This window comes from Vespula pensylvanica, chromosome 17, assembly GCF_014466175.1.
Source record: "Vespula pensylvanica isolate Volc-1 chromosome 17, ASM1446617v1, whole genome shotgun sequence".
NCBI classification, from domain to species: domain Eukaryota; kingdom Metazoa; phylum Arthropoda; class Insecta; order Hymenoptera; family Vespidae; genus Vespula; species Vespula pensylvanica.
Genome location: NC_057701.1, coordinates 1 through 103,679, shown reverse-complemented (window position 1 = coordinate 103,679; position 103,679 = coordinate 1). Strand labels below are relative to the sequence as shown.

The 103,679-nt window shown below is 41.6% G+C and overlaps 10 protein-coding genes across 16 annotated transcripts; 6 read left to right on the top strand and 4 right to left on the bottom strand.

Moving 5' to 3' along the window:
* The first annotated feature begins 13,176 nt into the window (after positions 1 to 13,176).
* Positions 13,177 to 18,504, top strand: LOC122635109 (tribbles homolog 2). The gene is made up of 3 exons (XM_043824927.1): positions 13,177 to 14,183; positions 15,874 to 16,175; positions 17,785 to 18,504. Exons 1-3 carry the CDS (start codon positions 13,659 to 13,661, stop codon positions 18,350 to 18,352), a joined length of 1,395 nt encoding a protein of 464 aa, XP_043680862.1. The 5' UTR covers positions 13,177 to 13,658; the 3' UTR covers positions 18,353 to 18,504.
* Positions 18,505 to 20,320: 1,816 nt separating this feature from the next.
* LOC122635108 (SH3 domain-containing protein 19-like) lies at positions 20,321 to 24,204 on the top strand. Of its 2 annotated transcripts, none has more exons than XM_043824924.1 (6): positions 20,321 to 20,551; positions 21,068 to 21,146; positions 21,502 to 21,634; positions 21,710 to 22,483; positions 22,582 to 22,845; positions 22,941 to 24,204. In XM_043824924.1, exons 1-6 carry the CDS (start codon positions 20,530 to 20,532, stop codon positions 23,070 to 23,072), a joined length of 1,404 nt encoding a protein of 467 aa, XP_043680859.1. In that variant the 5' UTR covers positions 20,321 to 20,529; the 3' UTR covers positions 23,073 to 24,204. The 2 variants fall into 2 exon arrangements, with proteins under 2 accessions (XP_043680859.1, XP_043680860.1); XM_043824925.1 differs by having other exon boundaries at positions 20,322 to 20,653.
* Positions 24,205 to 24,340: 136 nt separating this feature from the next.
* LOC122635134 lies at positions 24,341 to 26,840 on the bottom strand. Its single transcript, XM_043824969.1, has 7 exons — positions 26,813 to 26,840; positions 26,523 to 26,765; positions 26,265 to 26,437; positions 25,964 to 26,180; positions 25,693 to 25,875; positions 25,433 to 25,616; positions 24,341 to 25,321 (listed from the first exon to the last, which is right to left on the bottom strand). The coding sequence occupies exons 1-7, from the start codon at positions 26,838 to 26,840 to the stop codon at positions 25,003 to 25,005; spliced, it is 1,347 nt and encodes a 448-aa protein (XP_043680904.1). The 3' UTR covers positions 24,341 to 25,002.
* Positions 26,841 to 26,961: 121 nt separating this feature from the next.
* On the bottom strand, positions 26,962 to 30,146 carry LOC122635114 (cysteine-rich hydrophobic domain-containing protein 2). The gene is made up of 4 exons (XM_043824936.1): positions 29,881 to 30,146; positions 29,484 to 29,694; positions 29,264 to 29,380; positions 26,962 to 29,186 (listed from the first exon to the last, which is right to left on the bottom strand). Exons 1-4 carry the CDS (start codon positions 29,997 to 29,999, stop codon positions 29,136 to 29,138), a joined length of 498 nt encoding a protein of 165 aa, XP_043680871.1. The 5' UTR covers positions 30,000 to 30,146; the 3' UTR covers positions 26,962 to 29,135.
* Positions 30,147 to 31,146: 1,000 nt separating this feature from the next.
* Positions 31,147 to 33,573, top strand: LOC122635107 (U4/U6 small nuclear ribonucleoprotein Prp4). Its single transcript, XM_043824923.1, has 5 exons — positions 31,147 to 31,253; positions 31,422 to 31,956; positions 32,130 to 32,507; positions 32,602 to 32,815; positions 32,974 to 33,573. Exons 2-5 carry the CDS (start codon positions 31,431 to 31,433, stop codon positions 33,431 to 33,433), a joined length of 1,578 nt encoding a protein of 525 aa, XP_043680858.1. The 5' UTR covers positions 31,147 to 31,253; positions 31,422 to 31,430; the 3' UTR covers positions 33,434 to 33,573.
* On the bottom strand, positions 33,499 to 41,482 carry LOC122635104 (delta-1-pyrroline-5-carboxylate synthase). 2 transcript variants are annotated; one of them, XM_043824918.1, is made up of 7 exons: positions 41,364 to 41,482; positions 41,047 to 41,211; positions 38,996 to 39,332; positions 36,290 to 36,937; positions 35,379 to 36,196; positions 35,006 to 35,296; positions 33,499 to 34,936 (listed from the first exon to the last, which is right to left on the bottom strand). In XM_043824918.1, exons 2-7 carry the CDS (start codon positions 41,143 to 41,145, stop codon positions 34,769 to 34,771), a joined length of 2,361 nt encoding a protein of 786 aa, XP_043680853.1. In that variant the 5' UTR covers positions 41,146 to 41,211; positions 41,364 to 41,482; the 3' UTR covers positions 33,499 to 34,768. The 2 variants fall into 2 exon arrangements, with proteins under 2 accessions (XP_043680853.1, XP_043680851.1); XM_043824916.1 differs by having other exon boundaries at positions 41,047 to 41,479.
* A 5,912-nt stretch (positions 41,483 to 47,394) lies between these two features.
* On the top strand, positions 47,395 to 70,216 carry LOC122635110 (tyramine receptor 1). 3 transcript variants are annotated; one of them, XM_043824928.1, is made up of 3 exons: positions 61,578 to 61,709; positions 64,642 to 64,771; positions 68,492 to 70,216. In XM_043824928.1, the coding sequence occupies exons 2-3, from the start codon at positions 64,746 to 64,748 to the stop codon at positions 69,771 to 69,773; spliced, it is 1,308 nt and encodes a 435-aa protein (XP_043680863.1). In that variant the 5' UTR covers positions 61,578 to 61,709; positions 64,642 to 64,745; the 3' UTR covers positions 69,774 to 70,216. The 3 variants fall into 3 exon arrangements, with proteins under 3 accessions (XP_043680865.1, XP_043680864.1, XP_043680863.1); XM_043824930.1 differs by lacking the exons at positions 61,578 to 61,709; positions 64,642 to 64,771 and adding an exon at positions 47,395 to 47,759; XM_043824929.1 differs by lacking the exon at positions 64,642 to 64,771 and having other exon boundaries at positions 61,572 to 61,709.
* Positions 70,217 to 84,257: 14,041 nt separating this feature from the next.
* LOC122635103 (ionotropic receptor 25a) lies at positions 84,258 to 90,575 on the top strand. The gene is made up of 9 exons (XM_043824915.1): positions 84,258 to 84,566; positions 84,608 to 84,781; positions 84,862 to 86,015; positions 86,345 to 87,177; positions 87,340 to 87,669; positions 87,772 to 87,878; positions 89,415 to 89,601; positions 89,668 to 89,866; positions 89,966 to 90,575. Exons 2-9 carry the CDS (start codon positions 84,637 to 84,639, stop codon positions 90,428 to 90,430), a joined length of 3,420 nt encoding a protein of 1,139 aa, XP_043680850.1. The 5' UTR covers positions 84,258 to 84,566; positions 84,608 to 84,636; the 3' UTR covers positions 90,431 to 90,575.
* LOC122635113 lies at positions 90,567 to 91,136 on the bottom strand. The gene is made up of 2 exons (XM_043824935.1): positions 90,970 to 91,136; positions 90,567 to 90,875 (listed from the first exon to the last, which is right to left on the bottom strand). The coding sequence occupies exons 1-2, from the start codon at positions 91,008 to 91,010 to the stop codon at positions 90,626 to 90,628; spliced, it is 291 nt and encodes a 96-aa protein (XP_043680870.1). The 5' UTR covers positions 91,011 to 91,136; the 3' UTR covers positions 90,567 to 90,625.
* A 2,924-nt stretch (positions 91,137 to 94,060) lies between these two features.
* LOC122635079 (alkaline phosphatase 4) lies at positions 94,061 to 102,049 on the top strand. Of its 3 annotated transcripts, none has more exons than XM_043824862.1 (8): positions 94,061 to 94,215; positions 95,652 to 95,753; positions 96,433 to 96,653; positions 97,459 to 97,651; positions 99,153 to 99,319; positions 99,630 to 99,941; positions 100,940 to 101,369; positions 101,720 to 102,049. In XM_043824862.1, exons 2-8 carry the CDS (start codon positions 95,669 to 95,671, stop codon positions 101,947 to 101,949), a joined length of 1,638 nt encoding a protein of 545 aa, XP_043680797.1. In that variant the 5' UTR covers positions 94,061 to 94,215; positions 95,652 to 95,668; the 3' UTR covers positions 101,950 to 102,049. The 3 variants fall into 3 exon arrangements, with proteins under 3 accessions (XP_043680797.1, XP_043680799.1, XP_043680798.1); XM_043824864.1 differs by having other exon boundaries at positions 94,070 to 94,215; positions 96,453 to 96,653; XM_043824863.1 differs by lacking the exon at positions 94,061 to 94,215 and adding an exon at positions 94,442 to 94,702.
* The last annotated feature ends 1,630 nt before the right edge of the window (positions 102,050 to 103,679 follow it).

Below are 103,679 nucleotides of genomic sequence, written 5' to 3'. Positions count from 1 at the left end.
GCCAGTTGCGTGTTCACGTTATTGCGTTAATGAGAACGCGACTATACGACTCCACGTTCCCTCCACGTACCGGGAGACGATGCAAATTCGAACGTCGTCGTACGAAAGGAAGTATATACCTTCACGAAGTAATCTTATCGTTCGTTCTTTTGATATACGACGCGATTAGAACAGAGACAAGTTGTTACTTTTCGAAGAAGAAGGACGTGCCTCCGAGTAAGAAAACATACGAATATTTACAAAAAGTTTCCTACGCGAATAAGGCGTAATATCGTCGTTGTATGTGATTTTCCGAACCACCTTCGTTCAAGATCGAAAGTACCTCGTTGCGTTTGTTCGACGGCGTTTTCATCGAATCCGGACGTTCGTCTATGCGCGCAAGTATACGTATCACGCACGCGTGATCGCACACCTCCGCTGAACGGAGTCGTTCCACCGCAGGCTATTTTGCGATCGTATCGATTGCTTTTTGCCATTTTTTCCGACGAGAGTCTGACGCAATCGTAGTAGTCGTTAACGATATCTCCGGGGTGAGCGGGCGAGCGTGCTCTCTCTCTCTCTCTCTCTCTCTCTCTCTGCGCAAGAAAAACATTTCTTACGATTCATGAATCACACAAACACATCCACGTAAAATCCGATTCTTCGTGCACACACGGATGTTTCGACGATGTTTTTCGAAGCGTCATTCATGTTTTTTTCGAACGGACTTTAAGCGAGAAAGAATGACAAGTTTGGAAATTTTACTTTTTATTAAGCTTGTTCAGAGACGTATGAGAACGAACGAGGAACGTCCCGTATTAATTGGTATATTTATCGAGTACGTACGTGCTCGAACAATCGATCGGTTCGACAAAAAACATGACTCGAACGTCACGCTCGTTTCGTTACGTATCGATCGTGACGTTTGAGTCGTCAAGTACGTCGATCGACGAGAAGAAAGACTACGCGGACGAGCTTTTCGTCAACGTCCTAGCGTTTATTTCGAAAAGGATGCTCGCATCCTGCCCAATTGTACTCCGTGTATTTCCGTGTATATACGTGTACGTGTGCTGCCTCGGCAGCTGGCAGCATTAACGTCGAGAGAGAGAGAGAGAGAGGGGGAGAGAGAAACCGGACGAGGAAGAGGATGTTCGGAAGGAAGAGGGCAGGGACGGGAGGGAGGGGGATAGGAGCGAAGCAGCCTCGACTTAAATTAACCGCAACCCCTCGGAAACGCGTGCGAGCTGCCCGCTACACAGGATGCGCGCGTGGCACATTATTTTGAAATTTCGACAAACCCAAGAATTCAGATCGATTTATCTTTTCGAAGAATATCGTTCGTTTGTTTGAATTTATTTTTAACAAAGCGCAAAGAAAAAGTGAAAAACGTCGATTCGTCTACTCCGAACGATCCTGCCAAACGTTGCTTTACGCCTGTTACTTTGCTCGCTTGGACAGCGAGTTACACCTTTTTTACGTTCGCAGAGCCGACTTCGATCCCTTTGGTAACAACGAGTTATCCTCCATCGTTCTATCTTTCCTTTCCCCGACGTTGTATCCCCGCGTTCGTAAGACGAAGGTTGCAGAGGAAGACAGGCCGCGGACGTCGGAGGTGGAGCTCTCGTTTCTTTTTCTTCTCAAGCTTTACCTTCGTAGCTTTTCTTATCCCTTTTTTAGTATTTTTTTTTTTCTTCCACCGCCTCCGTCCGCACATTTTACAGGCGCAAACGAAACGAGCTTGAACCGGTTCGAGGCATTTTTCGTCGGTTCCTCGTCCCGGACTTTAGACCGGTATTCCTCCACGTGCAAGATGTGTAGGTAGTTTTGCGAGGTCTGCGCATTTCGCAAATTGCAGCCTAAGAACGCGACGCGAACGATTTCCCGATACGATTCTCTAAAGCGAGCCGTATCCGTGACAGAACGTGGCTAAACTTTCCTCGAGAAAATTATTTTCAAGACTCACCGAAAAAATAATTACGATCGTCTCTTCGTTATTTCCATTATCGTCCAACGTCGTTCCAATCGGTCTTCCTTACAAAAATAGGATATATCTACGTTTCTCTATTCCACACTCGGTTGCTATCGTACCGAGTGTATTTTCAAAGAGTAGAATCATATTTGTCCTTTATATTATTTATGCTCGACTGCTTATCGACGAGATAACCATTGTGACACGTGAACAAACATCGAGAGCGCAAACTTTGCAAAAGCGAGTTCGAAAATTGCGTGATATCGAGCTTATGCGTGAAACTTTGTCTATTCTCGCGTTGCAGGGTCACCGAGAGCTCTATTGACGATAATAAATCTTTTTGCGCTTGCCGGACGTATATGTACAAACCGTATTATAAAAGCTGATGCAACCTGCTGGGAGTCGTATGTTCGTTAGCTCGAGACGTACGGGTAGTAAATATCTTAAAAGTCCATTAACGAGCGTAATGTTCGCTTTCGTTTGCCGGTGGCAACAGCGTCGCCGTCGTTTATTCCAAAATATCTTTTCGAATCGACGATATATCGCCGCATCGGAAACGAATCCGCGATCTTATCTATCTACGAATCAGAGAAAGAGAATTAAATCGGAAAAGAGAGGGATCTGCGGATCGATGCGATGCTTGCAACGTTCTCGTCTCGGAGGGATCGGGAAGAAGACGAAGAAAAGAAGGATAGAGGGAAAGAGAGAGAGATAGAGAGAGCAAAGAATGAAAAAAAAACGAGAGAGGTAGAAATACTTTGGCCGCAAAAGTGTTATCGATAAAAGTCCGGTGGCGTCGTTGACGAGTACGCTTTGACGAACCTACACTTTTCGAGTGGTTTCCTCTTTTTCGATTTTACGAACAAAGCTCGAGAACCGATGCACGTAACAATGCACTCCAAGTCCAATCGTATCTGGAGGCTTCTCTTCGATTTTCACGCCTATCGAATTTCCAAGACCTTTTTTCGATACAGATGGATTCCTACGTATGTGCGGCCGTGCATATATATATATATGTACGTATGTATGTATGTATGTATGTATGTATGTATGTATGTATGTATGTATGTATGTACGTATGCACATAGATGCACGCGTGAGACGAAAATTCGAGCGGACAAAGCAAGTCGCGCGCTTCCTTTCCTCGACGTTCTTCGCTTTTCTTTTATAGAGATTTTCATTCAACGGGAAGACGTTTTCTCTAGCTTTACCTTTCTCCTTGGACGATTATCTTTTTGCTTAGATGCGCTAATTCGAAATAGTATAAACCGATCGATCTTGAGAGTTCGATTCGAACGTGGAAACGAGGTCGGCTTATCACCGATCGCTCAAATATTTTTTCAAATCGTATCACCGCGCGTGTAGCCTACGACGAGAGACGATTAAATAACCAAATAGGTAACTACGACGATTATTTTAACCGGTCGATCGAGGGAAGAGGAACGTTTGAAGAATCTCTAAGGTAGATACGCGTTGCCGAAGAACTTTCGTTTTCGAGTTCCTTCGCTTCTACTCGAACACGGATAGTCTCTATCGAGGACAGATAACAGTTTCTACTCGTGTTTCCTCCGTTCCGTTTCCCAACGAACGCTCTTGTCACCTATTATAGAGTTAACGCTTCGCTCTTGTTCGAAGGTAAACGGAAGCAGGAAGTCGTTCCTGACGATTCGACGATCTGGGGAGGTCGTCCGATATATTTTTGTTAGCGGTGCTTGGCCATGAAATGGCTAGCCATAAACCAAGAAAGATCGAGGAAACGTGACCGATTCATCGACCGTTTTAAAGACGACGCTCAACGCTCGTTTCTCGAGGTCGTTGAAACGGAGCGTCGTTGCTCGCCTTCCTACGCCTTGCTCTTTGCGGCCAACTTTTTCCTCGAACGATATCGTTTCAATTTCCTTCCTAGCGAATTCCTCCTAGACTGGCTAGTCTCCTGGTGCCGACAACACGTTCTCGATATGATTTTAACGGTTGTTGCATCGAGACGATTGGCTCCTAGAAAGTTACGTAGAATCGTGCAACGTGGTATGTAAAAAGCGTAACGCTATTAACTTAGTAGGTTCGACAGCGAAGGTCTATCTTAGATACGTATTCATTTTGAAATAAGAATTATTATTGTTATTGAAAGAGCACGAATTTTTGGACGATAAACGATCGAAAATGCAAGACCGTCGAAACGGTCCTCGTGTCATCGTAGATACTTTTCGCGATTAAAAGCATAGCCATGCCTGCACGTACGAAGAAGTTTACGAGCTGAAAAACGAATTCGATTCGTCTTCGTTCCTCTCTCTCTCCTAGTGTAACGTTATCTTCAGGGTATTACATCATGCAGTTTCGTGAGTTGTCAATGATTACAATAATATATGCTCGTCGCCGTCCAAAGACGCTCAGTCTCGAATTATCGTCGATGGTGTAACGTTCTCGTAGAGATAATACTCGCGAGAGAAATTTTCGTAAGCAGGCTACTCGACGCACATACGTAGAGATCGTTCGGCGAAAGAGACAGATCGATAGACGCTCCGCGTTATGGAAAATATCTACCAAGCTGTACGTCAACACGTAGCGAGTCAAAGTGAGTAGTACACATACTCCTCGAAAGTTACGACTTCTCGCTACCCAGCGAGTCAATGAACGAGCCATTCACGATACGAAGAGAGCGAGAGAGGGAGAGAGAGGGCTAGCGCGAGTGAAAGAGGAAAGAGGAGGAGATCCTTGGAACGCATGCCAAAGCGTTCGGAGGAGTTCTCGTTCTTCTTCCGTCGTCTATCGATGAGTAATTTCAATGATCGCGTCAATTCGATTGTTCGGAAGGTTCACACCCACGTAGGTACGCGCATGTATATACGTTCGAGATAAGAGAAATTTCGACTTGTTTTCTCGCTTTTACAAATCTACAGCGGTAGGCATGACCTGCGTCACGTACGCTTCGATTTCTGAGCGAGTAAATACACGCGCGACGAATCGATAGTAACATATCGATTAAAGGTTGTCCATGCAGCAATTAGTTTCGTCCTATCGCTCCGATCGATCAAACTAAGCTTCGTAACGCGTTTATATCTCCTCCCTCCTCCCTCATTTTTCCAATCTTTCCATCCTCCCAGCGGCCCTCCTCCTTCGAATACACGATCTAGTTCGTCGTTGAGACTCTCGTCGGTGTGTGTTTACGAAAGAAACCAAAGAAATGACGTAATCGCTTCGAATCTCGCTTCGCTCTCTCGAAAGCGCTTGCCGGAAGAAATTTCCACCTCGATGCGCGAAACTCCTCGATAGCGTTTTATCGCGACTTATAAGTTTTCTTTTTTCCTTTTTATTTCTTAGAAAGACCAACCGAGTCTGTGACGTACTATCGTATATACGCGTGCCTTAAGCTCGCGCGTTACAACGGAAGGAGAAACGATGAGACGTTATCCGTTATCCGTCGAAGAAATCGACGGGTTTGTCGAATTTACAAAGACGAAAGTAAGTAGAGGTAGAAAAATTTCCTTTCCCCGCTTCGACGACGACGATACTGGGCGAGAGAAAAGGCATCGCGTTTCTCGTCGAGGCGAGATAAATACAATATTTTTGGTCGTGTTCCGGACACGTTCGGCGATAACCTGCGCGACATATCGTCTCGTATGTAGCAACAGTGCCGACTCGTTGCACCAAGAGCAAGTCGTAGACGAACTCGTACGTACGAGCTTCGATATCAATCGTCACGATCGTCTTTCGCGAGCGCCGAGATACATTTTCTTACGCGTCGACGTTATAACTTTCCGTTTCTCTTTCCTAGTTCTTCGACGGAGTTCGTGGGTTATATTGCATCCCCAGGTACATTGCATATCGTACGATGAGAAGACTTTTAACGGAGACTCCTCGAATGATTCTTCAACTACAGCGCTGAAAGATTCTTGCCGTCTTGGTTGCGTTGTCGGAAAAGAAGAAAAATTTCTAGGTAAAAATAAACGACGGAATCGCGCGCGCGCGAAAGAATGGTTAAGAGTTATTCGCATTAAGAAGGAGGCGCTCTTAAATGTAGAACGGATACGGTCTTTATGTCGCAAACGTTAATGCCGTAATCTCCGCATCCTTGAATACTTTTATCCTCGCGAGAAATAAAGTTTCCTCTTTAATATTTATCGGACAAGGTCGAGCACGGAACGGGCTCTTTTTATCGGGTCTCGTGGTTCCTCGAGTAAGAAAAGTCGGGTTATTATATGGTTTCTCGAATGTGTCTGGGTTGCGTCTACTCGTCCGTGTACACCCACGCATACGTAGGAACGCGTACGCGGCGGAGCAGGGGGCAGGCTGAAAAAGAAAAAAGCAAAAAGAAAGAAAGAAAAAAAAGCAACAGAAAGTTGACCAATATCCGGCAAGAGCGACGACGAACGCGTTTGGAAATTCGAAGGCCTGCCTCTCCTCTCTCGGCTTGGCACGATCCGGTGCTCGAACGCCACGCAATCGACCGTATCTCTTTGGACACGCGTCGTCGTGCGTGCGTGCGCGCACAACTCTCGTGTATCGCGCCTTCCATTGGCGTAGGCTCTTTGATCTTTCCTCTCGAGATCGAAGCGAAAGCAAGCTATCTTTCGCGGATCGCGATGACACCGAAAGAAGATAACGAGGGTTTCTCGTCGGTGTAATAGCTCTTGCGAAGCGTCGAATTATTTACGAGGGCAGTTCTGCCTTCTCGCCATTGCGATTCCAGCCGCAAGCGACCGACGTTGCTCGGCTCACCGTCGATTCTTCCAACGAATCTCTCTCCCCTCATCCTCTCTCTCTCTCTCTCTCTCTCCCCCCCCCCCCCCCCCCCCCCCCGCCCGCCCCGCGTATAACCGTTCGACAAGAAATAAGAACGTGAAATTCTTCTAATCGTAAGTCTTGCATTTCGTTCACGTAATTGCCAAGCGTCCGCATGCTTTCGCACGATAGCGCGTGCCTCCCGCGCTCTTTAAGAAACGTTAAGGTAGGCCAAGGGCGCTCGTCGATTCTCTTCTTTTTCTTTCTTTCCTCTCCGACGAATTTAACCACAGGGAGGGCTTATAAATAAATCGAACGAATAAAGCGACGCTTTATTTCGAGAGAAAAGAAAAAACCCCGTGAGTCCTGTTGCAACGATTACTCGGTGTCATTCCGATAACAAAGGAACGAACGAATCGATATTTTCTATCGGTAATGGCGCGTCTCCGTAAATTCCCTCTTAAACCGTTTCAATTTCCTCGCATCCGCGACGTGCCGCGTGTCAACCGATCCACGTACGCGTTATCGCGAACAGGGACGACTCTCGGATCTTTCAGACCCTTCCTGTGTACGAAAAGCAACAATTTGGCCGAGCAATCGCGAAAATTATTCGATTCGATAGATATCAAAAATCTCGAAAAATTGAATTTGTCGGACGTTTCGTTGGGTTACATCAAAGCGAGCCGAAATTTCGAGACGAAGCGTCGCTCCGCTCGGTTTCGTACGATCACCTGTTTAAATAATATTTTAAACGGATGCAGATCGAAAACGATCCATTTTTTCTTCGTTTCTTCTTTTCTTTTTTTTTTCTTCGTCGAAGTTGAGCATCGAGCGATAAGCAAGCATGACACAGACGTCCGAGACGTCGTAAGCGACGAGTCTCGCAATTTCGAGTAATTACGAGCAATGCTTTCGATTTCTTTTGTAATACGTACTCGCTCTCGTTGGTCGTCGTTAGTCATTTTAATCGTCGACGACTACTCGATCGCCACGGTACCGTCGGACTATTTGGCAACTTCTCGACAAATTTTCGACATAAACGCTAAAACAAAGGTTGTACCTTTAGATACGTACCTATACTAGTATTAATTACGTACGATAAAATCGATCCAAAAGTCAATCGGACGATCTCCGCGTTATTCGCGCCGCGTTGTTTCCTTACTACTTCCTACAGTGCGACGAGCGAAGAAAGCGTTATTCAATGGCCAGCAACGTAAGGGATAAGAAGAGGATCTGGAAGAGTAGAAAGCGTCCGGATAACGAAGTCGAAGGTAGCGATATTTTTAGGAAAAAGGAAAGGTCTTTTTTTCCGTCGTACGAGTAAGGGGTAAAGGAGTCGCGACGGAGGCAACGACAAGTGGTTAGTTTTCGAAGAACGATATCGGCCAAAAATTTTATCAATTCCCTCGATCCGACGTGGCTCGAAGAGAGTCCGTGAGAAAGGAACGATATAACGAAATAGTTTCGACCGGCGGAGGGAGAAAAAGAACGAGGTGCCGGTACTGTACAACCGAGAGCGCGCGCCTGCGCGTTCCGTCTCCTCCTCGGCGAGGCGGAGGAGGAAGGGAAGGGAAGGGCGCGCCGAAGGTGGTTCGAACGAGGAGCCGAGCGCAGTCGTTGGGTGCACGATGGCGCGGTCGGTCGGTCTTCGTTCTTCGTATTCCTTTTGTCGCCGTCGTTTCTGAGCGGTGAGTCGGCCCAAAGCGTTGGACCGTCTCCGTGGTACGCGACGTTTTCACGCCGACCACGGCCCTAACACCTCTCCATCTTTCTCCCTTCGTCCTCCGGGTATCGCGGAAAAGCCGGCATCTTTTGACACACCGATCGGAGAGTCGTTCGACGACACGGTCGACCTCGTTATCGTCGTCGTCGTCGTCGTCGTCGTCGTCGTCGTCGAAAGCAGCTCGACAAGGAGAACGAGAATAAGAGGAAGAAGAATTTGCGCTAGCATCGTGGAGAAACGAGTTTCGCCATTTCTCTCTCTCTCTCTCTCTCTCTCTCTCCCTCTCTCCCTACCTCTCTCTCTCCGTAGTGTTTCTCTTTTACCGATCGATCCACCACCACATCAGCAGGCGGTTTCGTACATCGACAACGTCTTTTGGGAGGAAATTATAATCCGAGGGCATTCCGCATTCTCCGTTCAGGAACGTACGGCGACGAAACGAAAACAACTTCGAAGGTAAATCTTGAAATCGATCCTTTGTATCGTCCTTCGGATCGTCCGTTGTTACTTTTATTAATAATTTGTTCCATAAACGCGTTTCTCCTCGACGAGAAGGAAAAGGGAGCGAGGAATTAGCGTGTTCGAGTGCGAGTTCGGTGCAAAGTGCAGTGATTACCGGATCGATGCCCGACCTTCGCGTTCTTCCATCTATTTACGTTTACGAGCTCTTCCTTCTATCTCTCTCTCTCTCTCTCTCTTTTTCCCTTCCCCCTTCTGTCTTTCCTTCGCCGATTAGATTTCGTTCGTTCGGATCATGCGCGAGATGCGTTTCTCGAAAATATCTCAATTAATCGGAGTGAAAACGCGCGGGCGATACAGAGGACGCTCTTTGTTGTGTTTCGTCGAGCTTTAATGGCCGCCGATGGTCGTGACGGTTTCTCGCTAGCACAAATTCAGCCGACGACGTACGTTTGGAAAATGAAATTACGATTCTTGCCGATATCATCGACGAGCGTTCCCAACGCGTCGTTCTCGCGTTCTCGTTTTCGCCAAAGAAAGAAAAGAAGGAAGGAAGGAAGGAAGGAAGGAAGGAAGGATGGATGGATGGATGGATGGATGGATGGATGGATGGATGGAAGGCAGGAAGGAAGGAAGGAAGGGAAGAGGAAACGATTCGGTATTTCCTTTCTCGATCGATCAACACGCCGGGATTCACTGGTGTCGTACAGCTTACTCGTTTACAGTTTCTTCGTGACGTAACGAATGCCAACGCTTACGTAGTAAAACTCTTCTCGTTCCTACGGACGCATAATCTATACGCCAATCAACGTAATCGACCGAGTAATTTTTTAGAGTGACTCGAACGAGCTTGAAATCGAAATACCATTTCTTTATCTTTCCACGAAGAGACATCGATCGAAAAAGAAGACGAGCCCCGTCGGATATCTCGATCTCTTTCGACCCCGTTTGCGACGCATACGCGTGTACTCGTATCGAGATAAATACGAGACGGCCGATAGGAGTATTATTCGCGACGATCGAAAGGAGCAAAAGTGCTTCGAGTTGGCAGCCGTTGACGTAAACTCGGTCGCGTCTTCTCCTATCCTCGTTCTTTCGAGCGGAAAGAGACGATATAGTTGGATGCAGTCGGTTCTTTGGTCGGTCGTTCGAAAAAGTACACGCATGCGCCACGCACGTTCGAATCGGAGAGCGCGAGAGAGAATCACGCTCGAGGCGTGATTCATCGGGTGGGTATTCGTGGTCGTCGTTATGCGTTAAAAAGAAGGAGACGATAACGAAGCCCTGGAATAGGAACGCGATTTGTCGATTTTTCGTTCGGTCGTTCGAGTTTCCATTTCCGAGGGAATCGCCTTTCTTCTTCGAGGGGTCGACGATCTCTCTCGCCTTATCCCGGCGGATCCGACTCTCTTCTTCTCCCTTTTTCCGACGAATTCATTTTCATCGTTTCTTCGAACGGGAGAACAACGCCGTTGGCAAATTTAAAGTTCGACCTCCCGAGATCGAGAGCCGAACTGTATTAGGCAATTTCTTTCGCGAGATTGCGTCATGCGTTCGCGCGCTATTAATGCGAGTGCCAGGCTGGCGATATCGGGCCGACGGCGACGGCGACGGCGACGATATTTCCCTCTCTTTCATTGTCAGTCGCCATTACGACCTTACCGAAGGATATCTGCCGATATCCGCTCTCAAAAAGATCGAACGAATAAGAGGAAGAAGGAAGAAGCCGTCGATCTCTTTCGTCTCGCTCCGATACACGCTCGTTCGCCTCTATATTTATCGATTCCTTAGGAACGATCTACTTTCCATAAATAGACGAATTATCGCGTCGTTGTCGAGAAAGATCGACGCGTTTTCTTTTCGAATGCTTACCTAACACGGAGCGATCGTGGACGCGTTAAACCGAGCAACCAATGTGTCTCCAAGTTTTTCCGGTTCGAAGATCTCGAGAAGAGAATTCATTGTCAAGAATCGTTTCGGTAAAAAGTATCCAACGAGTTACGGTTTACGAATTGCGCAAAGAAGAAAGAGCCGATCTCGTGTCCCGTAGGAGAGCAGGAAATTCGAGACGAAGTAGCGATCGTTGCCCCGATAGAACGCATGGAATAGTCTTAGATTCCTCGACGTTCTCAAAGTTCTCGACGTTCTTATTCTTGCGTCATCGTTGGACGATACGACTACTACGCGATCGACTTTCCGCGATGTTTGCCAGGTGGAATGCGTTACGGGTAGGTTTTACGCGTATGCACGTATGCGCGCCACGCCTCGTTCTTGCAACTTCTTTCATCGCGATTATTTTCCTATCGTTCGTTCCTATCGTTAATTCGAAAGAACTAAAACGAGAAGGATAGACCGTAAATCATTGATAAAACCGATTCTCGTGGATGTTTTTCCACGTAATCGCTCGTAACTCTCTCTCTCTCTCTCCCCCTCTCCTTCTTCGAGGATAACGAAACGCATGCGCGAAGCAGAAGAAAATTAAAAGACTATCGAGAGGAGGGAACATCAATGATTTGCATGCGACGTAAATACTTTTCTTCCTCGATAAGCCCGCGCGCGGGTGAGAAAATAATTGAGCGGATCTGAGATTTTAATTGGAGATGGAATTTGGATCTGTACGTAGGACTACTCGTCGTGTTCGTTTCGAACATTTATTCGATCGGGTTTCATAAAAACCGCATTCGTTATTTCCCAATTGTTTATATATCTCCGAATCGTTTGCTCTTACTCTTCGCGTTGCAACATATCCATGTAAAAGTAATAAGAAGAAAGGTCAGAAAACGTAATCGTCTCGAAGAAAGAAAGAGAAGTATTTCGTAAAAGCTCGCTCGCGAGTTTCATAAGATCTCGAGAGAGGAGGATGTTGACGCGAGTCGCGTTATCGCGAAAAGGGGCGAAGACGATTCGTTTGCACGGCCCTGATCTCTGGAGCGACTCTGGTTTTGCGCAAGTGTACGCGCGACTATCGCAACTTTGTCGTCGTCGTCGTCGTCGTCGTCGACGACGTCGTCTCTCCTTTTCGTAACTTTCGAAGAAAACACCTTTCCGCGTCGACGAAAGATCGATAGAAAAGTAAGAAAAATAATCGGATCGGAATCCTTGCTTCGAATTCCGCGGCACGGACGGAAGCGAATAGCGCGCTCGACCTTCGGAAGAATCGAATGGCGTCGTTCGAGCGAGGAAGGAGAATCGAGTCTCCTTTTCCTTTTCGCGTGCGTAATCGAAGAAACCGAATCGCGAGCGTCGTCGTCGCACGAGCCTCGATACCGGAAGTCGAAATCGATCTTATCATTTTTCTATATCCTTTTCTCGAAATCCGACCGAATCCGGCCTACGTGCTTTATTAGAAACGTGTACCGACGACAAAGCGAATTTATCCGTTCGAAAAGAACTCTTGGTCTGCGTGGCCTACGACGCTACGACGTACGTTCGATGCAATAACTCCCGAAAAAGTCATCCTACGAAAAAGGATCCGCGAGGAAAAGCGAAGAAAACGAGGGAGGTAATGATCGTTCGAGTTTGTCAGGGAAAAGAGGGGTGGGTGGGGGGGGAGGATCGAGGACGGCGCAACGACCGCGTAGAACCGATATCCCTGACCTTAACGAGACCCCCTTCTCTCGGTAGGAATTGCGCACAAGGCAGGACGAATGTCGAAACCGTCGTCGCTTTTGAAACTGTCCGTGAATCACTCGAGTAGGACGCTACTCGACGACGAACGGAACTCGCTTTCGACGTCTTTTCTCGTCCGAACCGATGGACGCTGGATTCTTCCGAAAGTCGAATACACCTGATCGTTTTCGTCCGTTCGATGCGTTCGACGCGCAAGAAAGAAAATATCGATTTGCGCTCTTCCTCTACCTCTCTTTCTACGTGAAAACTCTTAAAAATTTATTATCGCTCGATGACTAATCGTTCTCTTCTTATCCGTCCCTTCCGTTGGAAACTTTTGGCGAATTAGTTTTCACTATTCATACGTATTTCTCGCGTAGCATATAACGTAATCGCGAGCGAGAACGCGCTTTGCCGTTGAACGTAAAAGCGAGCAAACGCGTCCTCGGTGGCGAGGATCGTCGAACGTGCGACTGATCGAAGGATGCCCTTTTTGTTTCACAGGCCTTACCTTCGAGAAAGCGACCGACTACGGACGAGATAACCAAGTAACTCGTTCTCTCCACGAAGATCTCACTCCGTCCAAGGACCCAACCGGGATACACGCAAGGCACCGTAACGACGACCGCGTGGGTCCGAGCACAATCGACGTACACCTATACGTGTATTCCTACCTTCTTTTACACTTACACGCATACGCGTTAACGCATGTACGCGCGCACAAGCACGCGCTTGTACGTACGTATACACGCATGAAAGTGGACGCGTGCATACGTAGATCGCGTACCTACACGAATGTATAAATGTACATACATTATCTACGCGACGTACCTCGAAGAAACTAGAGCTTAACGGTATTAACATTAGTTGTCGTTTAACAAACGCGTACGTTCGATAAAGACTCTCCTATACCGTATAACAATAACGGTCGCGCACCGTGCCAACTCGGAAAAGTTTCGCCGCTTCCGCGTTCGGCGTTCGACGAGTTAAAAGTGTGTTCAAGAGGATTAATCCGATAAACGATACGCTTTTCTTTCCCTTCGACGACAATACTCGGGCCAAGCTCGAAGAAGAAAACTCGCGGATCTCTTACCGAGCGAGCGAAGAAAGAAGGAAACGAAAAGGAAGGAAATTTTTTGGGGAGAGGGGTGTACGCGCGAGTAGCGGAGAGAAATCGTTAAATACGGGATAGCCAACAATATGAGAGTAGCGGCCACGAGGCAGCATCCTCTGCATCCTCTACAGACGACACGTATTTCCAACAATGGAAAGTTCCTGGTCAATACGAATAATCAAGAGGTGCAACCTCCGCAGCATCGGCAGCAGCAGCAGCAGCAGCAGCAGCAGCAGCAACAGCTGTTGCTGCAGCAACAATCGCAAATATCTCAGCACCACCATCGCCATCATCATCATCATCGTTATAGGCAGCATCCGTATCAGCAACATCATCAACGACAACAAGCGGCAGCGGCTGCGTTGGCTGCGGCGGCGGCGGCGGCGACGGCGGCGGCGGCGGCGGCAGCAGCAGCAGCGGCGAACGGCGACGAGAATACGACCGCGGTCGTTCCGCTCGTCGGATTCTCGAGCTGCGAGCCAACGGCACGGAACGTCGAGCATCACGGACCAACCATTCTCGGGGATAGATTCGTTCTTCTTGGTCCGGCGGAAGGCAGTGCCCTTTACAGATGCGTCGACGTACAAACCGGTCAACAGCTTGTCGCCAAGGTCGGTCATCTTGCGACTTTCCTTCAAATATTCTACTCGCGTTCCGCCGAACGACGATCCTCTTTAACGAGCTTCGCTCTGCGTTGTTATTTCCTTTATTTCCTTTTGCTAAAAAAGCCTAGACCAAAGTACCACGGAGAATACGATACGAGAGCGGAGATTAACGAGGTTCTCACGGTTAGAAAGTAACGCGCCTGGCCTACGGTAGAAACGCTTGGCGACTCTCTCAAGAGAGATAGATGGATAGATGGATAGATAGATCGAGAGAGAGAGAGAGAGAGAGAGAGAGCCATTGACCGGGTCTTTGCGTTCCAGGAAAGCGGACCTCGAACGTTCCTACGTAAAGTTTCTATCTTCAGTTACTCTTTTTTAGATTTCTTTCTTTTATTGTCGATGACGTTAATCGATAGCTTGCACGCGATAGACGTCGCGTAAGAGCGTTTCCTGTTGTCGAATCTCGAGTTTCTCACCTTAGTAATCGATTTTTACCATCTTACTTCAGTATCGATTTTACGAATATTTTTGTTTCATATTTATATTTTTCTTGATAACGCTACTCCGTATAAAATAATCTCCGTAGAATAATTTAACGCCGCTTATCTTTTCGAAATAATAACGTAATCTTTCATCTACCGTAAAAATAGACCTTTGTGATAACGAGAGAAAAAAAACGACGCTTCGCTCGTTTCGCGAAAACAGCAAGGGCCACTGTTCTCGTTTCCGCCTCGTTTACGATTTCCCGAGCTCGCGGAGAACTCGTCGAGCGCGATCTCCGTCGTAGAGAGACCGAGCTAAGAAGACGTCGTTTCGAAATCTCTTCTCGTCGAATCGATCGGAACGCGTTTCGAGGGGTATTAAAATTAATCGTATTGAAATCAATGTTTTCCCATTGATATCGGTGAAACGCGTGAAAGAAAAGTTCGGACGTAACGTTTAAAAGTTGAACGAACTCGAGGGTGTGTTACGCGTATAGGTACACGTATCTACTTATAAAAGACGGCAAAGTTGCATTCTAGCGCGAGTGCGAGTTATATGCGAGAGAGGAGAACGGTAACGTGCGGCGGTCTAAAGGCTCTCGAGAAGGCTTCGCACTTACTTACGTAGCCTCGCGGTCTCTCGGCGGTTGCTCCGCGTTTCCATTAACATTTTACAATCGCCGAGCGTTATACAATGAGTCGCTTACATCATCATCGATCCGCGAACAAATACAAGGCTGCACCTTGCCTCGTCGACGTCGACGTCGGACCCTAACCCGTTGCTCGTAATCGCTACTAAAGCCAGGGCCGTTTGATTTAATTGACGATTACGTCGTCTCGAAAGACAACGCGACATGATTTCGCAAGCGAGCGTGTCGCCCGCTTCCTTTTTTCTTCTCTCTCTCTCTCTCTCTCTCTTCCCCATCTCTCGAGTACACAATTGGAAATTTGTCTTGGATCCTCCCTCTCCCTCCCTCTCTCCACCTATCCTCTCGACAAAATCGTCCATTTTTCACCAACGTCCGATCGGGCCAACGACGATTTCGCAAAGAACGCACCGCGCCCTTATTAAACTAATGGTAGCCGTTTGTTTCGAAAGCACGTCGGGTTGCTTGGATTTCGACACGACTGAGATGAACGGCCAAAGAAAGGCGTCGAAAAGTCACAGATAAAGCTACGCGCGTAAAACGAAATGGGTTTCGATGAAATTTCAGGCACTGAGTCAAGGCGATAAAGGATGCGAAGCCTTGCTGCAAGCACATCTTCGATTGGAAGGAACGGACGCGGCTAGTGGACTCGCTGGAATCGTCGAAGGCAGCGGTGGTCGCCGTTATCTCCTTTTGGAGGGCCATCACGGAGATTTGCACGCTTACGTTAGAGCACGCAGGAGATTGCGCGAGCCCGAAGCGAGACGACTCTTCCGGCAAGCGGCCAAGGCCGTTGCCACGTGTCACGAGTACGGCGTCGTCCTCAGGGACCTCAAACTTAGGAAGTTTGTCTTTGCCGACGAAGCCAAGTAAGCAAAATTATACCCTTCTTTCCTACCTTCTCCCATCGCGACGGATAGACTTTTTCTTCCCTTCGAACGATAACAGCAGCCACGAATTCGAATATCGACGATCAAATGCCTGTTAAAGTAAATCATATACCGTTTCTGAGAGAGAGAGAGAGAGAGAGAGAGAGAGAGAGAGAGATCGAAGCGGAGCATAAATCGATCGTAGAGCGAGAACGGGCGTGCGTGGTTGGCCAATCGCCCCTTGCACGCTCGCATTCCTCTCCTTCGCCGAGTCTATACCGGAGAGACCGAGAATGTTGCAAGGCAGAAAAGCATATTGGTTCATCGACTGGAAGAGTTTTGAAACTGGCCGGTATAATTAAGAAACGCGTTATCCGAGTCGTCCGACTGTACGCATCGCGCTACGTCCCTTCTTCTTACTTTACTTTTCCCACTAGCGTAGCAGAGAACGCCGCGAGGATAGTCCAGGGAATATGATAAATCTTTTAATTAAATGGAGCAGACGGTGGAGTACTACGCGCAACCGAGTACGTGTCACGCGCCGAGGAAGGAGATAATTTCGTCGTACGAAATTACGTACGACCGCCGACGGTAAAACCCGAGCGCGAGCCCGAATCCGTTTTACGTTTCGATTGAGAAACGCGACGAGTTCGCAAACTCGTTGCAAAGCTTATTTCCCGACTCGCTCTTTCGTCTTGGCGAAAAACGAAAAAGTAAAAAAAAAAAGTCACGCACGGCGTAGGATCGACCGTCCACGCGGGGTTCTTGAACTCTCTCGCCCGGTGAAAGTTTCGCGAAGAAAGCCATTCGAGTATTCGTTTCTCTCTCCTTCTCTTCTTCTAGTACGCCTCCGACTCGGTGACGGGAGTCGAGGCCGTTGAGCTCTTTTCAAGATCGCCTCCTCTCTTTTTTCTTATCGCGATCGGAGAAGAGTCCCTTCTTCTCTCTTCTTGAGAAAGTCGCAGGAAGGAGAGAGATTCGACGAGAACAATTCGACGAGTCGCTTAGAAAGAGGAGAGACGGTTGGCGTAACGCCGTTCGCGCTTGATATTTTCTCTTTTCTCTTGACGCGTACTCTTTTACGTACCGCGCGTACGCGTCAGCGATGTCCGACGAGGATGCACGAGATGGACGCTGCTGCTGCTCGTGGTTGGTTGGTTGGTCGGTTGGCTGGCTGGCCGGCTGGCTGGCCGGCCGCCTGGCTGGCTGGCTGGCTGGCTGGCTGGCGAGAAATCAAGGGCGACGCTCGACTAGATTCGTGTTTACCGATGACAAATGGCGTACTCGACGAAGTTATTGCGATCATAACGCGTTTACTCGGACGCCTATGGCACGAAGACGAAGACGCTTTTCCTTCGAATATCCGTAACGTGCAAAAATATAGCAATAACGCACGTAGTTGCGTCGTATCGGCTAAGAGAAAGAGGGATAGAAAGAGAATATTACGTAGGCGCGTCGTTGCACCTCGAGACTTCCGCGTTGCGCGACGTCGACGAAAGCGCTCTCCTTTCCAATTCCTTTCCTTTATTTCGCTACTTTTTATACATGGATATATAACGTTATGAAAGTTCCGAGTCGTAACGATAAATCTTTCTCCATTGATTTTCAGAACGCAGCTACGATTGGAGAGCTTGGAAGATGCGGTGATCGTGGATAAGGAGGACGACAAGTTGACCGATCGTCGAGGTTGTCCAGCTTACGTCGCGCCGGAAGTTCTCCGATCGGGAAGAGCTTATTCCGGAAAGGCAGCGGACATTTGGTCGCTCGGCGTTCTCCTCTATACGATGCTGGTCGGCCGTTATCCGTTCAACGACGCGGAACACGCTTCGCTCTTTGCGAAAATTTCGCGAGGGCAATTTGCCGTACCGGAGTGTCTCAGTCCGCGCGCAAGGTGTCTCATCCGATCCTTGTTAAGAAAGGAACCGTCGGAGAGACCGGACGCCGAGGACGTACCGCTTCATCCTTGGCTCTCGAAACCTCTCCGTCTTTCCTCGCCCTCGCCCTCGCCCTCGCCTTCGCCTTCGTCCTCCTCGTCGTCCGCGTCCTCGTCCTCGTCGTCGTCCTTTTTATCGTCCTCGTCCACCTTGTCCTACTCCTCCTCCTCTTTCCCTTCGGGGAGATCCGCTTCTCAGGACCAGATCGTACCGGAGCTCGTTAACGATCCTCGACAAGACTGACTCTTCGAAGAAGAGACGATTATTATCCTTTATTCCGCGCGTTAATAGCGCCAGCTCTACGTCTTATTTTTAAAAAGAACAATCTTTGAACTAAGGAAAGAAAGACATGCATATTATTTTGAAAAAAAAGAAATAAAAAAGAAAAAAAAGAATATATATATATATGTATGTATATACATACGTACGTACGTACGTACATAACAAAAAAGATCGCGCGAAGATCCGAGGATCGATCGTCGTCGGCGTCGGCGTCGTCTCTTTACACACAGAGGCTACCGATCCGTTCTTTACGTTGTATAATATATGTATATTTCGTGTCATCCGCGTCTTGTATTCGTCCTCGCGTACCATCTCCTTTCGCTCGTTCATCCTTTCTACGACAAGAAGCTTTCGCGTGCGACCTCTCGAATGTTAAGAACGGGAAGGAACGACGGACGACGGTTTCTCCTACGCCCGCGATACGATCGAAGCGGAAATCGACACGTATTTTCGAAGAAAGAAAAGCGCGTTCGACGTCGTCGGTAACGAAACGTCCTAGCGAAATATTTTTTACGAAAGGATCTCTGCGTCTTTCGAATCCTTTCGATCGTATCTCGTATGGCTTCTCTGCTCGTAAAAGAGATGGACGAGGACGCAAAAGTCGATTAAAACCTTAGATATTAGAGATACGTTGTCGTCGTTGCGTATCGGCTTTGCGATCTAAAAGCGCAATTCGTTAGTACGAGTTATTTCGATCGTAGTATATCGATCATAGTTCAGGGTATTCGAACGGTTTCGACGGTTCGATAAAGTTACGAAGCTTGTGCGAAAGCGACACTAATTTATTAGGAGATGAACCGAGAATCGGCTTTTTGAAAAAAGAAAAGAAGCAAAGTTCACAAAGGATCGGGGAGCGTGACGCGTGAGAGATGTACGGAGACCGATTCGACGTTTGGAAAGTACCAAGTGTTCTTCTATTTGATACCTTTAAAAAAAGAATCAATCGTTTTGTATAACGTCTCTACGAGAGTAAGGCTAAAACTAAAAAGAAAAAAAGAAAAGAAGAAAAAAAAGAAAAAAAAAAGAGAAAAGAAATAAAGGAAGGAAGAAAAAAAAACAGAAAAAACAAACTCGCTAGATCGATGAAGGCTGTCTCGTTCTCTTTTTCTCATTGATTTTCTCCAACGATACTCTCGTCGATCCACTCTCTTCGTCTTTTAAGCGCGCGTTCGTACACGTCGAAAAGAAAATTCCTCGTTTGTCATTTTAGTCAGGGTACAACGATGCGACCATAAGCACCTTCGTGAACGGTCTATATGTATATAATTTCGATCGACGAAATCCTACCGAGTTAAAGGAAGACAAACGAATAACTTTAATTAGGAAGAATAACGACGTTTCTGTACATAGGCGAAATAAAGTGATGTTTACGACACGATCGTACCTACCTAAGTTACATACCTCTTTTCGTCTTTCTTCTTATTCTTCGTTCTTCGCTCTTCGTTCCTCGACGGAACGATCGGAAAGGTCGACGATTAAATATTTACGATAGGGTCGGCTCCCGTAGAGTTACTCGAGTTTGCGTCTCGCATCGTCAAAGATACCGTTTGATAGCTTTAACGCAAATTCGAATAACGGCGCGCGTTCCTTAGTTTCAGCGAATAGACGTGTACGGTAATCCGATTGGCCGTGCACTAGGGAATTACCAAAGGAAGCAACGACCAATGCTCGACCGATGGGTGAAACAAAGGAGCAAGAGGTATCGCCGATGCCAATTTGTCTTACGTCGTAACGACTCGAAAGTCTCGAAGCGATTTCTCGTTAGTGAAACGCGATCCGTACTGTGCGCGCGTAGAAACGATTTGGATCGGGTTAGATTTGTGAAAATTACGTCCTCGTTATGTAGAATAATGCCAAGGTATTCGAACGCGCGCTTATCCAAAGCGTTTGATACGTTTTCGAAAGGAAGAAGTTTACGGACAACCGTGCGTTCGAAAAACCTTTCATTTCGATTCTTCCGTTCGTTCGAATTTATCGTCGAGCAGCCACGTTATAAATGACAATTCGTAAGATTTTGGATACTCGGGCTAAATCGAGAGAAACGGAAAAGAGAAAGGAGTTGACCAAGTTTAAGTCGAAATCGATCGTTCGAACCCGCCACGAGCTCGAGAAACCGTCGTCAGCGCGTCGAGCGAAAAATGGCCGCGAACGTGAGAACAGGTGAGTCGTGATTCCGTCCTCGCTGCGTCGTTTTTTCAACCTCTTTACGACTCTTTCTATCGTTCGACGAGTGCTCCGTTAAAAGAGGCGTACACGGATAAGGTGAGCGATAAGAAGTTTGTCGCAATCAAGTTCGATAAGACGTCGATCGATCTCGAGTTCGTGCTTCCAGTTGCCGTTTGGTCGCGTGCACACACGCGTGCGTGCGTATACGTCAAAAGCATCGTTTGCGCGCGATACGTCGGAGGGATCGGGCCTACGGGCGAACACGTCTCCTGTGAGATATGTACGTACGTACGTGCGCACACGCAATCGACTCTTGCGCGAATAGTGGGCGTACGATCGTCCGTATAAATCGAGCCGCGAGTGCGAATCGGTCGTTTGTTCTCTCTCTCTCTCTCTCTCTCTCTCTGCCCATCGTCGGTGAGATCGGTGTCAGGCGGTACACAAGTCGCGCGTCGACGAGGTTTTATCTCGTTTCACGTTGGTGTCACTTCCTTCTGCGTTTATTTACAGAGATGCGGATTCCTACGCGTACCGCCCCTCGTCCACCTGTCAATTCTCTTGCACAAAGAAGCAACGTCTGGGGTAGCACGTAAGTTCGATGCGTCAGCCTTTTCCTTTTACTCCCCCTTGAACATTTTCATAGAGACGCAAATCTTCTAACGTAGACGCTATGTTTACGTAAAGGCATTCGGTCGAGCGTACAGCGCACAGGCATGTTGCAATCGCTTCGCTTGGAGGAATCTTTGCTGCCGCGTTGCGATTGCATTGCCAAATATAAATCGTTGCCGATTATGGCGTGATATCGTTCTATAACTTTCTCCTATCTTACAATTCTCTTCGATTCGATTCTTTTTTCCTCGCGGCAGCGCGTAGGAAAAGGATATATATATATTATAGGATAGTCCTAATAACAGCGTTCATCCTTTATGTTACATTTTTACCAGAAACGATATCTTTGCTACGAGCCTGACCAGCCAACCCGTGCAGAAGAAGAAACCGCCGCCTCGTCCGCCTCCTCCCAAGTTCAATCAGTGCCATACGCGGAGGGATCAGAGGGATCCGAAATCCAAGAAACCTGTAAGCCAAGCCGTTGACTCTCTTACCGGCCTATACGTCGTTCGTTTCATCCTCTTTTATGTGTTTTTCTCGCAGACCCGACCCACGGAGCTTCTGACGAATTTCTTTGCGTGGAAAGCGGCCAAGCAAGAGCACTCCAATACGTCTCGTTCCACGTTCAATTTATCCCACATCCCGCTGCAGTCTTCCAACACCAATGGAGCTCTGTCTTTGATCGATCTCAGTCCGCCTGGCTCTCCGACGTTCACCACTCGTTCTAGCAGCGACGGCGTCAGCATAGATAGTTTCGGTAGCGATGGCAACTCCAATCCCTCCGTCTTTACAAGCAGCGGGAATACGTCCCAAACGGAAAGTGCCTTCGAAGACGATTTTGACTTTTTTGGCATGTCCAACAAGAAATTTCCAAGCAACGATCCGTGGCAAATGAAGCCGATGTCGGATCCATTCGGACCGATAGAGGAAAGAAATGCCGGTGCGCTCGAGGACGTCAGGCAAATTGGAGATACCTCCTTTTTCGCCTTCAACGATAATTCTACGGGGAAGCAAGTGCCTTTTGGACAAACGAGTTCTAAAGTGATTCATTCCGTACCGACGATAATACGTCCGAAACCGCCTAAACCACCGGCGCCGAAGATATTGAAAAAACAGTTGGAGCAAAAGATGAGCCCGTCGAGCAGCGTACAAAGACCCGTAAGACCTCTCAGCGAACCGATATCCGTCGACTCCTCGTATCCCGCGAACGACGCATGGGGCGACGATCTTAAGGACGAGCCTTCGCCTCCGATGCCAACGATCCCACCGCCGGCACCACCCTCGGAATACCTTGTACGATCGAAAAACGAATTTGAGGTATGGAACGATGCGGTCTACCCGTTCTACGAGACCCGTACAATCGTCCTATTATCCTTGCCTTTTGGACGGCTCAGAGAAAAATGATTCGTTTTCAGGAAAGTTCCAATGCACCCTACGGTATTGCGCTCTATGATTTTCCGGTGACGCATTCGGACGATTTGCCCTTGAAGGAAGGCGACGTTGTCACCCTGATAAGAGTTGTCAACGACGATTGGATGGAAGGGAGGATTGGAAATCGACAAGGAATATTTCCCATTAATTTTCTCGACGTAAAAGTCCCATTGCCTGGATTACAGGACAACGTCGTCGTTGCCTTGTATCCTTTCAAAGGAGAGGCCATGGAAGATTTAACGTTTGAGGTGAGTTACCAGATATAACATCACCCATTTCTTTTTCTTGTATGTGTGCGTGTCTCTATCTGTGACATAAATATTGATTATGATCGTACTCGAAGGAAGGAGCCAAAATTAAAGTTTTATCAAGACTATCGGACGACTGGTTGTACGGCGAATACAAAGGTAGAAAAGGTCAGTTTCCAACTAATTATGTGAATAGAATTCCATACAGTATTTCACGTTCAACATAATCATCGTTTTACGAGAGATTTTGGCCCTTAGGATATAACAAATACTTTGATATTGCAAACATTTTCTATTTATCAAGGGAGTTGATATCTCGAAACGAATAGCGATTTAGGCGTGTCGATGAATAAATCATTTTAATACGAAATTTCGAATAAATCTATACGGCGAAAGGATGTAAATTTTTATAAGATTTTACTCGAGTGAAAGAAGACTGAATCGTACACGACGCACCCATAAAAACGATTGTGAGAAAATATCGCCTTGAATCAAAACCATATTCCAAGTAAATATATTTCTTTGGAAGGTCGTTTTTAGTCTTATAATGGAAAATATCTTTCTGCCTTGTAATATATCGATCGAAAGCGTATCGCAGAATATTTTTAATAACGTCTTTACATTCGCGCGAATGTTTGCAATATATATCGAATTGTAATTTTTTCTTCTTCTCTTTTTCTTCTTTCCTCGTTTTTATCACGATTCGTATTTGTACGATCGAACGAAAAGAGATACATTCTATTATTTATATACTTTGCGATTGAAAGTTAAAAACTGTCAACTGCATGGCGTTGTAACATATCTTGTTATAAATTATTTTCCATAAAGTATAGAAAAGTATAACGTTATAATCACTTCTTGTATTTAGCGAAACTCATTATTAGTCTTAAGGCGATCTAATGTAAGTTTCCACGTGAATATTGTTATAACGCTTAACGATTTCTACATCATGCTTATCGAGTATTTTTATCGGTACCATACGAGTTGTTGCATCCAGCGGATCTTTGATCCCGATATTGTATACCCCTCTGTGTACGAATACTATATATGAAATAATATTTACGTTTTATTTGATCAATCAAATTACTGCTTTGATAATTGATTCAACCAAGTAGGATATATATATATATATATTTCTTGTACGGTACGTTTGGTATATAAATTAGCGTAGTTTAATGTACTTTTACGTCTTTGCGAGTGTGCGTGCGTGCGTGTGCGTGTGCGTGCGTAGAGAGTGTCAAAATTGTTATTATTTATACGTGGTTAAAAAGCTTCTTGAGTTTACAAGTTTTTTGTTATATGGTTTCCACGAGTTCTGGGTATTCTCGTAAAAGTAAATGAAATGCTATTGAAATATTACATGCGTCTATTTTGTTGGTAATGAGATATGTTGTTTCCTACCGTACGATATAATTGAACTTATGAAATTTGTTTTACTTCAGTTACCAGACAAAGAGTGATATCGGTTAGGCATATACGAGTAGAATAAGCGTAGTCTATGCATTTCATGTTTTATTTATTTCGGTATATAAAACAGGAAGAATAATATTCTGAAAATAATTAATTGTAATCAACTACGTTCAAACAACAACAACGGTATATACAATGTTCGTATTATCGGACGATATGAAAATATCAATTAAAAGCACCAGCCATTAAATCATATGATGTAACGGATGCGAAATTGCCATTTTCTTTCTTTCTTTCTTCATTCTTTTTTTAGCTCTAACATAAAAAATGATGAACGTATCCAGGTTAGAAATCCATATCGGGACCAGATATTTTCTTTACGTAATTATTTACGACGAAGAGTTTAGAAATACCTTTTACGGTGTGATGTAAAATTAACGCATCTTCGACGTAATCCACAATTCGATGTTAAAAATTAAACGACGACGACGACGACGACGACGACGACTTATATTGTGATATTTTATATTGCATTCGTATAGAAATTTCTCATGTAAAAATATGATTATGATGGAAATAAATTATCCATGTCGTGAAACAATCGCTCGTACGTTGTATCACATATAACTATTATCCGAATAGGACAGATTCGAACGCGGCTGATCGTAAAGTTATCGCTTTCTCTCGTCGTGGCAGTCTTCGATCGTCGAATTTTTCGATTTTTCGATTTTTCGATGGAGAGATCGATCAAGTGATCGATGCGACGTCGTTATGTTGCGTAGTAATATTACCATTGACGGAAGATTCGTCGAACGTGACGACTTTGATAAGTAGTATACTCGGAGTTCGTATCGATTTTAATCGATCGTCGCACTTGCACCACGGAAGACAGTTGGCTGATTTTTTCGAAGTTGGTATAATTTTACATTTCTTTAATTTTCTTATCAAAACCCTCCGAAATTTTTCTCCCGTAAGACAGTATAAAAAGAAATTACACGCGAAATTCCAATGATATACGTGAAAGAATAATCCACGACACCACTTCAACAACATTTTCTCTTCTAACCTAAAACGTTGGAAATACAAACAGATTCGTACGTACGTAGATAATAGTTATACTTCTCGCGTATATAATTCGAAATTGTCGAGCACACGCTAATGTATGACGTTCTCTTACCAATTTATATATTCTTTATTTTCTTTCATATTCTTTTCTGGATATTTAATCAGTATCACGTCCCAGTAGAGCTCCAAAGTCTCGACTATTCCAAGTGGTAGTAGCAAAATTAAATATACCATCGACACTGCTAGTAAAGTTCTGCTCGTTTTATTTGTTTTATTGATCTTTTGACGGAAGCTGCCTAAGGAAAAGCGTAGACGTATGTGTACTTCCTCGAAAGAAGATTCCTTCGCGTTAGAAAAAAATCTCTTACTTACGAGTTAATTGTCTGCGAAGTGCATCCAATTTTTTCATATGTATAACCAGCAAAACATTGCCGATAAATATAAAAATCAATGGCAGCCATGTCGACAGAGCGATATAGAAATACATGGCGCTACCCCAGGGTTTGATCTTCTTTTGACAAGGTATAAATTCGAAAACGCTGTCCGTTTCATATCCTAGAATCATTCGTCGTTGCAATAATTCAATTTTCAATTGGAAGAGAAATTTCGCCGATCCGTTGAAAGATCTTGACAATTTTATTACCTCCGGAGTATAACTTTGTCAACGATATTACGAAGCTGACGCACGTCAAAGTAGTAATACTTATAATCGCAAAACGTTCAGGATTACTATTGCGAGCTCCAAATGGGAAAATAATTGCGATAACGCGAGCCCACGTGAGCGATACGACCAACCAAGTGGACGTGAATTGAAAAAGTTCCATAATTATGGAATTGGTGTCGCATAGAAATTGACTGTTCTGCGGATATGAGATGTACGTACAGAAAATAATATTGACTTTCTTTGAGCGAATATACACATACGTACGTGCGCGATCACTTACCATGAAAAGATCATTGACAAATGTAAAATGCGATTTCGCTATACCCACTGCATAATTAAATATTAATGCACCATTGTCGGATATAGCAAGTACCTTCAGATATAACGATAAGCTCGAGTCGCACGATACAGGCGTATTCAATATTGCAAAGGATACGGTATTTAATGTTACGCCTATACGTACACGTTATGCAGAATGTAATCACTTTTATAGAGAACAGTTTATCCCGCTGTACGAATATGAATTAGCAGCTCTTACCAATGATTATAATGAGCGGAGTCCCGTAGCTAAGCAAAAATCTTACGAATTTAACGAATGGTTGTAACGACAACCAGTAAAAGCGTGCTTCGCATGGCCATGTTATTTCCAAATCGGGCACCGTGAAATTGTACAAAAAGTCCAAAACGGTAATGTGCAAGGGACATTCGTCGTCGCTCCTAAAACAATATCGTCTTTTCTGCACAGGACATTTGTCACAGCCTCTATCATTGTACTTTCTTCCTACAAAGAGATCGAAGTAGCTTTATGGAAATTTTATTAATTCTTACCTGAAAGAATGTGCGTCGGAAGAATCATGAGTTGGCGCCGATTCCAATGGCATTAGCATCGTTAAAAACAATATTTTAATGCGCTTCAAGTTCAAAGCGAACATTTACGATCGAAAATTTAGGTGAATTACTTGAAACCAAGGCAAACGTATTTACAACGAACTTTTATTAATAACGGCTAATTCACACTTTCAGGTCGAGTGAAGAAATAATAATGAAACATTTTAAATGCAAAGATTGTTACAATGCTCGAAAAGAACGAACAAAAAATATCAGGTTTCGTACGTGCAGGATCGATCGATCGATCACACATTCTCCATCGGACACTTTATCACTATAACGAACGGCGATGATCTCCTGTTATTAGAAGCTGCAAAGGCACCTGTCGTCAATTATCATAACATCGAATTATTCTTGGTAAATATCATTTCAATGCAGATACCAGCGTGTACGATATATATGGTCGCGACGCAGAGACGGGTGTATCGCACACGCGTATAGTTGTATCAGAAGAAAAGTTTCACCGCGAGGAGACGGATGGATATATCGGAGGAGGATAGGATTATCAGAGGAGCGGAAGAGTACGCCGTTTTCGATCAAGCAGCATATAGGATACCTCGCGTATGCACCGACGAAGATGACAACGATCTATCCATAAGACTCGCCAAATATCGGACTCTTTATCGAACCTTTATTGTATCACGATATTAAATACAAATTTCAAAAAAATAGATCCAATGCAGAAAATTGTGACTAGCATTTGACAAATAGAGCATTGTTCGTTTCGTACAAGTGTGATGAAATTGTTGGTAAATGCGTATATTTAAAATGTACATTACAATTGGAAAAATATTCTTCTTTTCTTTTCATTCACAGCCACTGAATTAGCAACAAAGGTATCGTCTACGTATGCTGTATGGATTACAAGTTTCACTTTGTATTCTACCATTGTATCTCTATAGCATAATTTTTTATCGAATCGTCCTTAACAAGTCGAAACGCGTAACAGTCGCAAACCAACGACGAGTCGTCGCTCGATGAAAGAAACAAAAACAAAACTGGACAAAACAACAAGAAGAAGGAAAAAAGAAATAAAACCTGAGAGAGAGAGAGAGAGAGAGAGACACTGGGGCACATCGCTATCCAGAGAAAAAAGGTCTATCGGTATTGTTCCCGACGACGACATCGCCCGCAAAATATACGATCATGAGAAACAGCAATACGAAGAAATGACGATCGATATTTATTCTTCCAGCTTCGTGCCAACGTCGATCACAAACGACTGTTCTTATCGTAAAAATGGTCGTGTTGTTAACAAACATTTTCCACCGATGGTAAGCGATACCAAGTTAAGCGCATAAGCATATTAATTTTCTATACAACAAGAGAATTCGTTTCGTAATGGTTGGTTAAAATTGTATTTGAAATTAATTTTTGTAAGCTGTACACTGATAGCTTAAGTAATTTCTAATATCACCGCGGTAAGAAATTAACCCATACGTAAAATAAATCTATACGTATACACAGTTATATATACAATTTACGCCCAACGCGTAATCCGATACATTTTGCAATTATAGAAAACCATCTATAGAGTCATTTTCACTTTTTACATGATATCCTAAAATTTAATACGTTCGTTGTACCGATCGAGATTAATTTCTTACCTGAGAATTGAAATACTAATTAGCCAATATAGATCGTACTACTAGATATATTGGTAGGTAAAAGTAGATTGGAAATTCGAAATAACAGCGCTTGGACGCTATACCGCGATAGCGCTCGTTCCAAAGATAAGAGTGTCGCGAGCATATTTTTCCATAAATAAAAAAAAGATACCTTCCTATCTCTTCTCGACTTTTCAACGACGACGGATATCAACAAGAAAATTCTTTCATTTTGTTACGAAAGATGGGAGTGTAAATGGCTCGTATTTCGATCGTACTAAGATATATCTCAAGTCAATGGTAATAACGCACGCAGACGGAGCCCGATTTACGACAGAAATCGTCGAGTCGCATCGACGAGTTGGAATACGTTCGACCGATGGGCATCTACGTCGCATCATCGATAACGCAACGTGAATCGAGAACTAACTGCTGTTGTCCGTATACCTATTTTATTATTGTACCGTGTATTCCTACGCATAATATTTACAAAAATATGCATTCCATCGAACATCTATGGCATTACGGCGATACCTACTGCCTTTCTCCGCTCTATACCAATTGCGTATACAACGAACCTGGCTACTCGAGTGCCCGTCCTATATCCTACTCCTCGTCGATCGTACAGGTCGTATAACAGAAACTTGTACGAATCTTTAATCCGGTCTATAGATTGGTATTTTTGGAATAAATTCGATTAAAAGTACCTGCAAAGGAAATCACAAAGTCATTTAAATCGATCCGTCAATATCCGTACGCCATCCGTTTGTTGACTTTTACGTACGTATTCCATCATAGAGGAGCTATCGCATCTTTGTTTGGTCAATCGCCAATGTAATCCGAGTTTATGATACAGTCTACCGTTCTCCCATTCCAACAATTTATTGAGCAAATGTTGCGTCTGTAGAAACGTAAAAAGGATGATTATTTCATAAGACGTTAATAGAATACGACGGCACGTCGTAAGGGATAGCTTCGAGATGCGAGAAGAAAGAAAGATTTACCCTTTTGCTAAGACAAATAACCGGCCACAAGGAACATCCCAAGGTACAGCAGCAGCATACACAACCGCAGAACAACCACTTGACGTTAACTGGTAAAGTCTTTTTCAACACGCTATTTATTCTCATTACGGTGGCCTTGAATTCCTCGGGCGCTACTCTCGATACCAGGCCACTGGGAAACTCGGACTCGAAACGATTGCTTAGCCCAAACCTACGTAACAAAGTCGCAGAATTTCAATCGTTAATCGTTAACTCGGGGACGAACGCGCGTCGTGCGTGCGTACACGTTTGAACGAACGAACGTCTACACCAACACGTGCGTCTTTGTTCGAAAGATACGGTAAGGCGCGCGCGCGCGCGCGCACGCACGGACGCGCTTAGCTCGTATTCTACCTACACCGTCATATTTCCAGCGCCACGAATGATTATAGGATCAGGCACCGTCGTCACGTAATGCTCTTCCAAATTTTGTTCGTTCTCCTCTTCCTCCTCGTAAATCGCATCGAAGTCCGCCATCCCAATCGAAAAGTTCGATTTTTCCCGCTCGAAAAGTCTCGACGTATACGAATATACGATATCGCGTAGCAACGAAACGTCGAGTATTCTTCGAAAGGCAGCAAGGCGAGTCAGGATCGTCCCCTCTTGTTTTCTCTTCACGTTCGACTCGGAACTGTCTCTCTCGCGCGTTTCTTCTTCTTCTCCGTTGCTCGTGAAATCATCGTCGAGGAGACGACGAAACGACGAAGAGTCAGAGAAACAAAGCCCTCGGCCGTGCTCTCCTCGTCGATGGATTCGCTAGGCCGAACTTTGGATGAAACGCACAAGACGCTAACATCGCGTAGCGTTCGATGGAAAAACTACAACGACACGCGTCGTCGTACGAATGTACGCGTCCATACGCGCGTACGCGTCTAACGACGAATATTTTATTCCTTCTCGAGTCGGATCGATCGAAAATCTGCGCGATTATAACGGGACATGGACGAAACTAGTTTTCTCGTTACATGCACGCGCATAAATACGGAGAGAATAAACACGGGGAGAGAGGAGGGAAAGAGAACGTAAACAACCTAGACTCGCTTCATCGCTCCGCTTGTCGCGTCGAAGTCGTTCTCCTTCTTCCTCCGCCCCCCCCCACCCCTCCCTCACTCTCTCTCTCCTGCCGATCACGCTTATCATCGCTACGTTCAACGAATCGTCTTCGTTCGACAGGATCTCCATCAAGCAGCGACTTCCTCTTGCCGTGAGCCTGGCCAATCGATGTTATTACTCGTGTTCGTAAATCGAATTGTAAACGACTCCGAATACCGTCCAGCCAATTGGCCGCGTTTCGTTGTATGGTACGACCGTACACGCGTTGCATGTAATACGTCAGCGTTTTCAACGAAATCGTTACCATTGTCGATCGTCGATGGATTCCGCGAATCTTAGTCCTTTCGTTGCCAGTATGACGATTATCGGAGGAAACCACGAACGCTTTCGCTTTTCGCTTTTCGAGACGATGAGAAATGGCGTGCGAGACGTTCATAGAAATCGTCACTATCGCTCTCTCATTGGCTAGTCGTTGTTTCGTCGCGCGTTTGGCTACACTGTGTATTTAGTTGACGGCTTACACGTTTGTTTACGTTCGCAATGACACGGATATAAGTATTTTTCGCAACATCTATCGCAAGCACGAAAGCACGCCTCGTATCGAGGACGTCTCCGCAGATGCAAGAGGATCGATTGCGAGTGTAAATTAAAATCAGAAGCGTAATATAGAAGATCGAGGTAAGATACTTGTCGAGTTCCCTCTTTTGGAGGTTATGCTCGGCTTTGGCAAATTCCGTATCTCTCTCTTTCGACGATCTATCGTCGCGCCTTTGGAATCGAACTCTTTCTATGAAATTCTTCGAAAGCGAGACGTATAATCGATTTGTCTTGTTTCATTCGCGATAGCTCTCTGCGATGTCGGACGACGAAGATTTGGTGTACGTGAAGAAACAAAAGATCGTACATTATGGATCTCTCGAGGAAGCAGAACGTACGCGTCTTGCCGCAGCTGCGGACTGTTCGGAGGAAGAAAAGGAAGCTGCTAATTCCAATGACGCGCTCAACGTATCCTCCTTGGTCGGTAACATACACATTTCCAACGAATACATGGAATTGGAAGATGAAATGTCTAAAGACAGGCAAGCGTTGTTGGAAGAGTTCGAGCGTAGAAAGAAAGCCAGACAGATCAACGTGTCCACGGACGATTCAGAGGTAAAAAAGAATTTGAGACAGTTGGGCGAGCCTATATGTTTGTTCGGCGAAGGTCCGGCCGACAGACGAACCAGATTAAGAGAGTTATTGGCGAGTCTTGGGGAAGACGCGATAAAGAAGAAACACGAGGAGGAGGAAAAGCCCGCTCACGCGGTCGAAAGAGACACCGAATCTACCTGGTATCACGAAGGACCGGAATCTCTTCAAATAGCTCGTTACTGGATAGCAAGTAATCTATACTTTTTCACTTTTTTCTCTCTCTTTCTCTCGTTCGTTCGTTCGTTCGTTCGTTCGTTCGTTCGTTCGTTCGTTCGTTCGTTCGTTTAATCGTTCTTTCTTTCTCTATCCAAGGAAACATACCCTAGTATGCAAGCTGATCGATTATTCTTTATTCTCTCGCAGCGTTTTCCTTAGCCAGGGCAAAAATTAGGTTAGAAAAAGCGAGACAGGATTTCGAATTGCCAGGTGCTACGCGTACGGCGCGTAGACAAGAACTTTTGAAGAAGCTACAAGCTTTATCTATATATTGTTCGCAAATCGGTGACACGAGACCGATATCGTTCTGTCAGTTTAGTCCAAATTCAAAAATTCTTGCCACAGCCTCGTGGTCTGGCTTATGCAAATTATGGTCCGTACCGGACTGTACTCTCTTACGAACGCTTCAGGGACACACCTGCAACGTTAGCTGCATCGTTTTTCATCCAAACGTTTCGCTTTCCGAGGACGTCCTAGGGGATGGCGCAGGACAGACATGCGTATTGGCATCTTGCGCTTCGGACGGTACGTACGACGAATCTTTAGCTCGTAGCGCGCGGCACGCGTTGCTCCGGAGGGTTTGCCATCCACGATCGTTTTACGAGTCATCGTTCTACAGGTACGGTTAAATTATGGTCCGGCGGTAAAGGCGAAGAACCTTTGGCAGAAGTCGAAGGGCACGAACCTCATAGAGTTTCGAGGATAGCCTTCCATCCGTCCGGGAGATTTCTCGGAACTTGTTGTTACGATGCCTCCTGGCGTTTATGGGACTTGGAACAACAGGCAGAGGTTTTGCATCAGGAGGGTCATGCCAGAGCCGTACACTGCATGAGGTAACGAATCTTTTTTTCTCTTTTCTTCTCCTTTCTTTTTCCTTCCATTTCTTTTTCAAGCGATCTAATCGATGCGACTAATCGATCACACTCGTATTCGCGAGTACGTTGTTTGCAGTGTGAAGGAGCGTACAGTAACGTGTCTTGTTCCGATACAGCTTTCAGTGGGACGGCAGCGTAAATGCTACCGGGGGTCACGATTCGTTCGGTAGAGTTTGGGATTTACGAACGGGTAGATGCATTATGTTCATGGAAGGTCATTTAAAATCTATCTTTGGGATCGATTTTTCACCGAATGGTTATCACATAGCAACGGCGAGCGAGGATAATACCTGCAAGATCTGGGATCTACGGAAAAGATCTTGCATATACACGATACCTGCTCATACTAATCTGTTATCCGACGTGAAATATCAGAGAGGAGAAGGACAGTATTTGGTTACATCCTCGTACGATAACACGGCCAAGATTTGGTCGAATAAGACTTGGCAACCGTTAAAGACCTTGCCAGGGCACGACGGTAAGGTGATGTGCGTCGATGTATCTCCCGATCATAAATTCATAGCGACTAGCTCGTACGACAGAACATTTAAGTTATGGGCACCAGAAAATATCTGAGATATCTAAGACGGAGAGTACGATTACTGGACGAGGGAAAGGGAACAATAAAAAAGCAACCGAAAGAAAGAAAGCAAAAGAAATCATTATTTGTATTGTGTCGATATATGTAAGTAATAAAAACGTCTTTACGCGCGTAACAGCTTTTCTTAATTCGTCGCGTCGAAATCATTTGATCGACGAGTGTATCGCGTTGCGTGTCCTTCTTTAAAAGAAATTTTTTAATCTTGACCAGTCGACGCCGGACGCAACGTTCTGCTCGCATCGGATAAGACTTTGATAAAACGCTTCCGATCTCGTATATCATTCGACGTAGAAAATATATTTTGCCTTGTTGCATTATCTAGGAGGAACCTATTGGACCCTGCACCGTCGTTGTGATGCGTCTTCGAACGGCCGTCGTATCTGACTTAACGTCGATCCCTGATAAAAGGCAATTTATGCAAATATTTGCTTATGCGCGTTAAAGCCGTTCGAGATATTCAAGGCGAATCATCTATTTACGTAATATCGCAATTGCATTATCAGTCGATACTTTTAACGAGTAACGAATGGTTCTCGTCAAACGTTTTCTTCTCCCCCCCCCCTTTTATTTCTTTTTAACGCGACACAAGATACAGGCATACGACGTCCGTTCTACGTCGATCGACCTAATCGTTCACGCGCATCCACATATCTCGCGGCTAACAACGATAATTTTCAAAAGTTTCAGAAAAGAATACTAATAAGAGCGAGCAGAGTTAGCGCGAGGAGGTCGTCGACGTAATAATCCCGAAGAAAAGCGTAAAACGAATAAGAATAGAAAAGAAGTTGGTGGAAGCAACTTTCTCTCTGCTCGAGCCAGCGGTAGAGTTCCTCGAAAGTCGCTGAAAATTTGTAATCCTCGATACCGTTGCGTTATTAACGAACTTTTTCATTGCAACGGGGAATAACCGTGGAGTCAAGTTTAGCTAACGACCACGGTTCAGACTCTACGCGATCGCTCGTTTTATTCGTAATAATCAGCTTAATTAGCTATAATTTTATTTACATTATATACAAGAGAGAGAGGAAGGGGGGGGGGAGAAAGAAGATTATAGTTCAAGCACTCCTCGTCGCATCGAAACTTGCGATCGACTCGTGAAATTGGTTTTGAAAAATCCTCCTATCTCAGCCTTTCCCTAATATGAATTCTTCTTTTCAGCTTTTTCTCTTGCTTCGCAACCGTCGAGGAACAAAGTACGAAAATCGAACGTACGATAGAAAGTGATCTTTCCTATCGATCGCGCTACGAAGGATCGTTCGAAAAAAGTCGACGACGTTTCCGTTCGAGCTTCGTACTTCGTCGTCCTCGATTCATTGACACTCGTTCAAAGGCAAGGGTTGATGCAACCAACTCTTGTTACCGCCTTCGGCGAAGTCTGCCGCGGCGTGTCCGTCTCCGTGCAAAATCCACTTCGTTGTCAAGAGACCGTCTACTCCTACCGGGCCGCGTGCGTGAATTCGAGCCGTGGATATGCCGACCTTGAAAAGAAAGATATCGTCGGAGTAATATTTCTTTCCTTCGAGATCAGCTCGCGAATTTCGGCTTACCTCCGCACCAAGGCCAAATCTATAACCATCGGAGAATCTGGTGCTCGCGTTATGGAAAACGCAAGCGCTGTCGACCTCCCTTTGAAAGTGCACCGCTTTCTCGTTGTCCTCCGTAACGATCACGTCCGTATGCGCGCTCCCGTACTTGTAGATGTGAGTTATAGCGTCTTCGACGTCGGAGACTACCTCGATCGTACACTCGAGAGAACCGTACTCGGTTCTCATACTCTTCGCGGCAGGCGGCCCGAACGTCAATAACTGTCTCAACTTCGGCCCCGAGTAGATCTTCACCTGGAGGTTCAGACGGATTCTTTATTAGCGAAAGTACGATCAAAAAAGTACGGCCTACATACTCGACGGAACGATTACTCACGCCCTCCTTTTGCAACATGTTACACACGTCCGTAAAGAAGGGTCCGTTCATGTGGCTCTCGTGGATTAGCAAAGTTTCCATGGCGTTGCAAGCTGCCGGATAATCGCACTTGGAGTCTCTCACGATTTTGAGCGCCTTACCTAGATCGGCCTGTTTATCGACGTAAACGTGACAGATACCCTCGGCGTGACCGAGTACCGGTATATGCTTCGACTGTTCTTGGATGGTACGTACGAGATCGGAGCTGCCGCGTGGTATGATCAGATCGATGTGTTTTTCCATCGACAACAGGTCGCTTACGTCCTCTCTCGTCGATACGAGAGATATCGCGTTGGAGGCGCCCACCGTGCCGAGCGCTTCCTTCACCAATTCCATCAGGTACTTGTTACTGTTGGTAGCTTCTTTTCCACCCTTCAGGAGGAGTCCGTTCGCGCTGGATATTGCCAGGGCCGCTACCTGCGGCAAGCTGTCGGGCCTCGATTCGAATATAACGAGAAGGACGCCGATCGGTACGGTTATCTGTTTGAGTTCCAATCCTTCGGCCAGCTTGGTTCTTCTCAAGACACGACCAACGTTGTCCAAAGAGTCCTCCGCTATTTGTCGTAGACCCGCGCTCAAAGACTTCAGTTTAGCCGACGTAAGAGATAGTCGCGAGAGCAACGCTTTCGCAAGACCGGTCTTGCTCGCGGCCTCGAGATCCTTAGCGTTCGCCTCTAAGATTTCTTTCTGCCGCGACTCCAGTAAGTCCGCCAGAACGTTGATGCAGCTAGCTCGTTCGGCCGGTCGGAGAGCTTGCAACGTTCTACTGGCAACGCGCGCTGTGCGAACGGATTCGACGTGTCAGCGATCGATCAATTCGGATATCGTACGAATTCGGGTACGCCGTTAAAGAATAATCCTAAGATGCTTACCATTTTCAGCGACGACCTCGACGGGCGTCGAGGCGCCTGTTGTCTCCGTGAAGAACGTGCCGATCTTTCTACCCGACATGATGCTCTTGATCGCCTTCTCCTGGGTGCCGTTGCAGATAACCACCGAGACCGCACGGTCCAGAGCCCAAAGGGCAGCATTTACTTTCGAATCCATACCACCTGTACCGACTTTAGACTTTTGTCCGAACTTTATGGTGCCTCTCAAGTCCGAACTGAAGGTGTGCAACATCTTAGCGCCGTCCTGCCACGGGGGAAGATTGTAAATACCGTCGACGTCGCTCATCAAAATGAGCAGATCGGCCTGAACCTCTGCCGCCAACATCGCCGCCAAAGAGTCGTTGTCCTTGATGGATATTCCTCTTCTTCCGCCTCCCCCGGCGACTTCCTCGTCTACGTGAGGCGGTGGCGAGACCGCGTCGTTCGTATTGATGATCGGCACTATGTTCAGACTGATCAATTCGCTCAACGTGCTGAACAGATTCTTTCTGGTCTCCTCGTTGTAAAAGTCTGGCTTCGTTACCAACACCTGAGCCAGCTTCACGCCGTATTGAGCAAACATGGCGTCGTAGAGAGACATGAGCCCGGACTGACCCACGGCCGCTGCCGCTCTAGGTTCCAAAAGCGTTCCTAGATCGGAACGGAAAGGACAAGTTGAGCGGCAATGCTCGATCGGTACACGTGACAGATCGAATATTATTTCTTTTTCCCCAATGGCGCAACGACAGCAACGGCGACAAGAGGAAGGATCGAGAACGATCGTTCCTCATTGTCGGCCCGATAGCTCCTCCCTCTCCCTCTCTCTCTCCCCTTCGTGTATAATAGGGAAAATCTAGCCAGGTCTTCCTCACGATCTTTATTTACGATCGGAGTTAGCAATTAAGCACGTTCCTACGTTTCCCGAGGGACGGAGGGAGTCCGAGCGGGCGAGTAGGAAAAAAACAAAGTGGAAAGTTCCTTCGCCAAACTCTCATTGGATTCGATCGAAAAGTTTGTTTCCTCAACGAAGAAAGAGAGAAAAGAATCCTTTTCCTGGCTTTGATGCTTCGATTAATCTCATCCCTCCTCTTAATTCCATCAGGGAATTCGTGGAAAATTCTTATCGAAGCACCGACTCGGAGATTTACTTTGGAAAATATCGAGATGAGGGTATATCGATTTGCGATTCGAAACTTTTTTTAGGGAGAGGAAAGCGTCTTCGTTTCTCTTTCACGCGATATAAGAAAATTTAACTTCTACCGTATCCTTCGTCTTATTTGTTTAACTCTTAACTCGGTTGAATTATCTCGATAAGGAGTTGTCTCGAGTTGAAATTGGTCAATTGGAAACGGATGTAACAGGGTATTTCTTCGCTATTAATGGTAGTTCTCAGGTGCGAACATAACTCTCCGCGGACTCTGAGTTTGTCGGGCAGCTAATTTAATCTCTAGGAAAGGGATAACACCGTAACCGCCGACGATAAGAAAGTTTGACGACGCGTGGCTGGTTATAGCTAGGAAGAGAAATTCGTACCGTATACTCGGCGATAACCGGTAACGATTCGATAAGGACTTCGCTTGCTCTCGAACGTTCCTTTCGATCTCGAACGAAGGGGGAGGATGGATCAACGAGGATCCTTGCATCCGTTTTCCTTTGATCCGGCGCACCGATGTTTTCATATCCGATATATAGAAATCGTTCGCTCTAGAAAGATCTGATTCGATTTTAACTCTTATCGTGGTACGTACCTGCGGACACGGCGTTACCCGAAAGTGCGACGCGTTCGCGGCCGCGAACCTCGTAAAATTTTCTTTGGCTCGCGCAGTGCGTGCGTGCCGTGCGCACTTTGCATTCTCACCCGTCGTAGAAAATAATTTTCCCGCATTTATCCCTTCCCTCCCGTGGGAGCACCCATCGCCGATAAAGTTTTATCAACGACGTTCCTCTATGTTCGTTGGTGAAAATTTATGCGGCTCGACTATAACGGCAATTTTTATTTTAGCCATCTACCTCCACGTAACCCCACGATTACCGAGGGATACCGTATCTTTTTCTCTCTCTCTCAATATCTCGAGTAGCGCGTCAGCGGCTCCGGCCGTTCGCTTTTTTACATTTTCTTACAACGCGCTCTTGGAGAGTATTTTGAGTCGGTTGCGAGGGTATCGATCCGATGCACTTTTCATCTACCGAATATCGTGGCCGGTAATTCTTTTGAAAAATTTACGTTCTTTATCGCGCCTTGCACGAGTTTAGTAACGGAGATATTCGCGGTAGGATTACGGAGGAAGCTTGGAAGAGTAACGCGTAAATGCGTAGAGAAACGTCGTGGGAGTTTCTCTCTCTCTCTCTCTCTCTCTCTCTCTCTCTCTCTCTCTCTCTCTTTTCAATACTCTTTAGTCAGCTCGTTCTACGAGGGAAGGATACGTGGAAGAGGCGGAAAATAGAAATTCGTATCAAATAGCGCCGTGGCCGTATATAACACCTGTTTCAATTTTCAGTTAGTTTAATAACGGGAAAAACGATGTTCGTGCTTCGCCGGTTTCTATCGGTTCGCGATTTTCGGTCTGATCTGTAATTCCGTTCCACTTTTAGGTTCCTCTGTCGTCGCTTCGCGACAATTACCTATTATGTAATTATCTAGGTGTACCTGTGCATGCCAGGGTACGCCGTCCGTGTCCCGTGTGCGCGCACACACGACCACCTACTTACCGGCATGTTCGCGCGTATGGTCCGCCGGGCTAAGTGTCTCTCGCATCGACAGAGACATGAGCAACTCTTGCGTGAGTTTCTGCTTGCCGAAGGCAACGGCTCCGCTGGTCACCATGATGCATTCTCGACCTTCGTTCTGGCACTCGGCCACTTGCTCGACGATGGAGGCCAAACGACCAAGGGCCAGACCGTGCTCGTCCTCTCTCGTGATCACCGCGCTTCCGAGTTTGACGACCAATCGACGAGCGTACTTCAGCTGGCTGCGATCGTTGAAGGTCGTCGCTCGTCGCGGTCTTTCGGAGGTTTGCAGCTCCCTTCGCAGCTCCACTCGATTGCCCTTTGAAAAGCGTCAAATGAAGTCAAACGAAACAAGCGAAATCTTCTTTATCGTTTTCCGTCGGAAGAACATATCCGACGAAGCGTCTCTCTTTCTTCAGAAGGGAGCTTGAAAAGCTCCCTCTTGAAAGTTCGCGTCGTCCAATTAGAGATGTTTTAGGCTTTAGGGGACGTTACTCGTGCTCGACCCCTCGAACTTGGAAGTCTTATCTCTTTATTTTATCTCGTACGATTTATCAGCCGAGAAAATGATTATTCTATTGCTAGTAGAATCATACTTTTATCCCCGATATCGCACTACGTGCGTAGGAATTTTTTATGTTTGACTCTTCAACGTTATCTTACGTTAACTCGGGATTGTTAAAGATAAAGATCTACGGGAGCACCGACGGACGAGTAATTTAGATAACAGCTCCCTCCCCATCTGTTTCCAACGTGATCTCTTTAAATATTCGTTTTCTTTCTTTCTTTCTTTCTTTCTTTCTTCTTTATCTCTCGTACAGAGGCGTAATCGCGTTAGGAACACGCGCGAGGTTGCGTCTTTTTATCTTATTATTACTTTTATTTTCGATCGTCGATCGGAACGACGTAAATCTCGAGGAATTTCGCAATTACAATGTAATCGTCTAGCTGCAAGGACGCGCTTTAGAAAACGATCTCGCGCGTCGTTCTTATCATCGAATACGTTCGAGATGCGTGATCTATTTTTACGAAAATATTTTACGTCCAATCGTAAGCTTTTCGCGTAACAAAGACGAGAACGGGAGTAGGAGAGAAATGAGATCGGATTCTACGATATCATCTTTTTTGTTTGTTTCGCAAAAACTTTCCCTATCGTGTTTATTATCGCAACGACTTTCCTTCGATATCACAAATCACGTACCGGATACTTCGGTCGAGTCGAAGATACAAAGGCGAAATAAGAACCGACGTTGGCGCATATACTTATTTGCACGTACGTAAGTTAAATGATATATAGAAACGATGGCGGTAGAAGAGCGAGGGCGACGTGGAAAGGACGATTCGAAGAACAATAGGGTAAATTGCGCCGAAGGCTTTCACTCGAAAATCACTTCAAGTCTCCTAGAGAGAAGGCGTACGCGCGAGAGAGATCTCATTCGTAGCATAGAATACGTAATTAACTACACGTTACGTAGATTTATCGTTTCCGTACAGCCGATCCGATTTAATTACCTAGATCCGATAATATATTATCATCGCATTTCTCGATTTGACACACGGTTGGATACTTTACAAAGGCTACGGTCTTATTCGTTATTTTCGATCGACACGACGGCTCGGGGAAGAAATAAATGTCGTTACAGAGTACAAGAAATAAATTTCGATACGGTAAACGTAGAACGATGATATGGCGTATGTTTTGCGAAGAGATAGCGATTACGATTACGGTATACACCGTATTCATCGACGATTCCATAAGTATCGTACGCGTACGCGCTACCTCCGTTTAATCGACTCTGCTGAGATCGCAAGCTAACGACGACGATTACAACGGACGTTTCCGTTCGTCGAATTTCAATGAGCCGATAATTCCTGAATTCGCATGTCGGACGCGTCCATCGAAAACTACGTTAACTTCGTTAGGCTAATCGACTCGGATCAACGATTCTAGAAATTATTGCGTCGTACGCGTTTCGATTTTTTCGAGAGAGAAAGAGAGACCTTTGAAAACGAATTAGCATGTTTGAACGTACGGTTTGATCCGGTAATCTCAGTCCCGTCGACGACGAGGCAAATCTCCTTCCGCATTGTCCGAGCCTGCCGGACCTCACCAGCAACATCGACAAACACATGACGACTTTCTTCTGCTCCTTTCGACAATTCGATCGATCACCAAGATTCTCCGAGTCGCAATGGCACTAGAGAGTCATGAGTTTCGATAGCAAACGTGAAATTGGAGAAACAAGATATCGATGAAGAAAAACGCGCGCGCGAGAGAGAGAGAGAGGGGGGGGGGAGGGAGAAATATAGAGAAGAGATAGAGAAAAAGAAAAGGAAAAGAGAAGAAAACCTCGCAAACGGAGGCAGCAAAGAGCGGCCGCCACGATGGTCAACGACACACTACTAGATAGCAAGCTTCCGAAGAAATCAACGGCGATGACGAAGAACAGAAGAGACCACGCGACGTTATCGAAGTTGTCTTCGAGATTAAAGAGAGAGAGAGAGAGAGAGAGAGAGAGAGAGATCTAGTTGCTTCGAGGAACAACGTGATCTTATATTTACCGTAGCGAGCTTGTTCAAAGAAGCAAAACAAAAATATGATCCGATATCTTAGATTTTAAATCGTCAAAGATCCGAACGATTCCGAAGGATTCCGAACGATTCGAACGATCGAACGATTTTGAACGAATGAGCCCTCTCTTGATCTATTCTTTCCTTCCCGCTTCCTCTCCTAGTCCCCAACTACGCGGATCGCTCAAAGATCGCTCGAACTTTGACCCTACGATGACGATAACTTCATCGTATACGTATGCACTCACTTACGAGTTTGCGCGAACGATCAAAAGCGAGCGAGTATCGATGCTCTAGAGCTCGACTACATCGTATTTCTTACATTTACCGAGTTCTCCGACTAACGCAGCTTTCTTTGACGTATAAACGAATAATCTATTTAACTTTTGCATCGATTAAATTCCTTCTTGACAGTTTCTACGATCGAAAGGTTGGGAGGATCGATGAAAGATGTAGATCGCGGAATTAGTCGAAATTTGATTACAAGCGATAAAGCGAATAGCGCCATACGGAGATGTAGATCCTCGTAGATTCCTGGCCGATCGATTCGTATTTCCAAAGAATCCTCTCGTTGATCTTTAACGAGAGCCGAGACTGCGTTTTTTGCCGGATAATTTCATCAAGAAGATTTCGCGGGAAATTGGATATACAATTAAAAGAACGTAGATGGAAAAGTGAGAAACCGGTCGGAAAGAGTAACGATCGATACAATAATTACAAGGCCCGAGGTCATTATTGTGAAAACGCGAATCGATGATAAATAATAAAGAAGAATTTTAGAAATGGCCAGATCGATTCTAAAAAGTAACAGGTTGTACGTCCTCTGGTATAGTTTTCACTCGACCTTTCGCACAACACGATCAAAATTTTTTTCGACGATAATAATCGCTCTTAACGCGACATCATTCTAGGGACATTCTAGTGATGCATTCTGGCGTGCATTCGCGCAAGATCTTGACGAGTACGTAGAACACGTTCGACGCGATCAACATGTCGGAGAGAATAAAAGAAGGAGAAAAACGGGAAAGGTGCGTGGGTGGATAGTTCGCAGTTCGTAGTTCAGAGGAGAGATGCGTCTCCGGGGTGCATCGTCGATGCCGTCGAGGTTTACCCTTTCGTAACGAGGGTAGTAACGTCCTGGGATGCCAGTTGCGATACGATGCTATGCGATGCGACACGGTACGGTACGATGCGGTCTACCGCGAGCGAATCGACCGCTTGAGAGTCCCTTTGCGGACGAAAAATCGCTCACTTTCGTGTCTCGAGTCTCGTTATCATATCTCTCGTGTCGAGTCGTGCCTGGAAAACGAATCGAAAACTTGCGCTTCTTTTTACCTTTTCTTGGCTCTATTTTGTCTTTCCTCTTTTTTCCCTTTTCCTCCTTTTTCTCTCCTCTCAACGGTAAAGGAAACAGGTGTAACGGTAAATTCCAACAGACGATTATTTTTTCGATATTATTATTAGGAGATATTCAGGTGCGAAACTTTAAGATCGTATCGCGGCTGGTCTTCTTCGAGTTCGTTAGAACGCTAGCTAAAAGTTGCGGAAATCAAATTGATGCTCGCTCGATCGACTGAATCTTCGTAAAAGCAACCATAAAATAAGGGGCGAGTGTTTTTCGCGTTTTGCCATGTAATAATATTAAATTCTTTTTACGGCTTAAAGCACGACTCGAGTACTAACGCGGCAACATTTTCATTCGAGTAATTTATTTATTTAGCCAGAGATGGACCGACGTAGCTTACCGTTTTCTCGTGTGCACGCGCTTTATCCGTTCTCGGTTCAAAAGCCAAGGTAAACGTTTTAACGCGTTCGCGGTAAAAAGAATTTCTTCTACAAACACCTCGAATATCCTTTGGCTTTCATTTTAATAAATCGCCCTTCAACGGAGCACCCCTTTCTCGCGCGTAAACGTTGTTATTAAATGCCCAAGTCGGAGTCCTTTCTTCTTCAATTTTAATCGTATCTTCTTATTAACTTATTAGACAAACGCGATATATCTCTCCTTCACCCTTTTGCTCGCTTATTCCAGAGTTTATTCGATGATGGATACGGTACATCGAGTCTAGGCTTTCTCTTTTCCGCGAAAACGAATCGCACGAACGTACGTACTACGTACGTTAAAGGGATATTCTTCGACGCGACCGTTGCTCAACACGCTTGTCGATTAATAATATTGAGTAAGAACGATATAACGATACGAATGTCAATAATAATAATCTGGCGGAGTGAGAGAGAGAGGGAGAAAGTCATTCGATTAGAGCATACTGGATTTCGGAAAGAAAGACCTAATACTAATGTGCGACTAATAAAAAGTTATTAGTACAAATAATTATAATAGAATGATTAAAATATGATTAACGATCGCATAAAATCATTTCACCGTTCGAATGGTATTTCTGTAAATTTTCCTGTAGAAATTCAAACAATTATCGTATCGAAGGAAACACGGATGTTTGTAAATCATTCCATTGAACGATATTACGGGTTTAGAGTTATTCCGATATGTCAATGGTACGTCGTTCATTGGCAAAAGCATTGTTCGTCCTACACGCGTTATTCTCCTCATTGGTCTATGTAACTCGATACATTGCAAAGTACTTTGGCATATCGCAGGGTCGTAATATCCGTTCGTTCGCAGATTCATCGGTGAATGTGCATACAATAGGTATGCGTGTAAGTATATTCACCCGTTCATACGTAATATAATCGGATTTGCATTTTCGATTTATCATTTATCTACTGCGAGTGAGAAGATGCGAGTACAACGAATAAAGAACGGAAAGTTCCTAGCAACGATTTTAACGACGCGTTTGAAAGAAATTGGGATTCGTTTTGATATAGAAAATACTTGCTGACGATGCACGATTAAAACTCACGAATATTCATTCTTTCTCTCTCTCCCTCCCTAGGACTCCATTAGATTTATCTTTCAATTCGCTTAATGGCCTTTAACCGAGCGACGCTCTCCGAAACGAAAGAAACTGCTCGCTACGCGTCGACGTGATTACGATTTGCCCGCTTTGTTATTTCAATGACGGATAAAAAAGGACGCGTACGATATATAAACTCGCTATAATTTTTACATTAGATTTTCGTCGATTATAGAAAACCTTTGCTTTCTATAAAATTTTATTTCTCTGTAAAGCTGCAATTAATTCTTGTATCCTTTCGCAGTTGAGCACTGTCGAATGAATCTTGCAACTAAGATATCGCGCGTTGGCTTTCTGTGAAAATGGCACGATACGTAATGTTCTACGATACGGCGTTATTTACGATTTAGTCAGAGTTATGAACGAATAATGATCGATCCTGTTCGCGTCTCTCGATGCGACGAGTTAATCAACCGCACGGAATATGAAGTTTCTACATCGGGAGGTCACACCTACGCGTTCTAATCACTCCATAATTGTAACTAGCGAAATGCTCGTCGTGCTGGACACTCGCAATGGACTACCGCAATGGAATTTCCAATTTACTGTTGCCGTATTTGCACATTATCGTGACCGTTTACATGAATTTTCCTCGAAACATTCCTCAAATCCATAGATACAGCTACGGATTTCAGCGTATACGCCGAGCGATCGTCTTGCTATTTTGACCGTTTTGATCGTTTCTCTTTCTTCTCCTTTCCATCGATTTTATTCATGACGTAGTCAGATACGAGAGCATTTATATTCCAAACGTGATGAAAGAGAAACAAAGTTATCTGATAAGAACCAAGATATAGTTAATACTTTTGAGATCATATTTTAATTGGTGACCGAGTAATCGGCCTCTCTTATCTACATTATATTTTGCTATTTTAATCTAGGTTACGAAACAACGGTCGTAAAAATATTGAAATTTAAAGTGGCAACCATCTTGAAAATAATTTATTAATTATCTTTTTTTCGTTTACCAAGACTTTGCAGAAGAGGATCTTATATCTGTACGCGTAGTAATATCGTAGTACCCATTGAAAGTAATTTAAAAGAATAATTCGGATGAACAAGTTCGAAAATCCATTGCTATGGCATATAAAACATCTCGTCTAATTGAAATAGCTTTTTTCAAACTTTAATATCATTTGTTGAATGAGGAAACAAGAAGAGACGTTGTTAAATAAAATACTTTCCTCGAGGAGAACCATCGGAAGAATAAGAAGAAGCAGAGATAAAAGTAGGGAACAATGTCGAAGGGAGAAGAAAATCGTCGAAAAGGTTTCCTCCTATTTCTTTTCACTTTGTTATTTTTGCCGTTGTCGAGCTCCATCATCGTCTCCTCCTTTATTTGGTTCTCCGAACGAGCAGGCGCGTAGACGCGTTTACGAGAATGAACGGGGAACATCGATACCGCGTTGACTGGCTAGGCTAGATGTACGTTCGTATATATGCATAGATGTGTGTGTGTGTGCGCGCGCGCGTGTATATATATATATTTATAAAAGAATAGAACCGAACGCACGAAGCGATAAAAGTAAAATCCGCGTAATGACGTCCGGCCAGAGATAGAGAGCGAGAGGGAAAGGGACCTGTCCGCTTCTTCTGCTCTCGTAATGACGAGGCCACCCTCGAAGCTTCCGAAAATAAAGAAGAGGTAGGGGATTCATAAATTACGTCAACTTTTTTTATCGTTAGGGTGATCATAAAGATTTATCGTGAAAATTGATTTAATGAGAGAAGCCGTCGTTACAAAATCGGATGGTAAGAATATTCCAATCGTTGGATTTCACATCCCATAATAAATATCGAGTCGCGTCAATTTTCGATATTTCACATCTGTTGTGATAAACGACGTTACGTCGAAGAGAAAACTCGTCGGAAAACTATCGGGTAATACCTTTCGCCCTCGGTATCCATCCACTTGGTCTCTTCGTAAACCAGCAATCAGCCTCCTCCCTTCTTCGTTCGTTTACCTACTTATTCGTTTATTCGTTCGTTCGTACGCGCGACGCAACAGGCTGTGCTCTCCTTTCTCATTTATTTTTGCCGCTGGAATCGGATATCTCCCTCGAAGTCAAAATTGTACCGATCCCTTGGCACTCGTCGAAAGAAGAGAAACGAAATTTGTGAATTAATTCATTCGGATTTTTCTCCTTCGTAAATTGATAACTCGCATGTTCCCATAGACGCCATGTTCCTCGCGCGATTCATTATTTTTTTCATTGAAAACCTTCATAATGTTAAATAATGAATGGATCTTTTTCATATCGTTATATCGTTTGAGCAAAATTCTCTTCAAACCGAGAATTTCTAAATAGGGAATTGGCGAAGAGGTAACTAGCTAGTACCTCTAGTAACAATGAACTATTTATCGAATTATTTTCGAAATTACTATTGGTTACACATTATAAAAACGATTTTCGAGATTATTCGAGATATACGTTTCCTTCTTATTTCCGATAATTTTTATCTCTTTTAATCACCGATAACGCGTTATCTTTTATCTTTCATCTCTGTCCAACCTTTCAATTATTTCCGCGCATCGTTTCGCAGAGCAAACGTAATAAAAGTAATTTTTCACTCAACACAAGAGCACGTTTTTAAATTGAGAAATACGAATAGTAGAAATAAAAAAAGAAAAGGAAACAAAGGAACGAGGAACTTGTTCGGGGAGAGAACGAGCAGGATCGAAGGAAGATAGGAAAAGGAGAAAAGTAGGAATGAAAAGAAAAGAAAAGAAAAGAAAAGAAAAGAAAAGAAAAGAAAAGAGAGGAGAAGAGGATAAAAAAGAAGAAAGAATGGACGCGATAGAGAATTTTTCAAAAGTATACCACTTTCCCCCAGCCTCCTTTCTTCCCAGCATCTGGCTTTTACCAATTCCGTCGGTTCTTCGCAGATAGAAAGACGGATGGACCGGGAGGGATGCTTGCAGCGCGCTTAAGAAAAAGAGAGAGGAGAAGATGGAGGAATGGGAGCAAGAGAGAAGCCGATCTCGCGTGAAAGAGTTTGCGCAGAGTCGACGACGAAACGACAACGTCGAGGACGCGCTGCTGCCGGAGCGAAAAAGGCCGTGTGCGCGAGAGAGGGAGAGAGAGGGAGCGTGAGAGAGGGCGCAGGGCTGACCGTTCACGTCTTTTCGACGTCGACGCAACCCCGTTGGCGCAGAATAGCTGCTCAGTGCTCGTCGAACGGCGCTGTGCTGCGACGGGACCATGCCGCCGCGCCCTGCACCACCGATCAACCGATCTCAGGTACGCGAGACCAACCACGAGATTAAACGAGACGATCGCAATCCCCCACCTCTTTTACCTTCCTACGCTTTATCGAACTTGCCATCTTTCCTTCGATTCTTCCTTTCTCGCCTCTTTCTTCTTTCACCCTTTTCGTATTCCGCACCCCCTGTTCCCTCCCACTCCTCCCTCCATCTCTCTCTCTCTCTCGCTTTTTTTCGTTAAATATATATATCCTTATCGCGCGATCGCAACGAGAGAGTCAGACTTTTTGTCTTTGGTGCGAGCTCGGATCTTTGTGAGTGCGACGACTCAAACGACGATCCCCACGAAGACCTGTGGCATCTTTCCAAGAGAGTCCTTTACTTTTATCACTTATGTAACTTTGTGTGTTGTGCCTAACTTGCCGCTTGCAATAAGATCGGCAAGGATCGAGGTGGATCGATTTCGTTATAGGGTGATCAAGTGTGTAAGCTTTCGAGTGCTTTTTTTACGGGATAGAGAGAGAGAGAGAGAGAGAGAGAGAGAGAGAGAGAGAGAGAGAGAGAGAGAGAGAGAGAGATGTGTGTGTATGTGTGTGTGTGTGTCTCGAAGACCACCCGCTTATTCAAACGAGAAACGTTCGTCGGGATTTTAGACGTATGTTTTAATATACAATACTTGCGGACGCGCACGGGTGCGTTCGTCGTTTCGAACTCTTTTCTCTTTGCTTTTCGAGGGCTCGAAATTTGGCGTGTCAAGGCTCGAGCGAATGTAAAATTTTTAATATACTGGACATCGAGAAAGGATATTCTCATAACAAGATCCAACGATCATTTTATCATTTTACCGAGATATTGTTTATTTCGTTGAAAAAATCAACTAATTTGAATGATTTTTTTTAGATCGATGCTTCTTCGATGGATGTAAGTAAAAGTATCGCACCGAAGACTCTCGATCGTACCGCTAAGAACGGTAAGAGAGAGGGGGGAGGGGGAAGGGAACTCGTCTCCGGAGGATTTTCGCGCGTAACGCGTTTTCCGATACGTTTTCCGGGCATCTCGACCTCGATCGATGCTTTATACGATCCTTTTCGTGTCTCTAAACGTTTGCTAGAAAAGAGAGCGGGGAGGGGAGGAGGAAAAAATACAGGCAAGGAACAGGGTGCAGTTTCTTGTAAGCTTACGTATCCATACGTGATGGGTACGTCATTGCTCGATCCTTGAATATTCTTTCTTGGTAATTTCTTTCTTTCTTAAACTTTCGAAATCGTTGGGTATATCTCACTTATTTACGACCAAGTTCGTTGCTTTCTTCTTTTATAATTTATATCAATCCGCGTAACGTTTTTCCCATAATCTGTCACGCGTTTTCAATTCGTCTTGCTGAAGACGGAAAAAAGTGAAAAAAAAGAAAATAGACAAGATCGAGCATGGACGCTTCTAAGCTCGGTACGATATTAAAAAACAGTTCTTTCGCTCGCAACCAATTTATGGAATACGTCTTCGCGAATCTCGTTAATGAAAAATAAGAAAGCCTCGATTAAACGAAAAACCTAGAGAAATATTCTTGCGTCGTATACGTCGGAAATGGAAGGCTCTTTTTGTTTGAACAGAAAGTTCAAAGTAGTTAAAACAGCGACGTTCTACCTCCGTGAAAGAGAAAATTCGCTAGATCCTTTTGGATTTGAATCTCGTCGCGCTTTATCGTTCTCACCAATAAATTTGCATAAACTTTAAGCTTATGTCAGCTTCTTTCTCCAACTTTCTTACCGAATTTAGTCCTTTAACGAATCTTTCTTAAAGATCATTATTATCTTTCATTTTCTTTTTCATTTTCGTTATATCCATTTGCATTTCTTATTTCTTTATTCGACGAACAAAACCGCGAGAACCGAGCGCACAATTATTGTCCATGAAAAGTCGGAAACCGGTTCTAGCTAGGGAAAAAGCTTTCTCACTTATAAAACGTAATCCATGGAATTAGGGTGGCACTACGTAGCCTCCAACCAAAATACTAGTAACGAACTCTCCACAATTCCACCTGCGTTACCACCGAGACAATTCAATTTTTTTTTGTAAAATTTCAAATATTCTCTGAATCCGTGCAGACAGAAATTAAATTTTCATCTTTTTCTTCTTTGTAATTTTGATAGAGCAAAGATCTACGATCGATCGTTTCTTTCCCTTTAGCTCGTTTTACGTTTCTTGTCGAATTCTGTCGAATTCGTTCGAAATCATCGAAGAAACGACGATCTCTAGGATATCTATTACAAATTGAATATTTTTCCGTTAAATCCAATTTATCATCGAAGATATGGATCGAACAAGACTTTCGATTGAACGCCGCTACGGGGAATAAAACCGATACTTTCCGCATATCCGAACGAGAATACTTTTCCTTCGTGCGACGGCAAGCTCAAAAGATAGAGTTGCAAAGAGAGAAAAAAACAAAGTTTATTGTATTAGGATTTGAAGATAATACCGATAGTAGTATGTCGAACTAGAATTTTTTTTTTATTGTTATTGGTGTTTAGGAAGAAAAAACAGAAAAGGATTTATTCTACTTTCAAAAATATAACGCCTTCGTTTTGCAATTGGTTCTCGATCATTTTTCGTTTACGAGCACGATTATATCGCGCTTTTCGAAGTGTAATCATGGACATCGTTTTATACAAGTATTTGGTGTTTTTTTGAAAATGGTATCAACCTAGGCTAAATTTATAAACTATTAGAAATTCGTATGGATCATCGTTGTCATTGGTACGATAATCGTCGAGGATGAGGGCTTTCTAAGAAGCGGCAATGGAAGTATACGTGTATATGGGTCGGATGTATATAATAGTTGATTCGTCCATCTCTTTCTTTCTCTCCGTCGATCTCTATCTTCGCTCTTCGTTAAAGGGAGAAAGCTCGGAGGGTCCATTCGTGTGTCGAGCGTGTTTGTGAATTTTCGCTGTGTAACGGCGAGCTCGAGGGAGAGAGAGGAGGTACATAGGCATAGGTTATTGATTATCGTGAATGGCTTTATAAATAACCGATCGTGTAGGAGCACCCACAGGAGACGCATAAATATCGTTGGATGAGTTGCCTTCTTTAAAGAAGGCATACGCTCTCTTTCCTCTGCTATCGTCGTTGCGCGCGCGTTTGGCGAAGGACTCTGCACGTGCACGCGAGAGATAAATAGATAGATAAGGTTCTTCGAAAAAATCACGACGAACGATGTTCGTTGTTCGTTGCGAGTGAATACGAGAAGGATGCAATGGGACTTTGAAAATCCGTTGCTCGCTTCTTTTCTGCCTTTAAATTCGAAAGGAAAGGAGAACGGCGCGGCGTCGCGCGATATACCTTTACGTCGAGTCTGAAAGAATAAAAGCGAGAAAACAAAATGTTCGGAAGGAATCTAAAAGGGAAGAGAAAGAGAGGAAGGCGCGATGCCGAGGATAATACAAAAGTACGTCCGTCTGTCTCGATTCGACGCGCTACGGTTCAACGTTAAATTTTCTACATTTTTCTTTTTTTCGAGATAAGTCCTGTAACTGGATGACTCGCTGTAACTCTCTTTTCTACAAGTGAAAATACGAAGGAAAACGTCGTTTAACGAAAATCTATTTTTTCTTTTCTCTTTTTTTCTTTCTTTCTTTTTTTTCTTCTGTTTTCTTTTTCGTAGAAAAAATGACTAGTCTCCGACAAGTGCGTCTTTAATTTTTATCGGACTTTTATGATGGGAAAGAAATCACGGCGAGGTGTCGCATGCTGACACACAGACAAACGAAAACACGGACACACCTGTTGTTGCGTCGAAGATTATTCACGGTTAGCAGTCACTTTGTAAAGACTGCTCGAAAGTGAAAATCTTTGAGTAGCAACTGGCTGTGTCCATAGCACCGAGGTACAGATTAGAACATTTATCGAAAGAGACTCGCTCGAGTATTGTAATCATCGAGGATACGAGACGCTTCTCTTTTCATCCGCTAAGACGATAAATTACGATTAGCCACGTTTCGGTTAAGTCGATCATTTTCGAGTACCTAGGAATTATATAGCTTTGCGTTAAAACGAGAAAAGTTTAACCAGCGGATCGATCGTGGAAAGGGTAGTTTTGCTTGATGTTGCTCACGATCACGTATACGTGTACGTATACGTATATCACGTCATCGCTCACCCAGATATAGTTTCCAGTTTGTCAATGTGCACGTGCGCATCTAAGTATAATGTGTATGACGAAACGCGCGGTATAACGTTTTAACTACGATATACGATATACGAAAGAGTTGTACGAAATATCAACGGCTCGTTCCAATCCAAAGAACGAATTTGCGTTGTCCATTTCGCGTAACTCAAATTATTCCATCGATTCTATTCGTTTCGGTGTTTCGTTGGCTCGAATAAGAAGGGAAGATTCTTCGCAAATTCAACGACAAAGAATATCTTTCGGTAGGAACGAAATCGAGCTCGGATTGGTCATTGTCCTAGTAGTAGTTACCATCGATCATTGAACGTCGTGCGAAACCTGTACGCGGTTTAAAGTCTTTCAATTAAGCCTCGACGTTACGTTATGTTTTACAGTTTACGATCCATTCAAAGCATCGGAGTTTCGATCGTAGAACGAAGGTAGAGCGGAACGAAACAAAGTCGATTCAAAGTATAAGGACAGTTAGGTAGCGTCTTGCTACTTCGTTTCTACAACGTTCAAAGTCTTTTCTCGTTAAACGTTAAACTGTAACGCGTTTCTGTTACATTTACGTTCAAATTAAAACTGTACCTCGCGAATAGAGTTTCGAAGTATCGCTTTCTAAATAGTTCGATAATCCGAGAACTCTCTGATGTCAGTCGATTAATTGAAAGCGAAGTTTATTGTTAGTTGGGGTCTTTCATCTTCCATCTTTCAAAGAGCGTTGTATAAGAGTACTCTTATACGTTATATATGCGTACTTACTATATTTGGAGGATCATTATCGAGAGAATGCGTGTTAACGAAGATCGTAATTTTTAAAAAGTACCTGCGCTTTACAAACTTTTTCCTTCTTTTTTTTTTTTCTCCAAGTTCTCTTTCGCGAGAACTCGTAGAGAAAAAAGGAATTCGCTATGCTATCTGCATCTACTTATTTTTCCAATGGCTCGACTTTGACTCCAAGATTCCGATAGATATTATTTCTATCAAGTTGGAATATACGTATCGAGTACTACTTTTCTTTCTTTCTTGTTTCCTTTCTTTTTTTTTTTTTCACGAGAGACGAGTCGATGTACGACTCGAGAGGAATAGGTATGGCAAAATATATATGTTTTCCTTATCAACGATTCATTTTCAATTTCGAATCGCGTTCGTGAAAGGTTTTTCCTTTCATATGCGAGTGGACCCACGATTACCGTACACATGTATGTACGTAGTCGCATCTACGAATTAATCTATTTTACGTTTTGCGAGACAATAAACGATTTACATTACGAGGAAGTATCTACTTTTTCCGAAAAGAAAGTAGCTCGAAGCGTTCGTTACGATTTGCCTTCGAATCATACGGTTCGATAAACATCTATAAGTCGGTCTTACTCATTAATGTCCTTTCCCTTTTCCATGTAGACGTTACAAGGCACGAACGCCGAAAATGTTTCTATTAAAAGCTTACGCTTTCGAGGAGATTCGTTCTCTTTTATTTTCATGCGAGACCATCGATATTGCTAACAAGTTATGCGCATAAATCGTTGACGATTTCGAGCAGAAAACGATAAAAGGGGGAGGAAGATTTTTGTCCGTTGAATATTGCCCGTTCCCTTTCCTCCGATTATCCGAAATAATCGATTCGAATAGTTATCAATCGATTTATTCATGCCGAATTGCGATAAGGAAAATAATAAGAATTTTAAGAGCTTAAAGTCCAAGTGTCGTTAATCCATCGATGTTAGTTTATCGCGCCTAATCGTTTAACGAACGCGACCGGTGTGTATATGCATGTTTAACGGGAAGCGAGTTTCGGCATTTAATTCGATAGATTAATACCGCTTCCATCTTATTATCGAGGAATATTAACGGCTCGTTATACGAGTACCTACCTATTTCCTTTAACGTCGGCTTAATGCGAAAGGTTCGGTGCTTATTCGAGGATAATGGAGTCATCGAATACGAGGGTGGTTCTAACGAATATCCCTTCAATTTTAAAAAGATCGAGTCGGTAGATTTACTTTTCTATCGATCTATTTTGTCGATGAAAATAAGACGAAACGCTTGTGGATGTATTATCTTAAAAAGAAGACGATTGTAAATTCTTTACTTCTTTCTTTTCCTTTTCTTTTTTTCTCTTTTTTCTTTTAAACTAAGCAAATGGTCCTGTCAAATATTCAAACTCGTTTCTTTCGTTAGAATTTTTCTCGTTCCTTTAGATTTGTAGGAGAAGCATTTCGTCATCAGTTTTTCTTTTCTTCTCTTTTGCTCTCTTTCTCTTGGTTCGGATTGAAGAAAAAACGAAAATTTTTCTCTCGGTTACAGGTGTCGCCTTCGAAAATCAGAATAATATGAAACAAACACGTTGTTAAATTCGCGTTGTTGATATTCACATTTTAGAAGCGAGCGAGAAACGCCTAAAGAAGAAAATACTGTTCTTTAAAATGGTCGACGTAGAGGTGCCGAGACGGAAAGAATATAATTTGTACGAAGAAAGCCGTGAAAAAAATAATCGATCGTACATACGAGTTTCATAGGTTCGTTCGTTGGTTCGTTCCTTCGTTCGTTCGTTGGTTCGTTCGTTCGTTCGTTCGGTCGTTCGTTCGGTCGTTCGTTCGTTCGTTCGTTCGTTCGTTCATTTGCTCGCTCGTTCGTCTTAATAAAAACGCGAGAGGCAGTGGGTAAAACCGCTCGCAGCATTTTTAGGATGAAATTTATCGAGCGAGCGTCGCTCTTTCTAAAATTACATTCAACTCGTTTATTTGTATATAATTTTCAAATACTAGTCAGTGTTACGATATAGAAATTTTTTTAATTGCAACGAAGTAGAGATGGAACTTTATATTTTATAATACCCGGCGTATCGCGTTTAATAAAATAAGAAGGAGAAGATAAAGAAAACAAAAAAGAATAATGTTTATGCTCAACAGGTATAAAGTAATTCACTAAAAACCAATAGAAATATTGTTAAAACGTATCTAAGTCAAAGAATGCCTCTTTCGTTTTTATTACCATTTTTACAATAATTCGTTGAGAAGAAATGATATATTATTAAATCCATGAAAGGAACAATCCAAGTAATAAATGCGCAAGAAGAAAGAAGAAAATAGTCCAAATCGAAGTAGATAATTTGTAGAAAGAATCAAAGCGTAGGAAAGACTCGTTACATTTATTAGTGTAGCGGTACGTGTTGAAGATATCTTCAAGTTGATTAAAAAATTTAGAATATGGACGTACTAATAAAAGATTGAAAGGATCACGAAGAGTAGTGGATATGCGTCGCGTTAAAATTCAAAGCGTCGATTCGACGCGACGATCGTGCGGTTTTAAGAAAGTTCAGAGAGAAAAGAAGGAAATCCTCCGAGGCAAGGAAAGTTCAGGAAACACGATATACGATTTTCATCGATTTTTCTTTACGTTCCTTGTATAGTACATTATCTGGTACAAGTAGATCTATCTTCAAGCATGCATACGTGCCTACGTACGTTGACGTTTGACGTATCTTTCGACGATTGATCGTGTCGTGGATAAGACAAAGTAGAGAGAGAGAGAGAGAGAGAAAGAGAGAGGCTCTCGTTTATATTAGAAAATTATTCTCATTAACACGATTTTTTCTCCTTGCGTTCGTAATCTTTAATAGCTATGCCCGCAATTCACTCGCTCGAGAATGGACAATTCGTCGGGCGTGATATATAAATCGGTCGCGCGTGCCGTTACATAAAAGTAAGTACCTGCCAAGCTACCTACCTACCAAATCCGAAGTCGAATTTCTAACATATTCTTTACGCGTGTCTCTCGTGCAAACATCTCGACGTGATTCCATGATAATACAGACTGACTAAGCGCGTTATCGGACCGAGATAGCGTTTCTATTTCCCAAATCGTTCGGCTTTTCACACGTTTCGATACTAAGTAAATAATTTTATTGTCAGATATTATTATATAACGGTATAGAGAAAAAACACTCTCCCGATCTCATATCCATTTTGAATCGTAACGTTGAGAATTTATCGTTCGTTCGGTAAGAATTTCTCTGAATAAATAGATGTGCTCTTCTAAAACGATTTCATCCCTTTGCTCCCGTACGGGAGCTATACGTCCGTCCGTGGGTTTAACGTTGAAAAACGTTGGTCTGGTACCTACGAGATACCGTACCGCACCACTGGGACTCGTTGCAACGCGAGATAGCATAAAGCGAAGTACTCGTAGATACACGTATCTTTGGAACTATAATTTTCTCTTACGAGTAGAGTAACAATGACATTGTTAACGGTCGAATTTTTACGAAGCTTTCGCCATATAAGATAGATGATTACTCCAAAAAAAAAAGAGGACGAATAAAGATAGATGAAAAAATAAAATCCATCTAAACTTTAACTTTGACATAGATGATGATCGATGGCGTACCATCGAAATAGCATTCGAGTATATGTAAGTGATGCTACATCGTAGAAATAAATAAACGTATACCGAAATGCACCGACGGCTTACCTATAGAAGCAAGGTTGAATGTTTCTTGCAATTCCATTCCAAGGTTATTCCAGAGATGTGTAACAAACGAAGCAGAGTCGAGCCGTTTGAAACGTCGAGTGCCATTGTATCCTTTCGAGTACACGCGGAGAGGGTGGCCCGAGAGGGTTGAGAAGCGAAGTGAGTGGGAGGGAGAGAGCCCGGAACACACGCTCGGTCCGGGATTCTTCCTTTTCTGTTGGCGAATTTAACGGGGCCGAGGAGAGAACGGAGCGCGGGGACGACGTCGAAACGATAATCGTTCGTGAATGCTCTGTTGCTTTTATCGCGACACACCGATTTCAGGATCAGTGATTTATAATCCACGCCTATGCCCTTTTTCTTTTTTCTCTCGTTACGTGCGCGCGATCAAGAGAAAAAAAAACAGTAATTTCTTCCTTTGTCTATTTTATTAGAAATTTCTTATTTGATTAAGAATTGTTGGCCCAGAGAAAGATGAGTTGTCTACAGTGTCACCTTTCAAAATGCATCAGCGAGCGAATGGAAACGTTTTTAAAATAAACGTCGTTGCTTACCTAGAGAGGAAGAAGAAGAATAAGGGGAGAGAGAGAGAGAGAGAGAGAGAGAGAGAGAGAGAGAGAGAGAGAGAGAGAGAGAGAGTCGAATGAAAGCCGGGCAAACATCATTTCCTTTTCCCGATCGAAATCAAAACTTCCCCAAGAGTCTTTGCGACGATTCGAATTAAGAAAATTTACTTTCGTTAATCGACTTTACATACTATTCGCATCGTCCGTTTATGAATTTTATTCGGGGAACCTTTATAATTGAATTATTATAAAACGAAAAATACTCGTGCTCTTTAAAGGACTTTTTCCCAATCGTAAGTTTTTTCTTTTTTTTTTTTCTTTTTTTTTTTTTTGTTACGAGCAATGCTTTCGTTCGAACGAAAGCACCAAGAAAGAATAGAAGGGAGACGGTAGAAAAAAACGAATCATCCGATAATCGTATTAGCTTTCGTTGAAATTCTAATCGAAGGTTGCACTGGGACGGAGGTTCTTCGTAAACGCGATTTAAACCGGCTTTGTAACCAGAATTTCGAGCGATCATAATCGCTTTTCTCTCCCTTTTGTTTTCTCTTTTTTTTCGTTCTTTCGTTTTATCGGTTTTTCCGTTTTTAGTTTTCTCGTTTTTCGTTCGACAATGAAAAATGAGACTTTGCGGCGAGTCCCGAGTTATCGTTTGAATAGCAAGTGGAGAGAATAAATTGAAAGAGCGTAGCGACCGGGTATATTCTTCCGACGGAAATGGTCGCCTTTTCTGAAGTTAACTTCAAAGGAATAAGAAGGAAGCATCCTCTTTCGCATCGTTTTTGCCGCAAGTGCGCACACACGTATACCGTAGGCTACGGCTTAAGGGCGAAATAAATGTTCGTATTTACGTAGCAAGGTTCGATGATACACCTTGATGTATCTATGATACATACCGATGTATCGTAAGCTCGCGAGCGAGAGGGCATTTCGCGGGGTCATGTCGCGGGGCCATTTCGCGGGGCCATTTCCTCTGTGCATTCGCATTCGTGCGAATCGATCCGGGTCAAGCGCGGTGCGACGGCTCGATCGAACAATAAAATATTTTCTCGTAGTTTCTCCGACCGCTGTGTTCCCATGGTACTACAAGTAATTTCATCGATAATGTCGCGCGGTCAATTAATTGATATAACGCGGTCTTTGTCATCGAATTACTCGTATCGCTTTAACGTACGCGAACCAGCAACGTCGCGTCGATCTTCGGGAACGGAAAGAAAAGGAAAGCGGATAAAGCTATTTCGATCGGTATCACTTCTTTTATTATTTGATTCAAGGCCGAATAATTAATTTTTCATCTTGCCATCTCTACGAGTACATTCTCGTACGCGTGAATTACGAGAATCCGAGAATTTTCATCGTTCCTTCTTACTAGCTCGTGAACGCTCGTCGACGGACTTGATTACGAACCTCTTCCCGCGACCGTACATTGTTTCAAGTTTATTACGTTTAGAGGGAAACGATGTTTGAGTTTATCTCTCGCAGAGTAGAACTTTCGATCTTACGTAGATAACGCGAATTCTCGAGTAACTCTTCCGGGGAACGATCCTCTCTTTTTTTATTTTCATTGTATCTAATATTAAAGTTCAAGATTACGAATTCTCTCGTACCATCGAAAAGTTAAAAGTATCGAGTTAAACAGATTTCGGTGTATCCCAATCCTTTAGAAAGAATCATATAGCGAGATAAGAGACAAGAGAGAACATTCGCAAACGCCGTATCTCTATCTTCCTTTCGGAAGAATCGTCCTCTCTTCCCCGCTAGTCATTCACCCGCTACCCTTTTCCCGTTAAGAGATTCGGTAAAAGATTCGTCGAGCATGCGCCGCAAGAGGACCGCTAATTTTTTCCTCGTAAAATTATTCATGGACCCAATCAAAGCTGGCAGTTGGGTAAAAAATCACCGTTCTATTTCTATCGGGTTTTTTTTTATCCAAGTCCATATACGTGTAATGGATTTTTACGCGTGCTAGAATCATATGCATTTTTGCGAACGCATATGTATGGCAGGTACGTACTCGTACGACTGCTGTTTTATTTTTCATACGTCGAACGACGTCGACTGTGAAACAGAGATAGAAAAAATAATTCAATTATTCAACGTATATTTATGGTTTTATTTTCACATTATTTTATTCGCTTTTATAGCTTCGATTAAACGTCGTAGCGACGTATCGATATGGTCGATAAAAGATACGTTGAAGAAACTTTGAAACGCGTAGGACGACTAAAAGAGATTTCCTTCTTATCCCAGTCAAAGAGATTAATAAACGTAGAGTAGCTACCGGTTAGTTACAAATTATATCGCGATATAATTAGGGAACTACTTTTTTTATTAGTTCCATAAACGATCACGAGACGTTAGTTGAGAGACATTAATGAAATGAGCATAATTAAAAATTAAAAGCAGCACGAGGGGATAAAGAGGGAGCGTAAACTTTCTTATTTTTTTCCTTTTACGAACGTCGATACGACTCGAGGGATCCTCATTTACCGTTAGATATTTATTCGTTTATTTTATACAACGATAAAGTGTTCAAGGCCGTGACCGGATTTTCTCCTAGACGTTTTTCTAATAACGACGTATCGCGGAAAGACTCGTCCGTAGATATCGATAGATCTTTCAGACCTTTCAGCTTCGTGAGTTTATATCTTAGCTTCGTGGATGAAAAACACGTGGTGGAGCAACGTTTGCCCCTTTGAAAATCGTATCATTCCTAATTTGTAAAAAGTCTACTTCGATCGAATAATTCTTAAATAAAATATGAAAAAGGAATAAAAGGGTTTCGTAGCTGAGCAATAAATCGTTGAGCAACCAATTTTCAATTGATCATACGGTTCAGCCTGTATATCGAAGAAACTCTGGAGAAATCTATCGGTCGTCATCGAAAGCACTCTTCTTTGTCCGCCGATCTCCATTTCCTCGCATTGTTCCAATTGCCGTCCCTTTTCAACGACAGTCGAGAACTGAAACGAAGGAAGTAGGTATCGTGTCAGAGATATTACTGCAGGATGTGGAGAGAGAGAGAGAGAGAGAGAGAGAGAGAGAGAGAGAGAGAGAGAGAGAGAGTCAGACGTAAGCTCGACGATTACCTCTTACAACAAAGACGAGAAGGAAGACGAAGGACGTCGTATGTCTCATTATTTTCATATAGAAGAAATGGCAGTCGCTACATGTCTTGTCAAAACGCATCTCTGTGAATCGTAAAAAAGAAACGACATTGGCGAAGCAAGAGAATACTGAGCTTAATAAAGAATCGAAACGAATACTAGAACTGATTTCCCGTTGATCTTTTAACGAACGTAACAAGGCTTGTATTTTCCACTTTCTTACAAGTCGGGAAATAGTCATTGCTTCGGGAAATGATTCGATTCCAATGTTTTGACGATGGATACCATTTGGAAACGACGGATGAAAATTTACATGCATGCATTCGCGCGCACGCGCGCACGCACGCGGGCAAACTTGAAAAACGAATTGAAAATTTTCATTCTTATAAAGTGTTATAGCGAGGGTGATTGCGTAAGACACTCTCGGCGGTCGTACTTTAAAACGAATCGGTAGATATCTTGGAGCTTTCACGTACGAAATAAAAAGTAATGTGTTCGCGTGATTTTCGCACGATTTCGAAATACATTTAGCACCGTACTATCATTACGCTCGCTCGGTCTTTCCAGTAATCTGTGTCATCCTCGTATTCCGGTCACAGATGCAAACCGTATCGACAAGTTGTTCGGTCTTTCTCGATATAAGCGCATTCTTCTTGAAATGGGTTAAGACTAGAATTAAATTTTTTCCCGGTCGAGACTTTGGGAAAGATATCGATCGACCGGTCTTCTCTTCTAAATGGTAACCAAGTCGGATTGATTATATAATTTTAATATCCGATCAGGCGTACCTAATAGCTACGATAATTTTACCCATTGATGTATCATTCTTGCTTCTTGATATTTCGAAACTCTCGATTCGAGGATCGTAACGTTCGCAAAGGGAGCCTAATTAGAGTCAATTAGAGATTTCTAATTGGGAACAATGACGTATGTACGCGCGCGTATAATTGCCACGATTCGTCTCTCTCTCCCTCCCACTCTGGTGCATGCAACCTCGTTCCTTCCTAATTAAAAGGTGTTTTTAAACTTTGAAAACGTACATGTATAGTCATTTCGCTAGTCACGTTACTCGACCATTGGCCATCGACTGGCGTGTTCCGTTTAAAACGCGAAACGCGAAAGGAACGATAAATTGAATTCGAATAGATTCGTCGCACAAAAAGCAATTTTACGCATCGAATTAGGTTGACGCATATTGCATGACTTTACTCGTTAATCTTGTAAGAGATGCATTGCGGATGCAATGAATTTACATATAGATGTCATTTAACGCGCGACTTTTCTCTGTCGACGGTCATAGCACGTCGAATTAAAGGACAAAATCGAAACGAGTTTATCGTGACGTATATTGCGACAATATTGATAAATGTAATCATCGATTTGCATCGATGAAACGTTTGCGCGGCCTGCTATGGTCTATAGATATCTAGAGGAAAGAAAAAATAATTAATTTTGTTTTCTCCTAGATTTTATAACCGGTCGCGCTACGCTGATAGGAATTGATGGCCGGGTTGCGTTCGTCGCGTCGAGGATCGACGCTAGCCCGTCGGCATCCACGCGTCGATGATCTACGTCCGATCGACGCGTACGATCGATCCTTCTTGAACGAGATTTTACAACAACTTCGAATCTCATCGAGATGTTACCAAAGTCGTAACATTGGAACTGCCGTAAGTATCGGATAATTATCTCTGATAAAACAAAAAAGAAATGTCTAAAGAAAGAAATTACTTTGAGATTAAATCGAAGGATTTAGATTACTGCTAAAAGACTAGTAGATCAACGTACCATTGTCTAATACCAAATTATAGTACGAATTATAGTACGAACTCCCGATCGAGATCGCGGAGTTGTAGCAGGAGAAAGAGCCGCGTGATTCTGACTTAAAGTTTTTCAAGCCGAGCACGATTAATCGAAATCGTCACGAAATCGAGACTCACCTTTCTTTCCTTTTCTAACGAAAGACGGATCGGTGTAGACAATGACAGAATGGTCGGGACGTTAAATCGTCGGGACGAACTTTGTCCGGGTTGCGTCTGGGTAATAAGAAAATTCAAGAAAAAGTTTGAGCAATTTTGGTAGAAGATCCAAAATGTACAGAGGTAAGGAAGAATTGATTCAGAAATTCGTTGAAGCACGTTTTCGATTAATTGGATTTGGTTGGGGAGGAGGAGCGGAATGATCGATCTAAGTTTGACGATGGGAAATATTAAAGGGATTGCGTCTGGGCTATCCATTAAGCGATTTCATCCTCGATTGGCAGGTCTCTGTACTATACGCATCGATACATCGATATCTGTGCACGATATACGCGCGCGCATATACATTATGTATTTATGTGCGTATACTTGCACACGCGCGCGCATCCGAAGTACCGAGTTTACGTGTACGCATTTATGTACATACGTAGATCACTCCTCGTATCTCGACAATCAATCGCAAAGCGTAACTCGAACAGTTTGATTTAAATCGGCCCCAGCTTGGATTGCATTTATCTGCTTGTAAATCTTGAGGTAACTACTCGTACCCATCTTCGGATACGTATGGAACGTTAAATTCGTAGCTTGCAAACGTTCATGAACAAAAAAACGACATCGATGAAGAGCTCGGAGTTTAGTTTCTCGTTAAAATATCACCGAAAGTCCGAGGTATATTTGACCAAGTTACGAGCGATTCGATATTTCCATCTTCCTCCTTCTCCCATCATTAATCCTCTTATCAAAACTAGATTGAGGATTCGAAGAATATTCAAAGTTTTTTGATAGGGTTATCGATTCAGGAAGAATATCTAGGTATATAAACCTCCTGGATACTTTATCATATTTGCTTTCCATATCCGTCAAAAGTAATTTTCAATCGTTCAATATTCATTCATTTATTTATTTTAAAGCTGTACGCCCGAATAGTCGAACCGACATTTTTTATTCGTCAATGACTTTTGACCGATCGCTCGTGTCTAAACTTGTTTTCTTCCAAAGGGAATGACAAACTCGAAAGACGTGTTTTTCAAAGCTTTTTTCCACTAACATAAGTACCCAAGTCTGATGCATATAATGTAGATTTAATTTTCTTATCCTTCGTTATCAAAGGTGGTTAAAGTTTTTCAATCTTGAGGTAAATGCAACCTCGGATATTTCCTAATGAGTCGCGCAGGAAACTGGAAAGTTAGCCGTCGAGCAAACAAAGTTTCATTTCATTTGGTCCGCAGTGTTGAACACGGATTATGCTCCGAGCGAGGAACACGACGTTTCATCAGGGTCAAATCGAAGGACGATATAAGAAACTCGCTTTCTCCGAGATCATTCGGTTTTTCGATTATTTTCGTGCACTTTCACAGTTGTATTTTTTCTTCATTTTCTCTTTCTCTCTCCCCTTTCTTTTGAAGCGAAGCGAGTCCTTGGAAACGTATCGCGAATTTCTCGTAGTTTTGGTCGAGCTCTCGACTCGTACGAACGACGCGTTGAAAAGTGCATGAACGTAGAAATGTAGTAATCATTGTCACGGCATATCACGTGCCATATCACTGTCGCCCGTGCGAAATAAGAAGAGAGAGAGAGAGAGAGAGAGAGAGAGAGTGGAAGAAAGACGCGAATCGATTCGTTACGTTACTTATCCCGCGCACTTCGCGGCTCGTAATACATTTACGTAGACAAATTTGTCTGCCCGTAATCGACATCGTTCCTTCGAATTCATTTTAATTCATATTTTACGTTCGATTAACGTTTCTTCGATTTGTTCTCGCAAAGATCGACTTTGCTCCGATCGAAAGATCGAAATTTCTCCAAGCGAGAACGATGTCGCGCGAAGCTCTTATCCGCGTATAGGTAGATGCGTTTACTCGCGCATACGCGCGTATTAAAGCAACGTATCGATCAGCCGGCTTCTACTGTCGTTACTATTGGTGCTACTGCTGCTATTGAGGCTGCTGATGATGTTATTGCCCCTGCTGTCCGCGATGCATAAGGTGTAAAACGAAATACGTATACGTCATGAATAACGAGAGGAAGTACGTTTCGGATACGTTATTCATCAGTCGTATTCGGATACGTTAGTGAAAGTTTCATGACCTATGATTATTCACGCGTTTGCTCGAATGGAATCGTCCCTTTCCTTCTGCATCACCGATTCGATCAATTTCGCTTCCATAGATTTGTTTCTTTTTCTTCTTTTTTTTTCTTTTCCTGGAAAGATCAAAGATTGATATGTCATATCTGACGCAGCAGATAATAACAGGTAGACATAATTTCGATGATTCTAAGAGATAACATTAAATGATCGCAATCATATTTATGACGTATTTTTTAATCTTCTTTTCTCGGATATTATAAGAAAAGAAAAACATCGTTAGAAAGTAAAACTCCGTTAGAATTCTCTATTAAGATAAATCTCAATGAAACGTTATACGTAATGCGGTCCATCGTATTATAGGATCGCTTTTATCTAATCGACGTTACGGATGCGAATATATTGTCTTTCGATCGCTTACTGCGAGCTCGATTACCGCAAAGATAGTAAAATAGAGAGAGAGAGAGAGAGAGAGAGAGAGAGAATGAGAAAAAGGAAAGCTGATCGCAAATAATCGATAATACCACCTACATATAGGTATATACACAGCGCAAAGTTGCTCGCATAAATCGAGCGAGAATCGACTCGGCTCGGTGGGACTCTTAACGATGAAAGTGGAAATTGGATGAACGCAAGAGGGAATGGCAAAGCAACTGGTAGGATGCATGTACGTATGCTAGCGAATGGAATTACCGAACGACGGAATTTTCATGAGCGAAATTTTATTCGAGCCCTCTCTCTCCCTCTCTTTTCTTAACAACGTTAAAATTCTCCGAATAAAAGAAGAAGAACGAAATAAGAAAACGAAGTAAAGGGCTTTATTTCAACTTTATAGTCTTCCATTCTCAGGGTACTTGTTCTAATAGTCCTTGCGGTCTTTTCTATGACTTTAAGTTTCTCCGAGGAAAAAGAAACCGAGAGTTTCTCGGAAAAAATGAATAATAATTGGAGCGCTCATAAAAGTTTCCGACGGATTACGTTCGCGAGGAACGAAAACACGACTTTTAGAAAAATAGATAAGTTCGTTGTACGTCATCGATAGAAAATGAATAATAATTTATTGTTATCGTTGATCCATTACTTCAGTTTAACTTAACTTTACGTAACGATATTACGCCTACAAATGGACGTCCACGTCGTACTTTGTCCACAATTACTGTTACGAGTACCATCTATCGGTAAAAAATCTTTTCAAGTCCCTATAATTAGATAAAAAAATCTTGTTGTTACATCCGTATATAAATTTGCCTATTCGTAGGGGCTTAAAAATGTGCCTTACCACAGAGAATGATTTTAACCGCAATTATCTACGACGGAAAAAGAATTCCTAGAAAGATTTTGAAAGAGTTTGCGATCGACGAAGCAACGATTTTTGTTCGATCGGGATAGATCGCGCTCTCACAGATAGATGATCAAGAAAGGAGAGAAACCGAAATGACGAGACGAGTGCGGATTTCGTCGAAGAATTTCTCAAGAAGAGCTCGTCACAGGAGAATCACGTTCGTTCGAGGACCATGCTCGCGGAAAACAATTTTGCGAGAGCGAGCGAGAGACCGCGTTTAATCTTTGCTAGAGAAATACTAAAACTCTTTCGGATCTATTCGTAAGCGTACCTAGTGAAAAGCGAAGGAAGGACGGACGGAAGGAAGGAAAGAAGGAAAGAAAAGGATTGGACGCGTCGATCGTCGCAACACGTTGCTCGGACTCTGACGAGACTCGATCGGTCGATCGTCATCGAGAAAATGAGAGAAAAGAGAGTGAAGAACGGGGAGAGAAGGAGAGAGATTCTTTATGCTCGGGAAAGAGAGGGTGCTCTTTAATTGGTCCGGCAGGCACTGCTGCCTTCCGCCGAGCGACGTTTTCCGTAATTAGTTCTTTCCCTTTTGACGAGAAACGAGGGGGATGCATATAGCCTGTTGGCTACATTCTAGCCCCGCGTATTTACGCCTTCCAAATCGATTTCGATAGATATCTCGATGGATATTTCGATGGGTACCGATCCGTCCTGTAGAGAAAGTTCTGAGATGCATCAAAGTAGCAATCCGAAGTAGAATTTATCTAAAGCTAATATATACCTTAATGATATATATTTAGGAATCACGGTATAAAATAAATTAGATTCGCGCGAAAGATAGGTTTCTAGATGATCTCGATGAATTCGTGGTAATACCAGGCGTCGTTACTTCTTTAATTAATCTTTCACAGCAAATTCGTGACAAGTTCGGATACCGAAACGAGGAGAGAACGTTACCTTCGAAGCGTAAGAAGCAAAGTCATGTTTTACGCTCGAGGATAGGCTTTACGTACGTTTTCGTTCTTGCTCTAAAGGAGAATTTACTTACGTACTTGGGTACGTACCTACTTCTACCTAGACGTCGGCTGGAGTGAACGTGGAAAAAGTCGTACCGAACGAGTCGTAGAAAAGTCGTAGAAATTCGTACGATCGAGAACGTCTTCGTAGCCGAGTAGAAAAGAATTGGTGCTAGTTACTTAGCGAATGAGGATAACTTAAGTGGATGAGAATTCTTTCTAAATAAATAATCCCAATCGTTTCGTTCCGTCTTTCTTTCTTCTCGAAACTTTAAATGAGATATACGTCGTTTAATATCACGTAGTATTACGTATTAATTGGAAAAGTTGGCGTATATGCTATAGCGAACGAGGAGTTGCTTCGTAAAATCTTCTAACCGAAGTTTTCTGTGACACGATGCCACTCCTTCCTTTCTCTTTCTCTCTCACGCGCTCACGCAGGCACGCACGCTCAGTCTTTTCTCTCGAATTGAAAGTTTTTAACGACAAGCGCGATTGCACGTTTCAGCCGGATCCCTCGAGCCACGCGGAAACTCACGGATGGTACCACGGATGGTGCGCGTCGAATTTTAACGAGCGCATCGTATCGAATCGAGAAGACGCGAGAGAACTCGCGTGTGGCGTGCGCGTCTGGAACAAATTCTACGACCTTCGATCTTTAACGAACGAGCATTGAAAAGTGCGCGTTCGTGTTTGCCTTCGAAAGCGCACAATGCGATCGTTTGGATAAATAAAACCACCGGTGGTTTAGTTTTTGTTCGACTCGAAGAGTCAACGCGATACTTGCTTCTTTTTAACGTCGTTAACAGATGGTACGAAGAGAACGACGATCGAGTGACTTTTCGATCTACGAACGTACATCTTACTCGATCCTTAGCTCATTTAGTAGAGGTCACGAATCGAAACTCTTGCGACAAGTATTAGTTGGAGCGTTACATCGTATCGTTTTATAGAAATTGAAACGCGTTCACGAGCCGTGCGCAAGCTTTCAAAGCGGTTTACCTTCCGCCTTCTGAATTATTGATTTTCGGTTTTGACCTCGTGTACTTATCAAGACCTTGAATTATTTCTCTTTCGGACTAATCGTGGGAACACGAGAGTGGCCTTCCAATGTATCTTCACATTTTTCGACTCTCTGGTGTGTCGATCGATCGATCGACTTTCGTTCGACTTGCAAATTCGTCGTTCCAACCGTTATACGTAGGATTCCCAAAGGATTTGAGGAAGAAACATCGTTAGCTCGTTCAAAGGCTCGCATCGATACGAAAATATGACATGAAAGTCATAAATATTTACTTTCGTAATAATATAAATTGATAAGGTTGCAACAATATAGAGGAACGAAGGAAATTAATATCGGATTCGTTGAGATCCGCTCTCTGCTCTTCTCTTTCGCCTGGTATTCGATATTCCGTTTCGTTTTCCTCCTCTCGATCGCTGTCGAAAAAAGAATTTCTTCGTGTACCCTCGACGATCAAACGGCTAAACGACGCGACGATCGAGAGTCGGATGAGAAGCTCGAATCTCGTTCGTTCAGTTCGTTCGTTCTCTCGACTCGGCTTTGAGATTTTCCGAGAAGCTCGCTTCTCCCCCCCCCCCTCTCTCTCTCTCAACTGGAAGAGGTTTCCGGTGACGACTCGAAAAAGATCTACTCGGGGGAGTTGATATTTTCATTGATTCCGAGACACTGATCTCGGAGAAAGCGAAAGAGAACGAACCTGCATTCTGAGCGGCCTGGTTTCCCGAATCCCACGAGGGAGAGAGAGAGAGAGAGAGAGAGAGAGAGAGAGAGAGAGAGAGGAGGTAGATCGCATCGAGCGCACTCGTGCGAGTCGTTGCTTTTGTCGTCGCGAGCTTGCTCATCGAAGCGGCTCTTCATTCGTTGACGCGCGCGCGCGCGCCTATAGAGTGATATTTTCGTCGAGGACCGATTTCGATCGATTCGTTTTATTCTCCGTTCTTTCCCGCGAGAATTTGGCCAAAGTTTCCGCGGAGAAAGAGAAAGCGCAATGAGATAGGAAGGGGTGAATAAAGAGAGAGAGAGAGAGAGACTAACCAAGGATCGATCTTGTTGCAGGATCGCGAGATCGTCGGAGACTCGAGGGAATAAAGAAACTAAAAAGGGGGAGAAGATGACCGAGACAATGTCCGAAGATTACGAGGTAGTCTCGAGCAGCGACGGCTCGTGCGAGGACGCGGAAACGCAAGCGGACTTTGGCATGCCGGGTTGGGAAGCGGCGGTGGCCTCGCTCACGCTCGGATTCATCGTTTTAGCCACGGTTCTGGGCAATTCCTTGGTAATCCTGAGCGTCTTCACCTATAGGCCCCTGAGAATAGTCCAAAACTTTTTCATCGTTTCGCTGGCGGTAGCCGATTTGGCCTTGGCGATCCTCGTGATGCCGTTCAATCTAGCATACCTCCTTCTCGGTAAATGGATCTTCGGTATACACTTTTGCAAGCTCTGGCTGACATGCGACGTTCTCTGCTGCACCGCGAGCATTCTCAATCTCTGCGCGATAGCTCTCGACCGCTATTGGGCCATTACCGATCCGATTAATTACGCGCAGAAGCGTACGCTCAAGAGAGTCCTTGGAACGATAGCCGGCGTTTGGCTGCTGTCCGGTGCCATAAGCTCCCCGCCTCTGGCAGGATGGAACGATTGGCCGGAAGAACTCGAGGACGATACGCCGTGTCAGCTCACCAGGAGGCAGGGCTACGTGATTTACTCGGCTCTCGGCTCCTTCTTCATACCCCTCTTTCTGATGAGTCTCGTCTATCTCGAGATATTTCTCGCGACGAGAAGGAGATTGCGCGAACGCGCTCGACAGAGCAGACTCGGGGCCGTTCAATCGACGAGGCACCGGGAGACCGACGACGCCGAGTCCGTAAGTTCCGAGACGAATCACAACGAGAGATCGACGCCGCGGACGCACGCGAAGCCCTCGCTGATCGACGACGAGCCGACCGAGGTGACGATCGGTGGTGGCGGTGGTGGTGCCACCGGCAGCGTCACCGGCAATTCTCGACGAGTCGCATCTGCCAGCGGTGCTGGCCAAACCCCAGCTACCACCGCCACGGTCTACCAATTCATCGAGGAACGACAGAGGATCTCTCTCTCGAAGGAGAGACGCGCCGCGAGAACGCTCGGCGTCATCATGGGCGTCTTCGTGGTTTGCTGGCTACCCTTCTTCCTCATGTACGTCATTGTCCCATTCTGCCCGGCTTGCTGTCCCTCCATCAGGCTCGTTTACATCATCACGTGGCTGGGTTATCTCAACAGCGCTCTCAATCCTCTCATCTATACCATATTCAATCTCGACTACAGGCGAGCTTTTCGAAGGCTATTGCGCATTCGCTGATTGCGAGATCGAACTTTGATTCTCCTGTCCTCCCATTTCTCCTCCCCTCTCCTCCCATCTCCTCTTTCCATCGTTGATTCTTCTTCCCGAACAATCGCAACCGACCAAACGAGAGAACGCATCGACGGCGAATTACCCAAGCGGGAGGAGCGCGCCTAGCGAAAAAAGAAATTTCCTATGTACACGCCTTTGAAACAGTTTCTCCTCCCTTGAAATACACCTAAGTACCACGTACACGGTGGATTATTCGGATACGTTCGAGCTCTCCGGTGCCCGCAGCGAATAACTATGCGATCTCACTACTCGTCCCACCACCGGACGATGCTTCCATTGATGTGCTCCTTTCGTTCGAAAAAATGACGCGGTATTAGTCAAATTCCTGGCGGAGAAATTTTAGAGGGAAGCGCTTGGGAATTGGGAAGATGAATAGATGGATAGGTAGATGGACAGATAGATGGATAGATAGGTAGACGGATAGAGAGAGAGAGAGAGAGAGAGAGAGAGAGAGAGAGAGAGAGAGAGAAATCCTGCCGGCAAAGAGAGAAGCGTAAAACAGTCGACGACTTTGATCGGACCGAAGAAAAACTCATCGTGAAATAAGTATCGACGGGTCAGATATATTTATCGACTTCGTTAACTATTCCTTTCACGTTTCTCCTCGTATACGTTCGTTAGTTCGAAATAAATCTTTTTTTTTTTCCTGCTATTAAAGCAATCCATTTTCTATTGCGACATCTTTCGCGTTAAATCGTTAATCCGTTTTTGAAGCAAACTACGAAACTAGTTGTTTTATCTCTTCGCAACGTTCGAAATCAATCGAATAATCGGATCACGTCCGTTCCGATAATTTCTTTTTATTCTCCTATGAAAACTTAACATCGAAAGTCCATCGACCATGATATCGGTCTAATGAAAGCATGTTGGGGAGGAGGAGGAACAGCCGTGCTTAAAATCATATTCTTGTCCATTTGTATTGCACGTACCGTCGCATATTTACACATATCCTTAATGATTTTCGATAATCTCGAATTATACCAAAGTACATTATTCTTGTTGAGAGAGAGAGAGAGAGAGAGTAACATGAGTGAATTCGTGTTTAATATTTAACGCGTAGTCGACGCGTCGTACCGAGCAAGTTGGAAATTTGTTTCAGAATATAAGATTACGATTTATATTTACGCAGAGGACCAACGTTATTTTTGTCGATTCCCCGAAAAAATGAAAACCGGAAGGCTCTAGCCAGATCGTACAAACGAAAAATCGAGTTTGCGAGTCTTTTAACGTCGGCTGTCTTTTAAATTGAAAAACAAAGAAAATAGTAGTGAAAATTTAATTAGTTAAAAACTTTCTCTCTCTCTCTCTCTCTCTCTCTCTCTCTCTCTCCCTCTCTCTCTCTCTCTCTCCTCTTCTCTTCTCCATCGCAGGAACGAGCCAATTACCAAATTCGTCAAAACCGAACCGATGAAATTGGGACGCGAAACAATTTTCGTAGAAACGAGTAAACGAACATCGTCGAGGAGGTGAGGTATTTACCGCTAAACACTCGCTAGTTCGTAACAGTTTCTCGTTGGAAATTCAAACAACTGTATATACGTACGCACACGTACGTACGTACGTACGTGCATATTATGTGGTGGAGACAAAGTTTGAGATAGCAGTAATCGCGAAAAAAAATCGTATGGTCCGCTCGAGGAACGGAACGACGGAGCGAACTTTGGCCAAGAAATGTCTAAAATAAGGTATGGAAAAACATATGGTTGCCGATTATATCGATTAAAGCAAAATTCGTTTGGCAATCGAGGTGCATAACGTTTATCTTAATACACAGGTGTGTATCGATATACTTTATCTCAAATAAATATGTGTACACTGGCTGTACACTGGCTATACACTGGATTTTGCGTAAAACGAAGATTACTCGTGTGTGTCTTATATGGCACGTTTACTTACGTTCGAGAAAAGTCATGTAGGTATAATCCGCGTATAATCGACGTACGTAAAGTCGCACACTTCCTAGTACGGATACGAGTACGTTCGGATAAAGGTAGAGTTCGCGATCGCTGAAAACTCGCCTCTTAGATGGTACCAGGAAATGGAAAAGAGATTTTTATCCTAGATGGTAGGAACGCGTAGAATCGTTCTCTTGGGGAATCTGAAGAAAATGGCTAGAAAGGATTCTTAAGGAAATCGATTCCGAGCAGAGATTTTCCAGTATTACGATATCTCGTTGACTTTCGGTACCTTCCTTCTCGGACGAAGTATCATCGAATGAAAAGGGAGAACCTTTCCTTCGGATACGTCTATGATTTTTTTTTTTTTCTTTTTCTATGATAAGAAAAAAAGAGAGAAAGAGAAGGTGAGACAATTTGAACTAGCGGTTTACTAGTTAAATGGAACGTTAATTCCCTATTGGTGCTTAACTATTCGCTTTAAGCCGGCCGATCGATCATAATGAAGTATTAATGACTAAGTGTGGGAGACATTTGGGACGATCGGTCCAATTATTCAACGAATGGGATTCGGTGACACGGCCGAATTTCCAGAGACTAGTCGAGTCGAGTAGAATCGAATTGAGAGCAAGGGGAGCGAGCGAGCGAGCGAGGAGGGGGGAAGCGGGAGGACGGGAACTTTCGCAGTGGTTAATTAAAAATTTCATTGTCCCCGGTATCGCTCGCCTCGCTTAAAACTTTTCTTCTACGGTAGAATCGTCTTTTGGAATTCTTTCGGAAAGAGGAACTCATTGGGAATATGTACATATGAATCCATCTACGATAAGCTCGGCCACGAGATACGATGTGAGACAATAGACAGATCTTTATTTTTTTTATTTATAATTTTTATGTGCATCTATCTATACTCGAAGGACGACAATTCGACCTAGGCGAGACGTAGAATCAATGCTTTTTTAACAAAACGAGAAAAAATAAAAGAAAATGGATCGAACTTTTATAATTCGTCCTTAGCAAATTCTCCTATCCGATTAAGAAACGATTACTTGACTCTAACGGGCCGTATTCACTTCGTTTTATAGTCGAACAAGGTAGTAAGACAAGAGAGCTCGTGCTGGAAATTATTAGAAAAATTTTCAAACGTGTACAACGTACCTCAGTACGTGTATCTCGAGGCCAAGAGCAATTTCGATTTCGAGAATCCGCGGTACGAGTCGATTCGGGGATCCTCGTGAACTCCCCCTCTCGTAATTTTATCGCCCTACTGCGCTTCTTCGTTTTTCTCTTCGACCCGTTACGTCCCCGCCGTTTTCATACGTATCGACCATTTCAAATTCGTTTCTTGATACGTTACGAGCGAGTTTCCTAGCACCGTTTCGATGCATCGCATTTAGACAAAGTTCGAATTTAAGAGAAAGAACGTTTTCGACGATACGGACACGCGCACATCTCTTCTCTCGTCTACATAGACAATGAAAAATTATTTCTCTTTTTTACTTGTACTCTACTTTCTCGAATGCTTTTTTTTACTCACAATCAATTATAGGAGAGTAAAAAATACTCTTATATATTTATTCGAATTAAATTACTTTCTCTCTCTCTCTTTTTAACTTTGTTTTTTCTTGCCGTCATTGAAAGTTGAGAATTATTAATCCACGCGTTGCGTTCGCTCGACAGCGGTACTTACGACAGAATTCAGTCCAATTAAAGTCGGAATCGATTTCGACAAACATCCTTTCTCCCCAGGGAAAAGATCATCCTTTTATCGTCGAAAGGAAAGGAGAATCGATGGAGTACATCTCGCAAATAATTAGCCACGATAGGAAGATTTCCGCGTATTTTAGATAAAACCGATAGAAGGTATGTACATATATTTATCGTTTGTGAAACACGATTATGGTTGTGAGTATCGATAACGAACACTTACGTAAAAGTACCTAAGCGAAATAAAAGAAAAAACGAAGAAAAAGAAACGTCATAGGGAATGACCAATGCTTAAACGCTAAGAAATAAAAAAGAAAAAAAAAAAGAAAAAAGTATATACAAAGTACGCGAAAGAGGTTGTGCTGTAATACGTAATATATAAAGATTATTTATAAAAATTGTTTCTGGGCTCGTATACACACATAAATAGGTAAATACGCAGCGTGATATAAATGCACGTAACGTGCGTTAGCAACGTAAAAATTCGTCTCGTCGCGTCTCGCGAGAAAAGAACTCGTCGTAATCGTAAGTACATCTGAAAACAGAAATGGTGCATGCTGAAATTTTCGATTGTGAGAAACAACAGCTGTATTCCGGTCATTTTAAAACGCATCGAAGATTCGACAAATCAACTATAATAGTTTCTAGTCTTCTTCGATACATGTAATAATCGTTCGCACCGCTATGCACTGTCAGCTATAGAATAAAAAAGAAAGGGATAAAACGAGACACTTGGAAAGTGAAATACTTTCGAACGGAGAAGGATCCCCTCGCTATAAGTCATCCCTGTCTTCGGGTGTACGTGCGTGTAACTTTTCCAAAGAGAAAAAGGAACGACGAGACTATTTCTCTCTCGAGGACTCGAGGACTCGTCGAGAATTTTACTCGACGGGAAAGCGGGAAACACGTAGAAAACGTACATAAGAACGTATGTTGTACCGTGTTACTATAAAAGGATCGAATTATGAGCAAAACGGACGAGAATATTTGTAGGGACGAAAAAAATGAAACACAAAAAAAACAAGAGAGAGGGCTCGACGGCGCTGACCCTCCCTCACCGCTCCTTTTCCCTTCCAACTTGTACTTTCCCTCTCGAGTGCAGCTCCAACAAATTAAGCCACGACTTCGTCGCAAGGGCACTCTATAATAAGGTTGTGATAAGGTTGTGAGATATGTACGCTTCGTAGCCGCGCTACGGACGTCACAAGATTTTAAATTTAAGCTTACTTTAGTGAAGAAAACAGAAAAAAAATTGAGAAAATAAGAAAAAGGAGGAATAAGTGAAAAATACAGGGATAGAGAGAGAGAGAGAGAGAGAGAGAGAGAGAGAGAGAGAGAGAGAGAGAGAGAGATTGGACGGACTCGGCAAATGTCAAACTTGACCGCTAACGATGCAACGAGGATCCCTCCGGGAACGAAATATTCGTAATGTTATTCGTTAAAATCACAACTACTTATGGTCCAAAATAAAAATTCCTTCTCGGAGAGAGTCTCCCTTGCATTCCTAAAACTGGATCCTAATATCTCAACGAAACGTTCATGGAAATATTGTCGTTTTTCTATTATCATAGAATTCCTTAGAATTTTCAGATCGTCTTTACGATTCGATTCCATTTCGAGTTTACCTTTCTTTCAAATTACTTTATCTACTTCAAATGGCATAAATTCTAACGTGAAATTTCAAAAGAGTAAATACCTAACTGTATGTAATTTTGTTTTCCTTTTTTTCTTTCTTTTTTTTTCCATTTTGAAATCAAATCACTTTCGCTTCACAATCTCTTTCTTTTTTTTTTTTTAGTTGAGGAAAAGGATTCTTGCAACATTCCGTTAATGAAATCAATTAGCATTATCAACTTACAGAGAGAACCTTTTGCTAATTAAATCTGGTATCAACTATTGAACTTTGAACGAAAGAAGAAGAGCACGCAACTTCGACGTTAATCACGTTTGTCATCGGGAAATTAGCAACTGTCGTCTAACTTAGTTTCTCTCGTGACTGGATAGTAGTTACTCTCTCTCTCTCTCTCTCTCTCTCTCTCTCTCTCTGAGAAGATGTTTAAAATAGTGACCATTAACGTTGCACATTCGATCAACACATATAAATTGAGTTTCTAATAATATAGATCTCCACTAATTATAATAAGCTTCTTCAAATACATGTGAAAAGGATTAAAAGAATAGACGTATTTTTCTTGTTGCATAATAATGTTTTATCCGTAAAAAAGTGACAAAAACTGATGATTGTAACATTTGAACAAGGTTAAACGTAAAATTGGATCTAGAGTAAGGTCCTTTTTTCGTCGGTGGTCCCATTGAATGACGTATTATTTCGTTCACGTGCTCGTTAGCGGTTTCTCTGACGTATTCATATGATCCATATTCTTCTTTTATTTTCATCCTGCATCCGATAACGAGAAAAAAATGTTGCATGAACGATACATATTTCATGAACTGGGAAATTCTCTCTCTCTCTCTCTCTCTCTCTCTCTCTCTCTCTCTCTCTCTCTCTCTCTCTCTCTGGGATGAGATTTTCGAAACGCATAAATGTATTATTTTACGCTATATAAATATACATATGTATATACGTGAGCATACGTGAAACATATTATATTTATATAGCATACAATACGTATATTATATTATATCGTACCACGTATTACAAACCATTCGGTCGATATTCGTATTTATATCCATCGGGCGATTCGCAAATCGAGACGTTCTTATGGATTACAAACAACGATTCGATCTTATATTTACAAAAAAATCTACTTGACGTGTTTAAAAAAGGAATTTTCTTCGAACTCAATAGCAAAATGAAAATCCTAACGTTACGATTGGCGAATCAAGCTATCACTCTCTACGTTGCGATTGGACGTCCGATTTTAAACTAAAAAGATATATATGTATGTATATATATATATATATATATATATATATATATATATAGTTAATAAACTAATACTCCGTTGGTTGTGATTTACAAGTATAGCAATACAGGAGCTCGAGTATGTATGTGTAATGTGTAAACACGAATGGAGCTTCTCTTCCTCGTTTGTACATATTCATATATATATATATATATATATATATATATATATATATATATAAATACATATAGATATAATTCTTCGTACAGAGCCCGTTCCTCTTTGATTCTCTTCGAGCTATTGAAATTAATCGAGCGAATATTATAATAAAACGAGAAAAAAGATGAACGAGGTTCCAAGATCGAGAGACCATTTTGATCGTCGAGGAACTATGCTTGTTAGATTTATATTGTTATACGTGTACATATACATATATAGATATATCGTATCGATCGATAAAAAAAATCCAAGAAAAAGAAAGATTAACGAGACTCATCGTTTTAGCGGAAAGATTAATCGAACGTTTCTGAACAGATGACACGAAACGGTGACACGACGTTTCTTCGTTTTCACGCGCTCTATTAAACTTGGATTCTACGAAAAGAAAGTTAAACGAGAAAGAAGGATCGCGAGAAAAATATACGAGCAGATTTCTAAGTAACTACATCTGAATACGTACGTATAATATCTATGTACAATGTAATAAAATATTTCCAATATCGATGAAAAGGAGAAAATCGACGAGCGAAGAAAGAAAAAGAAAAAATAAATATATCGAACGCGCGAACCTGCCGCTTGAATATGTAAATACATACACAATGTCCGATTAATATTATACGTTATCGAACGGAATTTCTTCGATAGTATCTGAACGTACAAGGAATATCTATATACTGTATTCCTTTATCGAAATATTCGTGGAGGTAACAATGAAGAATACTTAACAATACAAAATCCCGTACGAGTCCCATAGGAACACGTTAAACAAGTGAACCAGATAACGTAAATTCAATCACAAGCGAAAGACAAATTCGACGGACATATAGAGCATATACGACACGACAGTCGTATCAGATGCGAGCCATTGATTAATTATTGCAACAATTTTTATTTTTATTTTTCGCTCTGTTACCTTCTCTTTCGATTACATTCCGAGAAAAGATCGTGCGTTATCGATCGTATCCTTTTAGACCTTTCGATGGTCAATTTTGTTGCTATTATTATTATCATTATTATTATTACCATTATTATTATTGTTATTTTTATTTTTATTATTATTATCAGTATTATTACTGTTACTGTTACTATTATTATATATATTGTTTAAAATAAATGTGAACGAGAAGAGATGATCTTTGATTAAAATATCCAGAATTCGGCGATAATGCAGTCTTAGATATAGATAGATTTTTTATTATTCATCGTCCTTTCCTTCCATTCGATCACGATGACCTATCAATCCCTCGATCGTATCCGCGAGATAGTTTTAGAATTCGAGAAACTTTTCTAATAATGCGAACTTACCTTCAACGAGGGAAACTGTGAAATATTCACAACGCACGCAGCCGAACGAAATTCTCGACGAAAATGTGTCGAGTTCGGAAACAAGATCTTTGAAATTTATTTCTCGAGGAAATCGAGAGATTTGAGGAATCAATCGTTTGTGTTTTCGAGGAACCCTTTTATGTGAGCCATTTTTTTCGAGCGAAACTGTGGAAAAAATGGCTTCAGGCCACGACTTACCTACATATCGAAAGATGGAAATAATGAAAATCGTTGTATTCGCTCTTCCGAGTCGATACGAACGTGCGATCGAAAACGTGTTTGAAATAATAATATATAATAGATCTTACGTTAGAGACTTTTCTCAAGTAAGTACTTCAAGATGGAATTTTGTAGAAAATGAATTCGTGCGTATTCGAACGACGTTAGATTTACGTCTCTATCGTTCACTCGTTATCATCTCTTTGATAACGATGAGTCTTCGAATAGGTATATCAAATATATCTTCGATTCTGTTGTAGATTTCTTCTTAAAAGTAATCCATGAGTCAGGAATGTGCCACTCACGTTTGCAATGCGTACTTTGGTCCTTTTCTCCGGCCCGACGTAGCTACATATCCTTTTATTATATGAAAGCCATTCAAATGGACGATTATTATCGTAGACTTTTCTACTTTCTCTCTCTCTCTCTCTCTCTCTCTCTCTCTCTCATTTCTTCGTTTTCTCGTCGTCGTTATTTGAACACCGAAAGAAAATACGGTAACGGAATATAAAAGAACCTTTGTCCGTTCCGACGCATTACTCTTCCCGAGTATGTACCAAAACGAAACGCTAGAGAATATAGAAAGAAGTAGTACACTTTCCATTCTTTTCGCGATCGCAATGTTTGGGTTTGAAGGTTTTGAGATTTGAAAAAGAATTACGAAAAGCAAAGTCGTACGTTCGATTCAACTCATTTCTATCGTGAATTCGTGCGTACATCATGCTCATTTTTTCTGACATACGTGTAACTTCGTTATCTTGAATTGCTTGAACTAGCTTAAATGAAGATTGAAAAAATAAAAGTTTGGAGATGGAGGAAGTAGTAGGTAGCAGTAGTAGTAGTGGTGGTACTACTAAAAACATACTCGACCGTTTTTCGCTCACAAAAGACCAACATCCTCGTACAGCAGCGTCGCATATAAGAGGGCAAACTTTGCATAACGACGGGAAAACGTGTAATTAAAAATTTTACTTGTTCGTTCACTTTCTAGAAAAAACAAGTAGAAATCTGATAAAAAGCGAGACGATGATTACGAACATTATACCACATATAGTACGTATATTACTTATCGCTCGAACATCTTGTTCGAATAGCTTTGATCGATCTTTTTCCAAAGTTACGTATCAAACGAAATGGATTAATCGAGCTGTTGATTAATGGCGATCGAAGAGAAATAGGTATTTAATTAAAATCGAGCGGAATCGCGAGCTTCCATCGAGAAGAATTACTATGCGTCAAAAGCTTGAAGCACGCCACTTGTCACGCGATCCCTTCGCCATACCTACGTACCGGTACACCAGTATTTCGTGATATATAGAAACGAATTTCTAATCGTAAAGAATAATATTCATTGATCAAAGTAATTACACAAAGTTATCGCGAAATATTGCAACTTTCAATTTTAATACGGTATACGATATATCGTATCTATATACATATATCTATTGTTAGATTCATATGTACTTAGGAGAGTCCACATATAACGTGCGAATCGCGATTCGATCTCGACTGCTTTCTGTCACTCGCGTACACCTTCGCGTGTCGTTGCTTTTCTTCGATTAGTTAATGTTCGAGCGATAAGTGGATGAATTTTAAAAGTAATTCTAGGATCGTTCAATACTTTTTTTCTTTCTTTCCTTTCTTTTCCTTTTCTTCTTTTTCAACGATTATTAATGATTCGTGTTAGTTATTTGTGATACAGTCGATAGGCAGTTTCATTTTTAACTCGACTAATTTCGAACGACGAACGAACGTTCTCCTTTCTTTTCGATATTGACAAAGAGCTACAGAGAGAGAGAGAGAGAGAGAGGGAGAGAGAGATCGATAAAAAAATATTTACAGATTACTTCGATTAATCTTCAAAGTGATGTAGCCGTACATACTTATATAGATCTTTTACACGCTGCTGCCGCACTATAGATAAAGTGAAAATAATATTTATTGTTTTTTTTTGTTCCTTCTTTAAACGACAAGCAAGCTTCATTTAGTTGACCTACTCGCGAAAGTAAATCGCAAAAAGTAAATTCGAGTAAATTGGAAAGAATCGTGGATGAGCACAAACACAGGAGTAAAAAGTAAGTAAATTGACGTTATTTGTTAAACGAACGTTTTGCTGCGCGCCCGTTCCCATGGAAATGATTCCCCGAGAAAGATAAAAAAAAAGAAACAAGTTGAAAAATAAGGATCTCCGAGATTCGTTCTGCATTCGTTCATCCATCATCGAGCATCAACTCTTCAACGTAAAACCTAAGTGGACGTAAGAAATGTTCTTATAACATCTGTCGCAGCTGTTGGATCGAACAAATTAGGTACTGACTAAAGAGACAAAAGATATGTTTTCGTTGTCGGACAACGATTAATATAGACGTTTCCTTCGTATCGTAGCAAACGAAAAGTAGCCAAAGGAAAAGCAGCGTTGAAATTGTGACAAAAGAGAATAAAGTCCAATGCCTGAATGATTATTGACTGTCGTTACCGTAACGGGTTACGAGATGATATCCTTTTGATTAACATTTCTTTTTGATTTCCTTCGTGCATCGAATTGCGAAAAAGGGAAAAAGAAAAATAAAAAAAAAAGAAAGAAAAAAGAAGAAATGAAACGATACTTGCTTCTTTCGCGTAACAAAGAAACATGAAATAATGAGATTAACCTTTTCGTCTGGTTTCCGCATAATCGTAGGAACAAATCTGACCTCGATTTCAAATGCTTTTTTCTTAGTTGCAGTGACAAAAACTTTTCTTCGATGTCACCGCGTTTCGCTTCGTAAACGTCTGTAATCCGTCACGTTGAAGGATTTAATAATTTGAGCGTTAATTAATTTTCCCAAAAGTTCATTTTGTCGGCATAGCGCATGCCAAATCATTGATTGAGTCGAGCATACCGAATGTCCCGTTTATTTGTTTTTTCTTCTTTCATGGCTCTCTCAGCAATATACGAGTATATCGCGAGGCCGGTTGCATAAATTAACTCGTATGGTTTCGTGGATCTCGCACCTAGATAAGTAGTTTCCAAGCAAGAGAATGCACTTTAATACCTATGCCAATGGTCAGTTCTACAAGCTCAAAGCTCGTGCAGTCCCTATCGCAAGGCTCGATAACTTTAAGAAGAAAGATAATGAAGATAATAATATATCCGATCTCAAGCGATTAAATCGTATGGTACGATTTTGCGAAATTTGTCTCGTTTGTCTTGCTTTTTCTATTTTTACAAGTCACGTAGATTTCTTATTTCTAGCTCATTCGTAAAGAGAATCAGGCAAAACTGTGTATGTTATCTAAGTAAGTAAGGTTTCGAGGGAAGAAAGATGGCCGCAAAGATTTTATCTCGCGTCGTAGCCGTAGCTCCAAAAACCTTTCACCATGTACGACAAGTACAGCGGATCGTGGTCCGGTTACTGCATCGATCTTTTCAAAGAACCGTAACGCATTCCGAACTTCACCTATGAGATACCTTATGATATCATGTACCAAAGTTACCAAATAAAGTCTTTAAAATAAAGAAATACTGGTGGGAACGAGTTGGAAGATTGGACCAATAAGAGATGCCAATATCAGATCGAATGTTCGACCATTTGTGGATCATTTTTTTCTTTTTTTGTACGATCGAAGTTAACAACAATTTTGTACGACTAAGTACAAACGAGTAAGACACTCGGAATATCCTGACTTAAAAAGGATCGAGTATTATAATTCTAGAGATAAATAAAGGACAAGTTCTTTCCAAGTTAGTCCAAGCTCCAAGAGTAATTCAAACCTTTGTCTCGTACTTCTTTTCATCTCGCGTTAACGCACATGATACGAAAGAGTTATGACATGATACGAAGAGAAACATAATCAATAAGAAAACGATGGAAAGAGAAACCTGAAAAAATCGATTGCGGACCTGTAACAGGAATAAACGGTTACCATCGTATCGATGGTAGATACGAATTACCTGAATCGCATGGCGTATCCCATTAATGCTCGTAGCGATGATTCTTTGTTTTGAATATTGACAGTACTATTACGTATTAGGAGTAGCGGTCTTGAAAGGTAACATACGTCACAGGTAGAGAGATCGATCCTGCCAACGTGATCGTCGAGTGCTCGCTTTCAAATATTCATGCGAATTTCTTCGCAAGAAATAACTCGACGTATGGAAACTAATATTTACATTACGTACATTTTGAGTCTATTTCGGTGATCTTCCAGCAAAGATCCTTGAAAATGGAAAGTACAATGTTTCGTCTATCCATGTATGTATTATACGTAGGTCTAAAAAAGAACCTTACATCTATTACCCTCGTCGCCGTTGACGAAAAAACATGTAGGCTTTTAAAAATGATGACTTTAAGGCTATCCATCGCCTTCTTCGCATGGCGTATGTGACTTGAGCGACTGGTATGGACAATATATGAACTAGAAGTGCCTATCGCATCGGTGTATAGGCCGCGTAATGGTTATTTAGAATTTAGATTAATTAGAATTTTTCGGTGGGTTTCTCTAAGAAACTATTTTATATAATCAATTTATTTATTAACCAAAGTATGATTGGCGATGCTAACTGGTGTAGTCCAGTTAAAATCATGTCCAGTTAAAAATAGAAAGAAAAGATTTCGGAAACGTATTACCGGCCATTATCGCCCGGTGGTACTTGCGTTATATAATCCATATGTGGATTTCGATAGATCGCAAATAATGCCGATCCAGGTCTCGCCACGTGGAGGTTGCTGCTTTTGGAGGTTCGCGAGCTAACGGCGAGTTTGCTTTAAAATCCGCGGTACTATCTTGCGATTACTCGCAAGGAGAAGGTGACATTCTATTATCGGATTTGGATCAAAAAGAGAAAACACAAAACAAAATAAAAATCTGCAAACGCACTTATCTAATCGGTATCGGGGTTAAGTCCTTAACGTCGCCACAGCGACCTATTCGATTACAGCTTACCGTTAACCGGAGGATCCTATTTACGTATTCCCTGGCTCTTCCAATTAACGAAGAGTAAATTGTCGTCATTCTAACCTTCGGCTATTGTGATTCGAAGTTGGGATCCATTAGCAGCGCGATGCACTTAGCAATATAAACGTACATATACACGTACATATATAGGATGCGTAGGTATATACGGACCGACCTTCCTTCCTTTTTCTGAAAACTTTGTTTTCTCGTCTTTATGTCGGCCAATACGAATACAATGTACCTACATGGACTAAAGTTGCTTTATCACAGCTAAAATATCATGAATTAATGTCGTTAATTGTAAGCAGAGAATTTTGAAAAAGTTTCAAGATCATTATCTCGATCCTTTTCAGCGTGTATTGTACGATTAGAACGTTCTCCGTAAGTTTAATGAATGCTCGTGACTGTAAGTAATTCATTAATAATGCGCTTTGCCTTCTAAAAGAATATACATATATAATGTACATTATACATATATAGATATATATGACCTTTTCGAGCGGATACATAAATCAACCTTCAACGATTTGTTACTTTTTCATCGTAAAGGAAAGGAGAAGTTAAAGGAATGATAAACCGATAGAAAGTATCGCTTAAAAAAGTGCCGCGATAAAGAGCAAAGTTAAGACGCCCGATGAAAGATTTAATTGATTATTTTTGGCGATTATTTTTTTTGTACTTATGTCGTTCAATTCGTTTAGTTCGAAGGATTATCAACAATCGTAAAATGGATCGCCACGAGCACGAGATCGAGCCTTGTTGACGGAATGTATGAAAAGATCAACGTGACATCAATTATATTAGCGAATAATTGTGACGTAGATATAATTATTAAATGAATATAATTGTTATATATATATACACATATATATATATATATATATTATCATATGCATACTTTTGGCTTGCGTACGTAATTGTCATCGATAGCGCGTATCGTAAATTAATGTTACGCTTTTAAGGAAAGTTTAACGGAAATGCGCGAGAGATAATTATTCATTTAAAGTCCATTCCGATAAATGGAAGATAATTGTTCGAATGATATCTATATCTAAGGAAGATCTGCCAAATACGGATCAAATACGGAACCAAATGCGGTCCATCGTTTGGATCGCTGAATATAAACGACATTAAATACTAAATATGTTAGATGCCTATATGGTAAATGAAGATCTTTCGAATGATTGTGAAAATAGAAATCGGAACGTATCTTTCGGACATCGGAATAAACGAAGGGAAATATAAGAAGAAATATAAGAAGAAGGAGTTATTAACGATTAGATAAAAATTAGGATGGCAATAATGTATAGATCCTTTGTAAAAATAAAGGCGAGAAAGTCCAAAGGATTGATTGGGTCATCCCCGAGGCAACCGATGGGCAAACAAAAATAAGCGAAGCATCGAGCAGAGTTCCAGTTCGAAGACTAGCCTTGTCCAGAGAGCAGGCCGATATATAGCCTCGTATAGCCAAAAATCGAGCCGTCATCGTGTGTCCGTCATTTCAATAGGACGCTGTCATTCGCCAACAAATCGCGACGCGATAGAAAATCTAGAAAGGGGAAGGAGTACAGGCCAGGCGTCTTATTTACAACTTTAAGACTCGATAAAGAAGGGAAGAGTTTAACGGAGTGATTCTCGACCATGAACTTTGCTTTCCCTACGTTAATCGCCTCCATCATTTACGTTCTTTCGCCTAAATCCGCTCAAACTCCGGTCGATGGTCAGACAATAGAAAATAAGCCGACGAGAAAAGGGACCGTAATCAATCCCAGGCCGGTTAACATTTGTAGGTGTTACTTTTTAACAATCTCTTTTATAAAAATGAAAATAATAGACGATCGATCCAAAATCAAATGCTATTTTCAGTCGTGATCAACGACGAGGCCAACGGGATAGCTAACGCGAGCATAGAGGCGGCCCTGAAAACGCTTCGTGATAAATACCAAGGTCACTTAGGTCAAGTTTACTCGGTGCAAGCGAACGGATCCGATCCCCAGGATTCTCTGCATCGAATATGCGATGCTTGGGAAAAAGCAATCGGCAGAGGTACGGATACTGCGCCGGATTTCGTTCTATCAACGGCGATCGCCGGTTGGAGCGTCGAAGCGTCGAACTCGTTTTCGAGCGCACTCGGTTTGCCAACGTTGTCCGCTCAATTTGGACAAGAAGAGGACTTACGATATTGGAGTAACTTGGACTACGAGAAGAGATCCTATCTCGTGCAGGTAATGCCGCCGGCTGATCTGGTGCCCGGGATTATTCGAAAATTGGCCATTTACCTTAAAATCACAAACGCTGCGATACTCTTCGACCGTAACTTCGACATGAGTTACAAGTACGACAGTCTTCTGCTGAACGTACCGACGAGACACGTGATAAACATCATCGCACAAACTGTCGACGACATGAAGGAACAACTTTCGCGTATGCGAGATTTGGACGTCGTGAATTATTTTATTCTGGGTGAGGGAAAGACCATCGATATGGTCCTTAAAACCGCGGAAGCTTTAAATTTTACCGGTCACAAGTACGGTTGGTTCGCCCTGACTATGGAGAAAGATATTTGGCCAAATTGCAATTGCAAAAATATCAGTCTACTTTTCATAAAACCGGAATTGAGAGATACGGAGGATACGACGAGCGCCGACGATTCTCTCGAAGCTGTTCTACCTAGTCCCTTTCTATCGTCCGCCTTTTATTACGACTTGACCTTGCTCGGCGTCGAAAGCATGAAATCCGCGATAGAACGCGAGGAGTGGCCTCTACTACCTTCTCACATCGGTTGCGACGATTACAACGGTAACAACACACCTAGCAGAAATTTTGATTTTTTCGAGAAGCTTCGGGCTACGTCGAAGAATATGACGCCGACCTATGCCGCTTTCAAATGGGGTAAAAAGAACGGAGAGCACGGGGCCGATTTCCGAATGTCCATCAATTTGGTCTACATCGAGAAAGAGATTCTGACTTCCGCCGAAAATATCGGAAGTTGGTCGGCTGGAGTAGACTCACCATTGGAGGCAAGTTCTCAAATGTTGCCTCGGATATAAGCCTCGCTTGATCCTTTGGCTTGTCTCGCAAGCGCTAGCGCATCTTCGAAATCGAGAACGATCGAACGTTCGTAATCCGTTCGTCGCGTCCGACGCAAGCTCGACGCCTTCCAAAGATCTTTCTAGCTACGTATAAGTATAATAATAGTTTTACGCACGCACACACGCACGCACACTTCCAAATACTTTCTTGACAAGTTTCGTTCGCTATTATATTTTCTCCAATTTCCCCGTTCCCCGTTAATATCGTCCATTCGTTGAGGAAAACCTTTCGAAAAGTATGTACGTCTTGTTCGAAGGTCGTCAACGATATTATCGCAAACAGCACAGCGGTGACGAGCTACAGAGTCGTGACGGTGATACATCCGCCGTTCGTCATGTACAAGGAAGAGACAGGCGAGTGGTATGGCTTCTGCATCGATCTGCTCAACGAGATACGCCAGACTGTCGAGTTCGAATACGACATACGAGCGATAGATAATTACGGTGAGATGAGCGAGAATGGCAGTTGGAACGGTATGATAAAAGAGCTAATGGAGAAACGAGCTGACATCGCACTCGGTACTCTCTGGGTGATGGCGGAGAGAGAAAAGGTCGTTGATTTTACCGTCCCTTATTACGACCTCGTTGGTTTAACGATAATGATGTTGAAACCAAAAACTCAAACGTCCCTCTTCAAGTTCCTCACTGTTCTGGAAAACGAGGTTTGGTTTTGCATACTCGCCGCTTACTTCTTCACGAGTTTCCTCATGTGGGTCTTCGATCGTTGGTCACCCTACAGCTATCAAAATAATCGTGAAAAGTATAAGGACGACGAGGAGAAGAGAGAGTTCAATCTGAAGGAGTGTCTTTGGTTCTGTATGACCTCGTTGACACCCCAGGGCGGTGGCGAGGCACCAAAAAATCTCTCGGGACGGCTCGTCGCTGCTACATGGTGGCTCTTTGGTTTCATCATAATCGCCTCTTACACGGCGAATCTCGCCGCGTTTCTTACGGTTTCTAGGCTCGACACGCCGATCGAATCCTTGGACGATCTTAGCAAACAGTATAAGATTCAGTACGCGCCAGTTAAAAATTCTGCGGCGTATATTTACTTCGAGAGGATGGCTCACATCGAGGCTCGATTTTACGAGTAAGCCCAAACGAGCGTGGCGATAATTACGATCGATCTCGTAACGATCGACTTGATTCGGTTCTAGCCTTCTATTCTTTTTCTTTTCTTTTTCCTTTTCTCCTTCTCCCGTCCCTTATCTCGAAATTGACCCGCATATTTACTCTTCAATTACGTTTGCAGAATATGGAAGGACATGAGCTTGAACGATAGCTTGTCGGAAGTGGAAAGGGCAAAATTGGCCGTCTGGGAATATCCCGTCAGCGATAAGTACACGAAAATGTTTCAGGCTATGAAAGAGGCTAACTTCCCTGCCAACGTGGAGGAGGCAATTAGACGGGTTCTTCGTCTTGATTCGAACAATGAATTTGCCTACATCGAAGATGCATCGACGATCAAGTATCTCGCTATGACGAATTGCGATGTTATGCAAGTAGGAGAAGAATTCTCGAGGAAGCCTTATGCCATCGCTGTGCAGCAAGGCTCACCGTTGAAAGAACAATTTAACAATGCGTACGTAAATAGAGACGTTTCTTCCTATATATCTACAGGATGGTATAAATAATTATAATTAATCTGTTTTCTTTTTTCTTCTTTTTTCTTTTTAACACGTAGCATTCTAATATTGTTGAATAAGAGGAAATTGGAGAAGCTAAAGGACAAATGGTGGAAACGTAATCCCGAAAGGAAGGACTGCGGAAAGGAGGACGAGCAGAGCGACGGTATCAGCATTCACAACATCGGTGGTGTCTTCGTAGTGATTTTCGTAGGCATTGCTTTCGCTTGTTTAACATTAGCTTTCGAATATTGGTGGTATCGTTATCGACCAAAAATCGTTAAAGCCTCGAGGCAAATCGCCTCGACTCCAAACGGCAAAGCTGGGAAAGCCGTAAGACCAATAAGATTTAATCTACAACCGGCACCCACTCATGGATTTCAAGCCGCTCGATTTAAATCGAGGTTTTGAATCTTTTCTGCTTTTTCGATAGATTTATTACTCGCGCGCGTTTGAGTTTTCGCGTCAGGATTGCGCACATGGCTGCTGTGTGTATCTTATCATATATCGATATATTCATGTTTATATATAAAATATTGTGTGTCATACATCGATTTCCTTCAAAAGATTTTTTAATTGAAAAGGATATTGTTTTTCTGTCGATCAACCGTGTCCTTTCCTCTCTGTGTTTCCTCTCCTTTACGCTCCTCTTTCTTTACACGTCCTCATACGCCATGTAAGGATTTGTTTTTACTGTTGCCATGTATGACCGCGCGTTTAATATCTTTCCTTTGATCTTCATCGTTACGAGTAATAAGCAGCGACGAAGCATTAGTTGCTGCCAACACGGAAACGCGGAGGAGCTCTTCGAGATACATGGGACATCGACGAAAAGTTCAGTAAACAAAAAAGAACGTTTTTCTAAAAAGAACAAAATCTTTCCGATCGATGCATTCGTTTTTTGGCAACTGATACTTCTTTAGCAACTTTTAGAACATTTCCTGTTACAAAATTTGCGCCATAATGCAATAGGCTGCATACTCGATTAGTCTCATTCACATTGGCTTTTATATCTTCGTTTGAATCAACCAATCGGCTTTCATTTCTACGAGATGCGTTGCCCGATTGCAGCGTATGGTAACGCCATCGAGATAATTTAAAACTGCGAGAAACATTTGATTAAAAGTACTTAAGTATGTGATATTAAATTTTGTTTTTATTATAAATATTCCAATAACTAATATTTTAATGATTAACGCGTTTACCTTTCAACGTGATGTATAACCAAGCATTATTCATAAATGCTTCGATAAATATTTTTAAGGTTAGAAGTTATTGAATATGAAAAGAGAAAGGAGAAGAAACATTTGAGTCTCATTAAAGTTGACGTAGCAACAATTTTATTGGGATTTTATAGTGATTCTATTATCGATATAGTGGGGACAGCAAATATTAATATGCCGAGTGTTATATTAAAATCTCGTTTTGTGAGACCATTATATACTTGCATGGTAGGCAAACAATGTCAGAAATTTCTTAATAGATATTTAACTGACGACGTAAAGCATACCTTGCGAAAAGAGAAAATCATTCATCCCTATAGCAAATTGCATCCATGGAAATCTCGTGAAAGCTTTTCTCAATACTTGTTAAATAATGTTATATACAACGAAGGTTAGAAAGTTGTTACCGTAGGCTTTATATAGTTCAGATCGAACAAGAATATTACTCCTTCTTGTGCATTACTTTTCTTCCTTTACAGATGGATTGGTTGCAATAAATAAACCGTACGGCATATCCGCTAGAAAGCTGTTGATTGCAAATAAAACTTGTTCCAATACTTATTCTACGGTACCAAATGGCGTAGATTATACCTTGGACGATAGTTTACAATTTCTCGCAAAGAAATTAGGATACGCCAAATTGATTATAGTTAAAACACCAGAAAAGTAAGTTTTCTATAAGAAAAATACTTTTATGCGTTTATAATGGAATTTGTTGCCTATTAACTACAGATTTATGAGCGGTGTAACGTTATTAGCAGCGAACGAAAAGTTACAAGATGCCATTCGTACTTCCTATCAAAGAGCAATAGGAATGCAACTTCTTAATAAAACGTATTGGATCGTTACTTTAAGAGTACCAAATCAAATAAAAGGACGGGAACGCTTGTGTATGTCAAAAGAGTTAAATCGATCTGAAACCAAGAGCACGGTAATTTTGTTTCTACCGTGCTTATATCGCTCTCATATACCATTCGATGTAACAATACAAGGAAATTCATTTACCTTATTTTATATTATAAATTTATAGATAACGATTGGAGAAAAATGGAGTAGGAATGCGGAAAAACGGAGAGAAATAAAAGTGTTAAATATCGAATTTGAAATCATCTCAAATTCAACAAATAATTTAAGTTCCTTTATAGAGATAAAATCGTCAACCACAAAATGGCATGCTCTACGATTGTTTGCTTCCACCAGATTATATACTCCAATTCTGGGAGACAATCTTTATGGGTCAAGAATACAGAATATCACGGGCAGATGGGTATTATCATTTCCAGAAGCGAATAATGACGCGCCACAAATGAATTCTGAGCTATTAAAAATATTACATTTAACTAAAGCTAAGCAAGAACTAATACCTTGCCATGTTCATGCCCGAAGTGTAATTTTACCAAAATTCAAGGGTACGTATTTGAGGTTAGAAGCACCCTTAACATCGCCATTCGACTGGACTTGCAAACAGTTAAAATTTAAAAATATACCACTGTAAGAAGCAGAGAGTCTCCTCGTACATAGCATGACATGTACATACATACCCATGTATCGTGGGATATTTATATTGCATATAAATCGCACATTGGACATATTTGTGAATTAGAAATAATAAGAAATAAAAGTACTACATAGACATTTAACATCTCGATTGATATTTTACGAACAACCACAGAAATATTGCATAGAATAATTAATGACTTAAGACATGTTTGCCTTTTAATATTCTTCTCATAAGAATTCGTCTACCCGCAGGCGTAGACATTCTTGCATACCATCCCAATCTTGTAACGCGTTTGTACTCGGAAGGTTTCGCAAAGTTATACCTCGGCTTCGTTATATAGAAGAATTTTGTTCTGACGGATGTGAAATTCCATTGACACTGATTCGGTCCAAGTGGTACGTTCAACGGTCGAACGAGCCCATTGCTTGCTGCGTTATGTCTGTGAAGATTAAGAAGAAAAGAAATTTTCAAGAATGATGACATTAACTATGATGCAGTAACGTGAAAAAGATACGAAACGGAATACTACATACGGAAATGCAGTTAAAAAACTAGAAATCAATCGGCCAAACATCGTTTAATACGATTGTTCGTTCGTTCAAATTTATATAAAATATAATAAAAGATATGAGATGCGGAGCAGCGTGGAACGTAAGTGTTGGAATTATGGCCGGAGGTTAGAATGGAATGGATTTGATACAGTTTCTTGCTAAAGAGATGGCGCTCGCGAAAAGAACACTACCGGCGAAATGCATGAATTATTGCCTTTTTGCAGGCGTAATTCATTATCAATATCGATATAATTTGTAATTTCATATATATGCACGAAGGTAAATACAATAATTTTTAATGCTTCTAATGTTTCGATTAATGATATAAGAGATTAGATGAATTCTTCCAAGTCGATTGACTAGGACGTTGAAAGTCTAAGTTAAACGAAGTTCAAAGTTTCAGCTGCAGTAGATAGATATTTATCAAACTGATAACTGCGATCGTTAGTTTATCACGCCCGATAATGATTCATAATGCACACGTACATATGTACACATACGTAAATAATATCGAGATTAATAATATAATGATTTGCAGATACGTATTTAGGTAGAGATTATTCAAAAACCCGTAATGCTCTTTAGCTCTTTGTAATTATCAAACATAGGTCGTGATAATTGTCATCATTAATCATAGAAACGTGCTTCCTTGACTTTCATATGATCAACTAAAAAGGTACGCGTCGATGCTTCTCCAAGATCATAGCTTTGATAGATGCAATGGAATGTCGTTCGAGTATGCAACACTCGCTTCCGATTAGTCGTCTTGTACTTTTCTCGAATTACATGAACGTAAGAACGAGATGTAAATATGCCTCTAAATGTACCATCCTCGTGCACGGTGTTCGTCACGTGCTTACGTACCTGCCACTTAACGTGCATCACGCTCTCGATACGATCTTTTATATACTCTTGTTTTGACAAAGCTTCTTCGGGCGACTTTGAAGACGGTATCAAGTTAGCTTTCCTCAATCTCGTTTCATAACTCCTCCCGAGATAGGAATTATTATAGATACGCGAACTTATTCATGCGCGTATGGGTGTATTCCTTTTTCTTACATTTATGATATTTCTTTAAAAAGAGGAAAGGCGTTTCCAAGAACTTGAAAGATATTAAAAAACATGTTATTTCTTTTTCAAACTTGCGTACATTCATATATATATATATATATATATATATATATACGTATTTGTATGTAAGACATCCTTTACAATTTAAGGTATTTACACGTCAGCCGTTAGATATCGGCCGTTTTGCAATTTGGACGCGTATGTACATCGACCCGAATACGTTTCCTCTCTTCTCTTTTTTCTTTCTTTTTTGTTTTACGCAATATTTTTTGTTTCGTAGACATTGGATTTTATACTCGGTGGATCGCATAGAAACCGTTCTCTCACTTTTATACCAGGACGCGAATCAGGTCTGCTCCTGATACGTCTACTCCGATCCTTTGATTCTCGCTCGATGAAAAAAGATCGGAGTTGAGAAACTGAAAGGTGTTACATCCCTCTCCCGAAGGTGTAAATAGATGTGCTCGTTAAGGACTCGTAATAAAAGCAAATAATACTAATCGAAATTGATCGTCGAGCGTATTAATTGGCTTTATCGTTGCCCATATGACGAGAAAGCGATTAATAATAAATTATGACAAACACTAAGCTTTACCTCGAACGTAAATACAAGTGCCTATCTCGTAATGTATCTCGAGGAAGAAAAAATGATCTTACGTGATCGTAGAAAACGTCTTTTGAGCAAGAAACGAAAACGAGCAAGTACCATTCGTCACGGCACGATCAGCCGTGAAAAGCTTGTTTAGCATCTAAGCACAAGTTAAACGTGTAATAAATATTTCCAGAATTGTCGGTCCTTCGGGTAACAATAATTTGATAAGAAAAATGTATGTACGTCAAGAAAAAAGATTGAAAAAGATCTCAAACGTTATTAATAAGATGCAACTCGTCCTAATACGTGTAATTAATTCAATGTGCTCAACGAATGCAAGAAAAAAGGTCTGTTGTAATTTTATCAACGAGTAAGAACAAAGATATGTCGCAATATTGTTCGTCAAAAATTAATTCAAAGTATGCGTGTATCACGGAGATCGTTCTATGAAATGATAAGAGTTATCTTCGAAGATTCGTAGGATAGATTAAACCTGTATATTGAATATGCATATGTTCTATTTTCGAGTGCACATGAATTTCTACATCTTTCTTTTTGACTGTATTATTCCCTATTTATTCTTCGTCGAAAAAAAAAGAGCAGAAAAAGAATAAAAAAGAAAAAAAAAAAAAACAAAAAAGAGAAAAAGAAAACGTGCCGATGGAAAATCTACGAAAGAAACTTCTGAAACCTTGAAAGAAATAAAAAAAAAAGTGGAATAATCGTCCGTGCGTAGAAACAATAACGACTTTGGTCGAAGTCATTCAAGTCCATGTCCTTACGTACAATTTAAAACACTCTCGTATAAATGTAAAGAAACTCCTTCCATATTATGACAGTGATTACTGTAATAACATTGTATCCATAGTCATAATAACATTGCATCCATAGATGTTTGACGACGAGTTTCTTTATAAAAAAAATATATGATCATTCCTTTATTAAATCATGTAGCGCTTTGAACTCTCATATACATATTTTGTACTTTTTCAGTCTCATTTCATTTTCTTTTGCTTCACAATATTAATTTCCCATATCCGAAGGTTAATGTTCGTTAAACAGAAGTTTTATTTATTGTTAGTATGGTATAATTCTACTGGCATAGGTCGTACTATCATTTTGACGTCATTTTTTCTAAGAGTTTTTCTAATCTCCAGTTGAAAAACTAGAAAGAGCAAGAGAAAAAAATTTGGCGAGTAGATGAATATCTATTTGGTTGGTGGGTCGCGCTCACGAATTAATCTATCCTGGACATAAGACATAATGACATTGAGTTCTCTTCAATTACGGTCGGATTAGCAGCGCACGAGGGGTCCCCCCCTTCCGTACAGAATCCGTACCCAGTGTCCCTTGCACGCTCTCTCCACCTCGTGCACAATCTGCCACGGCCTTTGAAACGCTATATAAAGTGACAAACTTCCTCGGTGGCTCGGTATTAGCGTTAACACGGTATCACGACACGATCGGCTGTGTTTCGTCGGTCCTTGGACTCGGTCGGCGAGGAGTCACGACAGAAAAAACGAACAATATAACGATAACAATACAACGATATCTATCATCTCGAGGTTTTTATTTTTTTTCGATTGTTTCGAGTGTTCTGTGATTTCTCTCCCCGCCCCCCCCCTCTCTCTCTCTCTCTCTCTATCTCTGTGTCTTTTGATTCCTACCGTCAAAGCAAAATTCTTTCAATTACAAGAGTTTCAATGGTTTCTCGAAGAAGACGATGAATATTTTCTTATCGATAAAAAAGAAGAAGAGGAATACGAAAAAGCACGTGTTCGTGATATATTGGAAATTCGTTAGAAAGTCCCGTTCGAGATCGATTCTCTGATATTACGCACTGAGAAGATACATCTTACTTAGTCTTGTTTATCAACGATCGCGATTTGGAAGATATTTCGATAATCGATACGATAACCCTTTGGACTTTGGCTTTCTTTACGTAAGGACAAATATAGGTTACTCGTCTATTACCACCACGCGAGCATTACCGTTGATGGTACGACACCGTGTACACTGTACATGCTAATCGATCGGGCATCCTATACATATGTACGTACATACATATATGAAACTATATTCTACTGTATTCTCTCTTTCTTTTTATTTTTATTTTTAATTTTTATTTTAACAAATGAGAAATATTTCATCGAAGCGACAACTTTATTATTTTTTGTTTGGAAAAAAATCAGCGTTTCATGAACAATCGTTAAATTTGTGTTCTTACATTTTGTAACATCCGTTTATCGAATTTTGTGTAGGAAACGACGTAATACGAGATATATTTGGAATTATCGATTCTCTCTTTTCCTTCAACCCTTTTGTGATCCGTGTTGTATTGAGAATCGGAATACTATCGCCCTTGTGTGTGTGTGTGTGTGTGTGTGTGTGTACATGCGCGTAAAACATGTTTCGTTCAACATGTAAGATATAGCAGCTTCGTTAGAATTTTGTTCTCTTTTCCGTGAAATTAGAATATGATAAATAAAATTAGAATATAAATTTGATCATCTTAGGATTTACTACTTGTAGAAATTGCAACAAGAAACGATGATCTCCCAATCATATTAGATCACACGATCTAATCTCCTGCAAAAGAACTCTAGCAATCATTTTCAACATTCGATTTAAATTGATTTTATACGCTTGTTACGCAGATATTATATAATTATAAATGCATTATCGACGGTTAGCAAATAGTTCTTTTTCTAGGAAGGAAGAAAAAACAACAAACGTATTTTCAATTCTTTTCCAACTATTTAAGAAATGTCAGGATTCGTGAGAATGTAAAGAGGATAACTTGTTAAATACGTTTGTGCATTTATTCGTTAACTTAAATTGGACTGTTCTTAATTGCAAGAGTTACGAAACGATAGACAAAGTTGAAGGGATATTGTGTTGTTATACGCATGTTTATCTTAAAAATTGTCGTAAAAAAAGAACACATTCGCAATCACATTTACGGAACTAAATTCTAACGACCATTATATTTACTTTACAGATTGAAAAACCATAAATATGAAACGTCTCGTCGCGCTAGTTTGCATAATACTAAGTCTTCAGGATTCCACGGCTTTACGAATGGGATCCACGGATTACGAAGGTTTGTTACAATTATAATGTTCGCGAAAGCTTTCTAGTCTTTTATCTTAATTATTTCGTTTCTTCGAAATAGTTGAATTTATATTCGATATCTTTGATTTAACCGATTAATAAGGCAGTTTTTTCAAATTTCATTCAATAAGGTCGACAAGAGTAGAAAATATAAATATAAACCGTCATTACTGAAATTGAAATGATAATATGAAAATAGATCGATTTATAATTAAAATAATTTCGATTTTATTGAAATTAAATAATAAAAATTTTTATTGATTCGCACCACATTCAAGAATAATAGCTCGAATATGATGGAAATATAATGAATTCAAATGAAATGTAAATTCATTAATCATCGAAGTATACACCGAACGTACATACGCGTTGTTACTCCGAAGCATATCTACAAAGCATAAATCGCGAGATTTTGTTTTTTTTTTTTTCTTCGTGTATAAAAGAGAATAAAATGCGGATCATTAACGTTACTGCTTATGTTGTATTAACACTATATATGTAAGTGGATGTTTACATTTCGTTCGAATATCTTATGACATGGAAATAAACAGATAGAAATAAAGAAGAAAAAAACTCGCCATAAAAAGAAACAGAAAAACTACGATTGTTATCGCGAAAGAAAAGAATTATTCCATTGGCAACGAAGCGAAACTCTGATCTCTTATCAGACATGTCCTTCTGGATGAAGTCCGGACAAGAAAATCTTCAAAGGATCTTGGCTCATCGGGACATCGAGAATCGTGCGAAGAATGTGATCGTATTCATCGGCGATGGAATGGGCATTAGCACGATAACAGCTGGCAGAATTTTGACGGGACAGTCGAAGGGTCTCTCCGGCGAAGAGTATAAACTCGTTTTCGAGGATTTCCCCAGTACTGGCTTTTCCAAGGTATTTTAATAATTTATAATGATACCCTAATTTGCAAAGGACGCAATATTATTTTTATGTACATGCATACTTATGCGTAAGAGAAGAATGAATTTGTTATACGTAAGAAAGCTAAATTGCCTTTCTTTCTTTTTATATACGTAGATACATTTCAAGGAGAATTTCATTCGTTATGTTCTTTATTTTTGCAATCACAGCGACAACGTTTTTCTTCACTTTATCTTTTTGATGGACGTCCGACAGTCGTTAAGAGACAGATATCACGCGTAATTATCGAATACGCCGGGCAACGTTCCGCATACGCGAGATAATCTCTTTGTCCAAGTACTTGCTTATAAAAATGTCAGAAGCGCGAGTTGTTTTACATAAGCTCGGGAAAAGATAGCGGCACTAAATCACAATGTCATTGGCGAATATATCTCGTATCAATCTTGTTATATTTTCCTTTTCAGTCAGGATAAAACGTGACTAATTGAAAATTCTTTTTTCAATTTGAATTTATTTATTCGTATCGTATTCGTTCGTTCTTGTCCCAACAAAGTGGACATCGCTTTATTGTTTCTCATACGTCGCCTTTCAAATCGATGGTTAAATGAATACATATAGTATGTAATATATGTAGATTTTATAATATATAAAATATACAAGATGGTCCATAAAAACACATACATACGAAATTAGATTTAATAATGTATGCATGCAGATAAACGATTTATATTTAACGCGTTTTATCTCGATTAACTATTGTTTGGTAATAGCCGATTCGCGCAAGATTTACGATTTTACTGCCTATCTACTATTTCAGACATACAATGTTGATAAGCAAGTACCAGATTCAGCAGGCACGGCCACAGCGATGTTTTCCGGCGTAAAGTGTCGATACCGTGTTATCGGATACGATGCTAAGGCACGTTACAATCATTGCGATAAAGCGATCAATCAATTGAGTAAATTAACCACGATCGCTGATTGGGCCCAAGAGAGTGGTATGGACACAGGTGAGTGTGTCTTGTATTTTTATTGGCTTCCCGCTCTCTCGTGTGAAGAAATTTCATAAATAGAAATAAAATAGCCCTTCTGTACAACTTTGCTTTTTCGCAATAAGCACGACCGACGTGGCTCGCTTTACACACAAATGGCTGGTAAAAATGTAAAGCGAAATGTAGTGGTGAAACCATTCAAAGCTCGATAATAAAACGAAGATCGTAAAGTTTTTTCGGTGCGTCTTGATAACGACAAAAAAAAGAAGAAAAAAAGAGAAAAAGAAAAAAGTAAAAGAAAAGAAACGAATTTTACATCTAGCGGGTATCTTAGAAGATTTTTAGGAAGTCAACGAGTGATAACGTAATTCGAATGTAATTAAACGTAATAAAATGTAGATTCACGTAGCGACGAGAAATTTAGTTTCTACACACAAGCAGGTATGTATACATTCTACACATGTATATTCGAAGGTTAAAAGTAACGCGAACTCGAACGCGATCGTCTTCGGTGCGCTAATCTATTAATTCGGTCTACATAAAGCATCATGGACATTCGAGTACGTAATTAAGTATCTGTGTTGAGTCGACCTTGTTAAGAGTTGCGTCTACACAGTGAAAGTACTTACGGTCAATAAGCCGGGGAGGTCGTGAGCCGACCTTCTCTCTTATCGAGGACGATTTTACCACGACCATGACTGATTTCTCCTTTCGGGAAATGAAAGCAAATTTTATGCGAGCGTCGTCGCGCATCCTCGTCTCGCCTTGCGTTCGATATATCGCTATGTATCTCGAATTCTAATCTATCTACTTTTCTATTGTTGACATTCAAAAGCTGTCAAAAAAAAAAAAAAACTAACGTTAAACGAACGCATAGATTCTTGTGTGTAATAAAAAATACGAGTATGTTGAAATACAGTACTGGCTTACTGTTCGCTATTATTAATTCTGAAATTTAATCTCGTAACGATTCACAGATTCTCATGACTCAATTTCTAAAATCAAAGATCGAGAGAACAGATTCACGTGCAGTCGTTTATTATACATTGCATATCAGTTCAACGACATTTCTTATAAACAGCGATCTATTTCATTGGAAATTGTAAAATATTGTATCGCCTTGTCCAACTTGATTCATTGTCCAGTTCATTATCTAGGATGTATGAACATAATTCGAGAGTCTCGAATTCTAATTAAAATTCTCTGATATACTGCGATATAATAATAATGATGATAACGATGACGACGCTGCTGCTGCTGCTGCTGACGATGATGATGACGATGATGATGATGATAATTCATATTGATAATACAATTATTTTCTACTATTCATTAATTTTTATCTATCATATTTTGTATTATGACCTTTTGCGTGGAAGGAAAAATCACAAGAATCAAAAATAAGTTCATAATATAGATAAATAAGCAAAAAAAATGTTTCGATCGTTACGATTCGAAAGGTTAAGCGTGGCGACGATAAAAATACAAAATCAATCCAGATTATAAAGTCATTTTGTAGGTTTCGTCACTACGACCCGCGTGACCCACGCGACTCCGGCAGGGCTCTATGCTCACGTGAATAATCGTGATTGGGAGTGCGATTCGGAAATTCCAAAGGAGTACCGAGAATGTACAAAAGACATAGCTAGGCAGCTCGTCGAGGATGCACCAGGAAACGGTTTCAAGGTACATATATTTCCAAATTGATTCTATTCGTTCGTTGATTTGCCAGACCAAAGCGATATAAAAGTCTAATCGAGAGTTGGCAGTCTTTTATAGAAGATATCCCGCTCTTTCACTCGATTCTAAGTGTTATGATCGTCCTATTCGAAAGAAAAAAGATAAAGAACGTGTAAGGATTAAAAAATTTTGAGATTCGTGTGACTAGATCAATTAAAGCAACATTTTTATTGTTCGTGTATCGATTCGCGTAAAAGATCAAGCGATAAGAGAGAAGGCTTTTGATCGAGTTTAATCCAATTGAAATGATCATCAGGTGATAATGGGCGGTGGAGCCCAACATATGGGTATGACTATGGAAAAGATCGACAAAGGCACCTGTACCAGAAACGATGGTAGGAATTTGGCCGAGACGTGGATAAAAAATAATCCCGATGGGAAGCTGGTAACCGATGTCGAGGAACTAATGTCCGTTGACATTGGTAGTACCAGCAAGATCATGGGGATCTTTGCACCTAGTCACTTGCCTTATCGCGCTGAGAAGAATAACAATGTTCCGTCCTTGGCGAATATGACGATGCAAGCTATCAGATTGCTCAGAAAAAATAAAAATGGATTCCTCCTGATGGTAAGCTATTTTGTTTCGTCTTGATAATAATAAAAAAAAAAGGGAAACAAGAAAGAAAAAAAAAATATGGGAAAAGATGGGAAAAAAATTAAATGAGAAAAATCAGATGGAAAGTAACGTGACAAGGCAATAATTTGTTGATGTCGCCTAATTTTTTACTAGAATTAGAATTTCCCGGATGCTTTTCAAGGCAGTAGTACTTATCCAGATAATTCTATGCGTAACTTTAGAAGTTGATACAGCGGTACAGTGACTGTACTTTAACGACTTCTTAATCATAAAGTGCGTGTTACGGTAGAACACTCAAGAACGATCTATTGTTTGCACCGACTTGATAGCGTTATGATGATACTCCAGTATCATCGGATTAAATTGGTAGCATGGATTTGCTTTAGTAAGTAGACGAGACAATATAGAGTTATTAACTCCTGGAAGTGTTGGTATAATATTTTTAATGAAATTTAATAATCTATTTGTTAAATGATACAAATTTTTTCAAAATGAAGAGAGATTATTTAGAAAATGAAGAGGGATTTTCAAACCGTTTTAATTTAAATATTTCCGAACAGGAGTAACTAAAGCCAACGATACTTTCAATTCTATTACATAATCTTTTTAGCGAAGAACTTGAATGTGAATAGAGGGTTAAAAAAGTTGCAAAATTATGCATGGGGATAGCATGATTCACTTACAGTTCTAGCGCTGCGGTTTGATCATCAATTCAATTTTATTCTCTCTCTCTCTCTCTCTCTCTCTCTCTCTCTCTCTCTCTCTCTCTCTCTCTCTCTCTCTCTCTCTCTCTCTCTCTCTCTCTCTCTCTCTCTCTCTCTCTCTCTCCGAATGAATCGTAAGCAAGATTTCACCGAACTTGTTTAAACTTTATCAAGATCAATGTCAGTCACCTTGTACACATTGGTATATTATAGTTACACTTTAAACGTACTTACATACATATATTCGTTGCAACGACTTAGATTAATGCCGTACTCGTTTGCTAGGTCGAAGGTGGAAAGATAGATATAGCACATCACCAAAACTATGCAGAGTTGGCACTTCGCGAATTATCCGAATTCGAAGAAGCTGTGAACGTTGCCTTAAAACAAGTGAAATTGGACGAGACTTTGATAATCGTCACAGCCGATCATTCTCATTCTTTCACGATGAATGGCTATCCTGCTAGAGGCAACGACATACTTGGTTTAGCAAGTAACATAGCCAATAAGGATGATCAAAGATACGAGACACTTACCTATGCTAATGGCCCAGGATTTTTTTATCATCGTCGAAACGACAGTAAAAATGTCAACGAGACATGGGTAAACTTGGAAGAGGACAAAAATCGTGGCAATATATTTTATATGCACATGGCTGCTCAATATCTAAAGGACGATACTCATGGTGGTGAAGACGTTGGAGTTTACGCTATTGGTAATCACATTTATAATAATAATAAAAAAAAAAAAAATACATTAATTTCTTTTGATTTTGTGTGTTAACTCTTAAATTCATACAGTTGAGATGAAAAGTACTAAATTTTTGAAATGGATCTATCGCATTATCTTCTTTTTGCAATATTACTTATCCAATTTTTACTTCATTCAGACGAATTAATATTAAAAGTTCTATACGTCTACATTTATTAGTTTTTTCCTAAATATTTAAAACGAAAAAAGAGAAAAACGTGCATCAAAAAGTTAATCTATTACTTTTATAAATTTTTTTTTCATTGATACATTTCATCCATCCTATATATTAAATATTCAATCTATTATTTTTAGGTCCCTACTCCCATCTCTTCCGTAGTACATTTGAACAAAATTACATAGCTCATGTGATAGCCTACGCGGCTTGTTTCAAAGACTGGCCATCGCACTGTGACAGTGCGTACAGTCGGTACTTTTACGAGTTGTCGAATACGAGGGGACGTTCTACGGCGGCGTCGAGTTTCGCTTCTACGTATACGATATTCACGATACTCATCTTGATGTCAACTTTGATGAGGCCTTGATGAAGGATTATCCTCGTTCGTAGCAGTCAGCACAATATATTACATTTTTCTTTATCTAAATCGTATCAATGAATTATTATAATCAAAATTTTAAAAAGTACTACCACGATTCTCTCTCTCTCTCTCTCTCTCTCTCTCTCTCTCTCTCTCTCTCTCTCTCTCTCTCTCTCCCTCTCTCTTTGTATCTTAAAATACGACACGCACGTACGCCGCACGCACGCGCGCGCGCGTGAGCGACACACACACAATTTATTTCGCGATAAAAATATTAAGTAAAAGTTTTATAATTTGTCGAATATATATATATATATATATATATATATATATTTTAAATTTACATTCAAGCTTTCATTACAAGCTTTTAATAAACTTTCCAAATGAACAATACACAATCTCTTGATATTATATAGTTATAAAAGAATAAAGAAACAAATTGTGTGTTAGTAATAAGAAATAATTTTTTCTTTTGTATTTTTGGCATAGATTCTTTCTCTTTCATGAGAAAAGAATGTCAGATGATCATTAATCATATACTCGAATACTGTTATACTGCTAGTATACTCTAATTAACATAAGACCAAATATCCACATTGTGATGTTACATTGTTATTTTATGTAATATTTATCGAATGGTACAGATCATTTTTAACTTGGATGTATTTTACAGTAGTTTTATAGTATAGGTAACAAGTGAGAGTTTTGTGTCACACATATGTATGTATATATAAATAATTAATCTGATGTTACGATGTTCTCTGTTTAATATACTGATGGTCCTTAGTTGGTTAAAATACTTTAGATTTTATCAGAAAATGTTTCTTGAAAATCTGTTGTAATATGTTGAGTCAATTGAATATGTATTATATTTGCCAAATCTGTATTGAAAAAAGAAATTTAAAATACTGTTGGGGAAATGTTTTATATACATATGTGTTTATAATATTGTAACATTTCTCACCTTATTCGACAATTGTTTTAATCTCTTTCATATCCAAGTAATCATTGAAATGTTGTATGGCTTCCATTACTGCTTGTCATGATAAAATGATTTCTTCATATTGTTTCTTTTATATCAGTGTTCGAAAAGCGCACATTATGTAATGTAATATAATATTTTAGTTGAAAATATTAAAATACAAAGTATATAAACAAAATATATACTTTATTGTGTCAACTTCATTCTAATAACGACGAATATAAATAAATGATTGGATGTTAGTATAGAAATTACAAGATTCCCTTAAAAATATAGTTTACAAGCTTTATATCTACAGACATCAAATAGAAATGATTAATTGTCAGAGTTTGAACTAGCAAGATGTCCGTTTAGATAGTTTTTAATTTCGTATATCATATTTTTAATGTTTCGATATTTTCATACAAATAGATCGAAATTTTACAAGCACGTGGAGAAGCCATTGCACAGATGATGTACGCGCATATGCGACAGTCCAAGTTACGAATGTCTTGCAACTTGAATTTCATTACTAGCATAATCTTTATCATTCCGAGTGAAGCTATATCCAGTGCCAATTGGATTATCAATGTAAATTAAATTACGAGAAATACTTAAGAAATATAATACTTACACGATGCAAGGGTTGTTAGACTCGTTCGTCGTCCAGATAAAACACGTCCACCGAGATGCTTAGAGGAACGAATACTGCGTAACGAATACAACGCCTTAGTAAGGACGACGAATGTGGGAAAGTCGTGCCAAGGTTGATCTC

Coding starts and splice junctions, on each gene's coding strand:
- LOC122635079 (XM_043824862.1), top strand. CDS start 95,669: ATGAAACGTCTCGTCGCGCTAGTTTGCATAATACTAAGTCTTCAGGAT. Junction 95,754..96,432: donor GGGATCCACGGATTACGAAG/GTTTGTTACAAT, acceptor ATCTCTTATCAG/ACATGTCCTTCTGGATGAAG. Junction 101,370..101,719: donor CGTTGGAGTTTACGCTATTG/GTAATCACATTT, acceptor TATTATTTTTAG/GTCCCTACTCCCATCTCTTC.
- LOC122635107 (XM_043824923.1), top strand. CDS start 31,431: ATGTCGGACGACGAAGATTTGGTGTACGTGAAGAAACAAAAGATCGTA. Junction 32,508..32,601: donor GGCATCTTGCGCTTCGGACG/GTACGTACGACG, acceptor ATCGTTCTACAG/GTACGGTTAAATTATGGTCC. Junction 32,816..32,973: donor AGAGCCGTACACTGCATGAG/GTAACGAATCTT, acceptor GTTCCGATACAG/CTTTCAGTGGGACGGCAGCG.
- LOC122635110 (XM_043824928.1), top strand. CDS start 64,746: ATGGCAAAGCAACTGGTAGGATGCAT. Junction 64,772..68,491: donor AAGCAACTGGTAGGATGCAT/GTACGTATGCTA, acceptor ATCTTGTTGCAG/GATCGCGAGATCGTCGGAGA.
- LOC122635134 (XM_043824969.1), bottom strand. CDS start 26,840: ATGATTCTTCCGACGCACATTCTTTCAG. Junction 25,876..25,963: donor GACAAAGTTATACTCCGGAG/GTAATAAAATTG, acceptor GAATGATTCTAG/GATATGAAACGGACAGCGTT. Junction 25,322..25,432: donor AATAAAGAATATATAAATTG/GTAAGAGAACGT, acceptor CCAACGTTTTAG/GTTAGAAGAGAAAATGTTGT.
- LOC122635108 (XM_043824924.1), top strand. CDS start 20,530: ATGGCCGCGAACGTGAGAACAG. Junction 20,552..21,067: donor GGCCGCGAACGTGAGAACAG/GTGAGTCGTGAT, acceptor GTTTATTTACAG/AGATGCGGATTCCTACGCGT. Junction 21,635..21,709: donor ATCCGAAATCCAAGAAACCT/GTAAGCCAAGCC, acceptor TTTTTCTCGCAG/ACCCGACCCACGGAGCTTCT.
- LOC122635103 (XM_043824915.1), top strand. CDS start 84,637: ATGAACTTTGCTTTCCCTACGTTAATCGCCTCCATCATTTACGTTCTT. Junction 84,782..84,861: donor TCCCAGGCCGGTTAACATTT/GTAGGTGTTACT, acceptor TGCTATTTTCAG/TCGTGATCAACGACGAGGCC. Junction 89,602..89,667: donor ATAGTTAAAACACCAGAAAA/GTAAGTTTTCTA, acceptor TATTAACTACAG/ATTTATGAGCGGTGTAACGT.
- LOC122635104 (XM_043824918.1), bottom strand. CDS start 41,145: ATGTGTTTGTCGATGTTGCTGGTGAGGTCCGGCAGGCTCGGACAATGC. Junction 36,197..36,289: donor CGAGGTCGTCGCTGAAAATG/GTAAGCATCTTA, acceptor CCGTTCGCACAG/CGCGCGTTGCCAGTAGAACG. Junction 34,937..35,005: donor GATTTGGCCTTGGTGCGGAG/GTAAGCCGAAAT, acceptor TTTCTTTTCAAG/GTCGGCATATCCACGGCTCG.
- LOC122635109 (XM_043824927.1), top strand. CDS start 13,659: ATGAGAGTAGCGGCCACGAGGCAGCATCCTCTGCATCCTCTACAGACG. Junction 14,184..15,873: donor GTCAACAGCTTGTCGCCAAG/GTCGGTCATCTT, acceptor ATGAAATTTCAG/GCACTGAGTCAAGGCGATAA. Junction 16,176..17,784: donor GTCTTTGCCGACGAAGCCAA/GTAAGCAAAATT, acceptor ATTGATTTTCAG/AACGCAGCTACGATTGGAGA.
- LOC122635114 (XM_043824936.1), bottom strand. CDS start 29,999: ATGGCGGACTTCGATGCGATTTACGAGGAGGAAGAGGAGAACGAACAA. Junction 29,695..29,880: donor GGCGCTGGAAATATGACGGT/GTAGGTAGAATA, acceptor TTTGTTACGTAG/GTTTGGGCTAAGCAATCGTT. Junction 29,187..29,263: donor GCTCCTCTATGATGGAATAC/GTACGTAAAAGT, acceptor TTTCCTTTGCAG/GTACTTTTAATCGAATTTAT.
- LOC122635113 (XM_043824935.1), bottom strand. CDS start 91,010: ATGTTTGGCCGATTGATTTCTAGTTTTTTAACTGCATTTCC. Junction 90,876..90,969: donor AGTTTTTTAACTGCATTTCC/GTATGTAGTATT, acceptor TAATCTTCACAG/ACATAACGCAGCAAGCAATG.